The following is a 144,179-nucleotide window of genomic DNA, read 5'->3' as shown; positions in this document are numbered from 1 at the left end:
TCTATTCTGCATTTTGACTTTAGTTCCTCATTGCTTCTTTCTCTCTGATCTATAAAAGAACCTGGCATCCAGACCCCAATAAAGTGGTTATTTTGAGGTGCTAGCTTGCCATCTTCTTGGTCTGATGGCTCCCCAATTAAAGTCTCTTCTTTGCCTCGACACCTCATCTCTTGGATTCATTGGCCTATTATGCAGCCAGCGGAGTGAGCTTGGACTCAGAATATCAGAAACGACACAGAGAAGCCTCAGTGTAAGGGACGGGGCAAAAGGTGCTGGCTCAACTTTGGAAATTAGCAGAATCTGTAGACTAAAGTCAAAATGGGCCTTTCATAAACAGTGGGCTTATTTTATGGGGTTCTTTGCAGACTGCAGTAACTAAGAAAGCTGAAACTTCTGCACGTGTCATCTGGAAAGGAGCAACGCAGAGATAAACAGCAGATGGTGGGAGCCAGGTTCCTCACCGTAGGGGTGAGAAGTTACAGACAAGCAGGGGTATGGCCTCTGCCCTCATGACCCTGGATCTGGGCTTCCTGGGAGGATGATGTGGGGATCTGGCTGGCTGGGGAAATGCACAGATCTCTGCACTGGGAAGGCCCTGCACACGTAGGAACCTCATGCCCCATCTTTCCCCTATACCTGCTGGAAACACTCAGCCCTCCATGGTCTGCAGGGTGCAGGTTTTTAGACATTCTTACCCCCAGGCAGGTACAGGATTCTGAGGGTCTTACTTACCGCTAAGCTGTCCCAGAAGCCAGGTCCAGGAGGCTGGAGCCAGGATGGGGGTGCCTGGGCCTTGGACCAGCAGCTGGTGGGAAGGAGGAGACCAGTCCTGAGGGCAGGAGCTCCCTGAAGTCTGTGAGCCCCGGTGCCCTGATGGGGCTCCTCCCCAGTGGGGATGCAGGCAGGGCCTGCAGTGGTTCTATTTCCACCTGGGACCCTTTGATGAAGCCACAGCACCACGGAGCCCTGAAGTCTCCTGATGGTGTCCCTAATTCTGACACAGTGGTTTTACAAAGGAATAAGAGAGTGAAGTCGAGCTCCTGACAACCACCCCTTTGGGCTCTGAGTTGGTTCCAACAGGACTGCAGTCACTGCACATGGTCTGCTGTAACCCCTGCCCCCTCCTGGCCTTTCCTCTTCCTGTGAGGATTCCAGCGACATATCCAGCCCAGACCCTTCTCCCAGGCCAGATGCACTGGCCCAACCACTGCACCCGCATCTCATCTTGGGGGCTAACAGGCCCCTCAGAGGGCTGGGATCCTGCTGCTCCCACCCCCAGAAAGGGGTCCCACCCTCCCCAGTTGCTGAGCCCCACCCAGGCCCTCCCAGGCTCCCACTTCCTTGTGCTCCAGGGACTGTCAGCTCCTCCTGCAGAGCCTATGGCCAGTCCCCACACTAATTCCCTTCTACCCCCACAGCCCTGGCCCAAGCCCAATCCCTCCAACAGGCCCCAACCAAGCTCCCTGACTCCAGAGGGCTTCTCACACCCCAACTCAATGTTGCCTTTCTGCAGCATAAATGAGATCATGACTCTCTCCCCACTGTGATCCCCCAAGACTTCCCCCTTTGGCTGGGGTGTCTGATGGGAGAGGCATTCGCCAGGACCCTGAGCGTTCCCGGCATCCCCACTGGGCTGCTGGCTCCTGGCTTCCTGGACACTGAGAACCCCAGCAGGACAAGGGCCACAGCACCCCGAACCACTCACCCCAGCAGGTCAAGGGCCACCACACCCCAGAACCGCTCCTCAGGAGGGCTGGCACTGCTGTTACCTGGTCAAGGAGAGCTGGGAAGGGCTGCCCAACTGGGACACAAGCGTGGCAGGTGTGGCCCCTCCCTTGGCCATCACATCACCCCCGAGGGAATTGAGGGAAGGAGGCACTGAGGCACGTGTCAGCTCGTTCCAAAGCAGGACATTGCGGGCTCAGTCATGTCCCCCTAAATTCACATTCTGAACCCCCAGGACACCAGGATATGGCTGAATTTGGAGATGGGGTTTTTAAAGAGGTGACCAACGTAACACGCTGTCACTAAACATTGGAAAAGCAGGAACTAAATACACAGCCATTGCCTCCTCCAGGGGATCTTCCCAACGCAGGGATTGAACCCAGGTCTTCCACATTGCAGGCGGATTCTTTACCAGCTGAGCCACTAGGGAAGCCCAAATACACAGATCAGCTTTTCACACACCTGGACAGTTTGTTGTTCAGTCAGCGTGTCCGGCTCTTTGCGACCCCACGGACTGCAGCACGCCAGGCTTCTCTGTCCTTCACCATCTCCAGGGGCTTACTCAAACTCCTGTCCATTGAGTCGTGATGCCATCCACCCGGACAGTTACTTAATTTTAAAGAGTAAAGATGCAATCGGCTCGGTAATTGACCAAGAGGGCTCCAGGGCAGGGCTCACGTGAGCCCAAGAAACCAGGATGAACACGATTTTCCTTAAGGCTCTGCTCGCCATAGAAACCAGAGATGGGCATGAAGAAGTGCTGCCCCCTTGTGGCCATTTCCCATAACAACAACTTCAAAACCAGGGCCACCGGGCTCAGAATTCACGCGGTCTGTGGGGCTGCATATGACACCTGCCATCAAGTAATGTCGCTGTGTAAATCATTGGAAAATAATTTAAAACAGGGCACACTTTCAATAAACCAATTTCAACTGGTAAATTGTAGTCATACTGTGTAAGATCAAAAAAAAAAGCACCTCGGATACTCCACCTCATTAAATATTAAATGAATGGAAATCAAAACCACCATGACAAATCACCTCAAACTGGTCAGGAAGACCAGCATCAAAAAGATCTACTACAAATAAGTCCTGCAGAGGGTATAGGGAAAACAGAATTGTCCTTCATTCTTTATTGGGATGTTAATGTGTACAGGAACTATGGAAAACAGCAAAGAGGTCCCTTAAAAACAAAATCTAAGCATAGTGAAACTGCAAGATCTGGCAGTCCCACTCCTGGACTTAGATTCAGAGAAAATCAGAATTAGAAATGACACGTGCACTGCTGTTTTCAGGGCAGCACAATTTACAATACACAAGACACTGGAATCAACCAAATTCAATCAATCAACCAAGCAAATTTGGAGCTAAGTTCCAAACAGTTCACAGATCTAAATGTAACATCAGATACTATAAACCTCTTGAGTCCATTGACCAAAACATGAACACTTAGTGATACACCTCTTCACTGGAACTCACTAGGTTATAAAAGAGAACAGGGAGAACTTCCGGACATCCTTTTCCGGAACAGGCCTGTGCCCCGGAAGCAGTTGTTTGTTGCGGGAACTTCGGGCCCGTTACCGAGTCTTCAGGGGTACTGTTGCCATGTTCCTGTCAGCGGTTACGTTTGCCAAGAGCAAGTCAAAAACAATTCTGGTGAAAATGGTAAGCCAAGCTGGAACAGGTTTTTCCTTCAACACTAAGAGAAGCCGACTATGGGAGAAACTGACTCTACTGCATTATGATCCAGTAGTGAAAAAAAAAGTCCTCTTTGTGGAACAGAAAAAAATACTCTCCCTCTAAACAATGGATTGAAAATGAATTTGATTTATAAATGAGAAGATCGAGGGTGGGATACTGATTCAGAAATTCTGCAGCGTGTAATAAAAGAAGAGGAAATAGCACGGAATCACTGCCTCCTGTGATTTGAAGGCCATTGTGAAGGAAAACAATGCAGTGAAAACAAGTTCTTCATATTAGGACATATACCATTGCATCACATTTATTTATCTTTCTGGATATTTTTATAGCCCTTAATAAAATATATTAAAATAGAAAAAAAAAAAAAAAAAGAGAACAGGATAATGCCAATGACCCCAGCATGGATGGACCAAATGATTATCATACTAAGCGAAGTAAGTCAGAGAGAGAAAGACAGATAACCTAAGATATCACTGAGAGCTGTATTCTATCAGTTCACACAAATGAACTAATTGACACAACAGAAACAGACTCACACACCTACAAATCCAACTTATGACGCAACTCAGCAACTGAGCAACAGCAGCTTGAAAAGGTGCGCTATGGGTACTTAATATTCACAAGACCTGTGGGGTTACAAGTGAAAAACACCCGATTTCAAGAAATATCCAAGGACTGGTCATTGAAAAAGAATTTGAAAGTTGGAAGACCTTCAGGAAGCCAATTTCAAGAGGAAAGTTTATATTACACCTTTGTAAAAAAAAGTCACAGGAAAAGATGTCAACCTCACTAAATATTAGAGAAATGCAAATCAAAAGTACAACAAGGTATCACTTCACACTGGTCAGAAGGGCCACTGTCAAAAACTCTACAAACATTAAATGCTGTAGAGGGTGTGATGAAAAGGGAACCCTCTTCTACAGATGCTGGAAATATAAACTGGAAACAGCCGCGATTGAGGACAGGGTGCAGGCTCCTTAAGCAATGAAAACAAGAATGAAATGAGAATACTCCCTAAGACCATGCACAAAACTAAGTTCCAAACAGTTCACAGATCTAAATGTAACATCAAATATCATAAACCTCTTGAGGCATACAGAGGCAGATCATGCTTTGACATAAATCACAGAAGGTTCTTTTTGGATCCACCTCTTAGAATAATGCAAAAACTAAAATAAACAAATGGGACCTAATTAACTGTCAAAGCCTTGGCAGAGCAAATGAAACCTAAAACAGAAGAAAAAGACCACCCTCAGAATGGGAAAAATATTTGCAAAGGAGAATACCACAACAAACTCATGCAAGCAGCTTGCGCGGCTCTCTCTCTCTCTCTCTCTCTCTTTCTCTCTCTACATATATATATAAACACACAGCAAAAAATGGGCTAATGACCTAACTGGACATTTCTCCAAAGAAGGGACTCTCAAGAGTCTTCTCCAACACCACAGTTCAAAAGCATCAATTCTTCGGCACTCAGCTTTCTTCACAGTCCAACTCTCACATCCATATATGAACACTGGAAAAACCATAGCCTTGACTAGATGGACCTTTGTTGGCAAAGTAATGTCTCTGCTTTTTAATATGCTCTCTAGGTTGGTCATAACTTTCCTTCCAAGGAGTAAGCGTTTTTTAATTTCATGGCTGCAATCACCATCTGCAGTGATTTTGGAGCCCAAAAAAAATAAAGTCTGACACTGTTCCCACTGTTTCCCCATCTATTTGCCATGAAGTGATGAGACCAGATGCCATGATCTTAGTTTTCTGAATGTTCAGCTTTAAGCCAACCGTTTCACTCTCCTCTTTCACTTTCAGCAAGAGGCTTTTTAGTTCCCCTTCACTCTCTGCCATAAGGGTGGTGTCATCTGCATATCTGAGGTTATTGATATTTCTCCTGGCAATCTTGATTCCAGCTTGTGCTTCCTCCAGCCCGGCGTTTCTCATGATGCACTCTGCATATTTGATAAATGAGCAGGGTGACAGTATACAGCCTTGGCTCAGCCGCAGAGAAGGATGAGGTAACGCCGTCTCCAGTCACAGGAAAGAAGGCAGAGCTGACCGAATGAAGCAAAGTGAGGAGGACAGTGAGCGACCAGTGTCACGTGACGTCACTCTCAGGGAGAATCTAATAATGGACACAAAATGGACGTCTTTAGCCAGCAGAGACAGACTCACAGACCTAGGAAAGAACCTTATGATTACCAAAAGAGAAAGGTGAGGGGCCAGAGGAAACAACTGGCTCATATTAACACATGCACCCTGCTATTTATATAATAATCCACAGACAGACTGTGTGGCACAAGGAAGCTACTCGACCCCCTGTAATAAGCTATATGGGAAAAGGACCGGTAACGGAACGTATGTCTGTCTTTGTATAACTGAATCAAGTTGTTGTATATAGGAAAGAAAAAGAAAAAAAAAACACAACATTGTAATTCACCTACAAACTCCAATTCACATTATATTTGAAAAGAAAAAAAGAAAAAAAATGCCTACTCCAGTCCCCTTCGGCACTGACGACCTTGATGTCAGATCTCTGGAGCCCGAGCAGCCTGGGCCGAGGCTCGGAAGCCCTGTGTCCGAGGCAGCGGAGGAGAGTACCGGGCCGGGTGGCCAGCCATCCGCTCATGGACCGGGGCGCCTGCGACCTCTTCACCGGCCCGCGGCCTCCAGGTCCTGCAGAGGAAGCGAGCCCACTGCGCCCCGAGGACGAGGACGGGGCAGCCTCCGGGCTGGGAGAGCTCTAGGAGTCCCCGGGGCTCCCACCTCCGCCTCCATTCTTAGGGTCCCCACACCTACGGTGACAGCACCCTGCGCAGAGGAGGGTTTCAAGGACTGAGAAGTGTCCCAGAAATAAACTGTAACGGGGAAGAAGTCATGAGACACAAACAAGCCTGTGGTGATTCCTCCCGCACTTTCCGCTCTGACAATCCGGGAACAGCGTTTTCCCTAAGGCTCCGGCTGCCTGAGTGAACCAGAGCCAGACATGAAGAAATTCTGCCGCCTTGTGGCGGCTTCCAGAACAACAACTTTAAAACCAGAGCTGATGGGCTCTTGGCTGTTCAGTCGCTCAGTCTTGTCTGACTCTGTGACGCCATGGACTGTAGCACGCCAGGCTTCCTGGCCCTTCATTGTCTCCCAGAGTTTGCTCAACTCATGTCCATGGTGATGCCATGAAGCCATCTTTTCCTCTGTCACCCTCTTCTCCTCCCACCTTCAATCTGTCCCAGCATCGGGATATTTTCCAATGAGTCAATTCTTCATATCAAGTGGCCAAAGTATTGGAGCTTCAGCAACAGTCCTTCCAATGAATATTCAGGACTGATTTCCTTTAGGATGGACTGGTTGGATCTCCTTGCAGTCCAAGGGATTCTCAAGAGTCTTCTTCAACACCGCAGTTCAAAAGCATCAGTTCTTCAGCACTCAGCCTTCTTTATGGTCTAACTCTTACATCCATACATGGCTACTGGAAAAACCGTAGCATTGACTATATGCACCTTTGTCGACAAAGTGATATCTCTGCTTTTCAACATGCTGTCTCGGTTTGTCACAGCCTTTCTTCCTGGGAGCAAGTGTCTTTTCATTTCGTGGCTGCAGTCACCATGCACCCTCCCCCATTACTACACCTGGCGTTAGGCTGCTGGGTTAGCCTGGCTACGGTCCATGGGGTCACAAAGAGATGGACACGACTGAGCAACTAAGCACACAGCACAAGTTAGACGCATGCAACAGAGTTTCCTTTTGACTCAATTGTATGGTTCTGAAAGCACTCTGATAAACCAGAATACAGGTATGGTACTTAAGGTACAAAAGTACCTGGTATAAAGACTTGGAAAACTAATCCAGTTGGAAAATACTTTGATTTGGTTAAATTCCTATTGATAGTGGCCAGTTATGTCACAGAAGGTGACACACTGCTCGGGTTTGCCCAAGACTGTCCCAAGTATTTGGGATGTTGGCCATCCAGAAGGGCACAATCGTTCTCAGAGCACAGTGTAATCAGTTGAAATGTCTTTTACATCTATATAATTGATCAATTTGATTTAGGTCATACCTAAATGGTCTAGTGGTTTTCCCTACTTTCTTCCATTTAAGTCTGAATTTTGCAATAAGGAGTTCATGATCTGAGCCACAGTCAGCTCCTGGTCTTGTTTTTGCTGACTGTATAGAGCTTCTCCATCTTTGGCTGCAAAGAATATAATCAATCTGATTTTGGTATTGACCATCTTGTGATGTCCATGTGTAGAGTCTTCTCTTGTGTTGTTGGAAGAGAGTGTTTGCTATGACCAGTGCATTCTCTTGGCAAAACTCTATTAGCATTTGTCCTGCTTCATTCTGTACTCCAAGGCCAAATTTGCCTGTTACTCCAGGTGTTTCTTGACTTCCTACTTTTGCATTCCAGTCTCCTGTAATGAAAAGGATATCTTTTTCGGGTGTTAGTCCTAAAAGGTCTTATAGGTCTTCATAGAACCGTTCAACTTCAGCTTCTTCAGCGTTACTGATTGGGGCATAGGCTTGGATTACTGTGATATTGAGTGGTTTGCCTTGGAAATTAACAGAGATCATTCTATTTTTGAGATTGCATCCAAGCACTGCATTTCGGACTCTTTTGTTGACCATAATGGCTACTCCATTTCTTCTAAGGGATTCCTGCCCACAGTGGTAGATATAATGGTCATCTGAGTTAAATTCACCCATTCCAGTTCATTTCAGTTCGCTGATTCCTAGAATGTCAATGTTCACTCTTGCCATCTTCTGTTTGACCACTTCCAATTTGCCTTGATTCATGGACCTAACATTCCAGGTTCCTATGCAATATTGCTCTTTACAGCATCGGACCTTGCTTCTATCACCAGTTACATCCACAACTGGGTATTGTTTTTGCTTTGGCTCCATCCCTTTATTCTTTCTGGAGTTATTTCTCCACTGATCTCCAGTAGCATATTGGGCACCTACCAACCTGGGGAGTTCCTCTTTCAGTGTCCTATCTTTTTGCCTTTTCGTACTGTTCATGGGGTTCTCAAGGCAGGAATACTGAAGTGGTTTTCCATTCCCTTCTCCAGTGGACCACATTCTGTCAGACCTCTCCACCATGACCCGTCCGTCTTGGGTGACCCCAAATGGCATAGCTTAGTTTCACTGTTAGACAAGGCTGTGGTCCTGTGATCAGATTGGCTAGTTTTCTGTGATTATGGTTTCAGTGAGTCTGCCCTCTGATGCCCTTCACAACACCTACCATCTTACTTAGGTTTCTCCGGAGGTTCATGACATTGTACAGGAAACAGGGATCAAGACCATCCCCATGGAAAAGAAATGCAAAAAAGCAAAATGGCTGTCTCAGGAGGCCTAACAAATAGCTGTGAAAAGAAGAGAAGTGAAAGGCAAAGGAGAAAAGGAAAGATATACCCATTTGAATGCAGAGTCCCAAAGAATAGCAAGGAGAGACAAGAAAGCTTTCCCCCATGATCAATGCAAAGAAATAGAAGAAAACAACAGAATGGGAAAGACTGGAGATCTGTTCAAGAAAATTAGAGATACCAAGGGAATACTTCATGCAAAAATGGGCACAATAAAGGACAGAAATGGTATAGACCTAACAGAAGCAGAAGATATTAAGAAGAGGTGGTAGGAATACACAGAAGAACTGTACAAAAAATATCTTCACAACCCAAGTAATCACAATGAGGTGATCACTCACCTAGAGCCAGACATCCTGGAGTGTGAAGTCAGTGGGCCTTAGGAAGCATCACTACGAACAAAGCTAGTGGATGTGATGGAATTCCAGTTGAGCTATTTCAAATCCTGAAAGATGATACTATGAAAGTGCTACACTCAATACGCCAGCAAATTTGGAAAACTCAGCAGTGGCCACAGGACTGGAAAAGGTCAGTTTTCATTCCAATCCCTAAGAAAGGCAATGCCAAAGAATGCTCAAACTACCACACAATAGCACTCATCTCACACGCTAGTAAAGTGATGCTCAAAATTCTCCAAGCCAGGCTTCAGCAACACGTGAACTGTGAACTTACAGATGTTCAAGCTGGTTTTAGACAAGGCAGAGGGACCAGAGATCAAATTGCCAACATCCACTGGATCATCAAAAAAGCAAGAGAGTTCCAGAAAAACATTTATTTCTGCTTTATTGACTATGCCAAAGCCTTTGATGTGTGGATCACAATAAGCTGTGGAAAATTCTGAAAGAGATGCGAATACCAGACCACCTGACCTGCCTCTTGAGAAATCTGTAAGGAGGTCAATAAGCAACAGTTAGAACTGGACATGGAACAACAGGCTGGTTCCAAATAGGAAAAGGAGTACGTCAAGGCTGTATATTGTCACCCTGCTTATTTAACTTATATGCAGAGTACATCATGAGAAATGCTGGGCTGGAAGAAGCACAAGCTAGAATCAAGATTACCGGGAGAAATATCAATAACCTCAGATATGCAGATGACACCACCCTTATGGCAGAAAGTGAAGAGAAACTAAAAAGCCTCTTGACGAAAGTGAAAGAGGAGAGTGAAAAAGTTGGCTTAAAGCTAAACATTCAGAAAACTAAGATCATGGTATCTGGTCCCATTACTTCATGGGAAATAGATGGGGAAACAGTGGAAACAGTGTCAGACTTTATTTTTTTGGGCTCTAAAATCACTGCAGATGGTGATTGCAGTCATGAAATTAAAAGATGCTTACTCCTTGGAAGAAAAGTTATGACCAACTTAGAGAGCATATTAAAAAGCAGAGACATTACTTTGCCAACAAAGGACTGTCTAGTCAAGGCTCTGGTTTTTCCAGTGGTCATGTATGGGTGTGAGAGTTGGACTGTGAAGAAAGCTGAGTGCCGAAGAATTGATGCTTTTGAACTGTGGTGTTGGAGAAGACTCTTGAGAGTCCCGTGGACTGCAAGGAGATCCAACCAGTCCATCCTAAAGGAGATCAGTCTGGGTGTTCATTGGAAGGACTGATGTTGAAACTGAAACTCCAATACTTTGGCCACCTGCTGTGGAGAGCTGACTCATTGGAAAAGACCCTGATTCTGGGAAAGATTGAGGGCAGGAGGAGAAGGGGATGACAGAGGGTGCGATGGTTGGATGGCATCACTGACACAATGGACATGGGTTTGGGTGGACTCCAGGAGTTGGACAGGGAGGCCTGGCGTGCTGCGATTAATGGGGTCGCAAAGAGTCAGGCACGACCGAGTGACTGAACCGAACTGAACTATATTAATCAGTTATCCTCCTATCTCTTTTTTTTTTTTTTGGTAGTTGACTTATTAAAGAAGCTGTGTTTATTTTCCTGATTCATCTTCACAGTTTATAACATAATTCCACAAAGAGAGTAAAAGGAAAACAGGAGGGAGAAAATATAAATGAAATCTAAAATAGTATTGCTTCTTTGGAATACAGTTGGCAGTTTCTCAAATTGTCAAACATAGAATTAACATTTGAGCCACCCATTCTACTTCCATGTGTATACCCAAGGAAACTGAAAACACCTGTGCACACAAAATCTTGTACACAAATGTGCATAGCAGTATTAGTCATAATATTCCAAAGAAGAACCTAAATGTCTATCAATTGATGAATGCATAAGTAATGTATGCTATATCCACATATATTGCCATATATATAATGGACCATCATCCAGCTGTAAAAACGTATGAAGGACGGGTCCATGCTATCAGACCGCTGAACTCTGAAAACAGTGAAAGAAGTGAAAGAAGCCAGACAGGAAAAGCCACGTGGTGCCTGGTGTGCTGCTGGCCGTCACACGACAAGCGACAAAAACGACAACACCAGGGCTTGTACTGTTTACCGCTGAGTTACTAGCCCTTTCCCAGCCATCCCCACAGGAGTGGGATGTCTGGACAGAGGGTGGGAGGCAGCGTTATTACTGTATCCAGCTCTGTCGCTGCAGAAGGTTTTCCTGCTCTTCCACGTCTGTAGATGAAAGGAGACTGAGGCCCGGATGACTGTGACCAGACCAGTTAACCACTCTGGGCTTCATCACGTTTCACTGGTAAAATGGGAAATTGGATTGATCTGTTTAAATCATTTTTTGAGGAGAATCCTTATTTATAAAATAGATAAAACTGGTAGTGCCGATTGAAGGGGGCTGGGAGTGCAGCCCACCCCTCAGTCCCTAGCCCCTCAACCACGGCTCTGCTCCTTCAGATTAAAACAGCAGCTCTTCCCCGTCTGAAATCTGGAGTTTAAGTCATGCTAGGCACTTTTCTACACTCATTCAATTATGGTTTAATATTTAATTAAAAGATACACATTGAGTTTACTCATTACACAAGCTCGCCTCTCCCGTCAGCCTTGTGGAAGACTCAGCCCTCCCTCTCTGAGGATCCTTCCGCTCCCTGGAGCCTGTTTGCTTTGGCCCCACCATCAATTTGTCACCTGCAACCAGGGGAGAGGTGTGCTCAGAAGTTACAGACGCCGGGTGAGGCTCCGGGTGGTGCAACCAGGGGAGAGGTGTGCTCAGAAGTTACAGACGCCGGGTGAAGCTTCGATTGGTGCAACCAGGGGAGAGGTGTGCTCAGAAGTTACAGACGCCGGGTAAAGCTCCAGTTGGTGCAACCAGGGGAGAGATGTGCTCAGAAGTTACAGACGCTGGGTGAAGCTTCAATTGGTGCAACCAGGGGAGAGGTGTGCTCAGAAGTTACAGACGCCGGGTAAAGCTCCAGTTGGTGCAACCAGGGGAGAGATGTGCTCAGAAGTTACAGACGCCGGGTGAAGCTTCAATTGGTGCAACCAGGGGAGAGGTGTGCTCAGAAGTTACAGACGCCGGGTAAAGCTCCAGTTGGTGCAACCAGGGGAGAGATGTGCTCAGAAGTTACAGACGCCGGGTGAAGCTTCGATTGGTGCAACCAGGGGAGAGGTGTGCTCAGAAGTTACAGACGCCGGGTGAAGCTCTGGTTGGTGCAACCAGGGGAGAGATGTGCTCAGAAGTTACAGACGCCGGGTGAAGCTCTGGTTGGTGCAACTGGGGGAGAGGTGTGCTCAGAAGTTACAGACGCTGGGTGAAGCTCTGGTTGGTGCAACTGGGGGAGAGGTGTGCTCAGAAGTTACAGACGCTGGGTGAAGCTCTGGTTGGTGCAACCAGGGGAGAGGTGTGCTCAGAAGTTACAGACGCTAGGTGAAGCTCTGGTTGGTGCAACCAGGGGAGAGATGTGCTTAGAAGTTACAGACGCCGGGTGAAGATCTGGTTGGTGCAACCGGGGGAGAGGTGTGCTCAGAAGTTACAGACGCCGGGTGAGGCTCCGGGTGGTGCAGGTTGGCAGTGGCCCTGGCAGTAGGAGACTCAGCCGCTGTGGACCTGAAACCCACACATGCTTCTGCTACAGAACCGCCTGCTTGGTGAGTAGACACGTGATATTCCAAAGTCCACAAAGAACAGAAACAAAAGCCCTTTACACTGCTGACCATGTAACTGGTTATTTTACAGTCATGATGCTGAAACACATTGTCATAGTCTCAACAGAAGAAACAGTAGGAGGGTTCTAACCTTTGCATTGTGTTTGTTGACAGATGTGTGAATTATTCCTTTTTTAAAAAGTCCTCTTATCTTAGGGGCCACTGACATTAGCTATGACCCTGATAATTTGTGAAAATCTTGAAAATGAACTATATGAACCAATAGCCTCAAAAGTGATACTTAGATAAATAATATCATGCTATATAAAAGCAAAAAGTATTGCTTAAGTAGGCAACATTCCTAAGTCTCAGTGAGTTACTAGAATGCCCATCTGGGTACTCTCTGGAGACAGGAACTTGCCAGACTCCTGAGGGCAGGAAGAAGCACCCCTGATGAGCCCCTGTGCGCTTGAAATCCATAGACTGCAGCAGTGCTCCCGGCTTTGGGACTCTAGATCAAAATACATGAGTCATCACTCTTGATTCACTCAAAGGTTTCTTTCTCTAGAATTTGCAGGCGTAAAGATCCATAAAAGGCAAGATGTAGTTAATTTTAAAGGCCATTAGAGCACATTTCTCTTTAGTCACTGACCGTGTCTGTAGGCAGTGCTTCTATTCTTACTGAAGAGCTGATGAAATGTGCTACAGCAGATGTTTCTTTCTTCTACACACTTTACTGTAATGATATTCCCATTATTTCTGAAAGTTCCTTTTAATTTAATCTTACACAGGGCTGATACTTAGCAAACACCTACTCTGCACCAGGTTCCAGAAAACTAAATGTTTTATGCTTATTATTATTCACCTAGAGAAGGAAATGGCAGCCCAATCCAGTGTTCCTGCCTGGAGAATCCCACGGCCAGAGGAGCCTGGAGGGCTGCAGCCCATGGAGACGCCAAGAGTCAGACACCACTGAAGCGACTTAGTACGCATTATTCACCAAATACGCTGACAAGGCCATGCAAAGTGTTCTTCCTGCTGAGACCTCAGCTGAGAAACACTGAGTGACCTCCCAGGATCTCTCAGCTGTTAGAGGCAGAATCACTGCTTAGATCTGGATCTAATAGCTACCAAACACAGAAATGAACTAGCAGAATCAACTTATGCTCAAGACTCTGTTCAAGCCAACAATTCTCTTTCTAAGGAAAATCTTCACGTGAATTTAAAACGTTGAATACTTTTAGAGTGCCAGGCAGATATCTAGAGCTGAACCGTGCGTGAGCGCACCCGCTGGTTGCTGCGGCCGCCACTGGCCCAGCCTGCTCCCGCACGGCCTGCACTCGTGACAAAGGCTCATCCTGGCAAAATAGGCCTAGAGACGTAAGAGGCAGACTAAAGAAGCACAGTGAGGGCCCTGACCATCTAGGAGATCCTGGGGCGGAGACAGCCATCTCTGAAGTGGGGACACACGGGCTGCCTCTTCGAGAGTAAAGAAGAAATCTATTCTCGAACAAAAAGGTATTTGGAGTCAGAGTACAAAGCCTAGAATGAGTGAGAGATTACATCACACTTGGGGGCTGCTATTCCAGAGGGGTGCCTACAAGGAAAGTGGTGAGAGGAATGGGAAATAACTGAGATGTTAGGTGAGGCTGTGAAGGTCAGGCTAAAATGATGCAAAAGCTGCACAGGGCAGGTACTTAAAACAAGTCCTAAAGTAAGGCCTGTTCCCAACCACTATGTGCATTTCTCTGCTGGAAGATGCGGGACCCATAGGTTCTGCAATGGCACAGCTAGTTTGTGACCAGCTGTGTTCAAAAGAAAGGAAAATAATGTCTTGGAAATGGTGCAGTGGAGTGGTTCTGGAAGCACTGAAGACCACCTTTGCTAAGCAAGGCCAAATGAACATAGAAACCCGATCTATCAACTATTGACTATCTTACTGTTAGAAATCTAAAAGTTTCAGTGGCTCATAATTCTGCCATGATTTCCCCCCAAGCACAAATCATACATGCTGGAGTTTATAATCACAGCTTTTTCTTCTGTTTTTGGTGGTGATGGGAGTAGGGGGGTGGGGGTGCTTTAGGGCCACCAAATGTTTCAACTTTATTTTTTCCATGATTTTTTAACATAGCGGCCTTTGTTACTTCAAACACTGCCAGTTTTCTTTTCTCTTTTGTAAGTAATAATGAATAATAAACTTTGAATTAAAAATGTAACAAATCTGAAACTCAGTTCTGCAGAAACAAGATACACAAAGTCACTCTTAGCTTCACTGTTCCTGCAGCAGCCCTCACCGAGCACACGGCACCACCAGTGCATGCAGACACTTCTTGTGGGCTAAACCCCGAAATCTCTGTAGGTCTGACCATCCTTTTCCTTCTTCACTGTAGAAGGTTGTGTTATTTTAATCTCAGTGAGAGGGGAATAAATGTAGCTCTAAAATAGATATGGCCTAGATGCCTCTATTTCCAGCAAATTTTATTTTATTGTAAATATTACATCTAATGTACTGGGGAAGGGATTGACAAACCACTTCAGTATTCTTGCCTTGAGAACCCCATGAACAATATGAAAAGGCAAAAAGATAGGACACTGAAAGTTGAAATCCCCAGGTCGGTAGGTGCCCAGTATGCTACTGAAGAAGACTAGAGAAATAACTCCAGAAAGAATGAAAAGATGGAATCAAAGCAAAACAAACAGCCAGTTGAGGATGTGACTGGTGATGGAAGTAAAGTCCAATGTGGTAAAGAGAAATATTGCATAGGAACCTGGAATGATAGGTCCATAAATCAAGGTAAATTAGAAGTGGTCAAACAGGAGATGGCAAGAGTGAACATCAACATTTTAGGAATCAGAGAACTAAAATGGACTGGAATGGGTGAATTTAATTCAGATGACAATTATATCTACTACTGTGGGCAAGAGTCCCTTAAAAGTAATGGAGTAGCCCTCCTAGTCAACAAAAGAGGCTGAAATGCAATACCATCTCAAAAATAACAGAATGATCTCTGTTCATCCAAGACAAACCATTCAACATCACAGTAATCCAAGTCTATGCCCCAACAGTAATGTTGAAGAAGCTAAAGTTGAATGGTTCTATGAAGACCTACAAGACCTTCTAGAACTAACACCCAAAAAAAGATGCCTTTTTCATAATAGTGAGCTAGAATGCAAAAGTAGGAAGTCAAGAAACACCTGGAGTAACAGGCAAATTTGGCTTTAGAGTACATAATGAAGCAGGGCAAAAGCTAGTAGAGTTTTGCCAAAAGAATGCACTGGTCATAGCAAACACCATCTTCCAACAACACAAGAGAAGACTCTACACATGGACATCACAAGATGGTCAATACCAAAATCAGATTGATTATATTCTTTGCAGCCAAAGATGGAGAAGCTCTATACAGTCAGCAAAAACAAGACCAGGAGCTGACTGTGGCTCAGATCATGAACTCCTTATTGCAAAATTCAGACTTAAATTGAAGATAATAGGGAAAACCACTAGATCATTCAGGGATGACCTAAATCAAAACCCTTATGACTATACAGTGAAAGTGATAAATAGATTCAAGGGATTAAATCTGATAGACAGAATGCATAAAGAACTATGGACAGAGGTTCGGGACATTGTACAGGAGTCAGTGATCAAGACCATCCCCAAGAAAAAGAAATGCAAAAAGAAAAAATGGTTGCCTGAGGCAACCTTACAAATAGCTGTGAAAAGAAGTGAAAGGCAAAGAAAAGGAAAGATATACCCATTTGACTGCAGAGTTCCAAAGAATAGCAAGGAGAGATAAGAAAGCCTTCCTCAATGATCAATGCAAAGAAATAGAGGAAAGCAATAGGATGGAAAAGACTAGAGATCTCTTCAAGAAAATAAGAAAACCAAGGAAACATTTAATGCAAATATGGACACCAAAAAAGGACAGAAATGGTATGGACCTAACAGAAGCAGACGATATTAAGAAGTGGCAATATCATTACAATTTACTGTAATGATATTCCCATTATTTCTGAAAGTTTCTTTTAATTTAATCTTACACAGGGCTGATACTTAGCAAACACCTACTCTGCACCAGGTTCCAGAAAGCTAAAGGTTTTGTGCTTATTATTATTCACCTAGAGAAGGAAATGGCAGCCCAATCCAGTGTCCCTGCCTGGAGAATCCCACGGACAGAGGAGCCTGGAGGGCTGCAGCCCATGGAGTCGCCAAGAGTCAGACACCACTGAAGCGACTTAGTACGCATTATTCACCAACCCTGTCTGGTATTATTTGAAATTTAGTTTTGTTTCCAAAATTACACTGTAATCATTCTTAGATTCCTTAAGTAACTGAAATAAATTCAGTTTTACTGAATACAAAGCAATATAACAACTTAAATAAGTTTTGAAAATGAATAAGAAATCATCTAACGAGTACTTGTAAATGTCAGTTGTGTTCTGAGGGAGAGAAACTGGTCTGTTCTCTTTCCATTGCATTCTGGGGACACCAGGAGCCCCAGTGGGGTTGCACAGAGTTGGACGTGACTGAAGCGACTTAGCAGCAGCAGCTGCAACCTTCTCTTACGTCTGCATACTATAGGATGGCTGATAAGCAGATATTGAAGAAAGTTCTGCTTCATTCCAATAACAGCCTCAGTTTTTCTCAACAAACTTTTTTTCCCAGCAGTGGAAACCCAGTCTTTAAGAATCCACTGAATTCTCACAACCTGATCTGTGAAATCCTTCAGTTTTTTTTTCTTTTGCCATAGTATACACAATTAGAATATGTGAAGATGAGATGAAGCTAGACACGTTCCTTCAAAGCTGAAACTTATCTGCGTGATCTGCTGCAGTTCCTACTGTAGACTCTTCTGCTTTTTATTATTAATCACAACAATTTTATTAAAACTTGGAATAAATTTATTCTGAATTTTAGTGTATTTTTAATGCAGAAATGTGCAAATCTATCTGTGCCTTTCTGTTCCCTGACATGTCATCGGATTCATTGTAGCTCAGCTTTAGTTTCTGTCTTCAGCACAATGGATTCCAAAGCATCAGCTTTCGTTTCTGGACGGCTGCCACCTCCATTTCTCTCTGTTTCTAGGTCTGTGCGAGGAAGCTCTGATATGACCTGTTTTCCCACGTCTCTTTTTTGCCCACTGTAAAGGCGTACACCTCCCCCCTAAACACACACGTTATAGACCCTCCCAGCCAAGCTGTCCTCTCAAGGCAATGGATTTTGCATGAATCTCCATGTTACTGTGATTCAACTTGCAACCCTGTGACTCACTTCATCACCTCCAAGAGTCCCAAGAAGGGAAGGAAGGGAATAGGCAAGGTGGTCAAATCCTATGTGTTAACCAGTACTGCAGAATATCCATACTTAACAAGCTCTGGCAAGTATGAATCATTTTGCACTGAACACACATGCCTACCCATTGCTGTTGGCTTCAGATCTCTTAATCATTAGAATCCTCCATCTACAGAAGGGAATTGCAAGGACCAGTTAGTAATTTTAGGTCTATAAAAAGTGAAAGATGTTCTCCTAAAACACTGAGGAGAGAAGAAAAGCAGACAACTCCGCCCCAGGTCACAACTGTAGAAGAGTCTCTACCTTGTTGTACATTGAGAGTCTGTACATTGTTGGAAGAAGTGGTCCATTTTCTCCTCCCGAAGCCTTCTAGAGCAGAGTCTCTGATTAATCCAGGGCTCTCAATGGCTTTGTTTTGCCATCACAGCCCCAAATCCTCAAGCAGGCATTGGAATCTCCATGAGTCAAAACTGAAGATTTCTATTAAAGTCAGTTCAGTTCAGTCGCTCACTCATGTCTGACTCTTTGCGACCCCATGGACTGCAGCACACCAGGCCTCCCTGTCCATCATCAACTCCCAAACCTTGCTCAAACTCATGTCCATCCAATCAGTGATGCCATCCAACCATCTCATCCTCTGCCGTCCCCTTCTCTTCCTGTCTTCAATCTTGCCCAGCATCAGACTCTTTTCAAATGTCAGTTCTTCCCATCAGGTGGTCAAAGTATTGGAGTTTCAGCTTCAACATCAATCCTTCCAATGAATATTCAGGACTGATTTTGTTTTATTCAGGACTGATTTCCTTTAGGATGGAATTGTTGGATCTCATCGCAGTCCAAGGGACTCTCAAGAGTCTTCTCCAACACCACAGTTCAAAAGCATCAATTCTTCAGTGCTCAGGTTTATTTCTAGTCCAACTCTCACATCCATACATGACCACAGGAAAAAACATAGCCTTGACTAGACAGACCTTTGTTAGCAAAGTAATGTCTCTGCTTTTGAATATACTGTCTAGGTTGGTAATAACTTTTCTTCCAAGGAGTAAGCATCTTAATTTCATGGCTGCAGTCACCATCTGCAGTAATTTTGGAGCCCCCCAAAAATAAAGTTTGTCACTGTTTCCACTCTTCCCTCATCTATTTGCCATGAAGTGATGGGACCAGATGCCATGATCTTATTTTTCTGAATGTTGAGCTTTAAGCCAACTTTTTCACTCTCCTCTTTCACTTTCATCAAGAGGCTCTTTAGTTCTTCTTCACTTTCTGCCATAAGGGTGGTGTCATCTGCATATCTGAGGTTATTGATATTTCTCCCAGCAATCTTGATCCCAGCTTGTGCTTCATCCAGTCCAGTGTTTCTCATGATGTACTCTGCATTTAAGTTAAATAAACAGGGTGACAATATATAGTATTGATGTACTCCTTTCCCTATTTGGAACCCTGTTGTTCCATGTCCAGTTCTAACTGTTGCTTATTGACCTCCTTACAGATTTCTCAAGAGGCAGGTCAGGTGGTCTGGTATTCCCATCTCTTTCAGAATTTTCCACAGTTTGTTGTGATCCACACAGTCAAAGGCTTTCGCATAGTCAATAAAGCAGAAATAGATGTTATTCTGGAACTCTCTTGATTTTTCGATAATCCAATGGATGCTGACAATTTGATCTCTCGGTCCTCTATCTTTTCTAAAATCAGCTTGAAAATCTGAAAGTTCATGGTTTATGTACTGCTGAAGCTTGGCTTGGAGAATTTTGAGCGTTACTTTACTAGCATGTGAGATGAGTGCAATTGTGCAGTAGTTTGAGCATTCTTTGTCATTGTCTTTCTTTGGGATTGGAATGAAAACTGGCCTTTTCCAATCCTGTGGCCACTGCTGCTTTCCAAATTTGCTGGCATGCTGAGTGCAGCACTTTCACAGCATCACCTTTCAGGATTTGAAATAGCTCAACTGGAATTGCATCACCTTCACTAACTTTGTTCATAGTGATGCTTCCTAAGGTCCACTTGACTTCTCATTCCAGGATGTCTGGCTCTAGACGAATGATCATACCATCGTGATTATCTGGGTAGTGAAGATCTTTTTTGTACAGTTCTTCAGTGTATTTTTGCTACCTCTTCTTAATATCATCTGCTTCTGTTAGGTCCATACCATTTCTGTCCTTTATTGTGCCCATCTTTGCATGAAATGTTCCCTTGGTATCTCTAATTTTCTTGAAGAGATCTCTAGTCTTCCCCATTCTATTGTTTTCCTCTATTTCTTTGCACTGATCACCAAGGAAGTCTTTCTTATCTCTCCTTGCTATTCTTTGGAACTCTGCAGTCAAATGGGTATATCTTTCCTTTTCTTCTTTGCTTTCACTTCTCTTCATTTCACAGCTATTTGTAAGGCCTCCTGAGACAGCCATTTTCCTTTTTTGCATTTCTTTTTCTTGGGGATGATCTTGATCCCTGTCTCCTGTGTGATGTCATGAACCTTTGTTTATAATTCGTCAGGCACTCTGTCTATCAGATCTAATCCCTTGAATCTATTTTCACTTCCACAGTGTAATCATAAGGGATTTTATGTAGATCATATCTGAATGGTCTAGTGGTTTTCCCTACTTTCTTCAATTTAAGTCTGAATTTTGCAATAAGGAATTCATGATCTGAGCCACAGTCAGCTCCTGGTCTTGTTTTTGCTGACTATATAGAGTTTCTCCATCTTTGGCTGCAAAGAATATAATCAATCTGATTTCAGTATTTACCATCTGGTAATGTCTATATGTAGAGCCTTTTCTTGTGTTGTTGGAGGAGGGTGTTTGCTATGACCAGTGTGTTCTCTTGGCAAAACTCTATTAACTTTTGCCCTGCTTCATTCTGTACTCCAAGGCCAAATCTGCCTGTTACTCCAGGTATTTCTTGACTTCCTGCTTTTGCATTTCAGTCCCCTATAATGAAAAGGACTTCTTTTTGGATGTTAGTTCTAGAAGGTCTTTTAAGTCTCTATAGAAACGCTCAACTTCAGCTTATTCAGCATTACTGGTCGGGGCATAGACTTGGATTACTGTGATGTTGAATGGTTTGTCTTGGAAACGAACAGAGATCATTCTGTTGTTTTTGAGATTGCATATAAGTACTGCATTTCAGAGTCTTGTTGACTAGGATGGCTATTCCATTTCTTCTAAGGGATTCTTGCCCACTGTAGTAGATAAAATGGTCATCTGAGTTAAATTCGCCCATTCCAGTTCATTTTAGTTTCTGATTCCTAAAATGTTAATGTTAGCTCTTGCCATCTCTTCTTTGAGCACTTCCAATATGCCTTGATTCATGGACCTACCATTCCAGGTTCCCATGCAATATTGCTCCTTACAGCATTTGACTTTGCCTCTATCACCAGTCTCATCCACAAATGGGTGTTGTTTTTGCTTTGGCTCCATTCCTTCATGCTTTCTGGAGTTATTTCTCCACTGATCTCCAGTTGCATATTGGGCATCTACTGACCTGGGGAGTTCATCTTTCAGTGTCCTATCTTTTTACCTTTTCATACTGTTCATGGGGTTCTCAAGGCAAGAATACTGAAGTGGTTTGCCATTCCCTTCTCCAGTGGACTACATTTTGTCAGAACTCTCCACCATGACCCATCTGTCTTGGGTGGCCCTACACAGAATGGCTCATAGTTTCATTGAGTTAGACAAAGCTAATGTCAAGTTTAAAGTCAAGTTGCTCATTATTCCACAAGCTATTGCTTATGTGTTTTTCATCCACCCCAGCATCATACAATACTCTGTGTCATGAGACACTCCATATCAGTGACATACAATAAAACAGCAAATTCATATTTGCCGTAGAATCATTGTTGGTCTTCATATCCATTACAAAGGCATAATGATCGAAAGTGCTTGCTTTCCCGACCCAGCCTCAGCCACCTTTACCTGGTTGGCATCCAGAAAGCTAACCTGTATGAACTGTCCAAAGAATCCCCTGCCCTCTGAACTCCCGTCAGCTCAGTCAACAGACTGCTCTGCACATCAACGGGGTTCCGACGTGGCTCTCATGGTAAAGACACTGCCTGCTGGTGCGGGCAGACATAAGAAACATAGGTTCAATCACTGGGTCAGGAAGGCTCCCTGCAGAAGGGCATGGCAGCCCACTTCAGTGTTCTTTCCTGGAGAATCCCAGGGACAGACAGAGAAGCCTGGCGGACTGCATTCCAAAATGTCACAGAAAGTTGGACACAACTGAAGCGACTTATCATGCACGCATGCTAGATGCCAGATGGGTTTCTGTGATCCTTGATCCAAGGTTGCAGCTCCCGTCAATCAGCAAACTTCACAAAGTTGTCTGTCTGAGTTTGAGTCCTAGTAATAGAGCCAGCTCAGGCCTGGGGAGATGCTTCTTCCCCCCTTATCACTCATCTGCATGTCGCAATGTTTCTTGAATTCCTTACATTCTGCTCTTACACCTTTGCCAGAAGTGCCTTCGTCAGTAATTTTCTGTCAGAACTCTGAAGCATACAGTTAGCACCATTTTTCTGATTTTACAGATGAGATAGGAAGCATTTAGAAACTTCTCTGAGATCATTTAGTGCATGTGCCCAGGCACAAATGCGTGTTTGTCTTACTTTAAAACCAGTGCTCTTAATGACTTTCATGGCTCCCCAAGGAGGCGTTCCATCTTGGAGAATGTCCTGAGTCATATGCTCCATGGGGATTCTCCAGGCAAGAATACTGGAGTAGGTTGCCATGCCATCTTCCAGGGTAACTTCCCAACCCAGAAATCAAACTCAAAACTCCCCACACTGCAGGCAGATTCTTTATCATCTGAGCCACCATGTCTAACTTAGTAAAGTAGCAAAAAGAAGGTGCTAAGAGTTGTTGGAGTTTCACCTCAGTGCAGACCCTGTTTGTACACACTACCTTATCTCCATGAAAGTGGAAGGTACTAATCCCACAGTTTTATCTGGAGATTAGCAGATTAAGGAGTATTGGAGCAACTTGAATGCCTTGAGGTCCAAGAACCCTTTTATTTCCCAATTGGTAACCTTCACAATTGCACTCATCTCACATGCTAGCAAAGTAATGCTCAAAATTCTGTTCAAGCTGGATTTAGAAAAGGCAGAGGAACCAGAGATCAAATTGTCAACATTCGCTGGATCATAGAAAAGCAAAAAAATTCCAGAAAAACATCTACTTCTGTTTCATTGATTATGCTAAAGCCTTTGTGTGGATCACAAGAAACTGTGGAAAATTCTTAAAGAGACAGGAATACCAGACCACCTTACCTGCCTCCTGAGAAATCTGCATGCAGGTCAGGAAGCAACAGTTAGAACTGGACATGGACCAACAGACTGGTTCCAAATAGAAAAAGGAGTACGTCAAGGCTGTATATTGTCACCCTGCTTATTTAACTTATATGCAGAGTACATCACTGAAATGCCAGGCTGGATAAAACACAAGCTGGAATCAAGTTTGCTGGGAGAAATATCAATAACCTCAGATACACAGATGACACCACCCTCAGGACAGAAAGCAAAGAGGAACAAAAGAACCTCTTGATGAAAGAGGAGAGTGAAAAAGCTGGCTTAAAACTCAGCATTCAAAAACTAAGATCATGGCATCTGGTCCCATAACTTCATGACAAATAGATGGGGAAATAATGGAAACAGCGAGAGATTTTATTCTCTTGGGCTCCCAAGTCACTGCAGATGGTGACTGCAGCCATGGAATTAAAAGACACTTTCTCCTTGGAAGAAAAGCTATGACTAACCTAGACAGTATATTAAAATGCAGAGACATTACTTTGCAGACAAAGGTCCATCTAGTCAAAGCTATGGTGTTTCCAGTAGTCATGTATGGATGTAAGAGTTGGACCATAAAGAAATATGAGTGCTGAAGAATTGATGCTTTTGAACTGTGGTATTGGAAAAGACTCTTGAGAGTCCCTTGGACTTCAAGGAGATCAAACCAGTCCATCCTAAAGAAAATCAGCCCTCAATATTCATTGGAAGGACTGATGCTGAAGCTAAAGCTCCAATACTTTGGCCACCTGATGCAAAGTGCTGACTCATTAGAAAAGACCCTTATGCTGGGAAAGATTGAAAGTAGATGGAGAAGGGGATGACAGAAGATGAGTTGGTTGGATGGCATCACTGATTCAATGAACATGAACTTGGGCAAGCTCAGAGAGATGGTGAAGGACAGGGAAGCCTGGCGTGCTGAAGTTCATGGGATCTCAAAGAGTTGGACAAGACTTGACATCTGAATCATAACTAGAAATGATTCACCACAAAATGGTTATTTCCTGAGGAAGTGAATGATGCTGCAACTGTCCCAGTGGGACAAATAACACAGTCTCAGCAGCTGGGATCCTGTTTTTGGAAGATTCCTTCTCAATCAGTCTTATTCTGCAACAGTGCATCTTTCCATCTCTTTATTTAGTGCACTCTCCCCTCATGTGCACCCATGCACATACACATGCACGTTCAAACACATGCACACACACACACACACACACACACACACACTGCCCACAGCAGGTTTCAGTCTTATTCTGAGAGTCAGAGCAGGTCAGTATCAGCTTGGATAACTGTTTGGTCTCAGGTCACTTCACCCAGTGGTTTCTAATTATATTAAGTTACTTGTCACTCTCTGCACATGCTAGAGGATCTAATGCCTATCAGCCGTTGGAAACATTATTCTCTCTCCTCAAATGCTACGCCACTCTTCCATGAGAATTAATTCCCATGAATCCTTTTGGGCTTAGAAGCAGTGCATAACTGGTTGAGCATCCTCAGTCTGCAACAAGAGGGTCTGGATCTAACCATGGTTCTTTGGTTCAGAGCCGTGTGACCATAGGCCAGCTGCTTCCCTTTATTCTCACCTACTGATGAAATGATGTGATGATACTGACTGTCCTCAACCAGAGTCGTGTGAAGGATGGTGATGGGTCAAAGCACACCAGGGGCCTCTGGTTGGGGCACCTGACTGTGCCAGTCCCTGGGGCCCTGACAGCCTGCACATCTCCTTTTGCTCTTGCATGTACTGACTGCTCAACATGTTTGTCTCTGCGATCTCAGAGCTTTCTTCCATCAAATATCTTCACAGTAGTGCTTGGAACATCCAGCTCAGAAAAGGAGACACCCAAGTGTGATGTGCATGTGATGTGAGCAGGGTCAAGAAGACACCAGGAATGGAAGTCAAAAATTGGCTAAAGAGACTGGATGCCATTAGAGAGAGGGCCTATTTCTTGGCAATTTTTGTGAGGATACAATATATCCAGGCAATTTCTAAAGTAGGTCTTGGATTTAAATCCAGGCTCCATTCTCATTGTGCCTGATTTTCCATGAACATCTCTCATCAGCAAATTTGAGCCTATCCCTTGAGGCTGAGAGCACTTTTGTATAAACACATATATCTGCCTCTGATTTCAGTAAACCATTAAAACTTTTTAGACTTTCCTACTCTGAAAACTGAGTTATTTAACTTTAAATGTCAACTGAGGAGTACCAAGTGGGGTAAAAGACGTGTCAGTGAGGGCTTACATTTTCTGGCTGATAATCAGTTCAGAGAAATGAAATGGAGCAACCCACAAGTCTAAGAAAAATAAAAGACACTATTCTCATCAACATGGAAATACACTCTAGGACAAAAAGGAGAACAAATCATATAAGATGAACAATGTAATACTACCGATATGGCAGAAAGTGAAGAGGAACTAAAGAGCCTCTTGATGAAAGTGAAAGAGGAGAGTGAAAAAGCTGGCCTAAAACTCAACATTCAAAAAACTGAGATCATGGCATCTGGTTCCATCACTCCATGGCAAATAGATGGAGAAACAATGGAAACAGTGACAGACTTATTTTCTTGGGCCCCAAAATCATGGCTGATAGTGACTGCAGCCATGAAATTAAAAGATGCTTGCTCCTTGGAAGAAAAGCTATAACCAACATAGACAGCATATTAAAAAGCAGAGACATTACTTTGCTGACAAAGATCCGTCTAGTCAAAGCTATAGTTTTTAGAGTAGTCATGTATGGATGTGAGAATTGGATTATTAAGAAAGCTGAGCACCAAAGAATTGATGCTTTTGAACTGTGGTGTTGGAGAAGACTCTTGAGAGTCCCTTGGACTGCAAGGAGATCAAACCAATCAATCCTAAAGGAAATCAGTCCTGAATATTCATTGAAAGGTCTGAGGCTAAAGCTGAAGCTCCAATACTTTGGCCACCTAATGTGAAGAACTGACTCACTGGAAAAGACCCTAATGCTGGGAAGGATTGAAGGCAGGAGAAGATGGGGATGACAGAGGATGAGATGGTTGGATGGCATCACCAACTCAATGGGCATGAGTTTGAGTACACTCTGGGAATTGGTGATGGACAGGGAGGCCTGGCGTACTGCAGTCCATGGGGTCGCAAAGAGTTGGACACAGCTGAGTGACTGAACTGAACTAAACTGAATACTACTGATGCATATTGGCCCAGTTACAAAAGGAATAAATGTGGTTAAACCCTTTTACTTTTAATAAAAGGAATAGACAGAAATCTGGGTGTATGTAATGCTGATTAATCATTTCCGAAATACTTTACGGTGTGGGTGTCATTTTGAGTTGTGTCCTAGCATTAAATAAGGGCTTCCCTGGTGGTGCTAGTGGTAAAGAACCCACCTGCCAATTGAGGAGACATAAGAGATGTGTGTTCCATACCTGGGTCGAGGAGATCCCCTAGAGTAGGGCATGGCAACCCACTCCAGTATTCTTACCTGGAAAATCCCGTGGTTCGAGGGGCCTGGCCTGTTATAGTCCATAGGATCCCAAAGAGTCAGACACAAGTGAGTACACATGGCCCTAACATTTAATAATGTCCTCAGCCTTGGGAAGTGTTGTTTTTGAGCTTTTAAATATTACCCATCCTTCTGAGTGAGATTCAAGTCCTTGCAAAGAAGCCCTGGGCTGGTACAATTTTCCTAGGTGCTCTCACTGGGGACTCTTGAGAAGTACATAGTGTGGGTGCTTTGGATACAAGTAACAGAAAATGACTTTCACACTGAAAGATGCCAAAATGCATCAAGTATACCTCAGTGAGTGAGAAAAGAGGAAAGTGAAGGAGAATTAGAAATTAGAACCTCATGGGAGGACACATTAGGTATTTCTTGAGTAACTTCTGTAAGATCCCACTGAAGTCTGCTGGGCATTTTCTTTTCTGCATTTCAAAGGACTGAAGAGGACACCCCATAACTTTGCCTAACAGATATAAAACAACACAAATAATTGGCTTTCTTGGGTGGAACATATCCAGACATTTCTAAGTGATGATTTTTTAAAAAGCAAAACTAGCAACTGTGAAGGGGATGGTTTAGTTTCTTTGCTAAAAACTTAGTTTTGTACTTGTACTTTCGTCTTTACATTCTTCTGTGAGCACAGAAGTGAAGACAGAGCCATGCATCTTCAGATAAGCATATTATGGGTATGAGTGGGATGTCTTGAAAGACAATGAAGGGGAGAGGAAGGGACTTGGAACGCTGTGATCAGAAAATAAGAAGCGCAACAATGCAATGTAGCTTTACAAACATGACGCAGTTGCAGACGTGGGGTAATACCTAACGAGGGATAATGCTTTCATTAACCAGCTCTTTCCGATTGGTATACTCACTAACCAATTATGTTAATTTTTAGTATTAGGTAAAAAACAAAGCTAAGAAAGTTGAACCACATCTACTTGGGGTATATCTATTTGGGGTATAACAGGGAAAATTTACAGTCATACACGAACTTTTCAAGTCGATCATTCACCCATAAATGGTTATGTTGCATAATTGTGAGAGATGTAAATATGTAAAACTTGGTGCTCTGAGAAGCTGGCAGGAATATCTTTTGGTGAAAGTAAGATTCTCCAAGTATCCACCATGCTTTGACAGGTGATTCTCTTTGCTTTTTATGATAAAATCAAGGATCAATCAATTGCCTGAAAAGCTAGACAGGTACAATTTATCTCATCTGGAATGGTTGGCTTTACAGCAGTTGTTGTTTGCAGATTATAAAGTTGTTGAACAGAGAAAACACTCACTTAGCCTCTGCCTACTGGGTTTGCCCATTTGGGATACATATCTTAGCAGATATGGGGTCTTCTAAACAAGCCAGCAGAGGCAGGTAATGGAAGGTGACTTTGAAATCTTGTGACTAATTAGTAACAAAGCCTTTGAACAGTTTTCATGTTCAAGAGTTTTAATTTCCTGTAAATAGAAAAATGTTCTCTGATCAGAAATTAAGAGACATAAGAGTAGGAAGCAGAGTAAGAAGTGCTGGATTTTAGATTGTGAACTCTCACGCGATATTATGCATTTCATGATATTTATTTCTAGAAACTCTGATTATAAGAAATGAACTATTATCAAAACTAGAAAAACCAAAACAAACAAAAATCAGATCAGCACCGTAAAATTTTGGTTGCAGAGTGTTTATGGATGTGAAGACTAGAAGCTACAATTTGTCAACATATGGAAAGTCAGTCCATTTCTTCCAAGCCTGTCTGAAAACAGGTCAATTATTTCCACTCTAGCTATGCTATGGATGACGGGCATTCTAAATGAGATGACAGTGTAGTGAAGACCCTTGTAAACATGCTCTGCAAATGTGAAGAATAATCCAGGCTTAAAATAATGCAGTAAAGGTTTTCCTTCCACTAAGAGTAAAAAATTCTTTGTCTGTATGACAGACAACTGCTATGAGCATGTATGACCAGACAGAGCAGACAAGAGCACAGCCCTGTCAAACATGGAACCATTACGTCAAAATGGAACAAAGATACATGCGTTTGTGCAACACACACACACACACACACACTGCATTCAACACATAAAAGGTTTTATGCAAAAGGATGAATTTGAAAATTTAATCCAGTCTCAGTAGACTCAGCTCAGTTCATTTCAGTCCCTCAGTCACGTCCGACTCTTTGTAACACCCTGGACCGCAGCACGCCAGGCCTCGCTGTCCATCACCAACTCCCAGAGCTTGCGCAAACTCAAGTCCATCGAGTCGGTGATGCCATCCAGCCATCTCATCCTCTGTCGTCCCCTTCTCCTTCTGCCTTCAATCTTTCCCAGCATCAGGGTCTTTTCCAATGAGTCAGTTCTTTGCATCAGGTGGTTTCAGCTTCAGCATCAGCCCTTCCAATAAATATTCAGGACTGATTTCCTTTAGGATTGACTGGTTGGATTGCCTTGCAGTCCAAGGGACTCTCAAGAGTCTTCTCCAACACCACAGTTCAAAAGTATCAATTCTTTGGCACTCAGCTTCTCTTATAGTTCAACTCTCACATCCATACATGACTACTGGAAAAACCATAGCTTTGACTAGATGGACCTTTTGTCCTCAAAGTAATGTCTCTGCTTTTGAATATGCTATATAGGTTGGTCATAGATTTTCTTCTAAGGAGCAAGTGTCTTTTAATTTCATGGTTGCAGTCACCATCCGCAGTGATTTTGGAGCCCAAGAAAATAAGTCTGTCGCTGTTTCCCCATCTATTTGCCATGAAGTTATGGGACCAGATGCCACAATCTTAGTTTTCTGAGTGTTAAGTTTTAAGCCAGCCTTTTCACTCTCCTCTTTCATTTTCATCAAGAGGCTCTTTAGTTCTTCGCTTTCTGCCAAAAGAGTGGTGTCATCTGCATATCTGAGGTTATTGATATTTCTCCCAGCAATCTTGATTCCAGCTTGTGCTTCATCCAGCCAGGCATTTCACATGATGTACTTTGCATATAAGTTAAATAAGCAAGGTGACAATATACATCCTTGACGTACTCCTTTCCCGATTTGGACCCAGTCTGTTGGTCCATGTCCAGTTCTAACTGTTGCTTCTTGACCTGCAAACAAATTTCTCAGGAGGCTTGTCAGGTGGTCTGGTATTCCCATCTCTTTAAGAATTTTCCACAATTTGTTGTGGCCCACGCAGTCAAAGGCTTTAGCATAGTCAATGAAGCAGAAGTAGATGTTTTTCTGGAATTCTCTTGCTTTTCTGTGATCCAGCGAATGTTAACAATTTGATCTCTGGTTCCTCTGCCTTTTCTAAATCCAGCTTGTAAATCTGGAAGTTCTCGGTTCACATACTGTTGAATCCCAGTTTGAAGGATTTTGAGCGTTACCTTGCTAGTATGTGAAATGAGTGCAGCTGTGCAGTAGTTTGGACATTCGTTGGCAGTAATCTTACCCATGGAACAGTTAGCCAGAGGGAGCTTGCAGGTAAACAACCTTCCCCTATTTTTAGGCAGCAATCGATGGAAATATAAAGATTCCTCATGTCTAGAGTGCACAGCCAAGCACAAGCAAGCACTGCTTCAGACAGAACCTGACCTTTGCCAGGCTTCTTGCAGCCAGGCTGGAAAAGTCCCCAAAATACTAACTCCTCTGACCAAGGCCACTGTTCTCAGAGAGGAGGAATTTGACTCCTGATTCCCTTTCTTTCCATATTTCCTATTTGAGGAGAGAGAAATTAGAAAATATGCAAGTGAATGTGGATTAGAGATCATTTCTTTAAATTATGAACGTTTTTTGTGCGTGCATGCTCGGTTCAGTCGCTTCAGTCCTATCCGACTCCTTGCAATTGCATGGACTGCAGCCCACCAGGCGTCTCTGTCCACGGGATTCTCCAGGCAAGAATAATGAAGTGGGTTGCCAGGCCCTCATCTTCCCAACCCAGGGGCGAACCCAGGTCTCCTGCGGATACTACACTGCAGATGGGTTCTTCACCGCTGAGCCACTGAGGAAGCCCAGAGCCCTTAATGATGTTTACCTAAATAGATGATGAAGGTTCTCCAAAGTCTCTTCTGTTGTTGACTTTAAAACTCATAACTAGTGTTCTATCGCCACCTCGTGGCATAAGTTGGGCTTTGCAACGGACGTTTAATTTTCAGGGCTTCCCTGGTGGCTCCGAAGGCGGAGTATCTGCCTGCAAAGCCGGGGAGCGGGGTTTGATCCCTGGGTTGGGACGATCCCGTGAAGAAGGGAATGGCTACCCACTCCAGTCTTCTTGCCTGGAGAATTCCATTTTAAAAATCATAACTAGTGTTTTATTGCCACCTCGTGGCAAAAGTTGGGCTTTGCAATGGACATTTAATTTTCTAAATTAAAAGCTAAAAGCTTTTAATCTAAAAGCTCTAAATTCTAGCTTTATTTGCTGCTTAAATACTGCTTAGAGACAGACAGCGTATGAGAAATCTTAGACAAGCTAAGAAGACTAAATAATAGAAATTCAAATTTAGGGGGTATTTCAGAACGCGTCCTAAGCCCTTAAATTTTTCAGGTTTACCCAAAGGACACATATAACTGAGACTTGGTTTTAAGGTTGTGATGATAATAAAAACAATCATTGTAATTATATAGCTAACATCCATTGAGTGCTTACTATGTTCCAAAAATATTCTAATACTTTTCAGTACTACTCATTTACCCCACAACTCTCTGAAGTAAGTTCTCTTGTCTGTGTGTTAGTCACTCAGTCACATCCAACTCTTTGTAACCCCATGGACTGTAGCCCACCAGGCTCCTCAGCCCATGGAATTCTCCAGGCAAGAATACTGGAGTAGGTTGCCATTTCCTTCTCCAGAGGATCTTCCAAACCCAGCGATCAAACCTGGTCTCCCATATTGCAGGTAGATTCTTTAATGTCTGACCCACCAGGGAAGCCCAAGTTCTTTTATCTACAATTTTTAAAAGAGAAAACTGAGATAAAGTGAAGTTAATAATTTGCCCAAGGGACTCTCCTGGTAGCTCAGTGGCTAAGACTCTTGTAATCCTGATGCAGAGAGACCAGATGTGATCCATAGTTGGGAACTAGATCCCACATGCTACAAGGAAGAGTTGGTTTTGTTTATTATTACAGTATGTATCTATTATAAGTAAATAAAATAGAAGCATAAACACTGAAAGCTAAACTAAAATTATAAGCAATTTCAAGCTCCTTCTATTAACAATCAATTTTATTGTGAGTGAATGCATGCATTTATTTGTGTGTATCATTTTGAAAAAATATAGATCCTATTCAACAATAGAATATAAATTTGCCAAACTGTTTTAGACCTTGCAGTTTTTGCTTAATACATTATGAATATCTTACTATGCTGACATATGTATTTTTACAGCAAAACTTAATGGTTGCCTCCTATACAAAATAATTTACCGTTAACCTTGTACTTTCAAATTGTCTTTGCATCTTTGTTGAAATCAATTCAGAATATGTGTGTGGATCTACTGCTAGATTCTCTATTCTGTTCTACTGATCTATTTGTCTTTCTTGATTCTAATATCACACCTTAATCAGTGTAACTTTATACTAAAATCTAAAGTCAGATGGTGTGTTAGCCCACTTTGTTCTTTTTCAAAGTTGTATTGGATGTTCTACTTCCCTTGCATTTCAACATTAATCTTAGATTTAGCAGTCAACATCTACAAAGGGGCCTGCTGAGATTTTAACTGAGATTGCATTAAATCTATATACAAGTTGGAGAGAAATGATATTTTATCCATGTTTATCCATAAACATGGCCTCTATCTCCATTTAGGAGTTCCTTCTCTCATTATATTTTGTATTTAGTAGTGCACAGGTATTCCACATTTTTTCCATATATTTATCTCTTAAGTAGTTCATGTTTTATGTGATTATAAATGGGTTGTCATTTTAATTTCAATTTCCAGCTGTTTGTTGCTAGTAAATTTATCTTATGTTTTCCAACCTTGCTAAACTACTTATTAGTTCTAGCAAATACACAGATAAATAGATTTCACATGATTTTCTATAGATGATCATGTTATCTGTGATTAAAGACAATTTTACTTCTCCAACTCCAATCAAGATATCCTTCATTTCTCTTTCTTGCCTGGCGGGCTGGTGAAAACCTTCAGTACAATGTTAAATAGAAGTGATGAGAGTAGACAGCTTTGCCTGTTTCCTCATCTTGGTGGGAAGAATTTCATCTTCGAACATTATGGTGTTAGCAGCACAGTTTTCATAGATACCTTTTATCAAGCTGAGGTTATTTCGTCTATTCCTAGTTTGTGGAGTGTTTTTATTAGGATCAGTGCTAAGTATTTTTCAAACTCCTTTCCTTCATCTCTTGAAATGATTATATTGTTTTCCTTTTTTAGTCTTTTAATAGGGTAGTTGTCATTAATTGGTTTTCAAATGCTAAACTAACCTTGCACCCCTTAGATAAACCCTTCTTGGTCATGATGTGTTTTATCCTTTTAATATGGTGTTAGATTTGATTCAATGATTCAATGCTTTCAATAGATAACTAGTTCCTGACTAATTTTCTAAATCACTAAATCACTGCTTTTATGAGGTCAATATTTTTCCACAAACCAATGATCCACAATGTGATTTATTAAAGCATTATGGAAATTTGTCTCATATCAGAAAGAGCCAAGATGTCCAACAATAAAGAATTATTAAGTACAATTTGATGTATCAACAAAGCATTGTACAGTCATAAAAAATATAGTGTAGAAAAAATTGATCTGAAGAAAATATTTGCACGTTATTAAATATAAAGAGAAGCATGAAACAAGACACTGACAGTAAGTACAAATTCTATAAAAAGAAGTAAATATTCTTAACTCAGAGTTTTTGCTTCTTGGAATTCATCTAAGAAAACACTAAAGAATGAGTGCAAAGATTCCAAGTTCATTTCACATAAGAATTTTTTTAATTTTAATTTTTATATTTTCCCATATATTCCTATATAGAAAAACACACATTAAAAATGAAGAAAGATCTGTAGTTAATAACATCGATGTCTACCTTAAGAAATAAGAAAAACATCAAATTCCTTAAAGGATATACACTACATACCAGGCTTATTGAAGAAGTAGATAACCCAAGGAAGTTAATATCTATTGAAGACATGACTTTGGAGTTTTAAAACTTCTTGTAAAGAAAAATCCATTCTCATATTTGGCTGCAAAGGACTGGAAGTAGGGCAATGTACTCCATACCATTAAGATTTTAGCATAATACTCTATACGTGAGATTGTGGTGGTGACAAAGGAGTGAGGACGTCAGGACGGGTGGAAGAAATATTAAAAGATACTGTTAGGCTGGTGCAAAAGCAATTGTTTTGCATTGCTGCACTTTGCCATTACATACTAGAATACATTCTTAAATAAATGTGGTTATGTTATACATCATTTTAATGCACATTTCTCAATTTATGTATTTTTTTTGCTAATGATTTATGACTTGCTGTTTACTGTAGATTTATTTTAGATTATAGAAATGATGTTAGACCAAAAGCAAATTCAAGAGATTTTTTAATTCATGTTCAAAATGGGTCATAAAACAGTGGAGACAACTCACAACATCAACAACCCATTTGGCCCTGGAACTGCTAACGAAAGTACAGTGCAATGGTGGCTCAAGGTTTTGCAAAGGAGACGAGAGCCTCGAAGATGAGGAGCACAGCGGCCGGCCATCGGAAGGTGACAACGGCCACTGGAGAGCCGTCATCGAAGCTGATCCTCTTACAACTACATGAGAAGCTGCTGAAGAACTCAGCGCTGACCATCCTCTGGGCATTCAGCACTTGAAGCAAATTGGAAAGGTAAGAAAGCTAGATAAGTGGATGCCTCATGAGCTGACCAAAAATGAAAGAAATGGCATTTTGAAGTGTACTCTTCTCTTATTCTATGCAACAGCAATGAACCCTTTCTTGATTGGATTGTGATGTGTGATGAAAAGTGGATTTTATATGACAAACGGCAGTGGCCAGCTCAGTGGCTAAACCAGAGAAGCTCCAAAGCACTTCCCAAAGTCAAACATGCACCAAAAAAAGGTCTTGGTCACTGTTTGGTGTTCTGCTGCTCATTTGATCCACTATAGCTTTCTGAATCCGGGTGAAACGACTACATGTGAGAAGGTACGCTCAGCAAACTGAAGGGCTGCACTGGAAACTGAAGCCAACACTGGCCCCAGAATGGGCCCAAGTCTCCCCAGCAACACCTGGGCACATGACTCACAGCCAGCGCTTCCGAAGCTGAACGAACTGGGCCATGAAGTTCCGCCTCATCCACCATATTCACCTGACCTCTCGCCAACCAACTGCCACTTCTTCAGCATCTGGACAACTTTTTGTAGGGAAAACACCTTCACAACCAGCAGGAGGCAGAAAATGCTTTCCAAGAGTTCGTTGAATTATGAAGCACAGATTTTTATGCTGCAGGAATAAACCAACTTGCTTATCATTGGCAAAAATGTATAGATTGTAATGGTTCCTATTTGACTAACAAAGATGTGTTTGAGCCTAGTTATAATGATTTAAAATTCACGGTTCAAAACTACAATTACTTTTGCACTAACCTAATACTATAAACATGGACATGAGTTTGAGTAAACTCCAGGAGTTGGTGATGGACAGGGAGGCCTGGCGTGCTGCGATTCATGGGGTCGCAAAGAGTTAGACACGACTCAGCAACTGAACTGAACTGAACTCAACTGATTACTATAAACAAGAGGAGGTGACAAATTCCTTAATGAAGATGTCAGGATGAGTGGAAGAAATATTAAAACAAAAGATATTATCACACCTAGTGACTGATGTTGTAGGAATTAAAATTACTCTCTATCTTTAAAGCACTGGCATTTTAGGTAAAATTGTGTCTTCACATTTCTCTTTAACATATCTATTTTCTTAGCATTTGTTCTCACATGTCAAGCAGTGATAGTTTTTAACTACTTAATAAAGGTTTCTTCATAGAAGGATGTTTCTACTGGATTCACATAGCCCCACATTACTTTGAAAGAAATTCTCTTGATCTCAAAATAATTTGCCCTTTTGAATTATATTCTTTCCATATAAAGAAATAGCACATTTGAGAACTCTCTTTAATCTCACTGTACTGTTTGTTATCCTGCGATGTGTAGAAGCGAAGCCTGTCTGGTCACTTGACCAGAGAGAGGAGCTCCCTGCGTCTCCCTGTCGGCAGACCCCGAGAGGTCCCCGCAGGCCTGGCCCTGCAGCGCCCAGAGCCCCGGGAACCCGCAGGGGATGCACGAGAGGAGAGAGAAGGCCCGTCTGAGCCTCTGCTGGTACCTTTCTTTACCCACCTCCTCCCCTTTGTACTTCTCTTTCCCCCACTTTCACCTGATAATACTTTAATTTATTTTTGTTGAAGTATAGTTGAATTACAATGTTGTCTTAATTACTGCTGTATAGCAAAGTGAGAAATTTTGTTTTATATTTATATATACACATCAGTTGGAGAAGGCAACGGCACCCCACTCCAGTACTCTTGCCTGGAAATCCCATGGACGGAGGAGCCTGGTAGGCTGCAGTCCACAGGGTCTGGAAGAGTCAGACATGACTGAGCGACTTCACTTTCACTTTTCACTTTTATGCATTGGAGAAGGAAATGGCAACCCACTCCAGTGTTCTTGCCTGGAGAATCCCAGGGATGGGGTCACACAGAGTCAGACATGACTGAAGTGACTTAGCAGCAGCATACACATCAGTTACATATATATACACACACACATTCTTTTTTCATATTCTCTTCTACTACTGTTTATCACAGGATACTGAATATAGTTCCTTGTGCCACACAGTAGGGTCTTGTAATTTTTGAATGCTAAGATCTAAGAAATGTTGCATAATTTATTTAAGAGAGATGACTTAAAAGTTCCATTCAGAGACTAAACCCAGCTCTGGTTTAGGTCAGGATATCTAAGTGATGCAAAGTTCTCTTTGTGTCTCCATTAGGAGAACACAAAGTTCTCTCCATTAGGTCCAGCTGCGGCTATCTATGGACAGGTGATCCAGGAAGTGACTGTTAAGTTATTCCTCCATGCCTAACACACACACACACACAAACACACACACACACATAATTCTATGGTGGAATAGGGACAGGATAACTATATTAAAAAGTTCTCTTCAGAAAAAAATTATTGTAATGGGCAGGAATTTCAGAGGTGTCTGCCCTGGCAATAGACTATTATAGTTTCCTAGGTTAGCCCATCCAAAAACCTCTGCTTCCTCCGTCATCTCCAAGACCACTGGCTTTGTTAACTTGGAGGTCCTTCCTGGTCCATTAGCCTCTTCTGGCACACTTCACTGGGCGTTGGCGTGTCTGCAGTTCTGGGGGCTGCAGAGCTTTCACACCCTGCTTTTCCAGAGTGTAGGTTTGGTGCTTTGTTTGCACTGAGACTGACTCAACAGAGTCAGGCTTTGACTGACCCTGACTCTGATTCTAACCCTAACCCTAAACCCTAACCCTAACCCTAACCCTAACCCTAAAAAGAATTCATCTGAATCAGTTCTAATGAGATGAATGAAACTGGAGCCCATTATACAGAGTGAAGTAAGCCAGAAAGATAAACACCAATACAGCATACTAACGCATATACATGCAATTTAGAAAGATGGTAATGATAACCCTATACGCAAAACAGAAAAAGAGACACAGATGTACAGAACAGTCTTTTGGACTCTGTGGGAGAAGGCGAGGGTGGGATGATCTGAGAGAATAGCACTGAAACATGTATATTATCAATCATGAAACAGATTGCCAGTCCAGGTTGGATGCATGAGACAAGTGCTCAGGGCTGGTGCACTGGGAAGACCCAGAGGGATGGGGTGGGGAGGGAGGTGGGAGGGGGTTCAGGATGGGGAACACATGTAAATCCATGGCTGATTCATGTCAATGTATGGCAAAAACCACCACAATATTGTAAAGTAATTAGCCTTCAACTAATAAAAATAAATGACAAAAAAAATAAAGGTTAATCTCATGAACTTTTATTCCTTGTATAAATTTTACAGTTAATTTGTCAAGCTTCTAAAAAATCCAGCTGAAATTTTTCAACAAATTAATATATTAATTTTGGAAGAATTGACACCTATAAAATATTGAGTGCCCCCCCCCCAATCCAGGAGCATGGAATGTCTCTCCATTCATCCCAGTCTTAGTCATCTACTATGTCTGTTATTGGAGTTTTAAAGTTTTCTCTATAAAGATTTGGTTAAATTAATCCCAGGGTACTTTTCAGCTTTTACTATTATGAATGTGGCCTTCTTATTACATTTTGTAGTTGACTACAACTGGTGCAGGAAAAAATGGTATTGGTTATTGTATGTTGATTTTGGATCTGAAAGCCTAGATAAATTATTTTCTTAGTTCTAATAGGGTTCTTTATTTGGCAGATAGCATTGACTTTTCAAAGTAAACATCGCCACTTATTATGCTTTTAGCATTGACCAGTTCAGTGATTAATTAACAGCAACTGTGGACATCTTTAGATTCTCCCAATCTTAAAAGAAATGAATCTCAAGTTTCCTCTTAATGCATAACATTTTGTGTAGGTTTAGGTTATATATTTCACTACATTGAAGGAACTTCCTCTAGACTGTATAGATTTGTGCTGACAAGAGTCTGGGGAATGTTCCAGAACTATAGGACTTCACTGGGTTAAATTCATTGGCAAGTGTGTACTTACCCATGAGTTAAAAGCTAATGTGTTATCTCAGGCACTTGAGTGTGACTCATAAGTCTGGATCAGCTGGACCCTGACTTGCAGTTAATGGCACCAAATTTCCTTTCAGTTCAGTTCAGTCACTCATCATGTCCAACTCTTTGCAACCCCATGGACTGCAGCACACCAGGCTTCCCTGTCCATCACCAACTCCCAGAGCTTGCTCAAACTCATGTCCATCGAGTCAGTGATGTCATCTAACCATCTCATCCTCTGTCGTCCCCTTCTCCTCCTGCCTTCAATCTTGCCCAGCATCAGGGTCTTTTCCAATGAGTCAGTTCTTCACATCTGGTGGCCAAAGTATCGGAGCTTCAGCTTCAGCATCAGTCCTTTGCATACGCTAGATAAAGGGGTCTGAAGTCTCAGGGAAATGGGGACCTTGGAATGAGTCTATTTTACACAGCAATACATCCTAATGACATTCCCTGAGAGGTTCCAGAGGTCACCACCTTCACCGGGGCATCAAGACATGCGTGAAAGAGCAGCAGCACGCTCCAGGGTGTTGTGGTCACCGTCATTTGTAAGCCAGCATGGCAAAGGATGATGCTATGTCAGAATTGAGGATCCTGATTTCAGTGGGAATTCTGGAATTGCAAAGTGATAGAGGGCTAGTGTTGGCACCTAACTATCTGAGACAATGGGGGTGAGATGAGAATCCCCTCCCACACAAGTTCCCCAAATTCCTGCCAATACAGATTCATGCAGTCTTATAACTTTGTAATGAACAGAAAAGACCCTAGTGCTAGGAAAGTTTGAAGGCAAGAGGAGAAGGGAACGACAGAGGATGAGATGGTTGGATGGCATCACCAATTCAATGGACATGAGTTTGAGTAATCTCCAGAAGATAGTGAAGGACAAGGAAGCCTGGCTTATTGCAGTCCACGGGTCACAGAGAGTCAGACATGACTGAGCAACTGAATAACAACAAAAATCACACAAATGAGATCAATAAGTAGGAGGCAGTCTTATGTTCCACACTGGGCTATTGTACTGCCATTATTTTTTACAAACTCTGAACTTTCAAGTCTTACACAGATACTTTCTTAGTTCAATAATAAAAATACAATCTTTACACATTATTTATTGGGAATTAGCTACATGCTAGGTAAGCACTTTACCTGAATTCATTCTTCCAGTCATTCTTTCATTCATTCTTTCTTTTTTTGAAAAATTATGTGTTAAGGAAGCTATTTCACCCTCAAAAGTTCACTATACTTAGTGAACTCTCTCTCCCCAGCTCTCTCTCAACTCTCTCCCATCAGACTGTCATAGGAGTTCGTAATTTCCTTGGTTCAGTCTCACCGCAGCAAAACTTTGACACCATGGATGGACCAGTGTTACAGTTCTGTGTTACAGCTGTTTTATTTAGAAAGTAAAGGAAAATACATCCTCCAGGTGTGAGGGCCTGCCAACCCTAAAGACGCTGAGAGAAGAGAAGCCCCTGGCTCAGTTTTGGCTCCTCTATATGTCTTCTCTTCTCCACCTGAGCCTGCCCTATGTAAACTGGGCTAGCCAGGAGGGCTGTTTGTTTTACCTGAGGTCCTCACTCTGGTCCTCGGACCTTCCTTTGTTCTACTTTCACGGCTTTTCCCTTCTTTGTCTTTTAGCCACCACCATTCTGAACTCCTTTTTCCTATTCTAACTACCTAGCAAGACTATTTGATTCCAGAAACGGTTTTTTCAGTGTGTATTTTAGACTAGTCACATAACTTGGGAAGAAGCACTAAGGGGATCACACTCACACTGTGAACCAGGGTGCTCAATCAGCCAACAAGCGTCAGGATGATGCCCTGTGGGCATGCCAACACCTGTCCCCTTCCAGTACTTTTGGACCCTGGTTTCTTCCTCAGTCCTTCTTTCACTGCAAAATGTACTGCCAATTTCCTAAAACCAGCCAGAGCACTTGTACCATCATCACTTTCCACAGTAATATTCCCCCTCTTCTTTCCAGATTTTTTATCAGCTCTTTCTATCCTCCCACGATGATGCTTCTTCAAGGGGGTGTCCTTGCAGAGTTACCGCTGGTGAGGGGGCGTCCAGCACACCCACTTCCGCCCTGGTGAGCCCGGATCCCCCGAAGTGTGACGCCCACAGGCGGGAAAGGGGGGCATCTCTCCATCGTGCCTCCATCCCCCCTCCTCCTCCTGGGAGCCTGCAGGCGCAGAGGAGCTCCTGGGGCCTACCCGTGCGGCCCCCGCACTCGCGCTCCGCCCCTCCACGGGGCTCCCCGTCCGGCGCCCCCCACCCACCCGCACTCGCGCTCCCCCCCCCCCACGGGGCTCCCCGCCCGGCGCCCCCACCCACCCGCACTCGCGCTCCCCCCCCCCCAACGGGGCTCCCCGCCCGGCGCCCCCACCCACCCGCACTCGCGCTCCCCCCCCCCCAACGGGGCTCCCCGCCCGGCGCCCCCACCCACCCGCACTCGCGCTCCCCCCCCCCCACGGGGCTCCCCGCCCGGCGCCCCCACCCACCCGCACTCGCGCTCCCCCCCCCCCACGGGGCTCCCCGCCCGGCGCCCCCCCCCACCCGCACTCGCGCTCCCCCCCCCCACGGGGCTCCCCGCCCGGCGCCCCCCACCCACCCGCACTCGCGCTCCCCCCACGGGGCTCCCCGCCCGGCGCCCCCACCCACCCGCACTCGCGCTCCCCCCACGGGGCTCCCCGCCCGGCGCCCCCACCCACCCGCACTCGCGCTCCCCCCCCCCCGACGGGGCTCCCCGCCCGGCGCCCCCACCCACCCGCACTCGCGCTCCCCCCACGGGGCTCCCCGCCCGGCGCCCCCCACCCACCCGCACTCGCGCTCCCCCCACGGGGCTCCCCGCCCGGCGCCCCCACCCACCCGCACTCGCGCTCCCCCCCACGGGGCTCCCCGCCCGGCGCCCCCACCCACCCGCACTCGCGCTCCCCCCCCCCCACGGGGCTCCCCGCCCGGCGCCCCCACCCACCCGCACTCGCGCTCCCCCCCACGGGGCTCCCGGCCCGGCGCCCCCCACCCACCCGCACTCGCGCTCCCCCCCTCCACGGGGCTCCCCGCCCGGCGCCCCCCACCCACCCGCACTCGCGCTCCCCCCTCCACGGGGCTCCCCGCCCGGCGCCCCCACCCCCCGCACTCGCGCTCCCCCCCCCCCACGGGGCTCCCCGCCCGGCGCCCCCACCCCCCGCACTCGCGCTCCCCCCTCCACGGGGCTCCCCGCCCGGCGCCCCCACCCACCCGCACTCGCGCTCCCCCCCCCCCACGGGGCTCCCCGCCCGGCGCCCCCACCCCCCCACACTCGCGCTCCCCCCACGGGGCTCCCCGCCCGGCGCCCCCAGACCTGCGCTCGCGCTCTAGGCCTCAACCGCAACGTCGGACCCGCGCGAGGGACGATGAGGGGCTGGGCCGAGGAGGCAGCGCCCACCGGGCTCCCCGGGCTGGGAGGCCCCGCTCCTAGGGCTCCGCTCTGGGGATCGCGCCCCTCTGACCCGGCTCTCAGGGCCTGACGTGCGCGGAGGCGGTCCGACTCACACCGAGATCAGAGGCCGCAGGACCCTGGAGCCCCGGGCTTCCCTCGGCCTGGCTGTCCAGCTGCTAGGAATGGTAACAAGTCTTGAGCCGGGAAGATCCATGCTCGTCCTACGCATCTCAGCACCATTCAGACCGCTAGGTGGTTTACCAAACAGTGCCTGGGAGAGTCTTCCACCGCGGTAAGTAAGTACATCCGTGGGGGAGCTCACTCTGTGAGTTGCAGCACTTTTACAATTGAGGGCTGCCGCTTGGGGTCACTTTGAAACCACCGTTTGCTTTCTCTTTTCATCCTAACACTTCAGATCCCCATAGGAGAGCCTCTCAAGTCTGGTTTTCAACTATCTTATCACCTTAAGGTGTGTCTCCAGGGTCCCTAAAAGGAATTTTTGTGTCTTCACAGCGTTTAGACTTAAGTCATTCCATTCCCAGCATATCATTCACATCGGATGAAAAGTTATCTGGAGTTTCAGCTTGCTCCTTAGGACAATGATAGTAATAAGACAACCATGGCTACGTTTTCGGCACACCTGTTACACGGCTAACACTTTGATAATTTTTTTTTCTTCAGTGTTAACTCTGTGAATGGCATGAGCTCATACACTAAGACTTACCATCTCAAATATCATGAGATGAAAGCCAGTTATGTTTCCAGGCTACAGGAACACTCACTGAGCTCCAGAAATGTGCCAGGCACAGTGCTCAACATCTACAGTTAAAAGATGAGTATGACACAAGCATACCAAAAAATAAGGACTATTGGTGGAATATTTCTAATGATTAGAATATTTCTAATCAGAAATGTCGGGAGTATGGTTTGAGAAATTAAGCTGCAAAGAGAACTAGAGGGCACATCATGAAAGGCTGATGTATGTTTGGGTGCTATTTTGAAGGCAGTGGGGAGCCTTTCCAATGATCTGATCAGATTCGAAAGGTTGCTGCTGGATTGAGATGGACTTAAAGGGGCAAGAAAATGATTAATGAGACCTTGGAGGAAAGAAGACCAAACTGGAGACTTTAGCAAAAATCCAAGTAAAAAAAGAATCCCGCGTCAACTCAGCTACTGATCTCTTAGCTTGGTCTCCCATTTCTACCTATGCACCTACTCCTCAGTAGAGCAATAGATTTGCCTTTTGGCTTCTCTGTGTTTTGCTTGGTTGGCTGACTTGACTTGGAGGGAAGAAAGGTAAAGGGCAGGAACATTTTCACTATGTTTTCTTCCAGGAGTTTGGTGATTTCAGGTCTTATATTTAAATCTTTATCTTGATTTGACTTTTGCATATGGTTTAAGATAAAGGTTTGATTTAATTCTTTTATAGGAATACCCAACTTCCTCAAACCATTTATTGAAGAGGCTGTCCTTCCCCCATTGAATGTTCCTGGTGTCTTTGTTGAATCTTGTTGACCATAAGCGTATGGGTTTATTTCTAGGCTCTCTATTCTGTCCCATCAATCTATATATCTGTTTTTATGCCAATACCATAATATTTTAATTACTATAGCTTTGTGATATAGTTTGAGACAAGGAAGTGTGATGCCTCCAGCTTTGCTCTTCTTGCTTAATATTGTTTTAACTGTTCAGAGACTTTCATTGTCTCATATAAATTTTAGGAATTTTTTTATTTATGTGAAAAATACAGGAATTTTGATAGGAATTAGACTAAATCTATAGATGGCTTTGAGCACTATGGAATTATAAAAATATTAATTCTTCTATTTCATGAACACAAGATATCTTTTATTTGTGACTTCTTCAATTTCTTTCATCACTGTCTTATAATTTTCAATATACAAATCTTTCACCTTCTTTGTTAAATTAATGCTTAAGTATTTTTTGATGCTGCTGTAAACTGGATGGTTTTGTTTCTTTTCAGATAGTTTCTGTTAGAATACAGAAACACAACTGATTTTTGTGTTAAATTTGAATCCTACAACTTTATTGAATTCATTTATCAGTTCAAACAGTTTCTTTAGGGTTTTCTACATGTAAGATCATATTATTTACCAACAGAGACTATTTCACTCCTTCTTTCCTATTTGGACATATTTTCTTCCTTTTTCTTGCCTAATTCCTCTAATTAGAACTTCTAATATTATGTTAAATAGAACTGACAACAGAGGGCACCCATATCTTCTGCCTGATCTTAAGCAAAAGTGTTCAGCTTTTCACTAATATGTTTGCTGTGTATTTGTCATATGTGGTCTCTATTACATTGAGATGCGTTCCTTCCTGGTGGCTCAGATGGTGAAGAATCTGCCAGTAATGCGGGAGACCAGGGTTCAATCCCTGGGTTGAGAAGATTCCCTGGAGAAGGAAATGTCAACCCACTCCAGCATCCTTGTCTGGAGGATCCCAAGGACCGAGGAGCCTGGCGGGCTGCAGTCCGTGGGGTCGCAGAGTTGGGCACGACTGAGCAGCTAACAGTTTCAGCTTCATTATTGCTAAACAACCTTGAACATTTGCCAGATGTTTTTTTCCTACATTATTTCAGGTGTTTTTTTGTCCTTCTTTTTATTAATGAGATGTATATGTTATCCTGCCCTTGCATCCTAGGGATAAATCCCACTTTATCATGGTGTGTAATTCTTTTAGTGTGCTGTTGAATTTTGTTTGCTAATATTTGCTGTTATTTTCTTTCTTGCAGTGTCCTTGTCTGGCTCTGGCAACAGAGTAATACTGGCCTCATAGAATGAATTTGGAAGTGTTCTCTCTTCTTAAATGTTCTCTCTTCTTAAATGTTTTTTAAGAGTTTACAAAGAATTGGTATTCTTTAAGTGTTTGGTAGACTCACCTGTGTGGCTGGGGGGTCTTGGATTTTTGTTTTCTTGTTAGATATTTAATTTCTTATTCAATATCCTTGCTCATCACTAATCTGTTAAGCTTTTCTATTTCTTCATGATTCAGTCTTGGTAGGTTGTATAGTTCTAGGATTTGTAACCATTTCAGAGTACCTATCTTATTGAGTAGTCTGTATGAAATAATATTTGTACAGAATTTAGAAAAGTACTTAGAGTAAGCACTCAGTAAATTCTAGCTTCCCTTTCTCTTTATATTTCCGAGGGTAACAGCAATTTTAACAGACAGTATTTTTAAACATACTAGGGTGGGACTTACCTGGCGGTACACTGGTTTATACTCTGTGCATCCACTGCATGGGCCACAAGACAAGCCCAGATTGGGACTATGTTGTCTGAGGGTTAAATACAATGCACTTCACTTTATTCTGCTTCCCAAGACTGCATGTTTTTTTAAATAAAGACTGAAGGTTTCTGGCAACCCCCCATAGAGCAGGTCTACTGCTGTCATTTTTCCAACAGTAGCTGCTCACTTCATGCCTCTGTGTCACATTTCGGTCAATTCTCACACTATTTCAAACTATTTTATTGTGCTGTATTTATTATAGTGATCAAAATAATACTTGATGTCACTATTGCAAAGTGATTATGACTTATTGAAGTCAAAGATGATGGTTAGCATTCTCGGCTATAAAGTGCTTTTCATTAGCACTTTTGTTTTTTAAATTTTTAAAATTTTATTTTGTATTGGAGTAGACTTGATTAGCATTGTTGTGCTAATTTCAGATATATGCAGAGTGATTCAGTTATACATATCAGTTCAGTTCAGTCACTCAGTCATGTCCAACTCTTTGTGACCCCGTGGACTGCAGCACACCAGGCTTCCTGTCCATCACCGACTCCCAGAGTTTACCCAAACTCACATCCATCGAATTGGTGATGCCATCCAACCATCTCACCCTCTGTCGTCCCCTTCTCCTCCTGCCTTCAGTCTTGCCCAGCATCAAGGTCTTTTCCAATGAGTCAAGTCTTTGCGTCAGATGATCAAAGTATTGGAGCTTCAGCTTCAGCATCAGTCCTGCCAATGATTATTCAGGGTTGATTTCCTTTGGGATGGACTGGTTGGATCTCCTTGCAGTCCAAAGGACTCTCAAGAGTCTTCTCCAACACCACAGTTCAAAAGCATCAATTCTTTGGTGCTCAGCTTCCTTTATGGTTCAACTCTCACATCCATACATGACTATTGGAAAAACTGAACCTTTGACTAGATGGACCTTTGTCAAAAAAGTAATGTCTCTATTTTTTAATATGCTGTCTAGGTTGGTCATAACTTTTCCTGCAAAGAGCAAGCGTCTTTTAATTTCATGGCCTCAGTCACCATCTGCAGTGATTTTGGAGCCCAAGAAAATAAAGTCTGACACTGTTTCCATTGTTTCCCCATCTATTTGCCATGAAGTGTTAGGATGCCATGATCTTAGTTTTTTGAAGGCTGACCTTTAAGCCAGCTTTTAAACTTTCCTCTTTCACTTTCATCAAGAGGCTCTTTAGTTCCTCTTCTCTTTCTGCCAAAAGTGAAAAAAGTGAAGTCGCTTAGTTGTGTCTCTTTGTAGCCTACCATGCTCCTCCATCCATGGGATTTTCCAGGCAACAGTACTGGAGTGGGTTGCCATTTCCTTCTCCAGAGGATCTTCCCAACCCAGGGATCGAACCAAGGGTGGTGTCATCTGCATATCTGAGGTTATTGATATTTCTCCTGGCAATCTTGATTACTCTTGTGAGTCATCCAGCCCAGCATTTCACATGATGTACTCTGCATATAAGTTAAATAAGCAGGGTGACAATATACAGCCTTGACATACTCCTTTCCCAATTTGGAAACACTCCATTGTTCCACGTCTGGTTCTAACTGTTGCTTCTTGACCTGCATACAGATTTCTCGGGAGGCAGGAAAAGTGATCTGGCATTCCCATCTCTTGAAGAATTTTCCACAGTTTGTTGTGATCCACACAGTCAAAGGCTTTGGCATAGTCAATAAAGCAGAAGTAGATGTTTTTCCTGGAACTCTCTTGCTTTTTTGATGATCCAACGGATGTTGGCAATATGATCTCTGGTTCCTCTGCCTTTTCTAAATCCACCTTGAACATCTGGAAACTCATGGTTCACGTATTGCTGAAGCCTGGCTTGGAGAATTTTGAACATTACTTTGATAGCCTGTAGTTCAGTTCAGTCACTCAGTGGTGTCCAGCTCTTTGCAACCCCATGGACTGCAGGCTTCCCTGTCTATCACCAACTCACAGAATTTACTCAAACTTATGTCCATCAAGTCAGTGATGCCATTCAACCATCTCATCCTCTGTCGTCCCCTTCTCTTCCCACCTTCAACCTTTCCCAACATCAAGGTCTTTTTAAATGAGTCAGTTCTTCACATCAGGTGACCAAAGTATCAGAGCTTCAGCTTCAGCATCAGTCCTTCCAATGAATATTCAGGGCTGATTCCCTTTAGGATGGACTGGTTGGATCTCCTTGCTGTCCAAGGGACTCTCAAGAGTCTTCTCCAACACCACAGTTCAAAAGCATCAATTTTTTGGTGCTCAGCTTTCTAAGATGAGCGCAATTGTGCAGTAGTTTGAACATGCTTTAGCCTTGCCTTTCTTTGGGATTGGAATGAAAGCTGACCTTTTCCAGTCCTGTGGCCACTGCTGAGCTTTCCAAATTAGCTGGCATATTGAGTGCAGCACGTTCACAGCATCATCTTCTAGGATTTGAAAGAGCTCAGCTGGAATCCCATCACCTCCACTAGCATTGTTTGTCGTGATGCTTCCTAAGGCCTGCTGGACTCTGCACTCCAGGACATCTGGCTCTAGGTGAGTGATCACACCATCGTGTGATCTGGGTCATGAAAATCTTTTTTTGTATAGTGTTCTGTGTATTCTTGCCACCTCTTCTTAATATCTTCTGCTTCTGTTAGGTCCATATCATTTCTATCCTTTATTGTACCCACCTTTGCATGAAATGTTCCCTTGGTATCTCTAATTTTCTTGAGGAGATCTCTAGTCTTTTCCATTCTATTGTTTTCCTCTCTTTCTTTGTATTGATCACTAAGGAAGACTTTCTTATCTCTCCTTGCTATTCTTTGGAATTCTGCATTCAGATGGGTATATCTTTCCTTTTCTCCTTTGCCCTTAGCTTTAGTTATGCATGTACATGTATCTATTATTTTCCAATTCTTTTCCTGTTTAGGTTATTACAGAGTATTTAGCAGAGTGTTCTATGTTGTGCAATAGGTCTTTGTTGATTGTCTTAGTCTATTAGATATAACAACAAAGATATAACCGTATCTTTGTTGAATAGATATGACAGTGTGTTCCTATCAGTCCCAAACTCCCAACCTATCTCTCTTAAGATATAACCCTGTCTTTGTTGAATAGATATAACAGTGTGTTCCTATCAGTCCCAAACTCCCAACCTATCTCTCTTAAGATATAACCGTGTCTTTGTTGAATAGATATGACAGTGTGTTCCTATCAGTCCCAAACTCCCAACCTATCTCTCTTCCGGCTCTTACCTCCTGGTAGCCATGAGTTTGTTCTATAACTCTGCGAGTCTGTTTTGCAAATAAGTTCATTTGTATCATTTTTTTTAGCTTCCACATATAAGCGATATCCTATGATATTTGTCTTTGTCTGACTTACTTTTCTTACTCTGATAATCCTTAAGTCTTCTACATTACTACAAATGGCATCACTTCAGTTTTTTTAATGGCTGAATAATATTCTATTGTACATATGACCACTTCCTTATCTGTTCCACTGTTGATAGATATTTAGGCTACTTCCATGTCTTGGTTATCGTAAACCGATCTGCAGTGAACACTGGGGTGCATGGATCCTGTCAAACCATGTTTTTCTCTGGACCTATGCCCAGGAGTGGAATTCCAGAATCATATGGTAGCTCTATTTTTAGTTTCTTAAAGAACCTCCATACTGTTCTCCATAGTGGCTGTACACATTCTCACCAACAGTGTAGGAAGGTTCCATTTTCTCCACACCCTCTCCAGCATTTATTGTCTGTAGACTTTTTGATAGCCATTCTAACTGGTGTGAGGTGGTATCTCATTGTAGTTTTGACTTGCATCTCTCTAATAATTAGTGCTTTTGAGCATCTTTTCACATGCCTCTTGGCCATCTGTATGTCATTTACTTTTTAATTAAAGTGTGTACATTTTTTAGACAATACTATTGCACACAATAGACTACAATATAGCATAAACATAACTTTGCATTGGAAGTCAAAAAATTCATATGATTTGCTTTATTGCAGTAGTCTATAAATAACCTGCAGTATCTCCAAGGCATGCCTGTATAGTTTTCTGGGAAGGAAATTATGACTGACTGAGTTAAATTCACATGCTCACACCTTGTCCAATCAGCTATAGCTAGATTGAGAGATATTTGTGTGAAGACCAAAGATGGCAACCAGGAGCTCAACCCCGGATAACCCTGGGCATTTAGAGTAGCAAGCACTTCTCAGAAAAGGTAAGAATAGGAGTGGAGGTACCCACCTCAAAAGGCATTTACTCAGTCTCATTTAGAGACCATGATGAAAGCATAAAATCTGAGCAGTAGCTCTTGGTTTTTGACAGGAAGTTATTAGCCACATAGCAAAGAGTAACATCAGTAGATTGCTCAAAGAAGCTTCCCTCAAGGAAAGTAGTAGAAAACCACAGGCTGCAATATTAAGTGTCTTATCTCAAAAATAATTAATATTATTTTCCCTCTGTATTTCTCTACAGAAAAGGAGTCAATTTTTTCTCTATAATTTCTAGACCATATCTTAATTAAAATGGCAAGAAGATATCCTTTAAGAATGGAGGCCAGAGCATTAGGGGTAAGGACTAAGTGCTACTTGGGTTAATAAATGATGTGTTGTATCTGCCTAATAGAAAAGGCAAGAGACATTGACCATATCTACAATGAACTTCCCTAAGGAAGGAAAGTTGATGACAGTGTTATGGAGTGGTGCCAATCAGGCTAGAGCTAATTGGGCACAAATTATGGATCCACAAGCCATTTTTTAATAGTTCAACATCATCACAACCTACCCAGGGTTCTAGAAAATATACTCTGAGATTGCTTATAAATCTCATCAGCCCTGAGAAGGTCCATGTCCTGCCTTTGTTTGTAAACAGTTTGAAACAAGTTTATAGATCATAGATGAGGTGGTCCAGCAATGGGCTCCAAACCAGAAGGGCCTGTAGACAATGGGGCTCTGTGGCCTGTGGTTGCTTGATAACATTGTGATCTCACTATGCTCCCCATATAGTCCGATCAGGTAGGTCATATTCTGCATTGGTGTCTTCCCTCTCACCTGTCCTCAACCTTAGAATGCTTTAGGGTTTTTTTGAATGTTAACAAAAGGTTATAACCTTTTCTATAATCCACCAATATTTGTGGGGGCTTGAAGCACATTTTGATCAAAGGCAGCAAGAGTGAAGTTTGTGCTAGGAAAATTCGCAACATATCAGGTCAATGACCACCTTCAGCTGGTTGGCAGCTACTTGACCCACCTCCAGAATGGAAAGGTACCTCAATGCAGCAAAGTCTCACACAGGGCAGGGTGAGGGGGGAGATGTGTTTCTCTACCCCCATCCTGCATTACCATGGTGGTTTAGGTCTGGATTGTTTGTTCCTTATCTCCTTCTCTGGCCAGGAAGGCAGTAATCACAATGTGGAGAAGCCATAAGCCTGTTGTGGCCACCCCCTGACCTACCAGTACAATCCATCATCTCAAGAGAGGATGAGGGTTAGGGTCTTCTGTTTAGTTTCTTCTGCTAAACTCTCATGGGTCCTTCACTGAAATCAAAGTAAGTCAGTGGATTTATAGCCCCAAAAGGAGCTAAAATTGAAGAGTGAGTCATCAGTGGGCAACTCCATCTGATCCCAACCCAAATTTCCATCCTTCATGTGGGAGACAGAGGCACAAGTCACCAATAAATGCATGATTATGTGTTATCTCAAGGTCAAGGTAATCTTTAAGGGAGAGGAGTACTGTCGCCACCTGACTTTCTGTGACAGTTAATTGAATGTGTCAGCTTACCTGGGCCACCGGGTGCCCAGATATTTGCCCTCATTGTTTTGGGTATGTCTGTGAGGATGTCTTTTGGATGAGATTAACAATTAATCAGTGAACTTTGAGTAAGGCAGATTGCCCTCCATGTGTGGGTGGGCCTCATCTAATCAGCTAAAGACCTGGCTAGAACAGAAGACTGATCTTCCCCATCTGCCTCCTTCCCTGCCTAACAAGGATTCTCTGGGCTCAAGTGTGAGTGAGTCTCCACACAAGCTGGCAAACAAGTCCCAGCACATGAGCACACGTCACATGAGAGTTACAGAAAATCAGGGGTCATTAGAGAGCATCCCTTCTCTTGGTGTTATTTTTTAACAAAGCCTAGGGCTCTGGTCCAGCCTGTAGTTACAAAAGTCTGCACAGGGTATGGGAGTGGGGCAGAGCAAAGAGAAACCCAAGTTCAAGTCCCAGACAAGAGAGGACAAAAGAAAGGAGGCAAGTCCAAAAGGACCAAGTATGCACTGGAGGTGGCCTCAGAGAACCAACCGCAAAAAGGAGACCAGTGTCAAGACAGAGCCCGAGACATCCCCAGAGCCAGACATCTTTCTGTTGTGTGTCTGCCTGAACCAAATAGGTCTCTGCTTTTCACTTAGCTAGAACCAACTAGATTTAAGTTAATTACCTCCAAAGATTATTATAAAACAAAGACAAATACTCCCAGTTTCATTAAATACCCGCAATGTGGCCCTTTTATCCACCCTGGTTCCTCCCTGACATGTTAAGTCTTTCATCACTGCTTCAGAAATACCAGGGTAAGGTGGCCATTTCCGCCTTTCAGTCACTCAGATTGTGTGCATCTATGATAGACTGGACTTGAGTAATGATGATGACTCTCTCTTCTCACAGGCTGTGCAAATAATTCTTACCCTGTTTCACTATGCACTGGGTGCTCTCTCTGCTTCCTTGTTTTTCGAAGAGGATATAAAAAACACTGGCGAAATCCCTGTATTACTTCCACTAGGGTACATAGTATGGTCATCGCCATTTGTGAGTAAACCATGGTGTTTTTTATTTCAATTCATCTTTCTTCTAATGTATCAAGTGAATTACTCATGAGATCAAGAAATGGACTAAAGACCTGGTATCTGACTCTAAACAGAAAATTTTACTGTGGAAACGGCCTTAACAAAGTGGAGGGTAGGATTTGGGCTGGGGTGGGGAGTGTATACTTAGGGAAAGCATTTTTATGTTTGTTGTATGTTTGATAAATCCTTTCAGAGAATGGCATGTGCATGCATAATGATATTGAAGGGTATGTTTGAAGAGTAATAAAGAGAGTGGCTGTTTGGAAAACTATGAGGCCCTTCTTGGGCAGAGTGAAAATCCAAAGGCCTGAGCTTAATGATTTTTGGAGATTTTTAGAGAGACTACACAAGGAAAGAGAAAACAAGAAACATGGAATGGAGAAGAAACTAAAACAGGTTTCTAAAGTGGATGTTTTGAGTAAGGAAGGATATTGTAAAAATTCCACAAGCATAGTTGCCAAGGTATCTGCCAGAGACATACACAATTAATCACAGGACACTGTATTCAGGGAAACCCAATGCTGTGGTCTCCCACAGGTTAATTTAGGCTCATAGCTACAACCAGTCCAGAAACAATAAAACCAAGGATTTCACTCATAAGTGATGTGGCATAGTAACACAACTAACATTCCTAGTGTATCAAGCTGAAAGAAAGTGAAGTCGCTCAGTCGTGTCTGACTCTTTGCGACCCCGTGGACTGTAACCTACCAGGCTCCTCCCTCCATGGGTTTCTCCAGGCAAGAATACTGGAGTGGGTTGCCATTTCCTTCTCCATCAAAGCTGACCCAAGGCCAAATTTCTCTTTAGAGGACAAAAAGTTTTATTAGCCTCTGAGCAATTCCCTCTGTACTCCTCAAGGAAAAACAAGGCTGTGGGAGAGGAGATTTGAGTGTAACACAGTCCCTGCGCTTTGTGAAAAGGACTCTGAAACATGCTGCGAGCATGCTAAGGCTCTTCAGCCATGTCCAACTCTTTGCAACCCTTGTAGCCCACCAGTTTCCTCTGTCCGTGGGATTCTCCAGACAAGAATACTGGAGTGGGTTGCATTCCCCTTCTCCAGGGGATCTTCCCAACCCAGGGATCAAACATGCACCTCTTATGCCTCCTACCATATGCAGGAGATATGTAATCAGATACGCAGATGACACCACCCTTATGGCAGGAAGAGAAGAGGAACTAAAGAGCCTCTTGATGAAAGTGAAAGGGAAGAATGAGAAATCTGGCTTAAAACTCAACATTCAAAAAACAAAGATCATGGCATCTGGTCCCATCACTTCATGGCAAATAGATGGGGAAACAATGGAAACAGTGTCAGACTTTATTTTCTTGGGCTCCAAAATCACTGCAGATGGTGACTGTGGCCATGAGATTAAAAGACGCTTGCTCCTTGGAAGAAAAGCTATGACCAACCTAGACAGCATATTAAAAAGCAGAGACATTACTTTTCCAACAAAGGTCCATCTAGTCAAGGCTATGGTTTTTCCAGTGGTCATGTATGGATGTGAGAGTTGGACTGTAAAGAAAGCTGAGAGCCGAAGAACTGATGCTTTTGAACTGTGGTGTTGGAGAAGACTCTTGAGAGTTCCTTGGACTGTAAGGAGATCCAACCAGTCCATCCTAAAGGAAATCAGTCCTGAATATTCACTGGAAGGACTGATGCTGAAGCTGAAACTCCAATACTTTGGCCACCTGATGCAAAGAACTGACTCATTGGAAAAGACCCTGATGCTGGGCAAGATTGAAGGCAGGAGGAGAAGGGGACGACAGAGGATGAGATGGTTGGATGGCATCACTGACTCAATGGACATGAGTTTGAGTAAGCTCCGGGAGTTGGTGCTGGACAGGGAAGCCTGGCATGCTGCAGTCCATGGGGTCGCAAAGAGTCGGACACGACTGAGCGACTGAACTGAACTGACGCCTCCTGCATTGGCAGGCAGATTCTTTACCATTAGCACCACCAAGAAAGCCCCTTGAAACATGGTCCTACAGCAGTTTTAACCCTGGGGGGTCTGGTCACCAGTGCCCCAGATGAGAGATATTCCCTCAGAGACTTTCCTTTAGGGGTGGTCCTCAAGTGATGGGCATTTACCAGCACTAGAACTTTCTGGAAAGGGCCATATGTCATAAGGAGAAATGCTTTACACTGACAGAATACAGTGAAAGTGAATTGCCCAATACAAAGCATCCAGAAGGATTCCCAAGTCCATGATGTAGAAGAGAAGCTTACAGAAGAAATTAGTCACAGGTAGCAATTATTCAATTTTATATATGCTGAATATCAGGTGTGTTCCAAAAAGTGCTTCAGGTCTGTTTTATATGATAGAAAAACCAACCCCATTAGAGAATGTTACTGAATCCCATTTAATGAATAAGGAAACCAAGATTTAGAAAGTGTAAGTAAATTTTACAGAGTGACCCAGGAAAAGTGTCAGAGGGTTTTTTTTAATCAAGCTAAGGATGCTTCTGCTTTCATGACAGGGTCTCATTTTCCTGGACTGCAAGGTCCCCAGCCCCCTTCAAATAAGTCATCTTTTGTAACTGCTGTGAGCAGATGCAGATCAGGTATAAGACAAACCATTTCAAAAAAAAATTCCTAATATGCTGGGAGCAACAAACAGTCCTTAGGATGGAATATGTGGAAGTCAGCCTCTAATTCTTCAGATCAAATGCTTTCTGAAACTGTGTTTGGTTGATGAAATCCTTTTTTCTACAGTGTGATGGGTGTGGGGCAATGTCCTTTCAAATAAATGGCAGTCAAAACAAGTGAAGTACATCCTCCTTGCCCCTCATAGTCTTTGTGAAATCCCTAAGCCCCATCACCGGTACAAAGGTTTCATTAATGACCAAAGACTTTAAAATGTCGTTTCTTCTCTGTAACGGAGAAAGGGTGAATCCATTTCTTAGAGTCTACCAGTGGTCACTGCAGAACTGAAATACATAGTTAAAACCACCTTCTTCAGAGAATTCACTGATGCGTTAGTGCTCAGAAATGCCACTGGCATTAGGAAGAGTGTCTGGGGTCCATCAGCAGGAATGGGTGTTGACAGATCCATGTTTCTGCCCCAGTTCCTCATCTCAGGGTCCATGGCCGTCAGCGCACAGAAGAAGCCCACACGATATAAGGTATGTTGAAATGTTTGGAGCAAAAAATAAAAAAAATTAAAAAAAAAAAAAAAGAAATGTTTGGAGCAATGCCAAAGATAAAAAGGTTTGTGCCTGGTACAAACTGAGAAGAAATTATTGCTCTTCAGCCAATTTTTCTGGGAGGAAAAAATACTTTTCCAAATGTTTGTATAGGAAAAAAAAAAAAAAAACACTTTTTATAAGGATGCCCTCCAGTGCGTCTTTTTGTGTGCAGGGTGTATGGGTGTTGAGGAGGGTGCGGTGTAAGGAATTAGTTTTATAAGGTGTCAGATGACAGGGTTCTGATGGGAAAAATCAGCTCAAGCTATCTAGTGGGGTATATCGTCATTGTTGTTTAGTTGCCAAGTTGTGTCTGATGTTTTATCATTGTTGTTTAGTTGCTAAGTTGTGTCTGATGTTTTTGCAACCCCATGGACTGTAACCTCCAGGTTTCTCTGTCCATGGGATTTCCCAGGCAAGAATACTGGAATGAGTTGCCATTTTCTTCTCCAGGGGATCTTCCTGATCCAGGCATCAAACCTACATCTCCTGCACTGACAGGCAGATTCTTTACCACTGAGCCCCCAGGGATGCCCAGAAGGGAATATATAACCAAAGAGAACTCTGACCTAGGAGACAAAGCAGTGGGAAGGGGATAAGACAAAATGATGTTTGAAAAGAGAATTGCCTTCAGCAAACTCAGATCTAGAGAATAACATTGGAATATGAATCAGATACCATTAAAGTACATCCAACAAAGGATAGTCACTTTTCCCTGTAGACCCTCCTCCACTGTGACTGGGATCACAGCTCTGGAGGTGGATTGTCCAAGTGGCTACATGAACTTGGGCAAGTTACTCTGTGCTTCACTGTCATCATCTGAAAAAAAAAAAAGTGACCCATAAAGTTACCTACCTCAAAAGATGGTTGTGAGGGTTAAAAGAGTAAATAAGCATGAAGCATGAGGCTTCCCAAGTGGTAATAGTAGTAAAGAACCTGCCTGCCAATGCAGGAGACACAGGCGATGCAGACTCATTCCCTGGGTCTGAAAGATCCCCTGGAGGCGGGCATGGCAACCCACTCCAGTCTTCTGGCCTGGAGAATTCCATGGAGAGAGAAGCCTGGAGGGCTACAGTCCACAGGGTTGCAAAGAGTCAGACACGACTGAGCGACTTGGCACAGCATGCACGCAAGCATAAAGGACAGTTACACACAGCATGTACGTGTGACCCAGATGTGATCTGATGTTACTTTTGCCCCAAAGATACAAGTAGAGTTGGCCTCGAAGTCTATGAATCCCTTGTGATTTTTCAAATCCCTGAAACTGTGTTGGCTGGAAAAAAAAAAAAAAAAGTGCAGCATGAGAGTTGAAAGTTAAGCTTTGTGTTGTGCTAAGTCAATTCAGTTATGTCCAGCTCTTTGCTAGGTTCATGAAGGTTGCTGCTGGGTTCATGAAGGTTGCTGCTAGGTTCATGAAGGTTGCTGCTAGGTTCATGAAGGTTACAGATAGTCACAAGGAGCAGATGTCACCATGAAGAATTTTAGTATTTTTCTAGATAAGAGAAGATGCAAGAATTGGACTCATAAAATCTTCTGAAAATATCTAAGTATCTGAAGACCTGTTTGGCTATTTTTTCCCAGAGCATAGAGTGCCTCATTCCTGATATCCACCCTGAGCTCCTTTCAGGTGGATGTTGAAGGTTAAGGGTCAAACCAGCTTGTGATTTAATCCTTGTCAGAGGCAGACAGCAATTGCCCATTTTTAATCAGCTACTGACATTATCATAGTTCAGTTTCATATTTGCGCAGACTGTTTCCATTTTTCTTCACCACATCCAAGGAAACAGGTGTGAATAAATTTGCAATGTGGGAGGCCTGGGTTTGATCCCTGGGTTGGGAAGATGCCCTGGAGAAGGGAACAGCTACCCACTCCAGTATTCTGGCCTGGAGAATCTGGCATGGACTTTATTCCAGGGGGTCACAAACAATGAGACACAACTGAGTGACTTTCACTTCACTTGACTGGTTTTCACAAAAACTCACCAAAAGTGTTTTTGTTTTTGGTTTTTCTTTTTACCAGAAGGATGGTGAGAGAGGATGACAGCTGTAACTTCCAAGTTCTAGCCACATTCTGGCTCCCCTTATCATTCTTCCCCCAACCTCAAGAGGCAAAAGTAAACAATTCCTCTCGTCTCATCCAGCGTAGTTCCATTTCCTTCTCTAGAAACACACGATATCATTCTTCACAGGAACACAAAGATTCCTCTGCCCCAAGGATGCTAGTCCAGGAGTTTTCCAAATCAATGTGGCTCAATTCTTACAAAACAAAATCCATTATAATTACTTATCAAGTCAGGAAAATGCCTTGGAAAAATTACTCAAGTGGCAACATAATGTTCTATTATTCTTGGGTTGATAGAATGCACCTCATGTACCTTTAATGTTTCTAAATTCCAATCATTTCAGTTCAGTTGCTCAGTCGTGTCTGACTCTTTGCGACCCCATGGATTGCAGCACGCCAGGCCTCCCTGTCCATCACCAATTCCCGGAATTTACTCAGACTCATGTCCATTGAGTCCGTGATGCCATCCAACCATCTCATCCTCTGTCGTCCCCTTCTCCCCCTGCCTTCAATCTTGCCCAGCATCAGGGTCTTTTCTAAGGAGTCAGTTCTTCACATCAGGCGGCCAAAGTATTGGAGTTTCAGCTTCAGCATCAGTCCTTCCAGTGAATATTCAGGACTGATTTCCTTTAGGATGGACTGGTTGGATCTCCTTGCAGTCCAAGGGACTCTCAAGAGTCTTCTCCAGCACCACAGTTCAAAAGCATCAATTCTTTGGTGTTCAACTTTCTTTATAAATTCCAATAATTCAGTTCAAAAAAACATCTTGAGCATCAGGCATGTTCTGGTATGTAGAATGCCTCGGTGAACAGACAGACAAAGATTTCTTGCCCCTGCCGCACTTATATTGTAATAGGAGGATAGAGCAATTAAACACGACAGGTAGGGGCGTAGGAAGATGTGAGAAGGTGAGGACCGCCGTGGCGTAGGGGAAACACTGGAAGGACTGCCCTGGGAGTCCGTGTGTCTCAGTGCTGCTGTGCACAGTCGTGTCCAACTCTGCAACTCCGCGGACTGCAGCATGCCAGGCCTCCCTGGAGTCCTTCACCACCTCCCAAAGTTTACCCAAGTTCATATCCATTGCATCAGTGGTACCATCCAGCCATCTCACCCTCTGACGCCCTCTTCTCCTTCCCTCAGTCTTTCCCAGCATCAGGGGGAGCTTGTGTGCTTAAATAAGATGATCCAAATTCATCTCACTGAGAAGATGGCATCTGAGCAAAACCTGAGGGAGAGATTTGTTCTGAACCCAGGAAGGCTCTTCCTAACTGTTTGTTTCCCCATTTCTCTAGCAAATTAACTTCCCTACAGTTAAAGCCTAGATCTCCTATGCATCTTATCAATTCCTTCCAATTGTCTTTCACAACAGCTTCTGTTGCAGGAAGGGGGACCCCTTCCAGGGCCTGAGAGTGGACTCTTGTCTAACATTCAGAAATGAATTGTCCGAGAATACACATGTGCTAACAAATGTTCGCAAGAGACGTTACTGGGAAGGGGCACCCAGGTGGAGAGCAGGAGAGTAAGGGAACCCAGGAGGACTGCTCTGCCACGTGGCTCAATCTTGCCTTTCATGGTAATGGGGTTAGTGTCCAGATGGTCTCTGGTCAATCATTCTGACTCAGGGTCCTTTCTGGTGGGGCACACATCACTCACCCAAGATATTCCAACAAGGAGGATTCTGGGAGGTTGGTAGGACTTATGGACTGGTGTCCCAGCAGCTCTACATGGACATAAAGACAAAATTTAAAAATCCTCAGCACAAAAACTAGATTCTTCATAATCCATCCCTCACCCACTTCTCTGGTCACATGTAACCCAACTCCCCTTCAGCGTTTCACGTTTCAGCCACATCAAATGCCCGTTTTCCGGAACACCTGCTCCCGTGTTTCTGAAACTGCGTATACACTGTTCTCTTTCCCATAATACACAGTCTCAACTTTGTCTGCCACTGTGAACTGAGTCTGGCTATCCAAGGAAAAGTGAGAAATACTGAGAAGATGCCAGGCTTGTAGCATCTACAGGAGATGAAGGAGTAGGCTTAGAAAATAAACAGGATCTGAGGAAGTCCCAGAGACCCAGAAGCAGAAAGCACGGTGGTGCAGTAGAAGTGTTCCTGTTAGTGAGGTGGATCTGGCCACGCTGTTGCCATTGTTAGACATCTAGCAGTCCAGGTTCCTACTGCCCCCCCTGCGTAACATCACAGCTCTCTCTTCTAGGAATGAATCCTAGTCTTTTGTTCATCTTTAAGTTACTTGCTCAAGGTTTACAGTCCTTAAGAGGAGCATTTCATTGACTGTGGTCTGACTCTGGCTCTAGAGATTGAAGACAGGAAGGACCTCCCTTTGACTTTCATAGAAGTTTGATAAGCATCTCTCATAAAGACTAGAACAATAAGAAGAGCCCTTAAAGTAGGAAGGGGGTTGCTGACTGGACAACCAAAAATTAATGTTGCCACTATCATCCTTTCCTTTTGTTAACCAGCATCAAAGCACATCCTTCTTTCCATTATTAGTTTTTTAAAAATCCTCTTTAAAATGTAACTATCCTCACATATACAAAAATGCATGCGGCGTCTTTGAAAAGGGACACAGCCTCTCTTCACAGCTCATATAAGGCCCTCCATGCTGTCTGGAGGATGCTGGGACTATGGAAAGGTTTGAAGTACTGAAGTGGCATTACTGAAGGAGGATGACTTGGCAGATGCTAGACTTAAGCTCATTATTTATTTAATTTTTATCACATGAAGTATCATTTTGCCTCCCCCATTTGATTATAAGATTCTTGAGTTGAAGTCTGAGTTTATCCTTAACACAATATTTAGCGTGTTGTAGGCACTGTATGGAGAAAGCAATGGCACCCACTCCAGTGTCCTTGCCTGGAGAATCCCATGGACGGAGGAGCCTGGTGGCCTGCAGTCCATGGGGTCGTGAGGAGTCGGACATGGCTGAGCGACTTCGCTTTCACTTTTCACTTTTGTGAGTTAGAGAAGGCAATGGCAACCCACTCCAGTGTTCTTGCCTGGAAAATCCCAGGGGTGGGGTCGCACAGTCGGACACGACGGAAGTGACTTAGCAGCAGTAGGAGGAGGAGGCACTGTATAATTATTTGTTGAATAAATAAATATATCTTCTGAAAAAAAACTTTATCCTAATTTGGTACTAGACAAATTTAACTCAGAGTCCTCCTAGTAAGTGCAGTAAAATTCCAGAAAATCAGATTTAAAAATGTAGCTGGAATGTTCTCTAGCTGATGGCTAGACTAACTGCGTCGTCAGCATCCGCTTCTGCTGCTCCTGATCAGCGTTCTCACGTCTGTTACAGCTTACATCTACCATTGTCATGAGCATCTTTAGCGGCTGCTTTTCTGCATTTGGTTCAATTATATTATGTTTTGCATGTTTCTCTTATGCTGCACAAATGGAAGAGTATGTTTGGTCACAGGTAGGTACCAAATTTAAAAATAACTGGATCAAAATTTTAGATATAACTGAAAAAAACTATGATGAATGGTGTGTTTGCAATGAGCAAGGTATGGAAAAGACAACCAAAGTTATCGAACATCTTTGGCAGAGAAATAGTAAAAAAACAAAAAAACAAAAAACCTGTATTTTCTCCAGATTTTTGTCATGGAAATATTTTTTAAATCAGTTTTACTTCACTATTTGGAAACAGTAGAAACCTCAGAGAAAGAGGAACACCTGGGGCCACCAGGGCTGGAAGAGGCAGAAGAATCCTCCCCCTGAGGGGGCTTTGGAAGGAACAGTGTCAGACCACTACATTCCTTTTGGACTTTTACCTTCCAGGCCTGTGAGAAAACACATTTCAGTCGTGTTGAGCCACTGAATTCTGACACTTCACTGCAGCAGCCCTAGGAAGTCAGAATGGGAGCCCAGGAAGCAGCCACCCACTCTTCTTCTCTCATGATCTGAACCAAAGGAGCAAAGACAGAATCAAGCAGATATAGTTGAAACTATCAGCTTTATTGTTGATTATCGTAGTTGAGCACCAAAGAATTGATGCTTTCGAACTGTGGTGCTGGAGAAGACTCTTGAGAGTCCCTTGGACTGCAAGGAGATCCAACCAGTCCATCCTAAAGGAAATCAGTCCTGAATATTCACTGGAAGGACTGATGTTGAAGCTGAAACTCCAGTACTTTGGCCACCTGATGTGAAGAACTGACTCCTTAGAAAAGACCCTAATGCTGGGAAAGATTGAAGGTGGGAGGAGAAGGGGACGACAGAGGATGAGATGGTTAGGTGGCATCACTGACTCCAGGGACATGAATTTGACCACACTCTGGGAGGTCGTGGAGGAAATGGGAGCCTGGTGTACTGCAGTCCATGGGGTTGCAAAGAGTTGGACACAACTTAGTGACTGAACAATACCAATACCACCATCACCACCATAGCTGGAGAAGAAGTTTTAATTCTTTGGCCAAAATTAACCTGCTAATGTACTGATACCTCCCTTTATGAATTAAACTCATCCCGCTAGTTACAGATAGACCACCAGTCTCCCTCAGTTCAGTTCAGTTCAGTTGCTCAGTCGTGTCCGACTCTTTGTGACCCCATGAATCGCAGCACGCCAGGCCTCCCTGTCCATCACAAACTCCCAGAGTTTACTCAAACTCGTGCCCATCGAGTCAGTGATGCCATTCAGCCATCTCATCCTCTGTCGTCCCCTTCTCCTCCTGCCCCCAATCCCTCCCAGCATCAGGGTCTTTTCCAATGAGTCAACTCTTCACATGAGGTGGCCAAAGTATTGGAGTTTCAGCTTCAGCATCAGTCCTTCCAATGAACATCCAGGACTTACCTCCTTCAGGATGGACTGGTTGGATCTCCTTGCAGTCCAAGGGACTCTCAAGAGTCCTCTCCAACACCACAGTTCAAAAGCATCAATTTTTCAGTGCCCAGCTTTCTTCCTAGTCCAACTCTCACATCCATACATGACCACTGGAAAAACCATAGCCTTGACCAGACGGACCTTTGTTGGCAAAGTAATGTCTCTGCTTTTTAATATGCTATCTAGGTTGGTCATAACTTTCCTTCCAAGGAGTAAGCATCTTTTAATTTCATGGCTGCAGTCACCATCTGCTGTGATTTTGGAGCCCTTCCTACACTGGCCCTAAACAACTTCCAGATGTTGAGAGGAAGAACTTGTAGCTGTAAGCACAGATCATTCTGGAAAGAGCTGGCTTCCTTCTCTCAAAAATCAACAATTAGATAAATCCCTGCTTCTCACATAGGGAATTGTAAGTGAAGAGCATCAAAAAGCACCAGAAGCCATTTTTTACCTATCTCTAAGAAAGAGAAAACTCTTACTTGGGAGCGTGGTAGAAATGTGGAAGTAGAGGAGAACGATTCCACCTGACACATGTCACAATGCTCATGATACATGAGTTAGAAAAAAACAGAACATGCAAACTACACATGCACCAGGGGCAGGCATAAAACACAGATCATGTAAACATGTGTCACAATGCTCGTGATACATGAGTTAGAAGGAAACAGAACATGCAAACTACACATGCGCCGGGGGCAGGCATAAAACACAGGTCACTAGTCACTCTCATCAAATGAGAGACTGCAAAGAGAAGAAGATGGGCACCAGTATAGCGTATGGTCCCATAGGTCATCTCTCTACTGCTAAGGCGACTTTTCACGTGTAAAATAGAAGGAAAAGCATCCAACTGGTAGGATTGTTCTTAAATGAGAGTGCTTAACATAATGTGTGACACATATATAAGTACTCAGTAAAATTTGAAACATTTTATTGCTATGAAAAATATCCCCCAAAGCATCATAGGTGTGTGAGACTGTTCGGATGAATGATTTTTACCCTATTATCTGAACATTGTTCCTGTATAGTTTTTAAATGGTTAATTAACAGGAGGAATGTTTCTCTTCTTTTTAATTCAGTTAGCTGGTGGTATGCTTTTACAATATTTACTCTTCAGCAGTGTCACAGAACTGATCGTTGTAAGCATAATCGTGTCCTGGATTGTGCAAGCATTGCATCATCCAGCATCCAAAGAAGAAAGTAAGTAGCTTTGTTTCTGGCTGACAGATCAAGATAAAACAGCTTCTGCTAACACTCCCTCTCTGAGGGACCAAGGTTCAGCTAGACTCAAGGAACAGAAGTGTTGCTTCTAAACTGAGGTCAATGGCAGCAGAAAATATGCTAAAATGTCATTTGCTTGGTACTGTGAAAAACTGAAGCTGAACAACTTGTCTTGGGAAAAGTTGGGGGAGAATTATGTTTTTCAGAACTGGCATCTGCCAGGAGATTCACAGAGCAAGCGTAGACTGCAGAGGTTTCACAGGTCATACCAAATACAGGAACACTGACTGCTGGAGACTCAGAGGTTCAGAGTTAGTTATGAAATGCTGACTTCTAAAATTTGGGATCTTCAAATGCCTTCCCAGATGGCTCAACAGGTAAAGAATCTCTCTGCAATGCAGGAGATGCAGTTTCATTCAATCCCCGGGTCGGAGAAGATCCCCTGGAGAAGGAAATGGCAACCCACTTCAGTATTTTTGCCTGGAAAATTCCATGGACAGAGGAGCCTGGCAGGCTACAGTCCATGGGGTCGCAAAGAGTCAGACATGACTGAGCACACAGAAGCACAAATGCCTTGAGAAAATGAAGATTTTCAAGGCCACTTCAGAGAATACTTCTGGAATAAAAGAATAAGGATCTCTAAAACCCGTTCTTCCATAACATACATGAGAACATTGGCAAAAAGTTGTCAAAATCAACTTTTTCAGAAATCTGGAAATTAGTTTAAAAACTTGCAATAATCCAAGAAGCACTTATTCAAGAAAAATGGCTGCATCTTGGCAAGAACAGTGAGGTCCATGGTGTTTTAACTTGTCACATTCCCATCCTCCTTGCCCCATCTCCATAGTAGCCTTTAAATTAAACAACCTGGCAACCACAGAATTTGTGAAGAACACCAGCCTAACAACTACAAGAACAGGGGTGGTATTGGAGTTCTCCAGAGAAAATCCCTATTCCTAGAGAATTTTTATTAACTTGTCTGGCAGCTCCCTGGAAACCTCCACTGGCAAGTCCTGTCTTAATCTGAACTCACTCAAAGCTTAGTCACTGTGAACAGCTTTCTCCCTGGGGTGTTTGAACAGACAGTGGCACTTAGCATCATGTCTCCGTAAATCAAGGAAGACAGTTGGGGAATACAAAAGGCTGATCAAAGTGAAAGTGAAAGCAAAGTCGCTCAGGCATGTCCGACTCTTTGTGACCCCATGGACCGTAGTCTACCAGGATCCTCCATCCATGGGGTGTTTGAACAGACAGTGGCACTTAGCATCATGTCTGCGTAAATCAAGGATGACAGTTGGGGAATACAAAAGGCTGATCAAAGAACTTAAAAAAAAAAAGAACTGCAGAGGACAGTGTCCATGGTTTCCCTTGTGGCTCAGATGGTAACGAATCTGCCTGCAGTGCAGGAGACCCAGGTTCCATCCTTTGGTTGGGAAGATCCCCTGCAGAAGGGGATGGCTGCTCACTCCAGTATTCTTACCAGGAGAATCCCATGGACTGAATAGAGGAGCCTGGCAGGCTACTGTCCGTGGAATCACAGAGAGTCGGACATGATTGAGCAACTGACATGTACACACACACACACACATACACACGATATCCATAAGGGACTTTAAAACTATGACAGTAATTTGGAAATAATAAAGGCCAAGCACATAAGCAGGGTTGTATACACGCGAAAGGAAAACCTGAGAATGCCCTAATCTCCCACCTCTGGTTGACCTAAGGCTGTCTGCAAGCAAGGAGCGATGGCTAAGGCAGAGTTGCCAACTGTGTCCCAGAGCTTTAAAGACTTACCCCCAACACACACACACGCACACACACAGCTTCTCAGCAAAGACTGAAAATTTTATTTGTTGAAGGCAGTTAAGGAAGTAAAGACCAGTGCAACAAAAATAATAATAAAGAAATAAGAGTTAAAAAAACATAGAATGAGATACCATCTCACACCCATTAGAAGGGCTAATATATTTTTTAAGCAGAAAATAATTGTTGGTGAGGATGTGAAAAAATTGAAACCTTTGTATGCTATTATTGAGAATGTGAAATGGTACAACCTTTATGGAAAACAATATGGTGAGTACTCAAAAAATAAAAATAGAATTATCATATGAAATAGCAATTTCACTTCTGGATATATACCAAAAAAATTGAAAGCGGGGTCTCAAAGAGATGTCTGTATACTCATGTTCAATGGCAGCATTATTTACAATAGCCAAAACATAGCAGTCCAAGTTTCCATGGACAGATAAATGCATAAGCCAAATGTAGCATATCCATACAATGGACTATTACTCAGACTTAGAAGGGAAGGGAATTCTGACATATGCTACAACTTGAATAAACCTTGGTGATGTTACACTAAGTGAAATAAGCCAATCACAAAAACACAAATATTGTATCATCCCACTTATATGAGATACTTAGAATAATTGAAATTATAAGGCAGAAAGTGAAAGGATAGTTGCTAGAGACTGGAGAACAGGTCATGTGAAGTTACTGTTTAATGTGTATAGAGTTTCAGTTTTACAAAATGAAAAAAACTGTGGAGATAAGATAGTGGTGATGGTTGCACAATATAATATACATATTTAAAACCACTTTCAAAACAATTTAAATCAATTTTTAAATTGATTAAGATGTTAAATATTATATATACTTTAGCACAATTTTTTAATTGAAAAAAACAATGTATTTATAGTAAACTGCATTAATAGAATAAAAGATAGAAACAATCACTAAAGATTGATAGAAGGAAATATTAATAGATTGTAATGGCTGATAATCTTCTGATAATCTTATCTCCTTACCTCTAAATTCTTTCAAAATAAAAATCAATCATTAATCCCTCCAAAAAAAATGCACACTAATAAGGCAATCTAAAACTCTGTCTGGATCCAGAACAATAGGTATCTGTGGGGTTCCTATAGGATAATGTGGGCTTCCAGGGTGGCTCAGTGGTAAAGAATCCACCTGCAATGCAAGAGACACAAGAGATGTAGGTTCGATCCCTGGGATGGGAAGATGCCCTGGAGGAGGGCATAGAAACCCACTTCAGTATTCTTGCCTGGAGAATCCCATGGACAGAGGAGCCTGGTGAGTTACAGTCCATTAGGTCACAAATAGCCAGACACAACTGAGCACACACACATGCATAGGATAAGTGTGTCGAGGAGGTAATTGGAAAATGAAGGCAGAGAAGCAAATTGAGATCAATTTCTAATACAGCTAAACCAGCTTACAAAAGAGTTTGGAATTTAGTCTGTAAGTAACAGCATGCTATTGAAGGGTTTTACACAGCAGTGTTTCTGTTTCAAACTTTATGGTTATATTATTATTTCCATGAGAGTATTTTCTGCAGTAGATTACAGATCTCCCAACTCAAAATGCTTAATTAATCAGAAAACATGTCTTATGATGGCAAGTTCCCAAGTAAGGGTCTCCTGGATCAACTGATTCAATAGCTCAATGATGGTATCAGCGACCCAGGTTCTTTCTGTCTTCCTGTGCAATCTTCAGCTTAATTTTAAAGTTGTAAGATTTATACTTCCTGGTTCACATCCAGCAGAAGAAAATGGTTTCTCTTTCTCAGAAGCCAAAGGGAAGTCTTTCTTTACCCTACATTGGCCCAGATGCCTTAGTCCAGCCCCTCTCTGAACTGAGTAATGGCAAAGGGCATGGAATTGCCATGATGAATTTAGATAAAGGTATTCAGTTCAGTTCAGTTCAGTCACTCAGTCGTGTCCAACTCTTTGCGATCCCATGAATCGCAGCATGCCAGGCCTCCCTGTCCATCACCAACTCCCAGAGTTTACTCGAACTCATGTCCATCGAGTCAGTGATGCCATCCAGCCATCTCATCCTCTGTCGTCCCCTCCTCCTCCTGCCCCCAATCCCTCCCAGCATCAGGGTCGTTCCCAATGAGTCAGCTCTTTGCATCAGGAAGCCAAAGTATTGGAGTTTCAGCTTCAGCATCAGTCCTTCCAATGAACACCCAGGACTGATCTCCTTTAGGATGGACTGATTGGATCTCCTTGCAGTCCAAGGGACTCTCAAGAGTCTTCTCCAACACCACAGCTCAAAAGCATCAATTTTTCGGTGCACAGCTTCCTTCACAGTCCAACTCTCACATCCATACATGACTACTGGAAAAACCATAGCCTTGACTAGACAGACCTCTGTTGGCAAAGTAATGTCTCTGCTTTTTAATATGCTGTCTAGGTTGCTCATAACTTTCCTTCCAAGGAGTAAGCGTCTGTTAATTTCATGGCTGCAGTCACTATCTGCAGTGATTTTGGAGCCCAGAAAAATAAAGTCTGACACTGTTTCCACTGTTTCCCCATCTATTTCCCATGAGGTGATGGGACCAGATGCCATGATCTTAGTTCTCTGAATGTTGAGCTTTAAACCAACTTTTTCACTCTCCTCTTTCACTTTCATCAAGAGGCTTTTTAGTTCCTCTTCACTTTCTGCCATAAGGGTGGTGTCATCTGCATATCTGAGGTTACTGATATTTCTCCTGGCAATCTTGATTCTAGCTTGTGCTTCTTTCAGCCCAGCGTTTCTCATGATGTACTCTGCATATAAGTTAAATAAGCAGGGAGACAATATACAACCTTGACATACTCCTTTTCCTATTTGGAACCAGTCTGTCGTTCCATGTCCAGTTTGTTGCTTCCTGACCTGCATACAGGTTTCTCAAGATAAAGGTGTAGGAGCATGATTTTGAACAAGTCACTCACCTAAAGAATAGAGACAGAATTGAAGAACAAGCCTAGAGACAAGGACACTTAGATGATTGCTTCAACAGAGGCCATATTAGAGCCAAATGATGAATTCCTAACTTTGAACTATAGAGAATTAAAGAGGATAAACTTGAAAGGTATTTAGGAATTTTATCAATGTTTCATATGTTAGGTTCACACTCAATGTTTTTCAATAGCTAAAATTAGTAGATACAAGAGTGGTAGATTAGTTACATAAACTGCTTATGCTTTATTTCTAACTCCAATACTCAGTAACTGTTGAGCTTAACTTTAAATGCTGATCTGTATTTCACTTGAGTATAAAACTGTTCAAAATGTTCATTATTTTCAGTTTTTTGTGTCTGTGTTAATGTAACAGTATTCTGCTACAAACCTTTTTTTTTTTTTCTTTTTTTGTTGCAAACTTAAAATGCAAAAAGACCAACCAAAGTTTTACTGGGGATGGGAATGACACTGTTAGCATCAGAATGCCTTCTTCAATTGTAGTGACTCCCCCAAATCCTGTAATCTGAGCCAGATAGCTGTCCACTCCAGAAGGATATTTCTCTTTCTGACCCAGAACATGAAGTAGAGGATCCAGAAGGAATCTTGAGAGCCATAAGTGTCCAGCTGAAGGTGAAAGTTGTTTTGCAAAGAGTCATATTTAGTTTAACTTGGTCGTTTGTAATCCATTGAAACCACCAGTTTCTGATGGGCCATGGGTCTGATGTGTCTTTGACCCTGCCCCAGAACAGAGTAGATACTGTTCTCTTCATACAGTTTCAGCTGGTAATGTAGGTTTACATGTTTGTTATTGCTATTGTTTTATCTTGTTTTGACTCAGTAGCTAAGGATAAGGTTATTATATTACAGTATAATAATGAGGAATCTGCTCACTCTACTCACCCCAGGTTACACACTGTCTGAATACTCTGTGTCTTCATAATTTCCAAAGAACCAGTGTGACTCCAGTCAAAAAAAGATTAATTGTGAATTAGTGAAGAACTCCATAATTTTTTTTCTCAAGAGACCTCATGGAAAATGCATTCTAATGAAGTCTTTTCCAGTACTCGTTTTTCCTACCTCTTCAATAAAGGATGCAATTTGAGCACAAGTTGACTGTTCCTTTCATAAAAGCCAATCTGAGTTGACATGGAAAAATGAAGTCAGTCTGGGGAATATGGGAAAGTAATGTTGAATGCCCACTTTATCTCACATTGGAGGAGATTGGCCTGAGGGAAGGGACTCCATCTGAAAGAAGGAGGCTCTAACTTTGGAAGCAGGCAGGATATCGATGTAGCAATAGCAAGACACTGTGTTGTTATTCCTCACCCATGGTGGCTCAGGTGGTAAAGAATCAGCCTGCAATGCAGGAAACATGGGTTCAAGCCCTGGGTCAGGAAGATCCCCTGGAGATGGGAAAGGCAACCCACTCCAGTAGTCTTGTCTGGAGAATTCCATGGATAGAGGAGCCTGGTAGGTTACAGTCCATGGGGTCACAAAGAGTTGGACATGACTGAGCAACTAACGCACTTACCAAACAGAAATAACAGTCCCTAGACCACAGAGCAGATACAAGGATTAATGACAACACATCACCAAAACAGGATTTACAACAGCGCCTAGTTTATGGTAATCCCTCAGTAAATTATTAGTCATCATTTATTAGCTCTTATTATAACTGCAGTATGATGATGTTAGAGCTATGTGGAGTTCTTCCCATTTTCCAAGAATTGGTGATGAGAGTCCACATCTGAAAGAAGAAGATATACTCAATATCCTAAGCCCAAAAGATCAGTTGAGAACTTGCTAAGAGGTGCTACTATGGGCGGAATTGCATCTCTCATAAAAGTGACGAAGAAGAAAGTGAAAGTGATAGTCACTCAGTCATGTCTGACTCTCTGTGACCCCATGGAGTGCAGCCCACCAGGCTCCTCTGTCTGTGGAATTCTCCAGGCAAGAATACTATAGTGGGTAGCCATTCCCTTCTCCATCTGATCTTCCTGGCCTAGGACTTGAACCCGGGTCTCCTGCATTTCAGGCAGATTCTTTACCATCTGATTCACCAGGGAAGTGAAGTGTATGTTACTCACTCTCTGTGTCCAACTCTCTGTGACCCCATGGACTGGGGCTCGCCAGGCTCTTCTGTCCATGGGATTCTCCAGGCAAGAATACTGGAGTGGGCTGCCATTTCCTTCTCCAGGAGATCCACTAGGGAAGCCTCCAGAAAAGCTATGGTAGAGTCCTAATCCCAGCACCTCATCATGGGACCTTATTTGAAAATAGGGTCTTTATGGAAGTAATCAAGTTCAAATGAGGTCATTAGGATGGGCCCTTGATAAAATATGACTGGTATCCTTATAAAGAGGGGAAATTTGGACACTGAGATAGACATACACACAAAGGTTATGTGAAGACACACAGGGAAGACATCATATGAAGACAGAAGGTTGGAGTGATGTATCTATGAGCTATGAAACAGTAATACCAAAGATTACCAGAAAATCAGCAGAAGTAAGAAAGAAGTCAAGAAGGGTCCTCCTTGCATAGGTTTCAAAGGGACATGAACTTGATTCACAGACCTAACATTCCAGGTTCCTATGCAATATTGCTCTTTACAGCATCAGACTTTACTTCCATCACCAGTCATATCCACAACTGGGTGTTGCTTTTGCTTTGGCTCTGTCTCTTCATTCTTTCTGGAGTTATTTCTCCACTGATCTCCAGTAGCATATTGGGTACCTACTACCTGCAGAGTTCATCTTTCAGTGTCATATCTTTTTGCCTTTTCATACTGTTCATGGGGTTCTCAAGGCAAGAATACTGAAGTGGTTTGCCATTCCCTTCTCCAGTGGATTACATTTTGTCAGAACTCTTCACCATGTCTCGTCCGTCTTGGGTGGCCTTACATGTCATGGCTCATAGTTTCATTGCTTAGACAAGGGTGTGATCCATGGGATCAGATGGGTTAGTTTTCTGTGATTGTGGTTTTCATTCTGTCTGCCCTCTGATGGAGAAGATTAAGAGGCTCATGGAAGCTTCCTGATGGGAGAGACAGTCTGAGGGGGAAACTGGGTCTTGTTCTGATGGGTAGGGCCATGCTCAGTAAATCTTCAATCCAATTTTCTGTTGATGACTGGGGCTGTTTCCCTCCCTGTTGTTTACCTGGGGCCAAACTATGGTGGAGGTAATGAGGATAATGAGGACCTCGTTGAAAAGGTCCCATGCACAGGCTGCTGCACTCAGTGCTCCCGACCCTGCAGCAGGCCACCGCCGACCCACGCCTCCACCGGAGACTCCTGGACACTCCCGGGACAGTCTGAGTCAGTCTCTTGCAAGGTCACTGCTCCTTTCTCCTGGTTTCTAGTCACACAAGGTTTTGTTCGTGCCCTCCAAGAGTCTGTTTCCCCAGTCCTGTGGAAGTTCTGTAATCAAATCCCACTGGCTTCCAAAGTCAAATTCCCTGGGGGTTCTAAGTCCCTCTGCCAGATCCCAGGTCAGGAAATCTTTTGTGGGCCCTAGAACTTTCTTAACAATGTGAGAATTTCTTTGGTAGAATTGTGCTGCAGTCTGTGGGCCATCTGCTCAGTGGCTATGTGATGGGTGGGACGAATGGCCACCTCCTCCAAGAGGGCTTATACTAAAGGCTGTGTGACCCATGTGATTAAGAAGACCCAGGTGTGTGATCCAGCATGAGATTAAAGGAAAAGAAAAGGAAAGTATTGCCTAGTTTATTCCCTCAAATGTCCCTGACATGGGATGCTAGCCGATCCCTGGGACCAGAGCAGGTCTGACCCCCAAGGCTGGACTGGGTTGGGGTGGACACACCTTGTTGGGTGCCCTGCATTGAGACCCCTCTTAAACCTGAGCTGTCTCGTTTGCCTGTGCACCCCGACGGTGACGCGACCTCAAGGACCAGGGTCAAGTCACCAAGTATCCAGATCCGCGGGGGTGGTCCCCAACTGAAGCCTCTGTCCTGAGTGCAGCCTCCTAGGTTCCTCGGCAGGGAGCGGTGTCCCAGGCACACATAACTCTGGAGGGGAGGGGCGAGGCTGCAGGGGGAAGAAGTACATTCCACATTAATTCACAGCCCAGGAAGCTGACTTTCCCTAAGGCTCCGGTTACAGGTGGAGCCAGAGATGGGCATGAAGAAGTGCTGCCTCCCTGTGGACACTTCCAGTAACTACAACTTCAGCACCTGTGCTTACTGGCACCTCCAAGTTACAAGGCCTGTGGGGCTGTTGATGACAGCTGCCCCCAGGAAAGGGCCTGGGTGAGTACTGCAGAAATCAACTGCAAACAACCAACTTTGAAGAGGCCAGCTGCAAGGTTAATTTTCCCCACACCCTTTAAAGTGAAGACAAAAAGAATAAAAATCCCGAAATGGCCAGAGAACACGATGGTCTATACCCCTAAATAGGACAGGGTGAATACCAGTCAAAGCAACAACGAGAGATCAAATCTCACCTGTCAGAGCAGCCATACTCACGATTCTACAAACAATAAACGCAGGCGACAGCTCGGAGAAGAGTGAACCGCTCACATGGTCATTGGAATGGACATTAGCAACAGCTGCTAGAAAGCTAGCGTGCCCGCATGCCAGAAAATAAGATTTAAAGAGAGCACAGCCCATGATCTGCCATTCCCACACCTGGACCTATATCCCGAGAAAACCACCATTCAAAAACACACGTGCACCCCACATTCACTGCAGCACTGCTTACAATAGCCAAGACAGAGAACCAGCAAGATATATCTGGGCAGATTAAAAGTTAAGAAGATGTGGCACATATATACAATGGAGAATTACTCAGCCAAGAAAAGTGACCACTGAAATTATGTCAGTAATAATCACAAGGATGGACCTTGGAGGAATATAGTTTAGGCGAACTCAGCCAGACCAAGAAAGAAAAAAGCATATGATATAATCCCTTTTAGGCAAAATAAGAAAAGAGTAACAAAGGAACAAATTTACACCACAAAAGTGACTCTCAGAATTCAAACAGAAACAGAACGTTCCAAGAAAATGTGAAAGAACAAGGATGAATTAGGAAGTCAGGGATAATATATACACGTAAATCTGTACCTGTAACAGGCAATCCAGAAGGGTCCTCTCTTTTCCCTTCTTCCTTCCAAATAGACACAGAAATTTGTATCTCTAACATATACAGAGAAATCTCTATCTGTAATGGATAATCCAAAATCATTATTCCCTTCCATCCCATTATACATATACAGAAATCAGTATCTCTAATAGAGTTTTCAGGAAGAACCTGATATTCAACATAGGGTACTCTGCTCAACCTTCTGCAATAACCTCTATGGGAAAAGAATCCAAAACAGAACAGATAAGCTGTGTGTGTATGTCATTAGTGACTCACGGGGCTGCACCCTGGTAAGCTGTGTGTACATGCCATTAGTGGCTGTGCCCTAATAAGCTGTGTCTAAATGTCATTAGTGACTCACGTGACTGCCCTGATAAGCTGTGTGTACATGTCATTAGTGACTCACGTGACTGCCCTGATAAGCTGTGTGTATATGTCATTAGTGATTCACGTGACTGCCCTGATAAGCTGCATGTATATGTCATTAGTGACTCACGTGACTGCCCTGATAAGCTGTGTGTACATGTCATTAGTGATTCACGTGACTGCCCTGATAAGCTGTGTGTACATACCATTAGTGATTCATGTGACTGCCCTGATAAGCTGTGTGTACATGTTATTAGTGATTCACGTGACTGCCCTGATAAGCTGCGTGTACATGTCATTAGTGATTCACATGGCTGCACCCTGATAAGCTGTGTGTACATGCCATTAGTGATTCACGTGACTGCCCTGATAAGCTGTGTGTACATGTCATTAGTGATTCACGTGACTGCCCTGATAAGCTGTGTGTACATGCCATTAGTGATTCACGTGACTGCCCTGATAAGCTGTGTGTACATGTCATTAGTGATTCACGTGACTGCCCTGATAAGCTGTGTGTATATGTCATTAGTGATTCACGTGACTGCCCTGATAAGCTGTGTGTACATGTTATTAGTGACTCACGTGACTGCCCTGATAAGCTGTCTGTACATGTCATTAGTGACTCACATGGTTGTGCCCTGATAAGCTGTGTGTACATGTCATTAGTGATTCATGTGACTGCCCTGATAAGCTGTGTGTACATACCATTAGTGACTCACGTGACTGCCCTGATAAGCTGTGTGTACATGTCATTAGTGATTCACATGGCTGCACCCTGATAAGCTGTGTGTACATGTCATTAGTGACTCACGTGACTGCCCTGATAAGCTGTGTGTACATGTCATTAGTGACTCATGTGACTGCCCTGATAAGCTGTGTGTATATGTCATTAGTGACTCACGTGACTGCCCTGATAAGCTGCGTGTATATGTCATTAGTGATTCACGTGACTGCCCTGATAAGCTGTGTGTATATGTCATTAGTGATTCACGTGACTGCCCTGATAAGCTGTGTGTATATGTCATTAGTGACTCACGTGACTGCCCTGATAAGCTGCATGTATATGTCATTAGTGATTCACGTGACTGCCCTGATAAGCTGTGTGTATATGTCATTAGTGATTCACGTGACTGCCCTGATAAGCTGTGTGTACATGTCATTAGTGACTCACGTGACTGCCCTGATAAGCTGTGTGTACATGTCATTAGTGATTCACATGGCTGCACCCTGATAAGCTGTGTGTACATGTCATTAGTGATTCACGTGACTGCCCTGATAAGCTGTGTGTACATGTCATTAGTGACTCACGTGACTGCCCTGATAAGCTGTGTGTACATGTCATTAGTGATTCACGTGACTGCCCTGATAAGCTGCATGTATATGTCATTAGTGACTCACGTGACTGCCCTGATAAGCTGTGTGTACATGTCATTAGTGATTCACGTGACTGCCCTGATAAGCTGTGTGTACATGTCATTAGTGATTCACGTGACTGCCCTGATAAGCTGTGTGTACATGTCATTAGTGATTCACATGGCTGCACCCTGATAAGCTGTGTGTACATGTCATTAGTGATTCACGTGACTGCCCTGATAAGCTGTGTGTATATGTCATTAGTGACTCACGTGACTGCCCTGATAAGCTGTGTGTACATGTCATTAGTGATTCACGTGACTGCCCTGATAAGCTGTGTGTACATGTCATTAGTGATTCACGTGACTGCCCTGATAAGCTGTGTGTATATGTCATTAGTGATTCACGTGACTGCCCTGATAAGCTGTGTGTACATGTCATTAGTGACTCACGTGACTGCCCTGATAAGCTGTCTGTACATGTCATTAGTGACTCACATGGTTGTGCCCTGATAAGCTGTGTGTACATGTCATTAGTGATTCATGTGACTGCCCTGATAAGCTGTGTGTACATACCATTAGTGACTCACGTGACTGCCCTGATAAGCTGTGTGTACATGTCATTAGTGATTCACATGGCTGCACCCTGATAAGCTGTGTGTACATGTCATTAGTGACTCACGTGACTGCCCTGATAAGCTGTGTGTACATGTCATTAGTGACTCATGTGACTGCCCTGATAAGCTGTGTGTATATGTCATTAGTGACTCACGTGACTGCCCTGATAAGCTGCGTGTATATGTCATTAGTGATTCACGTGACTGCCCTGATAAGCTGTGTGTATATGTCATTAGTGATTCACGTGACTGCCCTGATAAGCTGTGTGTATATGTCATTAGTGACTCACGTGACTGCCCTGATAAGCTGCATGTATATGTCATTAGTGATTCACGTGACTGCCCTGATAAGCTGTGTGTATATGTCATTAGTGATTCACGTGACTGCCCTGATAAGCTGTGTGTACATGTCATTAGTGACTCACGTGACTGCCCTGATAAGCTGTGTGTACATGTCATTAGTGATTCACATGGCTGCACCCTGATAAGCTGTGTGTACATGTCATTAGTGACTCACGTGACTGCCCTGATAAGCTGTGTGTACATGTCATTAGTGACTCACGTGACTGCCCTGATAAGCTGTGTGTATATGTCATTAGTGATTCACGTGACTGCCCTGATAAGCTGCATGTATATGTCATTAGTGACTCACGTGACTGCCCTGATAAGCTGTGTGTACATGTCATTAGTGATTCACGTGACTGCCCTGATAAGCTGTGTGTACATGTCATTAGTGATTCACGTGACTGCCCTGATAAGCTGTGTGTACATGTCATTAGTGATTCACATGGCTGCACCCTGATAAGCTGTGTGTACATGTCATTAGTGATTCACGTGACTGCCCTGATAAGCTGTGTGTATATGTCATTAGTGACTCACGTGACTGCCCTGATAAGCTGCATGTATATGTCATAAGTGACTCACCTGACTGCCCTGATAAGCTGTGTGTACATGTCATTAGTGACTCACGTGACTGCCCTGATAAGCTGCGTGTACATGTCATTAGTGATTCACGTGCCTGCCCTGATAAGCTGTGTGTACATATCATTAGTGACTCACGTGACTGCCCTGATAAGCTGTGTGTATATGTCATTAGTGATTCACGTGACTGCCCTGATAAGCTGCGTGTACATGTCATTAGTGACTCACGTGACTGCCCTGATAAGCTGTGTGTACATGTCATTAGTGATTCACGTGACTGCCCTGATAAGCTGCATGTACATGCCATTAGTGATTCACATGGCTGCACCCTGATAAGCTGTGTGTACATGCCATTAGTGATTCACGTGACTGCCCTGATAAGCTGTGTGTACATGTCATTAGTGATTCACGTGACTGCCCTGATAAGCTGTGTGTATATGTCATTAGTGATTCACGTGACTGCCCTGATAAGCTGTGTGTACATGTCATTAGTGACTCACGTGACTGCCCTGATAAGCTGTGTGCACATGTCATTAGTGACTCACATGTTTGTGCCCTGATAAGCTGTGTGTACATGTCATTAGTGATTCATGTGACTGCCCTGATAAGCTGTGTGTACATGTCATTAGTGACTCACGTGACTGCCCTGATAAGCTGTGTGTACACGTCATTAGTGATTCACATGGCTGCACCCTGATAAGCTGTGTGTACATGTCATTAGTGATTCACGTGACTGCCCTGATATGCTGTGTGTACATGTCATTAGTGACTCATGTGACTGCCCTGATAAGCTGCGTGTACATGTCATTAGTGACTCACGTGACTGCCCTGATAAGCTGCATGTATATGTCATTAGTGATTCACGTGACTGCCCTGATAAGCTGCGTGTACATGTCATTAGTGATTCACGTGACTGCCCTGATAAGCTGTGTGTACATGTCATTAGTGACTCACGTGACTGCCCTGATAAGCTGTGTGTACATACCATTAGTGATTCATGTGACTGCCCTGATAAGCTGTGTGTACATGTCATTAGTGACTCACATGGTTGTGCCCTGATAAGCTGTGTGTACATGTCATTAGTGATTCATGTGACTGCCCTGATAAGCTGCGTGTACATGTCATTAGTGACTCACATGGTTGTGCCCTGATAAGCTGTGTGTACATGTCATTAGTGATTCATGTGACTGCCCTGATAAGCTGTGTGTACTTGTCATTAGTGACTCACGTGACTGCCCTGATAAGCTGTGTGTACATGTCATTAGTGACTCACATGGCTGCACCCTGATAAGCTGTGTGTACATGTCATTAGTGACTCACGTGACTGCCCTGATAAGCTGTGTGTACATGTCATTAGTGACTCATGTGACTGCCCTGATAAGCTGTGTGTATATGTCATTAGTGACTCACGTGACTGCCCTGATAAGCTGTGTGTATATGTCATTAGTGATTCACGTGACTGCCGTGATAAGCTGCGTGTACATATCATTAGTGATTCACGTGACTGCCCTGATAAGCTGTGTGTATATGTCATTAGTGATTCACGTGACTGCCCTGATAAGCTGTGTGTACATGTCATTAGTGACTCACGTGACTGCCCTGATAAGCTGTGTGTACATGTCATTAGTGACTCACATGGCTGTGCCCTGATAAGCTGTGTGTACATGTCATTAGTGATTCATGTGACTGCCCTGATAAGCTGTGTGTACATACCATTAGTGACTCACGTGACTGCCCTGATAAGCTGCGTGTACATGTCTTTAGTGATTCACGTGACTGCCCTGATAAGCTGTGTGTATATGTCATTAGTGATTCACGTGACTGCCCTGATAAGCTGCGTGTACATGTCATTAGTGACTCACGTGACTGCCCTGATAAGCTGTGTGTACATGTCATTAGTGACTCATGTGACTGCCCTGATAAGCTGTGTGTGTATGTCATTAGTGACTCACGTGACTGCCCTGATAAGCTGCGTGTACATGTCATTAGTGACTCACGTGACTGCCCTGATAAGCTGCATGTACATGTCATTAGTGACTCACATGGCTGCACCCTGATAAGCTGTGTGTACATGTCATTAGTGACTCACATGGCTGCACCCTGATAAGCTGTGTGTACATGTCATTAGTGACTCACGTGGCTGCACCCTGATAAGCTGTGTGTATATGCCATTAGTGACTCACGTGACTGCCCTGATAAGCTGCATGTATATGTCATTAGTGACTCACGTGACTGCCCTGATAAGCTGCGTGTACATGCCATTAGTGACTCACGTGACTGCCCTGATAAGCTGTGTGTACTTGTCATTAGTGACTCACGTGACTGCCCTGATAAGCTGTGTGTACATGTCATTAGTGACTCACGTGACTGCCCTGATAAGCTGTGTGTACTTGTCATTAGTGACTCACGTGACTGCCCTGATAAGCTGTGTGTACATGTCATTAGTGACTCACGTGACTGCCCTGATAAGCTGTGTGTGTATGTCATTAGTGACTCAACGTGACTGCCCTGATAAGCTGTGTGTACAGGTCATTAGTGACTCACGTGACTGCCCTGATAAGCTGTGTGTACATGTCACTAGTGACTCACGTGACTGCCCTGATAAGCTGTGTGTGTATGTCATTAGTGACTCACGTGACTGCCCTGATAAGCTGTGTGTACATGTCATTAGTGACTCACGTGACTGCCCTGATAAGCTGTGTGTACTTGTCATTAGTGACTCACGTGACTGCCCTGATAAGCTGTGTGTGTATGTCATTAGTGACTCACGTGACTGCCCTGATAAGCTGTGTGTACATGTCATTAGTGACTCACGTGACTGCCCTGATAAGCTGTGTGTGTATGTCATTAGTGACTCACGTGACTGCCCTGATAAGCTGTGTGTACATGTCATTAGTGACTCACGTGACTGCCCTGATAAGCTGTGTGTACTTGTCATTAGTGACTCACGTGACTGCCCTGATAAGCTGTGTGTACATGTCATTAGTGACTCACGTGACTGCCCTGATAAGCTGTGTGTACATGTCATTAGTGACTCACGTGACTGCCCTGATAAGCTGTGTGTGTATGTCATTACTGACTCACGTGACTGCCCTGATAAGCTGCATGTATATGTCATTAGTGACTCACGTGACTGCCCTGATAAGCTGTGTGTACATGTCATTAGTGACTCACGTGACTGCCCTGATAAGCTGTGTGTGTATGTCATTAGTGACTCACGTGACTGCCCTGATAAGCTGCATGTATATGTCATTAGTGACTCACGTGCCCTGATAAGCTGTGTGTACATGTCATTAGTGATTCACATGGCTGCACCCTGATAAGCTGCATGTATATGCCATTAGTGACTCACGTGCCCTGCTAAGCTGTGTGTACATGTCATCAGTGCTTCAGGTGGCTGTGCCCTGCAGACAAGCACAAAACTACACATTGACTATACTCCAACACAGCACAGTCAGGAGACTAGAGCAAAGGAACAGAAAAGCAGTGCCTAGCTTATTCACTCCCAGCTCCCTGACCTGGGCTGCTCTCTCATTTGGGAGCCTCAGCAGGCTTGTGTCTCATGTCTGGACTCATCTGGGATTGAGACATCAGGGTTGAGACAACCAAAACTTTAATAGAGATGGGCAACCTTGAAATTTTGGCTCCACTATGTACAACAGCCAAGAGAGAAAAAGAAGTCAGTTGTAGAAGCAGGGGTGAGGGGACACACAGTGGGGCGCACGTACACAATGGAGTGCATCTCAGCCATAAAGAAGAAGGAATAAATGCCAAGTCCAGTGTCAGGAAAGCAAGTAGAGATGATCATTTCAAGTGAAGTAAGAGAAACTGGGAGAGACTAGTATCCTATGACATCACTTCTAGGTGTAATCTAAAGATGGATACAAATGAACTTACTGCCCAAAGACACAGGCTCACAGACTTAGAAAAGAAACTTCTGGTCATCAAAATATAAAGATGTGGGGCAGGGAGAAAAGAGCTGCTTTAGACCAATATATGCACACTACTATTGACAAAACAAGTGATCAGGACCCACCATGTAACAGAAGGAAACATACTTCACACCTTGCATTAAGCTATAAAGAAAAAACCCTGACAAATCATACATGTGTCTACGTAGAAGTGAAACAATTTGTCATAGAAGGAAAAGGAAAAAACAAAACACTCACAAGATTGTAATTCACCTGTACGCTCCAGTTCAAATGAAGGGATGAAAACAGATAAAATGGAAAGGATATCGCAACACTATTCCCCTCAGGGCATAGTGACTTGCAATGTCACATCCCTGGAGCTCAGCTGGTTTGGGGGCCAAGGCTGGAATATCCTGGGGCAGAGCGAGCCGGGAGCATGTGGCAGGTGGTGTGTCTCCAAAATGAACCTGGAGTTCCTGCTTCCCTCTGGAGAGACCCCCGCCTCCAGATACAGGCAGAATAAATGAAGAGATTGGAAGTAACATATGCACATTTGTATCTATCAAATAGAGGAGGAATTATCTACTGAATTATCTACTGAACAGCAAAGGGAAGTTTACTGAACACACTGCAATGACCTATATGCAAAAACAGAGCCGTAAAGAGAGCAAACATCTATGTATAACAGAGCCCTAAAGAGAGCAAACATCTACGCATAACTGAGCCCTAAAGAGAGCAAACATCTACGCATAACTGAGCCCTAAAGAGAGCAAACATCTACGCATAACTGAGCCCTAAAGAGAGCAAACATCTATGCATAACTGAGCCCTAAACAGAGCAAACATCTATGTATAACTGAGCCCTAAAGAAAGCAAACATCTACGCATAACTGAATCAAGTTCCTGCACACCTGAAACAAACAGCATCAGAAATCCACTCTATTCCAATAGAAAATAGCAAGGGATTTACAGATTTTTAAAAAAGCACGCGGCGTGAACGAGGGCTGCCGCCTTGTGGCCATTTTCTGTAATAACACCATGAAGAGCTGTACCGACTGTGGCCCACCAGGCTCCTCTGTCCATGGGATTCTCCAGACAAGAACACTGAAATGGGTTGCCATTTCCTTCTGCTGTTGGGCATTTAATATTCACAAGGATCCCGGGACTGTAAGTAAAAACAGCTGCCCTCGGAAGATGTCCTAGGGGTTGTCATCGAAAAGGAATCCAAGAGAAGGCAGGCGTTAAAGAAGCCGATTTCAAGATGTAAGTTTAATACACAGTTGCTGTTTTTTTTTAAATCACATGAAAAATGTTAACATCACTAAACATTAGAGAAACACAAATCCAAGCTACAGCGAAATATCACATCACACTGGTCAGAATGGCCATTGCCAAACACTCTACAATCAATGATAGAGAGAATGTAGACAGAAGGGAACCCTCCTGCCGCATTCTTTGCAATTACATAAGTACATCCAACAGGGACCACAGTATGGATGTTCATTTGAACAATAACACAGAAGTACCTTAGGACCCAGCAATCCAACACCTGGAAATAAATCCAGAGAAAACCTAAAATTTAAAAGCCTCAATCTCAGTTCCACTAGGCAAGACCAGAAAGCAGCTAATCAGAGGACAGATGATGGATACAGAAGATGCGGGACAGGCACACAGAGCGACGTCATTCAGCCACAGAAAGGATGATGTCACAGGAAGGAAGGGGGTAGAGATGATCACAAAAAGTGAAGTCAGACAAAGGACAGCTACCATAGGGTGTCACTTAGAGGTAGATTCCAAAAATGGATACAAATGAACTTCTTTACCAAACAGAAAGGGCTTCACAACACAGCAAAGCACCTAATGGTTACCAAAAAGGAAAGGTGGTGGGTAGTGAGAAATGAGGTGTGATAGTCAGTGAGGACCCTTCATCAACACTGCATAATAAACTGCCTGAGAAAGGAACCCAAAAAAGGACATGTCCACATCTCTGCAAAGGGAGTCATGTTGCTGTACACCTAAAACAAAGATCAAAAAGAAAAAAAATCCTACAACACGTAAGTCACTTACACACCAATATGAAATACAAATTACAGAAAGAGCATGCCGAGTCTATTCCCCTCAGGCCTTGGTGACCGGGGCTGCTGGCACACCCCTGAAGCCTGGGTCCCCTGGATGGACTGTCGTGGGGCTGACAGAGCTGGGGGAGATGTGCTGGCCAATGAGCCCTGCCCCTTGGGCCTGCATGCCTGCTCCCCTCTGCACCGGCCCACAGTCTCCAGATCCAGGGCACCCTCCTGCACCCACAGGATGTGGCGCCTCTGGGCTGGGAGAGCTATGAACAGCCCCCTGGGCTCCAGGTCTCCCAGTGCTGGGGTTCCCACCTCCAGCCTCCTCGCTCGGGGTTGCCCCACCTGTGGTGAAAGCACCCCCCAGAGAGCGGTGCTGCAGGAACTGGGGTGTGTGCAGGGGGTGGGGGTGAGGAAGGCAGGAGGAATGGACACAAGCCTTGGGTGTTTCTTCCAGCACTTTCCTCTCTCGACAGTCCAGGAACAGGACTTTCCCTAAGGCTCTGGTTTCCCCCAGAGCAGGGTTGCGCATAAAGACATGCTGCCACCTTGTGGCCATTTCCCACAACAACAACATTTGAAACCATTGCTGATGGGCACTTAAATTAACAGGGCCTGCAGGGCTGCAAGTGAAAAACACCGGCCCTCAAGAAATGTCTTAGGGGAGGTCACTGGAAAAATATTCAGAATAGGGCAGGATTTCAAACTCACACAGTTTCAAAAAATCACATCAATATCGCTAAATATGAGAGAAATGCAAATCAAAACTTCAACAAGTTATCACCTCACACCAGTCAGAATGCCCACAGTCAGATGATACTCTACAAACAATAAACGCGGGAGAGGGTGTGGAGGAATCTGGGAACAGACAATGGGAGCAGCCACTGTGGAGGACTTTGACATAAAATGCAGCAAGTTCTTTTTTGATCCACCTCTTAGAATCAGGACTATTTAAATAAAACAGAAATAAACAAATGGGACCTAATAATCACTTACAGCATTTGCACAACAAAGGACACCTGTGGTGCAAGAACAAGACAACCCTCAGAAAGGAAAAAAATTCTTGCAAAGGAAGATACCCACAGGAATTTGTCTCCAACACATACAAACAACTCCTGGCAGGAGGAAAGACAAGAGCTTACCGCAGCACTGACCCCTGGGAGGGCCGCGGACCCACTCAGAGAAGAGCAGGTTACCCAGACCCCAGGCCTCTGAGCGCGGACATCCAGACGCAGGCACGGAGTCTTCCAGTCCAGAGGCCAGGCCAGGTCTCCACCCAGGTCTCCAGCCCCAGGGCACACGGAACAAGGTCAGGCCTAAACGCTCTCACTGTAGAAGCGCACGGGCTCATCTAAACATCATCAGTGTAGACAGGACTCGCGGAGGCCTGAACCTACCGTACAGACCGGCCCGGGTCACGGTCACACCAGCTTAAAGCTGCTCTCCCAGGAGGCGCAGGTCACACACAGGCAGCGGCTCTCACTGCTGAAGGGCGCTCGCCCTCGCGTGTGAATTAGGATGCACATTTCTGGAGCAAGAAATAATCAGCGCGCTCCACCCTTCACCCACATCAGGGGATGGTGAAACTGGAAGAATCTGTCACTGAACATTCCAACAGGCAAACCAAAGTGTCACGTGACTTTGGCCACGGGAGGGTCAGTTTCTCGCCGCTTCTCACTGTTCGCTGTACCCGAGGCAGGCAAGGCGCGAGCAGGGAGCTGGAAGGAACCCTGGGGAGCGTGGGGACCGCAGACCTGTTCGTTCTCTCCTGACTGGCACAGTGGCTGAGACAGCAGACGCGCCGTATCCTCTGGTCTCGTGCTGATTCAGCGGGCGCAGCCGTATCGTAGCCGCGAGGGCTTTTCTCGTGGAACTTAACTGAAGTTTACAGAGCGAACGTGGTCTGCGGCCGAGCGGTGCCCCGTGAATCGCCTGCGCTGTGCTGTGAGTATTTACAACACGCGGGGCCGGAGCGAGGGGCTGCGGGCGCGGGAGCCTGACCACCACCGGCTTGGCTCGTTTGCTTTACCCTTCGTGCAGGATCCAGCGGGGAGCCGGGAGGTTTTTAGAGTGCAACCTAGTGTCTTGTAAGGGCACACAGGATGTGGCCTGATTCCAGCTTCCCAGTCTTCCAGCAGGAGGTGGCCCCTCTAGAAACCTTTTGGAAAAGTATATTCTTTATCAGAATAAAAATGTGTTGTTGAAATTTCAACCATACTAGTTATTATTTGCAACCTAACATATTCTTAAAAGTTTAGCACCCTGATTTTTGCAGTTCCCATTAGTTCCTTTGGTTCAAATTTTCCAGGTAGAAACAAGCCATCATTTCAAACTAGTTTCTTCTAATTCTGTTATTTGTTACTATCTATTGAAAGGTCACACTTGAAAGAAAATAAAAGCAAATTCCTGCTAACAATGAGTGACTCAAAGAGCACAGGAGCGCGGGTACTTTTCCTTCTAACAGTTTCATTTCTCTTTAGGAGGAAAACAGAAAAAAGTGTCACCCTCCCCGATTTTTTGCTTCTCTGTTCAAAATATCAACAAATAACAGTTTTTTAGGTTTGAAATGTCATACCAGGGAGACAGGGCCTGGAGAAAAGGGAATACTCCTATACTGCTGGAGAGAAACCACATCCAAAACATAAGGCTAAAATTCAGACTGGATTTAATTATGACAGTGTGTGGTTACATGGAGTATGAACCAAGTGTCTACATACAGCAGGCAATATGTGAAGGCAAATTTGATATCTCATACGTGACAGTAAGGTTGGGCTTCCCTGGTGGCTCAGAGTTTAAAGCATCTGCCTGCAATGCGGCAGACCCGGGTTTGATCCCTGGTCGGGAAGATCCCCTGGAGAAGAAAATGGCAACCCACTCCAGTATTCTTGCCTGGAAGATCCCCTGGAGAAGCAAATGGCAACCCACTCCAGTATTTTTGCCTGGAGAATCCCAGGGACGGAGGAGCCTGGTGGGCTACAGTCCACCGGTCGCAGAGTCGGACACGACTGAGCGACTTCACTTTCACTTTCACTATGTGAGCGTGAAGGTTTCCTGTCAGATCTGCAGCTGGTATGCACAGATTCTTTAGAATACTGCATGTATCTTTTAGAATTATACCTTGGTCTTGATACATGGCTAGGAGTGGGATTACTGAATCATATGGTAACTCTAGTTTTTTGAGGAATCACCATGCTGTTCTCTACAGTTAACACCAGTTAACCAGTTAACACCAGTTAACATTCCCTCCAACAGTGTAGGAGGGTTCCCTTTTCTCCACACCATTTGCAACACATGTTATTTGGAGATTTCTTAATGCTGGCCATTCTACCAGCATGAAGTGGTACCTCATTGTGGTTTTTATTTTCATTTCTCAAATAATTACCAATGAGGAGCATTATAGGATGATTCTCAGATGTGTCAAGTCCATTAAGTGTAACGTGTCAACTTGACAATTTTTTCACAGATAAGGATTTATTAAATATTTAGTTATTTCATTTCTTCTTAGTTAACTATAGGGACATGAGTTATCATGTTAATCAAGGTGATGAGCTCAGTTGTGCATCTCTGAGCAGTTTTAAGGACGTGCATTGCTCCCTTCAAAGGGAAAGCTTGTGCTGGGACTAAGGTCCACCTCCCAGTGAAAGCTGTTCCTTGAGCAAGTTCAGTCAGTGCAGGGGGTAGATGGTGAGACCACCATGTCACCTGACACTTCCTGCATCTCAGGCCTCAGTCTGACCGTTCCATCTGAGGTTGAACAGTTTGTCCTGGTGATACAGTTTGACCTCTTTCTGTATATCTAGGTCAATTGTTAATAATTTAGGATTAAACTCAGGATTCTATAGGATTACCCGCACTCTAATAGCAAAATATATGTTTTAAAGTTATACCAGGACACGGGGGTTACACCACGAGCCTAAGGGAGTTTCTGCAGACTTTTCTGTTCTGACATCAAGGTCCCTTCCCCAGTTTTATGACAGCGCAATTGCCAGAGACTGGATGAGATACATCACTGGCAGGGATCAGGACAGAATGAAAACGCAGGAATCCTTGTGTTAGGATTTCTAAGAATGTCAGGCTGACAGCACAGCCTTAAGCCAAGCACGGAGCCCCTCTGAGCACAGGCGCCCGGACACCGCACGGGTGTGTCCATGAAGACAAAGGCTTCCACTCGCTCAGAGCCAGTTTTGTGTACGGTGTGTTAAATTGAATTATAACTGCAAATATTTGTATCAGGGACACGTGGACTCTCTTTTCTATTGAAAACTGGGGCATTTTTAATTGAAGAGTAGTGTTTCACGGTGTGTTAGTTCTGGGTGTACAGCAAAGGGATTCAGTTATATATATATCACATACATATAGTATATAACACACATTATATATATAAGCATATATAATACATACATACAAAAATGCACCCACACACGTGCTCTCAGACTGTTAGGGTTCAGTTGTTGCTGCTGTTCATCCGCTCAGTCGCGTCTGACCCTTTGTGACCCCGTGGACTGCAGCACCGCAGGCTTCCCCGTCCCTCACCGTCTCCTGAGGTTGCCCAGGCTCACGTCCCTTGCATCAGTGATGCCGTCCAGCCGTCTCATCCTTGGACATCCTCTTCTCCTACTGCTCTCGACCTTTCCCAGCATCAGGGATTTTTCCAGTGAGCCAGCTCTTCTAATCAGATGGCCTAAATACTAAAGCTTCAGTTTAAGCATCAGTCGTTCCAGTGAATATTCAGGGTCACTCTCCCTTAAGATTGACTGGTTTGATCTCCCTGCTATCCAAGGGACTTTCAGGAGTCTTCTCCAGTACCACCGTTCAAAGGCATCAATTCTTGCTCTCACGACCGTATGTGACCACTGGGAAAACCACAGCCTTGACTATATGGACCTTTGTCAGCAGTGTAATGTCTCTGCTTCTCAACACACTGTCTAGGTTTGTCATAACTTTCCTGCCAAGAAGCAATCATCTTCTGATTTCATGGCTGCAGTCACCATCTGCAGTGATTTTAGAGCCCAAGAAGAGGAAATCTGCCACTGCTTCCACCTTTCCCCCTTCTATTTGCCATGAGTAATAGGACCAGATGCTACGATCTTAGTTTGTTTTTTTTTTTTTAATATTTAGATTTAAGCCAGCTCTTTCACTCTCCTCCTTCACCCTCATCAAGAGGCTCTTTATTCCTCTTGGCCTTCTGCCATTAGAGTGATATTATCCGTGTAACTGAGGTTGTTGATGCTTCTCCTGCCTATCTTGATCCCAGCTTGTAACTCATCCAGCCCAGCGTTTCTCATCATGTGCTCAGTGTGTAGGTTAAACAAAGAGGGTGACAGCAGACAGCCCTGTTGTACTCCTTTCTTTTTTTTTTTTATTATTATTATTTTTTTTTTTTAAATTTTTTTATTAGTTGGAGGCTAATTACTTCACAACATTTCAGTGGGTTTTGTCATACATTGATACGAATCAGCCATAGAGTTACACGTATTCCCCATCCCGATCCCCCCTCCCACCTCCCTCTCCACCCGATTCCTCTGGGTCTTCCCAGTGCACCAGGCCCGAGCACTTGTCTCCTGCATCCCACCTGGGCTGGTGATCTGTTTGACCATAGATAGTATACATGCTGTTCTTTTGAAACATCCCACCCTCACCTTCTCCCACAGAGTCCAAAAGTCTGTTCTGTATTTCTGTGTCTCTTTTTCTGTTTTGCATATAGGGTTATCATTACCATCTTTCTAAATTCCATATATATGTGTTAGTATGCTGTAATGTTCTTTATCTTTCTGGCTTACTTCACTCTGTATAATGGGCTCCAGTTTCATCCATCTCATTAGGACTGATTCAAATGAATTCTTTTTAACGGCTGAGTAATATTCCATGGCGTATATGTACCACAGCTTCCTTATCCATTCATCTGCTGATGGGCATCTAGGTTGCTTCCATGTCCTGGCTATTATAAACAGTGCTGCGATGAACATTGGGGTGCATGTGTCTCTTTCAGATCTGGTTTCCTCAGTGTGTATGCCCAGAAGTGGGATTGCTGGGTCATATGGCAGTTCTATTTCCAGTTTTTTAAGAAATCTCCACACTGTTTTCCATAGCGGCTGTACTAGTTTGCATTCCCACCAACAGGGTAAGAGGGTTCCCTTTCCTCCACACACTCTCCAGCATTTATTGCTTGTAGACTTTTGGATAGCAGCCATCCTGACTGGCATGTAATGGTACCTCATTGTGGTTTTGATTTGCATTTCTCTAATAATGAGTGATGTTGAGCATCTTTTCATGTGTTTGTTAGCCATCTGTATGTCTTCTTTGGAGAAATGTCTGTTTAGTTCTTTGGCCCATTTTTTGATTGGGTCATTTATTTTTCTGGAATTGAGCTGCAGGAGTTGCTTGTGTATTTTTGAGATTAATCCTTTGTCTGTTTCTTCATTTGCTATTATTTTCTCCCAGTCTGAGGGCTGTCTTTTCACCTTACTTATAGTTTCCTTTGTAGTGCAAAAGCTTTTAAGTTTCATTAGGTCCCATTTGTTTAGTTTTGCTTTTATTTCCAATATTCTGGGAGGTGGGTCATAGAGGATCTTGCTGTGATTTATGTCGGAGTATATCTACCTAAAGAAACAAAAGACCTATACATAGAAAACTATAAAACACTGATGAAAGAAATCAAAGAGGACACAAACAGATGGAGAAACATACTGTGTTCATGGATTGGAAGAATCAATATTGTCAAAATGGCTATTCTACCCAAAGCAATGTATAGATTCAATGCAATCCCTATCAAGTTACCAACAGTATTTTTCACAGAACTAGACCAAAGAATGTCACAATTTGTATGGAAATACAAAAAACCTCGAATAGCCAAAGTAATCTTGAGAAAGAAGAATGGAACTGGAGGAATCAACCTGCCTGACTTCAGACTCTACTACAAAGCCACAGTCATCAAGACAGTATGGTACTGGCACAAAGACAGAAATATAGATCAATGGAACAGAATAGAAAGCCCAGAGATAAATCCACAAACCTATGGACACCTTATCTTTGACAAAGGAGGCAAGGATATACAATGGAAAAAAGACAACCTCTTTAACAAGTGGTGCTGGGAAAACTGGTCAACCACTTGTAAAAGAATGAAACTAGAACACTTCCTAACACCATACACAAAAATAAACTCAAAATGGATTAAAGATCTAAATGTAAGACCAGAAACTGTAAAACTCCTAGAGGAGAACATAGGCAAAACACTCTCCGACATAAACCACAGCAAGATCCTCTATGTACTCCTTTCTTAATCTTAAGCCAATCAGTTGTTCCATACACTGTTCTAACTGTTGCTTCTTGACCCACATACAGGTTTCTCAGGAGACAAGTAAGATGGTCTGGTATTGCCTTCTCTTTAAGAGCTTTCCACAGTTTGTCATGATCCACACAGTCAAAGGCTTTGGTGTAGTTGAAGAAACGGACGTAGATGTTTTTCTGGAATTCCTAATTTTTCTCTGTGATTCAGTGAATGTTGGCAATTTGGTCACTGTTTCCTTTTCCTTTTCTAAACCCAGCTTGGACATCTGGAAGTTCTTGATTCAAAAAATGCGGAAGGCTAACATGCAATATTTTAAGCATGACCTTACTAGCATGGGAGATGAGTGAAATTGTCCAGTGGTTAGCACATTCTTTGGTACTACCCTTCTTGGGAATTGGAATGAGGATTGACCTTTTCCAGTCCTGTGGCCACTGCTGTGTCTTCCAGATTTGCTGACATATTGAATACAACACCTTGATGACATCATCCTTTAGGGTTTTGAATACTCTACTGGAATTCCATCACATTCACTAGCTTTATTAACAACAGTGCTTCCTAAGGCCCACTTGACTTCTCTCTCCAGAATGTCTGGCTCTAGGTGGCTGACCACACCATTTCTGTCCTTTATTGTGCCCATCTTTGGGCAAAATGTTCCCTTGATATCTCAAATTTTCCTAAAGAGATCTCTAATCTTTCCCATTCTGATGGTTTCTTCTAGTTTTATACACTGTTCACTGAAGAAGGTCTTCTTGTCTCTCCATACTGTACTTTGGAAATCTGAGCTTAGTTGGATATACCTCTCCCTTGCTTTTCTCTTCTCTTCTTTCTTTAGCTATTTTTAAGGCCTCCTCTGATAACTGCTTTGCCTTCTTGCTTTTCTTTTTCTTTGGGATAGTTTTGTTCACTGCCTCTTGTACAGTATTATGGGCCTCTATCCATAGTTCTTCAGGAACATTGTTTACTAGATCTAACCCCTCGAATCTATCCATCACCTCCACTGCATATTCATAGGGGATTTGATTTAAGTCGTACCTGGCTGGCCTAGTGGTTTTCCCCACTTTCTTTAGTTTAAGCCTGAATTTTGCTATGAGAAGCTGAGGATCTGAGCCAAAGTCAGCTCCAGGTCTTATTTCTGCTGACTGTGTACAGTTTCTCCATCTTCAGCTACAAAGAATGAAATCAATTTCATTTCGGTATTGATCACTTGGTGAAGTCCATGTGTAAAGTCATCTCTTGTGTTGTTGAAAAAGAGCTTTTTCTCCTTTTATACAGTTCATGAGGTGCTCACAGCAGTATACTGGGATGGCTTAGCCATTCCCTTCTCCAGTGGATCATGTTTTGTCAGGTTTTGTCAGATTTCAGATTATTAGGTTATTCCTGTGCTACAGAGTGAAGTGATGTGTCAGTCGCTCAGCCATGCCCAACTCTCTGCAACCCCATGGACGTAGCCCACCAGGCTCCTCTGTCCATGGCATTCTCCAGGCAAGAATCCTGGCATAGGGGGCACTCCCATCCCCCTTCTGATGTCTATGTCAGATGCTTTCTCTGTCCCTTTTATACTTTAATAAAACTCTGCTACACAAAAGCTCTTGAGTGATCAAGCCTGGTCCCTGGTCCCAAAGCTAAATCGTCTTCTTCAGAGATAACGAATCTGACATCGTTCACCATAAACTATCTTCTTGGGGGCTCATCTGGGATCTTCAGGATAAGCTTTCAACTTTTCAACCTCTTCATCAATTGAAGACTTCCCATGGTGGGTTTCTCCACTTTAAGGAAAGGACTTTCTCCAAGTCTGCAAATGCCTTCGACAACAACAACCATACATGATGTCTCTTCTTAATCTGATGACATCTAACAATCCTAAAATGGACTGGTGCAACAATTTGAACCTTAACTATGGACCTAATGTGACTTTTAACTTTGCTTATTGTTCTGTTTTTGCTGTTTGCTATCTGTAACTGTGTAACTGGATTTGTTTCTAACCATGTGAAAGCTTTTAAGTTACAAATGGTTGTCCAGGCTCCTACAAGTGCCACAACCTCCTCCAACTATTACTTGGGGGCCTTGGATCAGAGACACTCAATGTGAGAGTTAGGAAAACATATTGTCTCAACAATTTAGGGATGACGCCACTCAATAGCAGAAAGTAGTTATGGAATGAAAACGATGCCCCTTTCCCTTGGCGACATAATTCTCCTAAAAGAAAAGGGGATAATGAAAGGGTCAATTCCTAGGCAGGTTGATAAGAAGTCCAGGGTCTCTGAGGAGGAGAGAGGAGTCTGGGTTTCTTGAGGAGGAGATAGGGGTCTGGAATTCTCAAGGAAGAGGAAAGGATAAACTTTTTTTTCTACATTCCTTAGTCTTAGTATGGATTATGTAACAACAATGTATCTTGCTGAAGGAAATGTTTCTCCTTAAGAAGAACCTTCTGACTAACCCTGCTATCTTAAGGTGCATGTTGTGGGAGTGGGTCTGATAAAAGCATTTAAGGCCTTGCTAACACTAGTGAGGGGGACACTCCCATCCCCCTTCTGAGTCTGTGTCAGAAGCTCTGTTCCTTTTCTTACTTTTATAAAACTCTGCTCCTCAAAATCTCTCAAGTGATCAAACCTGGTCCCTGGTCCCACAGCTAAACCTTCTTCTTCAGAGACCACAAATCCGATGTCGCTCACCATAAAGTATCGCTGGAAAAGGGAACACTGGAGACAATAAAAAGATCAGTGGTTGTGGACTTCCTGGTGGTCCACTGGCCGAGACTCTGAGCACCAGTACGGGGGGTCTGGGCTCGATCCCCGGTCAGGGAGCCAGATCCCACATGCCGCAGCTAAGAACCAGCACAGCCAAATAAATAAATATTGTTTAAAAAGAGAAAAGATCAATGGTTGCTAGGAGTGAGGTGAGGGGTGGAGGAGGGATAAATAGGCAGAGCACAGAGAATTCTTAAGGCATTGAAACTATTCTGTGTGATACTATAATGATTGATACATGTCATCACACATTTGTTCAAAATCATAGAATGCATAATTCCAATAGTGATGCCTAATGTAAACTATAGACTGTGAGTGATAATGGTGTGTTGATGTACGTTAGTTGATTACAACAAATGTACCACTTTTGTGCAGGTTGTTGACAGGGGGGAGGCTGTGCATGCACCGGGCGAGGAACCTTCTATACTTTTGGTTCAGTTTTGCTGTGAACCTAAAACTACATTAAAAAATAAAGTCCTTTCAAAAAAAAAAAAAAGAAGAATACTAGAGTGGGTTGTCATTCCATTTTCCAGGGGATCTTCCCGACCCAGGGATCAAAACTGGGTCTCCTGCATTGCAGGCAGATTTTTAACTATCTGAGCCACTAAGGACACAGAAGAATTGCACAAAAAAAGGTATTAATGACCCAGATAACCACAATGGTGTGATCACTCACCTAGAGCCAGACACCCTGGAATGTAAAGTCAAGTGGGCCTTAGGAAGCATCACTACAAACAAAGCTAGTGGAGGTGATGGAATTGCAGTTGAGCTATTTCAAATCCTGAAAGATGATGCTGTGAAAGTGCTGCACTCAACATGCCAGCAAATTTGGAAATCTCAGCAGTGGCCACAGGACTGGAAAAGGTCAGTTTTCATTACAATCCCTAAGAAAGGCAATCCTAAAGAATGTTCAAACTACCACATAAGTGTACTCATTTCACTCACTAGCAAGGTAATGCTCAAAATTCTCCAAGCTAGGATTCAACAGTAAGTGAACCAAACTTCCTGATGCACAGCTGGATTTAGAAAAGGCAGAGGAGCCAGAAATCAAATTGTCAACATCTGCTGGGTCATAGAAAAAGCTAGAGAATTTCAGAAAAACGTCTACTTCTGCTTCATTGACCACGTTAAAGCCTTTGACTATATGGATCACAACAAACTGTGGACAATTCTTCACGAGATGGTAATATCAGACCACCTTACCTGCCTCCTGAGAAACCTGTATGCAGGTCAAGAAGCAACAGTTAGAACCAGATATGGAACAATGGCCTGGTTCAAAATCGGGAAAGGAGTATGTCATTTTACATTGCACATTGTCACCCTGCTTATTTAACTGATATGCAGAGTACATCATGCGAAATGCTGGGCTTGATGAATCAAAAGCTGTAATCAAGATTGCTGGGAGAAATCTCAACAACCTCAGATATGCAGATGACACCACCCTAATGGCAGAAAGCAAAGAGGAACTAAAGAGACTCTTGAGGAAGGAGAAAGAGGAAAGTAAAACAGCTGGCTTAACACTCAACATTCAAAAAACCAAGATCATGGCATCCAGTCCCATCATTTAATGACAAGTAGACAGGGGAAAATTGGAAACAGTGGCAGATTTTATTTCCTTGGGCAGACAGTGACTGTAGCCATGAAATTAAAAGACACTTGCTTCTAGGAAGAAAACCTATGACCAACCTAGACAGCATATTAAAGAGCAGAGACATTACTTTGCCAACAAAGGTCCATCTAGTCAAAGCTATGGTTTTTCCAGTAGTCATGTATGGATGTGAGAGCTGGACTATAGAGAAGTCTGAGCGCCGAAGAATTGATGCTTTTGAACTGTGGTGTTGGGGTGTAGGAGACAGGCCTACTAAGAGATCTGGCAAAAGAATTAAGCAATCTTACTGAGAGGACCTGACTCAGCATGTGACTTCTGAAGGAATCCAAGAAGGAACAAAAAACATTTTGAAAGCAGGATGTACGCCTGGGTGCAGAAAGCCATCAACAGACTGTTCCTATCTTTGGCACCTGCAAGGCACATAGAGAGTAACTGGGTGTTTGTCCTTGAGGCAGAAAAACAGAGATACAAAAATGTTAAATGTGGGGCTTCCCTGGTGGCTCAGCGATAAAGAATCCACCTGCCAATGCAGGAGACAAAGGTTCAATCCCTGGTCAGGGAAGATCCCACATGCCACAGAGCATCTAAGCCCATGCACCACAACTATTGAGCCTGTGCTCTGCAATAAGAGAAACCACAACAAAGATTAGCCCCCCACTCTCCACAACTAGAGAAAAGCCCATGCAGCCGTAAAGAACCAGCACAGCCAAAATAAAGAAATAAATAAAATTATTTTAAAAAAAAAAAAATGTTAAATGTGAACTGCAAGGGTTATCATTGACAGCCACCTGGCCTGCTAGGCTCATGTAAACATGTACAAGCAAGTCTCAAAAAGTATAACAAAGCAGACTTGAGTTCAGTTTGGGTACCTTCACCTCGTGGGGTGTTGGTCCCCTGATCCCTCCCATAATTTTCTCGAGTGTTTCTCATTCTTCTGCTGCACCACGCTTTCAGGAACCTGGGCTGTCGAGCTGGACTCTACGTTGCAGAAGACTCTTGAGACTTCCTTGGGCTGCAAGGAGATCCAACCACTCCATCCTAAAGGAAATCAGTCCTGAATATTCATTGGAAGGACTGATGATGAAGCTGAAGCTCCAATACATTGGCCACCTGGTGCAAAGAGTGGACTCATTAGAAAAGCCCCTGATGCTGGGAAAGACTGAAGGCAGGAGGAGAAGGGGACGACAGAGGATGAGATGGTTGGATGGCATCACCAACGCAATGGACAGAGTTTGAGCAAGCTCCAGAAGATGGTGAAGGACAGGAAAGCCTGGCGTGCTGTAGTCCATGGGGGTCGCAAAGGGTCAGACACGACTGAGCGGCTGGACAGCAGGGAACAACAGGGAGGGGCTCCATTCTGGGCCACTTGGCCCTCATCACCTGCAGGGCCTGCGGTCAGGTCCCAGGGCTCTCCTGCCTTCATCCCCAGTCCCGGGGCTGCTCCGGCCTGGGGCCCCTGCCAGCCTGATTTCTTGCCTCCTCTTCCTCTAAGCTCGATGAAGCACAGCACTTCTAAGCCCGGGCTGCTTCTCTTTCACAGTCTCTCAGTGCAGCTCGCCTCCTGACCTCACCCCCCTACTTTAAATTGGTCAGCTCCCCGAAACCAACACTGGCTCTCTGCCTATGTCCTTGGAGTTCCACCAACTCCATCTCCACCCCCATCTCTCTCTGGGCCCAGAGGTCTGGCCAAGGAACCTCATGGGGGGCTCCACCATGCTCCAGCCCCCTCTAGCAGCCTTCTGCACTAACACCGACTCTCAGCACTTTGTCCCCATCCCCAGGGGCTGCCCTGGCCTGGAACACCCGCCAGACCCTCCTCGTTTGGTCCAAACAAGGATACAAGGAGGATGGCACCCCACTCCCTCCAAAGCCCTGCCCTTTCTGGGAGTTGAGTGCACAGTTCGTGTGGTGGGTCCAAGTGTGAAGGCTCAGTTGCCCCCTTGGCTCCTGCCTGCTCTGTGCGGGGAACGCCCTCCCCGAAGCACTGGTGTAGGTTGGGGCTCCCAGTGGGAATGACTGGGGAGGATAACTGCCAGGGGCCCCCAGTGTGAGGGGACAAGCCGAGGCCGCAGGGAGCCCAGGCTGCAGATATGAGTCCACGTCACCCCCGGGTGGCTCTGGCTGGAGGTCGCGGGCCTGGACTGCCAGCTGCCTGCCTGGAGACTGCCTCCTCAAGGGGTAGTGGGCTGGAGCCATGGAAGTCACTGTGGATGTGGGGGCTGGAAACATCAGGGAGCCCTGGGAGCCGTGCACTCAAGGGAGCCACGGGAAATATCCCTGGCACTGCCCTCCTGCTCAGAACAAGGCTGCACGGGTGACCAAGGCCCCACAGCTGACAGGCAGGTGGAAGCTGGACCCCTCACGCTGGGCCAGCGGCGGACAGCCCAGGGTTGGACCGGGAGGCCCCTGTACCTGATGCCCTGTCATCCCAGAGGAGGTGCCTGTCCACATGGGTGGACAAGCCTCAGAGCTCCCCTTTCCAGGGGCAGGGCAGACGGGTCTGCCTCTCTCTCCTAGCGCGGATTCCAGCGCTTGTGCAAACCACACCCTTCCCTTCCGGAGGAAGAGCTTGCTCGCACAACCAGCCTGGCTGCAGAGGAGGCCGGGCACATGGCCAGCCGAAGGGTAGGGTCCTGTGCCCTGGAGTCACCCCTTCTAATGTTCCTCCACCCCCGACCACTCTCCACCTGGAAGTCACGTTTTATGAGAGATACAATTGCATAAAGTGACTTACAATTCAGGAATCAGTTGAAAATCATGGGCTGGCAGGTGCCTCTCATGAGTTTTGCTCACAGATTGCTGGCAGGACTGCGCTGCTGACATGGAGGCTTCCCCAGCCCCGCAGAGCCCGTGGGCATCGGCAGCCAGAGGCGTCCTGTCCAGGGGAAGGCCCCCATGTCGCCCCCTGCTCCTCTGCTCCCCCAGTCCCTGTGGGACGGAGCTGGGCACCATGGGTGACCCGAGGGGGTCGTGGCCCGGCCAGCCTGGCCCAAGGCTCCCAGAAGAGCAGCCAGTCTCCTGAGCCCAGCGTCCTTCACGGGAGCCAACTGCCTTCCAGCCCTGAACTGAGGGGTGTTTCAGTTTGGAGACACAGAGCACAAAGCTCCAGCTGGGGTGGTCCCGGAAGAGAGGGGGCCAGCCCAGCGCCCACTCCCCAGCCTCAGTCCTGTGTGCGCGGACACTCCAGCTTCCTCCCACCCGGATGCCTGTTCTCCAGTCCCTGTGGTCAAACCCGTGCTTGGAGACCCGCTTCCTTCAAGCAGCTGCCCTGACCCGGCCCGGCAGGGGAGCACGTGCTGTGCTGTGTCCTCCTCGGTCCCTGGACCGGCGACTGTAGAGTCACTGGGTCCATCTCATCTTCCCAGCTGGACTGGGACCTGCACGGTGGGTCTGCAGGGGCCGGCCACAGAGGGCCCCAAAACCCCCGTGAGGAGCTGGGACTCACGGGGAGGGGATGGGAGCTGCGGCCAGATTTCAGGGAGAGCGGCACTGGTTAACCGCACACTGGGCTGCTTAGCGCAAAGACCAGAACTGGGAAGACAAGGAGTACAGCAGGGCCCCCACCCCATCCCAGCCCTCCTCTTGCTTCCCAGCCCGCCCTCAGGGCCTGGAGGAGGGCCCTGTCCAACTGGTCCAGTGTGGACCCGTGGGCAGCGCCACTGCGTGGTGACAGCCGGGCACACGGGGCCCCGGGCCGCGTGCAGCCGCCCAGGGCTTCCAGGAGCCCACGTGCAAGCGCCGGGACAGACATCTGACACACCGATGCACCACCTAAAGTGGAAACGCCTGGTTCCTGGGAATCTAGAGCTTACCTGTTTAAAGGCCCTTTCCTTGGCCTTCATACTTCTGGGCTGCTGTGTCTCCTCCTGACTCCTCCCCCTGGAGCATCCCCAGGACCTGAGCTGCTCAGCAGCTCCCACCGTGGTCCAGCCTCTCAGAGGGGCTGCTCCACCGCACATCATACCCTGGGGAACTCGCCGTGGAAAGGCCCCCTGCGCGACAGTCAGGAGACAGCTGCCCACGCCGCCGGGTTCTTGGACTCCCCGTTCTCCTAGTAAGGGCCTCGGAGCTCCCCTCGGTCCTTCTGGAAGTGTTCTGGAACGCAAGTGCAGGAAGCTAGCACACTCTTCCTGCATTCCTGGCCTGCAGTGAGGCTCAAGCCTTCCCCCTTCATGGAGACGCGCTGCAGGAAAGGCCGTCCAGCCCCCACCCAGCTGGGCCTGTGTCAGGGCGGCCTCTCCTCTCGCCCCCAGGCAGCGCCAGGCCGTCCTCTGAGCTGGCCAGGTAATCCGGACACGATGCTTCTGAAGGCCACGGCGGTGCGAGCCACCCTCCTGATGTGAATCCAGGGCAGAGAACACCCCATGCTCCCCTGGACCACAGCCTCTCCACGGGCATCAGGCCCACGCGGCACACCCTGCAGCACCGCCCCCACCTCGGGCTGGGCTGTGTGCACCCAGCCCTGGCCTCCAGGGGCCCGGGGCTCAGCATCATCCTGCCTCCACTTCAATGCAGCAGGTGCGGCCTGACCTTCCTGCCTCGCCAGCCACGGGGAATTACCCTGGGCTCACTTTGTGGTCAGACTTCAGCTGGCCAGTCTGCAACACAAATGCTTTAAAGCAAAGTTCTAGAATCTCCCAGCCACCCCTGCTGTCTTTGGCTGTGGCCAGAGTGGGGCTGAGACACTCTCGGGCTGCCCAGCATGGGGGGAGCTTCTGGAGGACGACACACCCAGGGCAGCCGGCGCCTCTGGGGCCCTAGGCCTGCTGGTGGAGGGGGAGCCCCAGGGCCTCACCGGGGCTGGGGGCGTGGACCACTGGCCCTCCAGGCTGCTGTCCCTCCCCCTCACAGAACTGTGCGCCCACCTCAGGGCCCAAGAGGCTCAAGCCGTGCTGAGGTCAGCAGAAGGGGAGGGCCTCAGAGTGACAGGACGATCCTGCCTGTGGCCGCTCCCCAAGCCCATGGCCATGGTCGTCACCTGTCGCCTGGGGAGTCTTCGTCACAGGGCAGCTTACTGGACGGCCCGAGCGGCTTCTCCTGGCCCACGTTCACTCACGGATGCCTCATGGGTCACTTCAAGTGACCCCTCTGTCGTCGGTGTCAAGGGTTATCAGTGTTTCAGAGAGACTTTTCTATCTCAAGAGAGGGATAAAGTGGGAACATGGTGTTGCCCACTCAGGATCCGCTGCTGCAGCTCCCAGAAGTCCGGTCCCATGAAGGGCGGGGACCCAGGCCCCATGAGTACAGAACCACTCCCAGGCTCCACGCGTCCAGGTGAGTGGCCGTCACAGAAGGTGCTGACTGAGTGGGAAAGTCTGTGATTCTTATAGTCAGCTCAGCATCAGGAAGCAGGGTCTCTGGTGTCAGGTCTCTTCTGCGGCAACACCTCCTGGTGGCAGCACTGCCCAGCCGGCACCAGCTGCTGGGACAGGCCTTGGCCGCCTCACCTTCCTGGCAGCCACCATCCAGGAAACAGTCAGTCACGTCTCCTCCACTCACATACTCCATGACAAGGAATAATGTTTCTTCAGTGTCAATCACCTGGAGGAGCTTTCAAGACCCTGATACTCCGGACTTTGCAAGAATCATCTCTGGAGGCTCTTGTTAATGGCCTTTCTGAAAAGAAGACCACTCTCATCATATTTACCCCAGTAAGGTCAGCAGCAAATTCATCATTAGAAAGCTTGGGAGACCAGGATACAGTGGGTTGACTTATTCAAAGCACTGAAGGAAAAATATGTCAACCAAGAATCCTATGCCAGGCAAAACAGAGAGTTCTTTAGCATTAGGCCTGCCTTGTGTAAACCACACTGCACAGTAACTCAAAAACAAGTGTATATATGTGGAAAAATAGGAAGTGACCACATAAGCCAAAAGAAAGATTCAGAAAAGACCTTAGAAGACTGGAAGCTTACACCTCAGGCTGGCCCTCATCTTGAAGACTGCCCGCAACAATCAGAAGCACGAAACAAGTCAGCAAACAGCAAGCCCGGGGAAGAGTGGGAACCTTACTTCCAGAGTTGCCACATTATCGCACTCAAACGTGCAGTTTTCAACAAAAAATCACAAGGCAGAGGAGCGACACCATCAAAATGGCGGAGCAGGAGATTTCTACGATCTTCCCCCAAAGAAAACCGATTTGGACAATCGCCCACAGAGCAGACAGCCTTTGCGGGAGCCCAGCGGTGGGTGCCAGTGCGGTGCTGGACAGAAAAATCAGATACTGGGTGCACTGAGGATGCACACACACACGTGCACCACTGACCTCCACCTGAGTCAGCCAGTGCACGCTGTCCCACCGAGTGAGCCTCGCCGGCTGGCAGGTCCTGCCCCGGTCCCCGACCTCCTGGGCTGGGCCTGAGCTCAGGCCTGGGTCTAGTCTGAGTCCCCACTGTGCAGACCCTGCCTGCAGCCCTGGGGACGGAGGAGGGCGGGGTATCACTCTGTCCGCCCTTCTTCAGGCCACCCAGCTTCAGAGGCCCTTTTCTGATGGAGCCGCCAGGGGCCACAGGGCAGAGGCGGCTGGCGGGAGGACCGGTCCACTTCCGTCCTCACTGTGCCGCTCCCTTCCCTTCCCAGGATGTCAGAGGATAGATTCCGTCATAAATTCTTAGGACAGATTTGGAGCTAGCGGAGCAGTTTTTCTAACGCATTATTCAACCAGACTGCTCAGTCCGAAAACACCCCACACTATAAAATACATCTTCTTTGTAAGGGCATCTGTTGTTTCTTAAAGGCAGTTAGCGGCCACTGAATTATCTATTTTTTTATTTTGCTATGTGCCACAGGCAGGATCGTCCTGTCACTCTGAGGCCCTCCCCTTCTGCTGACCTCAGCACAGACCGTTTGTTCTAATTAAGGACCACAACTGCACTCAACAAATGTGCCTTATTTGTAAAATGAGACCTTGAACCCTGCTGGATGAGTAGCCCCCAGGAGGGACAAGGCCTCACAGGGCGAGTCCAGCCCGAGTTCCCCTCCTGCCTGGAGCAGCTCTGACCTCGAGGATGGTGTGCACAGGAGGCAGCCCACTGTCCCGCCGATGCCACTCGGCCCCGGGGGGATGCAGGGCCGCTGTGCTGGGCCCCTGGACACTGGGTGGGGAGGGAGGCTGGGGCCAGGGGGAATCAGGGCAGGGAGAGGCGGGGTTCCTTCCTGAGGCCTTATCCTGAGATTCCTTCTCACCTGTGGACTGTGCCCAGGGTTCCAGCACAGATGGAAGGGGCTGGTGCTGACTTACAGTGGTGGACACTTTAAGAGAACAGACAGGGAGAGAGAGGGGCCAAACCCTGTTCGAGTGAAATATCCAGAAGTCACATGTCTCCCACCCTTGGGACAGGGGGACTTTGCACATGTGCACAAAGGCTCCTCAGCAGTCAAAAAGGAGGGGGCGCCACACGGTGATATGTGATGCTAAGGGCGTCCCATAGGCCTCCGCGCTGAAATCCATCTTGGACAAAAGTTGTGCCTGCGTGTCAGGGAGGGTCCTAGGGCAGGGCGGGTGTGGAAGAGAAACCAGATAACTGGCCAAAGTAAAAAAAGGCCCGGAACAACTTTCCTGTAAATGACTCCTCTCCATCAGGGGGACACCCACACCCTTTCCCTGTGTGCGTCTCTGCCCTGTTTCTGTCTTAAATAACCAAACCGTTCCCCTCTGTGTGCTCCCACTTGAGCTGTGTCTGAATAAACTTTGCATCTGTTTTTAAGTTTCTGCCTCCTTGAAACATTCTTGCTTTCAAACCGGGGCAAGAGACCAGAGCTCTGCCTCTGGTCTCTCGCCCTTGCTTGTCGGCAACAGGAGTCCCGGTTTTCATCCAGGCCACCCAGGTCCAGCTCCCGGCAGGGGGCTGAGCTCTAGGATCAAGTCGCCACTCACTGGTGTCTCTGCGAGATCATGGGCAAACCCTAGGGCTTCATGAAAAAACAAACTCCCTTCTTCCCTGGGAGTGCGGTGTTAGGCGCACCCCTCCTGTCTCCACTGCTGTGAGGCTTCATCTGCCCTGAGGCCCGCCTGCTGGGCTGCAGAGTGGGGCAGACGGGGCTGGGCTGGCTCCCCTGCCCCCGCAGTGGCACTCACAGCTCGGCTGGGACCGCTGGGCACAAGGCCACGTGTCCCCAGCTCTGGACAGGCCGGCCCAGCCTGTCCCGCCAGGCCGGCCCCAGCCTGTCCTGCACCTCGACTGCAAGCTTCTGAGACTGGGATCCGATTCGGAGAGTGTGTCAGTCTCTCAGTTGTGTCCAACTCTTTGTGACCTCATGGACTGCAGCCCACCAGGATCCTCTGTCCATGGGATTCTCCAGGTGAGGATACTGGAGTGGGTTGGCATTTCCTTCTCCAGGGGATCTTCCTGACCCAGGAGTCAAACCCAGGTCTCCTGCACTGCAGGCAGATTCTTTACTGTCTGAGCCATGAGAGGACCCGTGCAAACCGTGCTCCGGATGCTCCCCCGAGACTATGACGGACCATAATAAACAGCTGCTGAGCCCTGCAGTAACTAGTGGGCTCATAGGCAACCACGCCGGGGCCGAGGTCGGAGAGTGCGTGTGTACACGTGGCGGGGCCCAGCGTTTCGCAGGACCGGTGCTGCTCTGGGGGGTCTGGGCTGAGGCCGGGCCTGGGGGGTGGGCCCAGCAGCCTGATGGGCGCTGTGGCATCCCCTGGGCCCTCTGCCCTTGGTCAGATGCTGTGCCTGCTGCTCTGGGGGCTCCCTCAAGGGCTGTGCTGACCCCCGGGAGGGAGGAGACTGTTGGTCATCAACGCCAGGGGTGTGTGTCTGGCCCCAGCATGGCTGTGTCCCAGGCAGCAGGGCCCGGGGCGGCTCGATCACAGCTTCATTCCAGGATCCCTTGGATCAGAGCGTCTACAGCTAAGATTTGAAAACTGTTCATGGAATAATTACATGTGTAAGTCATTTTTGTTTCCTTGTTTTTTTTTGAAGTCATTATCTTATTGCCTCTAATGAGCAGTGAGGAAACACAATTATTTATCCTCACAGGCTGGTCTTGACGTCTGCATCTGGCTGTCTCTGTCGACCCCGGTGGCGGAGCAGGCCAGTGGCCGCCCTCCTGGCCCCCCCGACCCCAGCGGCCCATCCTCGGCTCCCCGGTGCCCCGGCCTTCCTGAGCTCTGCAGCCCCTCCAGGACCCTCCCCGGTGCCCCACGGCACGGTCTCCGGGGCAGGGGTTCGATTCAGTTAGGCGACGGCTCAGCAGACTCCGCGCCCGCGGTGTGAGCGTGGTGGAGGGCAGGGAGGGACCCTGAGCAGGACGGCCCACGGCCTGACAGCGGCCGCCTCCCCTCCTCTCCCTGGCTCCCCCGGCTCCTGCCCTCCTGCCTGCCTTCCCTCTGCTCTCGCTGCCAGCCTCTCCCTCTCGCGTCCTTGTTTCTCCTGGTTCTCTGTCCTTTCACCCTCTTTCTTCTGTCCTTCTCTGTTCCTTCTATTGAAAGGACAAAAGCATGCCATCAGGAGTCCATGTAAATTACAAGCTTGTATTTATGATCACCTCATCCCATTTGCTATAAATGAATGTCATATGGGCAGAAAGCCATTTGATTGAATCAGTTACACAATTATGCAGCAGAAGATGGATTTGGTACATTCCCTTACAGCCAACATTAAACTGTGGGCACAGCACAAAGCAATCCGTGCCCAATCACAGGGCCGATCTCCATCTTCCTGGGTATTAACAGTGTTTCCAAATGACGCCGTTTTCCCTCCCCTCCTGCATGCGCGCCCTTCTGCTGGCACCTTGACTGCCGACCACACAAGAAGGGTGTAAGCAGTGCGCAAGGCTGCTTAGGACAGAATGAACCCAGAAGACGCTGCTTTCCTCAGAAGAGGCTCTGTTCTTCCACGGCCAGTTGTCTGCCGTGTGAACGAGAGTCTGACTGCAGGGGCTGTGATGCGCTGCTTTCAGGGGCAAGGTCGGGTGGAAATGCTGAGCAAAAGCGGGGACAAGAAGGGACTCAGTCTGGAGGCTGTGGCCAGATGGGAGCGTCCCCGGGGACCCTCTTGCAGGGGGCAAGCCTGCAGGCTCGTGTGCCTATGCTTCCAGCGTCCTTTCTCTCTATGTTTATTGATGTCGGCATGTAACATGGTGTAAGTTTAAGGTGTGCCACAAGATAAGATCTAGTAAATGAGTTATTTAGCCGGAGTCCTCCTCTGTCTACTGCCTCCTGGCCCTGCTGTGACGCTGAGGCCTCTTGCCCTCTCCTTCCGTGTGGGCTTGAGCGGGAGCGATCCCATGGACCAGCCGCGGCGCGGGCTTGGCTCCAGGGCACCTACGACCTTGGCTGCCTCTGCCCCACACCTGGAAAGCCACTTTAGGCCCAGAGAGGCTGCTCGTCCCCCCGGAAATGAACACAGGACAAGGGATCACACGAGTGACAGAAACATCAGAGGGGCCTACGGCGAGCACATGGACGTGATGCGTCTGAGAGCACGCCTGCACGTTAGCATCCTTGTCTCAGATGCTACGCAGTATCCGGCAGGGGAAGACAGCCCTGGCAGAATTAACTAATGACCGGAGAACAATTTCACACCACAACAAACAGGACACAGACACACTGCAGAGTCCAGATATCAACCCAGTCTTGACGTTACAAAAAAGCAAATCAGTTATTTTCGGCATGACTGAAAATCCCATTATTTAACCCAATGAGGAAAAGCGAGTGTTTTGGGGTAGAGAGCTAGTTGTCTGATGGGCCCTGAACTGAGAGCACAAATAGCTCCCATCCGCCTGGGCCCCTGAGAGATGCCGGGCACCCCCGCTGCGTCTCTGGGAGCAGATGACGGGGACATGGGCGCTCCAGAAGCAGGAGAGACGCAGCACTGCGCGGGGACCAGTGTGCAATCCATGAACACCAAGAGAGCCGATTCAGAGAGAACCAAGAGGCAATGGTCCCGGGCTCCGGGAACGGGCGGTCTGGGCTGCACCTCCGCTCCGAGGGGCCGTCTCCCTGGAGAGGCAGGGAGACCGCAGACCCGGGGGGTTCAGGGGTCTGCTCTGGTTCTGGCACACCTGTTTGGTTTCTATGTGGTTCACTCCAAGGGCTTTCTTGTTTCTGGGTCTGACAGGTGAGTTTTGACAGCTCCCCACCCTGCTCGGTGGCCGGAGATGGGGGCCCAGGACAGGGGAGACCCCCACGCAGACCCCTGCCCGCCGTGGGCCCCGCTTGTTCTGTGGGGCCTGCAGGCAGGCTTTTCTGAGCTCTGCCCCAGGACCACGAGGCCGGGCAGACAAGGGCCACCAGGACGGGCCCGCGTGTCCCTCCCTGTGTCTACAGCACTGTGCTGCCTGCTGCCTGGGGCCCAAATCAGCTGTCGCCTTTCTTCTCCTTTCAGTCCAGTTCCACAGCTGCTTACGGCAGGAAGGTGAGTCCACTGCTGGTCTGAGGCAGAGTCCTAAGTGTCCCTGTGCATGTGAGGGCGGTCTGTGTGTGCACAGAGGAGGGAGGTGGGTCTGAGTTACAGACACGGGACAGGCGGGACGGCCTCTGACTCAGAATAGGAGGCTGAGTCATGGCGCGGGGCTCTGCTGTCACAGGGATAAGGCTGGGGAGGCCTGGTCCCCATGCCATGCGTGGCTCTCAGGGAGGACGTGGGTGGCACACCTGTGATGCCCCGCCCCCAGGGACCAGAGTAGAGGCAGGAGGGGGCCAGGTACGCGGGCTGCTGGCCCACCCCCCAAACATCACACTTTCCAATGGGCAGAGCCAGGGCCCTTGACCAACCCTCTCTCTGAGCCCGCAGCCCCTCGCAGGCTCGGACAAGTTTCTTCCATCTCTAGCATCTTTGAGAGGTAGAAGAAACTGAGGCTCCTTGGAGGTGAGGGCTGCTCTGAAGTCAGGAACAAACGTGGGGGCATGGCTAGGGGTCTCCCAGGCCTCTTGCCAGGGTCTCCTGCTGTTGATGGAGCTGTGGGGGGTGGGGGTGGGGAGGGCAGAGACCCACCCGCATCTGGCCCAGGGTCTGCTGAGCGCTGGCTCCGCCTGCCCACTCCTCTGCACCCGAGTCCATTCGAGTCTGTGTGAGCCCTCGGCTGCCTGTCAGGCTTGGAACCCGGCCTCTTCTGTCTGGATTGTAAACCAAGGGGAGCAGGAGAGGCCGTTTGTCATTTTAAGGAGATCCTCACATCTGATGTCAGGGGCCTCTAATTTATTGGTGCTTCAGGATAGGGGTCCTCCCCCCAGCTGACGTGTCCCCCAAAGGGGCCTCCTGGGAAGGGCCTCCCAGCCAGTCATGAATGAGAAGGAATATCTCCTTTTTTTAAATGCATTTACGTATTTGGCTGAGCGAGGTCTCAGTTGTGGCATGCGGGGTCCCTGCCCACGAGCGCGGAGTCTCAGTCACTGGACCACCAGGAAGGCCCAGGAGGCCAGGCCCGCAAGCGTGGCACCTGAGTGCACACCTGGGCCTGGCGCCTCTCACGCCCCAGTTGACTCACCCTGGAGCCTGGGAGTGGACAGGACGCCAGACGCAGTCCAGGAGACGCACTTTTATGCTGGTTTTCTGAGCACTGGCCGAACCCCTCTCCCTACCACAGATCACTCAGGCCTGGGGTGCCTGACCCACGATCATGCATAAAGTGCACTCAGACATCCCATCTCCCGGGGACAAGCGAGGTCGTGTGCACACTGGCTTGGGTGCACCCCAGTCACCTGCTCTGCCTCTCCTGTCCCAGGAAGGACCACCCCGCACCCGGGACCCTGTTTCACTTGGCAGGAGTTGGCTGCCCTCACACTGGAGCTGCTGCGAGTGTGCTGAGTCCCTCCGCTCCACAACCCAAAGCCCTGGGCCTCCTGCGTCCCAGGCCCGCTTGCTGCCCTGTGACCGGCTCCTCCAGGGAGAGGCTCCTCCCTGTGAGGCCACCTCCCGGACCGCGCACTGAGCCTCTGCCCCCCGGGGCCGACCTCAGTGCATCCAGACGCCTCCATGCGACTTCCGATCAGTGTCCCCGCGGTAATCCCCGCCCACTGACACCCCTGCTCTTCGCCTGCGAACCTTCTGCTGCCTCTGCTGCACCTTCAGACCTGAGCTCAGGCCTGCAGTCGATCTCAGGCCTCGCCTGGTAGGCAGAGCGCTTTCCCTTCCCTCCTTCCTGCTTTGCTGGCTCATCTCATAATTAAATTGACGTAAGACAGATGAACTGGAGAAAACATTTAATTTATATATACGGGAGCCCAGAAAAATATGAGACTCAAAGAAGGGACCAAAGCAGGCAGCTGTCATTCCTTTTAGACAAAGAAATAATGATTTGTGAAAAACTGACAAGGCCAGGGGGCTTGGGCCGTGGTGGTAAGCTAGCGCGGAAGAACCGTGGTTTGTCCGTGAGTCCGCATCTGTCTTCCTCCAGGTGCAGGGGGGCCCTTCCCGTAGAGACTATTTCCTGCTTTCAGGGGACGAAGGCGGGTCAGAGTGCCCTAATTGGAAATAATCAATGTGCACAAACGGCACGTTTTGGGGGGTCGGTCCTGAGCCCCATCACCATTTTTAACAAGCGTTCACTTCAGCATTTTTCCTTTGTAAGACCAGCAGAAAGATGAGAGATACATACACTGATCAGGCTTCTTTTCTCACATCTTTTCCTAGATTAAAAAAAAAAGTTTCCCAACCATTTGTCGAGGCACAAAATACATGCAGACATGCCCCTGGAACGGTGTGGTGCTGACGACCAGGAGGGAGCAAGTTCGTGTGAAGGTTCTGGTTTCCCACGGCATATAGAAGTCATGTCCACACTATGCCAAGATCGGTTAGCTCCTGAGTAGCACTGCGTCTAAAGCATAGTGCACATTCCTTAATTAAAAAGTGCTTTACTGCTAAAACGGCCAACAATTACCTGAGTCTTCAGTGAGTCGAGGTATAACATCAGGTTCATCATAACAAACGTCGGTTATTCATCATGACAACATAACCGACCTTTCCAGTAGATACGGTAACAGTGACGAAGCCCAAAATGCGGACGTGCAGGGGCAGACCCTCGCTGGAGAAGCCTCTCGAGAGGCCTGCTCAAGCGGGGGTGCCACCAACGCGGCCTGCGACTGTGCGGAGCACCGCGACGCGGGCCTTCCTGCGACACGGGGCGTGCGCCCGCGGTTCTACAGCATCTCCTGCCCTGAGAGACAATTCTCTTCTCACTCTGCCTCATCTGGTAACTCTTTTCCAGGCCACAGAGACCACGATGGTCACCGTGTCAGGACTTGGCAGCGGCTGGAAGTCAGATGGCATCCTTACAATGCATGAAACACTGCCTGGACACATAAATTATGTTAAACATTTAAAAACCTTTTGCTGATTACGTTTGTCTTCTGAGTAGTCTGGAAACCCCGAGAGGAAGACTAAAAGCAGCAGTGAACCCTGCTGTTGACGGAGCCCCTTTCCCGAGTCAGGCACAGGCCAGGCTCACGTGCCCCGACCTGGTGGTTCGAGCACTACCTGGAAAGGGACCACGAGGGGTCTGAGCCCAGGGCTGAACCCCAAAGTCCAGCTGCCTGACCTCCGCTGTCCTCCCCGCCCTCAGACCAGTGTGCCGGCCACCCATCTCTGGTGTGAGGTCTCGGAGCCTCCTTTCAGGAATGGGTGAGCGTGGCCAGTTCAATTCCATTCAGTCGCTCAGTCGCGTCCGACTCTCTGTGACCACATGGACTGCAGCACGCTAGGCTTCCCTGTCCATCACCAACACCCAGAGTTTACTCAAACTCATGTCCATTGAGTTGGTGATGCCATCCAACCATCTCATTCTCTGTCATCCCCTTCTCCTCCTGCCTTCAATCTTTCCCAGCATCAGGGTCTTTTCCAGTGAGTAAGTTCTTCGCATCAGGTGGCCAAAGTATTGGAGTTTCAGCTTCAGCATCAGTCCTTCCAGTGAACACCCAGGACTGATCTCCTTTAGGATGGACGGGTTGCATCTCCTTGCAGTCCAAGGGACCCTCAAGAGTATTCTCCAACACCACAGTTCAAAAGCATCAAGTCTTCGGTGCTCAGCTTTCTTTATAATCCAACTCTCACATCCATACATGACCACTGGAAAAACCATAGCCTTGACTAGATGGACCTTTGTTGACAAAGTAATGTCTCTGCTTTTTAATATGCTATCTAGGTTGGTCATACCTTTTCTTCCAAGGAGTAAGCGTCTTTTAATTTCATGGCTGCAGTCACCATCTGCAGTGATTTTGGAACAATCTTAATTCTAGCTTGTGCTTCATCCAGTCCAGCATTTCTCATGATGAACTCTGCATATAAGTTAAATGAGCAGGGTGACAATATACAGCCTTGACGTACTCCTTTTCCTATTTGGAACCAGTCTGTTGTTCCATGTCCAGATCTAACTGTTGCTTCCTGACCTGCATACAGGTTTCTCAACAGGCAGGTCAGGTGGTCCAGTATTCCCATCTCTTTCAGAATTTTCCACAGTTTTTTGTGACCCACGAAGTCAAAGGCTTTGGCATAGTCAATAAAGCAGAAATAGATGTTTTTCTGGGAACTCTTGCTTTTTCGATGATCCAGCAGATGTTGCCAATTTGATCTCTGGTTCCTCTGCCTTTTCTAAAACCAGCTTGAACGTCTGGAAGTTCACAGTTCATGTATTGTTCAAGCCTGGCTTGGAGAATTTTGAGCATTACTTTACTAGCGTGTGAGATGAGTGCAATTGTGTGGTAGTTCAAGCATCCTTTGGCATTGCCTTTCTTAGGTATTGGAATGAAAACTGACCTTTTCCAGTCCTGTGGCCACTGCTGAGTTTTCCAAATTTGCTGGCATATTGAGTGCAGCACTTTCACAGCATCATCTTTCAGGATTTGAAATAGTTCAACTGGAATTCCATCACCTCCACTAGCTTTGTTCGTAGTGATGCTTCCTAAGGCCCACTGGACTTCGCATTCCAGGATGTCTGGCTCTAGGTGAGTGATCACACCATCGTGATTATCTGGGTCATGAAGATCTTTTTTGTACAGTTCTCCTGTGTATTCTTGCCACCTCTTCTTAATATCTTCTGCTTCTCTTAGGCCCATACCATTTCTGTCCTTTATTGAGCCCATCTTTGCATGAAATATTCTCTTGGTATCTCTAATTTTCTTGAAGAGATCTCTAGTCTTTCTCATTCTATTTTTTCCCTCTATTTCTTTGTATTGATCACTGAGGAAGGCTTTCTTATCTCTCCTTGCTATCCTTTGGAACTCTGCATTCAAATGCATATATCTTTCCTTTTCTCCTTTGCTTTTCCCTTCCCTTCTTTTCACAGTTATTTGTAAGTCCTCCTCAGACAACCATTTTGCTTTTTTGCATTTCTTTTTCTTGGGGATGGTCTTGATCCCTGTCTCCTGTACAATGTCACGAACCTCTGTCCATAGTTCATCAGGCACTTTGTCTATCAGATCTAGTCTCTTAAATCTATTTCTCACTTCCATTGTATAATTGTAAGGGATTTGATTTAGATCATACCTGAATGGTCTAGTGGTTTTCCCTATTTTCTTCAAGTTAAGTCTGAATTTGGCAATAAGGAGTTCATGATCTGAGCCACAGTCAGCTCTTGGTCTTTTTTTTGCTGACTGTATAGAGCTTCTCCATCTTTGGCTGCAAAGAATATGATCAATCTGATTTTGGGTTTGACCATCTGGTGATGTCCATGTGTAGAGTCTTCACTTGTTGTTGGAAGAGGGTGTTTGCTATGACCAGTGCGTTCTCTTGGCAAAACTCTATTAGCCTTTGCCCTGCTTCATTCTGTACTCCAAGGCCAAATTTGACGAGCATGGCCATCTCTTCCTAAACTCTGGGGTTAATTCTGTTACAAAATGATCCCCAAATCCAAGGAAGCTCTTATCCCATGAAGAGTGCCTCCTAGAAATAACAGCCTGCAGTTCCACCTCTGGGGCTCGGGGAGAGCCAGCCCCACCCCCACAACACGGCCAGGCAGAGACCACCCTGCCCAGCCCCTCTGAGGCAGGAGCACCCCCCACCCACAGCTCCGCCAGGCACATCCTCCACTTCGGCCAAGACAAACCAGGAAACACAGCACTCACGTGGGTCCTTAACTTGGAATTTGTGTTCCTTCAAATTTGTGTCCATGTTTACGTTTCTGTGACATGTTTTAAAAGGATTTGCTAAGCAAATTAAGAGAATAAATGAGGCTTAGTGAGAACACGTAAACTGCTTAAAAGAAGGAATGTACTCAGTGCTTTGGGCTCAGGGTTTTGCATTGTAAACTATGCCCCACCCCCACCCCAGGTCTAACTAAGTTTAATATAGGGCCTCCAGAGACCCCCACCAGGCAATATTTTATTTGCATGCTAAAAGTCAAATATAGAGATTCAGTGAGAGTTTTAACTGAAGCAGAAAATTAAATGATGAGACAGGATAAGTAAATGCATAACTAGAGAAGTCAGCACAGGTTCTGGAGGTGAACTACATTTAACCTGGGCTTCCCACCAACGACCCCTGTTAGCCCTGGTTTTCTTTCTGTTTAAGTATTTACACCATGTCTTAGCTGCAGCACGCGGGGTCTTCATTGTGGCATGTGGGATCTAGTTCTCCGACCAGGGATCAAACCTGGGCTCCCTGACTGGGAGTTCAGAGTCTTAGCCACCAGGGAAGCCCCTGGTTTTTCTCTACAGCTGGCTCTGTTTGGTTTCGTTTGGCAAATGCTCTTTGACTAGAAGTGTTTCTCTGATTTCTCGTAATGCAGATGCACCCACAGGCTCACACACTCACTCGTTTACTCTGTCACTCATTCATTCAGCAATCGTTTCATTTTTTTCTTTAAATTGAGGGTTTCTGATGTGTTAGGATTTGGTAGCCAAAAAAAACAAAAAATGAAAAACAGACTCTGCTCATCGTTTCTTGGAGCCTAAGGATGACTGAGAAATAGACTTGAGCCAAACCAGTGACCACAGAAATAAACTTCTAACAAAGTGATCGCAAGGGTAAGAGACAGCCTCTGGCTCCTCCCAAGTCTTGCTGAAACTGAAACATGGCTTCCTTGCCCTCACCCCGGGGACGGGAAGGCGGGGGTGGCTTGAGGCTGCCACGTGGATGGTTGGGGGCTGGACCCAAGGATCGGGTAAAAAAGAGATGTTGACACTGTCACCTATCCAGGCATGTTCTCTGACCAACTCAAGGGTCGGTAACCAGGGAGAAGCCTGGCATCCTTGCGACCAGACCACACCAGGATAGCACTGCTCACAGTCACTGGATGTTTGCGGAGGGGCCCTAACGGATCGTCATTCTCACAGGCCCTGAGCTGGGGGGCGGGGGAGAAACAGACTCACACACGTCACCTTGGCACCTTAAGCAAGGCAACGTGAAAGTGAGTTTTCTAGGGCCACCCATGTGTGGCTTTCAGGGTATATCTTACATTTTCAAGACAAATCAAAATTCAGGCAAAACATGTTCTCACTGCTCACATTGGCTGGAATTTTCATATACTGTCCAGGGACTGATAATTCTCTCAGGAGAAGGAGTCCAGTCCCTGGCAAGAACACACACGTCTGAAGACAAGGCTGCAAAACACAAGAGGCAGTGACCAGGGGGCAGAGCAGCGACTGGGCAGGGCCCGCGCCGGGGGGATGGGCGGGGCCCACGGGGCCGGGAAGACGCGGCCGCAGCGGGCCCGTGGGCGTCCTGCCTCTGCGGTGGCCCCGCCGCCTCTGGTGTCCGGTCAGGGAAGCGTCTCTCCAAGTGGCAGGCAGAACGAGAGCCTCCAGGCGGGCTGCAGGCTTCGGGGGCAGTCCTGGTGTCAGCGGGCCCCCAGGTGCCTGGGGGTGGGGGGCAGTCTTGAGCTGGCCTGCCTCCAGAAGCCTGGTGTCAGCAGGCCTCCGGGCGCCTAGGGGTGGGGGCAGGGGGCTCAGCCTGGTCTTTGCACTCCCAGCGGCACCAGTGAAGGAAAGTCAGGATACGTGGGCAAGTGCTGGGAATCAAAACAGCAGCCAAGTTACTCCTGAACCCTGGTCATATTCCAGGTTGGTGGTGGTGCATTGGTTGCTAAGTCATCACTGACTCTCCTGACCCCACCCGACCCCGTGGACTGTAGCCGGCCAGGCTCCTCTGTCCAAGAGCTTCTCCAGGCGAGACTACTGGAGTGCTGGCCATTTCCTTCTCCAGAGGAGCTTCCCAACTAGAAACATTGCAGGTGGATTCTCTACTACTGAGCCATCAGCCCTATTACCAGCTATGACTCCCTTATTAGTGATAGAACTCCAAACAAACAAGCTACTCTCATTATTTATATACATAAACACAATCTGAAGCTTCAAAGACAAAGAAGACACAATTTCCTTTATTTTTAGTTGAAGGGACTCTTTCATCTTCTCTCCTAATTGGAGGAGGGGGAAGCGTTGATCTCCCTGTCTCTCAAAGCAATTCCCACGTTGCAGAAGATGGGGCTAAGGCGGCATTTTGCTAGAATTCCTGAAATCAGAGAGCGTTGGTCCTTCCCGGTGGAGGGGCTCTCTGAGCACAGGAGGGTCGGGGCTGCCCACAGGTGACCTGCTGGGGTCGCCGGACACGGGAGCCGCACCCGCCCCCAGCAGCTGCGGGGCACTGCGAAGGAAGACCGCGCACCTCCGTCCCCAGGGAGACAGACCAGGACGCAGCACTTCACCCAGCAGGGGGGGCAGCAGCAAAGGGCCAAAACCAGAGCTTGAGATGCTCCCGGGGACGGGCAGGGTCTGGGGTGTGCAGTGACCATCACCCTAATCCACCGCGAGAGACAGTCACCTCTTTGGTTAAAAGATAGTCATGTCTGTGTGCGCGCTAAGTTGCTTCAGTCGAGTCCAACTCTTTGGAACCTCATGGACGTGTAGCCCAGCAGGCTCCTCTGTCCCTGAGATTCTGCAGGCAAGAATACTGGAGTGGGTTGCCATGTCCTCCTCCAGGGGATCCTCCTGATCCAGGGATAGAACCTGTGTCTCTTCTGTCTTCTGCACGGGCATGTGGGTTCTTCACCAATGCACCACCTGGGGCATATATACATACCAGTCATATATACATGTACATACATACACACACACACACACACACACACATATATGCACACATATATACACACACATATACATATATACACACACATATACATATATATACACACATATATACATACACACATATACATATATATACACATATACACACACATATATATACATATATATACACACATATATGCACATATATACATATATATATACACACACACATATATACATACATACACACATACACACACACACATATATATACACACACATATGTATACACATATATATACACACACATACACATACACACACACATATATACATATATATAAACACACACATATATATACATACATACACACACACATATACACATATACACACCCACCCATATATACATATATACACACACACATATATACATATATACACACACACATATATACATATATACACACATACATATACATATATACACACACACACATATATACATATATATACACACACATATATACATATATACACACACATATATACATATATATACACACATACACACACACATATATACATATATATATACACACGTATATACATATATATACACACACACACACATATATACATACATACACACACAGATATACACATATACACACCCACCCATATATATATACACACATATATATACATATATACACACATACATATACATATACATACACACATATACATACACACACATACATACATATATACACACACATATACATATATACATACATATATGCATATACACACATGTGCGTATACACACACATATATACACAGACACACATATATACATATACACACACACACATATACATACACATATACATATATACACACATATACATATATACACACATGCATGTATATACACATATGTACATATATACACACATATACATATATACACACACATATACATATATATACATATACACACATATATACATATATATACACACATATACATATATATACACACATATACATATATACACACATACATACATATACACACATATACATATATACACACACACATATACATATATACACACACACATATATACATATATACACACACACACATATATACATATATATATATACACACATAGACACATATATGTCTTGATAATTTAGGGTTACTGATAATTCTGGATGATGGAAATATGTAGAATTGGTAGTTTTTTTAAAAATCTGATTTATCTGGAATTGAGCTGCAGGAGTTGCTTGTATATTTTTGAGATTAATCCTTTGTCTGTTGCTTCGTTTGCTATTATTTTCTCCCATTCTGAAGGCTGTCTTTTAACCTTGCTTATAGTTTCCTTTGTTGTGCAAAAGCTTTTAAGTTTCATTAGGTCCCATTTGTTTATTTTTGCTTTTATTTCCAATATTCTGGGAGGTGGGTCATAGAGGATCCTGCTGTGATTTATGTCGGAGAGTGTTTTGCCTATGTTCTCCTCTAGGAGTTTTATAGTTTCTGGTCTTACATTTAGATCTTTAATCCATTTGACTTTATTTTTGTGTATTGTGTTAAAAAGTGTTCTAGTTTCATTCTTTTACAAGTGGTTGACCAGTTTTCCCAGCATCACTTGTTAAAGAGATTGTCTTTTTTCCATTGTATATCCTTGCCTCCTTTGTTGAAGATAAGGTGTCCATAGGCACGTGGATTTATCTCTGGGCTTTCTATTCTGTTCCATTGATCTATATTTCTGTCTTTGTGCCAGTACCGTACTGTCTTGATGACTGTGGCTTTGTAGTAGAGCCTGAAGTCAGGCAGGTTGATTCCTCCAGTTCCATTCTTCTTTCTCAAGATTGCTTTGGCTATTCGAGGTTTTTTGTATAACAAATAAATGACCCAATCAAAAAATGGGCCAAAGAACTAAACAGACATTTCTCCAAAGAAGACATACAGATGGCTAACAAACACATGAAAAGATGCTCAACATCACTCATTATCAGAGAAACGCAAATCAAAACCACAATGAGGTACCATTACACGCCAATCAGGATGGCTGCTATCCAAAAGTCTACACCAATAAATGCTGGAGAGGGTGTGGAGAAAAGGGAACCCTCTTACCCTGTTGGTGGGAATGCAAACTAGTACAGCCGCTATGGAGAAGAGTGTGGAGATTTCTTAAAAAACTGGAAATAGAACTGCCATACGACCCAGCAATCCCACTCCTGGGCATACACACTGAGGAAACCAGCTCTGAAAGAGACACGTGCACCCCAATGTTCATCGCAGCACTGTTTATAATAGCCAGGACATGGAAGCAACCTAGATGCCCATCAGCAGATGAATGGATAAGGAAGCTGTGGTACATATACGCCATGGAATATTACTCAGCCGTTAAAAAGAATTCATTTGAATCAGTCCTAATGAGATGGATGAAACTGGAGCCCATTATACAGAATGAAGTAAGCCAGAAAGATAAACACCAATACAGTATACTAACGCATATATATGGAATTTAGAAAGATGGTAATGATAACCCTATACGCAAAACAGAAAAAGAGACACAGATATACAGAACAGACTTTTGGACTCTGTGGGAGAAGGCGAGGGTGGGATGTTTTGAGAGAATAGCATTGAAACATGTATATTATCAAGTGTGAAACAGATCACCAGCCCAGGCTGGATGCATGAGACAAGTGCTCGGGGCTGGTGCACTGGGAAGACCCAGAGGGATGGGGTGGGGAGGGAGGTGGGAGGGGGGATCGGGATGGGGAACACATGTAAATCCATGGCTGATTCATGTCAATGTATGACAAAAACCACTACAATATTGTAAAGTAATTAGCCTCCAACTAATAAAAATAAATGGGAAAAAAAAACAAAACAAAAAATAAATACATACATAAATAAAAATCTGATTTAATATATTTTCTATAAAGACTATACACCCCTTTTGTAACAAGAAAAAATACTCTAACCAAAGGCAAACCCCTCCTGCCTCAGATCAGGGCTGGTCTGGGGAAAATGGAAAGTACTGAGCCTGAAGATCAGGCCGGGGTCGGTCATCCTGGGAAAGGAGATGGCTGTGGGGGCTGGGGTGTGACCCCTGAGCAGCGGCAGTAAGAGCTGCCGTCTCCCGCTCACCTCTGTCTGTCTGTCTGTCTCCTACAGGTTCTGAGTGTCTGCTTCTTCTTGCCCAGGTTTTAGCTATGATGGCACCCGGAGGAGGCAGGTGGCTGCCCCCAGTGAAGTTACTGCCGGGTGGCCGGTGGCTGCAGAGAGGTTGCAGGCACAATGGTGCTGGGAGGAGCCACCAGCAAAATCAGACAACAGGCGCTGATTTCTCTGTGCGGTCAGTCGAGACACAGCAGGCCCGTGGTTGAAGGTGAGGATGTGTCTGTGTCAGAGCAGCAGGTGGGGTCTGGGGAGGGGCCCCTGCAGAGCCCCTTATGGCAGAGTCTGTCCCCCCCGGGGCCCGGCAGGAGACAGGCGCTGAAGAGCAACAGCCCAGGGCCTCCGAGCCCCCAGCCAGGGAGAGCCAGCAGGGAGGGGCGCATCACGGCACATGGGGCCAGAAGGCACTGCACGTCGAGGAAGCAACCTCACCCAGCCATCCAAGGGATCCCAGGATCTGCAGGCAGGCCCAGTCCCTGCTTGCAAAACAGCGAGTTTGCTCCCGCTGCCACATACGAGAGCAGGGCTCCAGAGCCTTTCGCCAGTGAGCTCACTCCTGGTAAACTGTAAGCCAATGCAGAGTCACCTTTGATTGCTTGTTTTGACAGAAGGCATCTCTCCAAATATTCAAAATGGGGATAATCCACATGAAAACCTTGACTCAGTTTTATTAAATTTTATTAACAAGATAATAACATTTTAAAAATATGTTAGATGTGGTTTAATATACGTCATTAATGTTTATAAAATTTATTAAGTGTCATCAGCCATTAGAACACACACACACACACACCTGCAGATGCCCGCTTGTTTTCCAGCAGAGGGAAGACCGGTGCTCTGGGAGGACCCGAGACTCCCTCCCTCCATTAAAAGGTCCCATGTTTTTCTTCTCTCGGTAGCTGGCTCCTCCTGCTTGCTAAGGTCAGACACACCCTTGATTTTGATTTCCTTGTCCCCAAGGCCACATTCAGTCCATGAATCTCAGTTTCTCCTCCAAGGAGGATCTCAGTCTTTGCTTTTCCCAGCCCAAGCAGCCACCTGAGTCCTGAGTGCGCCCCTACCCACCTCCATCTCCCTGCTCTGAGCTCCCTGCCAAGAATCACCCTCACAAAGTGCCTGGAGAGGTGAGTGAAAATGGAGATTAGGAAACCAAAGATGACACAAGCAGATGGAGAGACACCATGTTCTTGGACTGGAAGAATCAATATAATGAAAAATACTACATTACCCAAGTCAGTCTTAGCTGCTCAGTCATGTCCTACCCTTTGTGACCCCATGGACTGTAGCCCGCCAGGCTCCTCTGTCCATGGGATTTTCCAGGCAAGAATACTAGAGGGGGTGGCTATTTCCTACTCCAGGGGATCTTCCTGATCCAAGGATCAAACCCGAGTCTTCTGTGTCCCCTCTATTGACAGGTGGATTTTTTATCACTAGTGCCAATTGGGAAGCCCATCTTTGACAAGGAGGGCAAAACTATTTCATGGAGAAAAGACGGTCTTCAACAAGTGGTGCTGGGAAAATGGGTCAACTACATGTAAAAGAATGAAACTAGACGACTTCCTAACACCATACACGAAAATAAACCCCAAATGAATTAAAGACCTAAAGGTAAGACCAGAAACTATAAAACTCTTAGAGGAAAACATAAGCAGAACACTCAATGACATAAACCACAGAAAAACCGTCTATGCCCCCACCTCCTAGAGTAATGGAAGTAAAAACAAAAATAAACAAATGGGACCTAACTAAACTTAAAAACTTTTGCACAACAAAGGGCATGATAAGAAAAGTGAAAGGACAACCCTCAGAATAGGAGAAAATAATAGCAAATGAAACAACTGACAAAGGATTAAACTACAAAACACACAAGCAGCTCATGCAGCTCAACACCAGAAAAACAAACACCACAGTCAAAGAGCGGGCAGAAGACATAAACAGACGTTTCTCCAAAGAAGACATATAAACACATGAAAAGATGCTCAATATTGCTCACTATTAGAGAAATACAAATCAAAGTTACAGTGAGGTACCACCTCACACAAGTCAGAATGGCCATCATCAAAAACAATAAATGCTGGAGAGGGTTTGGAGAAAAGGGAACCCTCTTGCACTCTTCGGAGAAGGCAAAGGCACCCCACTCCAGTACTCTCGCCTGGAAAATCTCATGGACGGAGGAGCCTGGTGGGCTGCAGTCCATGGGGTCACTAAGAGTTGGACACGACTGAGCCACTTCACTTTCACTTTTCACTTTCATGCACTGGAGAAGGACATGGCAACCCACTCCAGTGTTCTTGCCTGGAGAATCCCAGGGACAGGGGAGTCTGGTGGGCTGCCGTCTATGGGGTTGCACAGACTCGGCCACGACTGAAGCAATTTAGCATCAGCAGCAGCTTGCACTCTTGGTGGGAATTAAAATTGAAACAGTCACTATGAAAAATAGTATGGAGATTTCTTAAAAAGTGAGGAATAGAACTACCATATGACCCCAAAATCCCACTACTGGGCATATACCCTGAGAAAACCATAATTGAAAAATACACAAGTACCCCTATGTGCACTGTTTACTATAGCTAGGACATGGAAGCAACCTAGATGTCCATCCGCAAGGTGGATGTATAAAGAAGCTGTGGTACATATACACAATGGAATTTTACTCAGCCGTAAAAAGGAATGCGTTTGAGTCAGTCCTAATGAGATGGATGAACCCAGAACCTATTATACAGAGTGAAGTCAGTCAGACAGAGAAAAACAATTATCGTATATTAACGCGTGTGTGTGGAATCTAGAAAGACGGTACTGGTGAGCCTCCTGCAGGGCAGCAGAGGAGCCACGGACACGGAGAACAGGCTGTGGACACGGGCTGGGGAGGAAGGAGAGGGTGGGACGAGCGGAGAGAGCAGCACAGAAGCGTGCACACACCGTGTGCAGCGTGGAAGGCAGAGGGGAACGTGCCGTGTGATGCAGGGAGCTCAAGCCTGGCGCTCTGTGACGACCTAGAGGGTGCGGTGGAGAAGGAGGTGGGGGAGGCTTAGGAGGGAGGGGACGTGTGTCACCTACAGCCAATTCATGCTGAAGCTTGGCAGAAACCAACACAATACTGTAAAGCAATTATCCTCCAATTAAAAAGAAACGTATTTTTAAAATGTAGCTCGGTGCACGCTCAGGCCCCAGCACCTCCCCAGAGCATCCTCCCGACACAAGGCTCTCGGGGCCTGGCCCTGCCTCCACGCCCTGCCCTGCAGACTCGGGCTCCGGACTCTGGCCTCTGTCTTGCTGCTGCTCTGCCCAGCCTCACCCTCTCAGGGCTCAGGGGTAAAACCCGGCACGCGTCCTGAGCCATCTCTGGGAACGGACACCCCGCTGCCCAAGTCTCACAACATGACCCACGAGCTTCACTCCACCTCCACACCGCTGTTCCCTGTTTACCTGCTTATTGACACCTCTACCTATCAGAATATGAGGGCGTCAAGTACACGGTGAAAAGCCTCCAGAACATCACACACTATTTCTGTCCTTAGCATCCCTTATGGGCTGGACCATGCTCCCCTAAACAGTGTGGAAGGCCTCCCCTCCCACCCCGCAGCATGGGACCGTGAAGAGGCGATCGAGTCGGAATGACGCTGTCTGGGTAGGCCTAACCCGAGTTGACAGGCGTCCTTCCGAGGGAGGTTTGGGCCCAGAGGCACACTGGGGGCTGCCGGATGACCCGTGGAGGGGCAGCTGGGCGGTCCTCATCCACCTAGAGGCCTCGGGAGGAGGCAGCCCTGCCCGCTGGCTCTGGGCTGGGCGCCCGGCTTCAGGGCTGAGATCAGACGAACCTCTGTGGGGTTTTGCCCTGAAGCCTGAACTGACGGCCATGGGCCCTGTCCCCAGGAGGCTGCGAGGGATGCCCCACCCTGCCCAACGGAGGGCCACCAGGGGCCCCTCCCGGTCCGGCAGAGGGCTCTGCGGAGCCTGTTCCGAAGCTGGGTCTCCCACCGACAGGACCGTGAGCCCAAGCGTGGGCGAGCCTGGCGCCAGGACTTTCTGCCCCAGGAGGGACAAAGTCAGCGCCGAGCGGGTGCAGCCGAAGGAGGAAACCCAACAGTTTCCATCTCGAGAGCAGGACTCCATCCTGGGCCGGACTGTGGACTCTGAGCTCCACGCCCAGCATCTATGGAAACAACACAGCAACTGGAAAACCAGGCCCCCAAAGGAAGAGCCCCCCGGCTCTCCTTCGCCTAAAAGAATACCCTAATTATCTGTGTAACCGAAGAGAGTCATACATTCTATTATGCTTATTGTGGTATGACCACAGGCCTATTGATAATTGTCCACTGTTAACTCCCTAGGCTTAAGGCATATGAATCACGGGTTAACTTTGATTCTATCTTTCATTTCCTTTGTTCAGGCTAGTTTCAGGGAATTTGGGGAGGCGGGTTTGTGCACGTACACTGAGGGTATATAAGGTTTTCACAAAAAACTGGTTGGGGTCCTTGGCTAAGAGGAGACTCTGCCTTGGGCCCCCCAGTGTAATAAACTGCACTCCACTATCTGCGTTGTCCTTCTGGGTGAGTTTATTCCCCAGAACGCATGGCTACAACACAGCAAGAGAGTGAGGAGGTGGCCTGAGTTATTCTCTGGTCTTCGTGACTATGACTGAAAGTCACTTTTAACCTGGGCTTTTCAGCTTAAGCCACAAACTCCCTTTTTGCTTATTGTTCAGGGACGTGGAGTCCTGACTGGTGATCTACACCTTCATACCACTGAAGGACCATCTCCCAGGCTTACCCATGCTGTTTCTGTTAATGTCTGGTGTTTATCTCTCCATACTATCCTGTTAGTATACAAATGTAGGTACCTAATTAATGACAGGTATAGAATCTAATATAGGTGCAGGTATAGATATGGGGCTTCCCTGGTGGCACAGACGGTAAAGAAACTGCCTTTAATGCAGGAGACCCAGGTTCAATCCCTGGGTCATGAAGATCCCCTGGAGAAGGAAATGGCAACCCACTCCAGTATTCTTGCCTGGAGAATCCCATGGACAAAGAAGCCTGGTGGGCTACAGTCCATGGGGTCGCAAAAAGTTGGACACAACGGAGCAACTAACACACACACATAGATGTAGAAACAAATGTCGCTTTCTTTAAACAGTCAAATGCCCACCTGCCCCCAGGGCACTCATGTCAGGAGGCCGCAGAGCTGAGGTCAAGATGGCAGAGGCTGCCTGGCTGCCCAGGTTCGCTGCCCAGCCCGCCTGGAAGATTTTCATTTCTGAGCCTCCATCTGCTCACCTTTAATGGGAACCACAGCCGCACCTACTGCACAAGACTATGAATGTCAAATGAGATTATGTGAGAAAAAACAAACTTCTAGTGAGCATCGCCTGTGTTCCTTAATTACAATGAAAGGCTTCTGTTCACAGAGCCGTGTCAGAAGTGAGAAAGATGCCCGTGGCAGGGGCATCACGGGTGGGCTTCGAGCAGAAGAAATGGAGACCGGACCCTCCTGAGGGTGAGGGCTCTCCTGGGCGGGGCCAGACCAGGCGCCACTGGACGGGGCAGGGAGACCGCCCTGGGGGCCCAGGGGTGCCTGGTGGCAAAGAGAGGTGGGAACCTCCGGATGTCTGGGAGGGGAAGCTGGTTCCCTGGGGCCAGGGGGAGGGCTCAAAGGAAAACAGAGAAGGGACGGAGGAGAGACAGGGCTCCCCCCACACCAGGACCCACTCCGGCCTGGGGGGGATGCTGCTGTGTCCTCAGAGGAACCCCTGACACCAGCCCTGAACGGAGCCAGACCCTCTGGACCCCGGCCTGAGTGCAGGCTGCTCTCAAAGAGAGCTTTTCTTTTGCCTCTGAAAGAGCCACAGTGAGGATATTGATCAGAGCCGGCCCCAGGGGAAGTTTTTGTGTTGGAGGGATGACCTGGAGGGGGACTGCCCCCTTCCCTGGGGGCAGCGTTGGCTGAAAGGCGGGAAGTCACTGGCTGGTGGGCCTGGGGGGTCCCTGCCAGGACACACAGACGGCCTCCTGGGAATACAGGGGTCCAACAGGAGCAAAGGCCTTGGGGAGCCACCCCCTCCCCACCAAACAGGGCTCTCCCTAAGCAGGCAGGCTGGGAAGTGGCTGTGACAGGGGGCACTGGGTCCTTACTTTGGAAAAAGATCTCTTGCAAATATTCCGCTTTTTTTTTTTTTTTTTTTAATTTTGGCTGCACCTGGGGGCAAGTGGGACCTTAGTCCCAAAACCAGGGCTCGAACCCACTACTCCTGCACTGGAACCAGAATCTTAACCCCTGAAACGCCAGGGAAGTCCCACGGTCCCTTACCTTTAGAACAGATATGCAAGACCACAGTCAGTGCTACCCCCAAACTTCCCTCCACCAGGGGGCAATAAAGCGCCGGTCGTGGGGACTGGCTGGCCTCTGGGCATCTCGCACTGTTTAGTGGGAAATGCTGCCTTTGGTGACCTCCCAACCACACACTGGAGCTCATGTTCCACCCCCTCCCTTCTCCTCTGAAAGGATTTTGAGCTGGGAAAATCCTGCTCTTTCCTGATTAGAGGTTTGCTTCCAAACAGTAAAAAGAAAGCCATAAAGGTAAAATCCATTCAGCTAATTAATTGGCGTTGCCTAGAAAAATTAACAAGGAGTATTGGAGATAGTACCTTCTCAACCTTGCAAAAAGGTTAAGACAAAGTAAGTGCCAGTGGAAAATGTCTTGTCATTGAGATGCCAAGATGTATACATTTGCATTTTATTAAAGGAGATTGCTTCCTGAAATGACTATGGAACTTGAATATCAAGTGCAGGAACCGTGCAGTCAAAACAGCAGCTGTGTGAGGAAGGCGGCTGGGACAGAGGGGCCTGGGAGCTGCCTTTAATGGGGTAACTGTTCCCTTCTACCCAGTAATAATGAATTTCCTTATTCTGGGTCTGGGCCAGCTAAGCTGGTCTGTTCGGGATTAGGCTTGAAGTCAGGGACAAAGAGACCTGATTAAGCAGAACAAAGACCTCGCCTGCTCCCGGGCGGATTCTGTCCTGTCTCTGTGCTGGCCTGTGCTCGCTCCGTCCCTTTCTTCAAACACTTGTCACTGCTTGGTGTCTAAAGCCGCTGCCCTTGTCCCGCCGTCCTGCGGGGGTTCCCCATCAGTGGGCACGTGCCCACTCAGCAGCCTCAGTGCCCCCCGCCACTGGTCTCTGGCTCTGCTGGGCAGTGCCATCCAGGCTGCAGCCGCCGGTCGGCCCCGATGACTCACAGCTGAAGTGAGGCCAGCGGGCCCTTCTCTCCACGGCCTCTCGGAATTCCAGCCTCGCCACCCTCAGCATGACCTCCTATATCTGATCGTGTGACTTTCTAGTTTCCTATATTCATGGTACAGGCACTTGATTTACTCTAAAACAGATAATTTCCTCCGTAATCTGCCTTAAGTCAGTGGTCTACCTCTACAGTTGCTTGATTAAAACAAAGACTCCACTTCTGGTTCAAGGCCTCAGGAAATCTACACCAAGCTTTCTTCACCACGACACTGGTGCAATTGAGTGTTATTGAAGAATAAGTCACACAAAAGGACAGACTGGTTCCACTACAAATTCACGACCACCCACCTCAACACGAGTTGGCAATCTTGCTTGTTTCTTGAGTAAACACCCTCCTCTGTTTTGTTCCAATATTATGTCTGTATCCTCTACTTTTTTCAAACCTCCTTCCTGCTCTGAAGGAATTCTCACCACGAGAACTGAAGTCACAAAGCAAGGATTCCTTCTACGCCCCACGGGAGGGCAGACATCCATTCTGCTGCATCGTCTGGGCTCAGGGCTTCAGTGGTGTCTGTTATTACTATTCATCTGTGAGAGTTTCAAATCTAGCCCTTCTCTCCTGAGTATAACAGCAGACCTCACTGACAACCCTAGGCCCATTTATAATCCATGGGTCCAGCCACCTCTGAGCCCAAGGTCTCAGCGGCTCTAAGAGGGGCGTTAACCCAGCCTCCCCGACCTGCTCCGCTGCCTCTGACTCCGCCGCGGACGGAGGGGGCGGTCGGCGTCCGGAGGATGTGAAGGAGGAGGCCCCAGAGGGCGGCTGGTGCGCTGAACCCTCGGACCCCGGGGTGGAGCCCCCCGCCCTCTGCCCCCAGCGTCCACTCAGCACAGCGGCGCCCCTGCCCCGGACCCCGTGTGCTGTGACCGGGCCGGGGGTCCAGGCAGCCCGAGGGGCCGCTGCTACGTCTCACACAGAGGCCATGAGCGTCTCCGACAGCTGCTCTGGCACCCATGAGCACTGACGATGCTGCTGACAGTCAGCTGCCTTCAGCCAGGGCGCCAAGGCCCAAGCCACAGCCTGCCCGGCTGGAACAGACTGCTTCCCAGATGCTTGTCCCTGCCATGCCACAGCCCAGGTGCCCACGGGCAAGATAGGTGGTGGGCTGCCACACGCGGGGGCAAGCCACCATTTCAGGTCTCCTCACTGTGGAAGGAGCTATTTTTGAAAAGCACGCTCAGTCATTTCCATGGAAACCACGTCCTCAGCTGGGTCTCACCTCACCGATGCTGCAGTGGAGTTTGGTTTCAATATCCTTTCAAAAACGTGACTGGGGGTGTGCACAGATATGTGTGTGTATTGATTTTCACACAAAAACACACACGCACACACACACACGTGTGCACACGCACAGAGTCCTCCTAGCCCTTCTGCCTCAGGGCTTTTACAAAGCAGGTCGACTGTTGCTCCGGAAACCAGTCACGCTGCATCGTTTCCATTCGCACAGTTTCTGCCCTGCTGAGGGCGGGCTTGCATCCAAGCAGGTTAACAAGAGATGGGTGGGTGCAGGTGTGAGACCAAGACAGAGAAGGGCCAGCGGGTGGGAGGTGGTCACCGTCAATAAGCAAACTGAACAAAAAGGACACGTTTCAGGAACCAGCCAGTTTCAACCTCCAAGGACACTGTGTCTCCTGAACCATATTCCCTCAGCTCAAAAGCTTCCTCCCATCACCCCTCAGCTCCAGACACTGTCCCCTGCTCACACACACATGCACACACACACACACACACACGTGCACACGCACACACACATCCACTTAGCACGCTGTCCCCTTGCTCACCACATGACATGCTCACACACACGTGCATGTTGTCCCCTTGCTCACCACATGACACATGCTCACACACATACATCCACTTAGCACACTCCACTCGGATCTCACACATTCACTGATCCTGTGCTACAGGCCCTGAGAAGTGCTTGGATTGTACAAAACTGGAAAGGGAACACTGTAAAATGAACAGGAAAGATAAATATACAAACTCTGGGTCTTCAAGTCCAAGTAACTTCACAGAAAGGCCACAGACAAGATGGTAATTTTTCAGCGTTTTAGTCTCCTCATTGAAAGCTGGCGGTGGTAAAGACACACAGTGGTTTCAGGGAATGACTAGAAACAGCCGCGCAGCTGTGAAGCTCAGGTGAGCACACGTTCTGCAGGGGTCTTCAGAAGCAGCTAATCGTGGCGGCCGAGCCAGGCCCTAGATCCCAGCGGCCACCTGTAACAGGGCTGAGGGCCTGTCACAGGCACAGGGCGATGGGGCGCAGTGCTGCCTGCCTGGAGGAGGCGTCAACACAGCTACCAGGAGCGAGAGAGGGTGCTCACAGGAGCAGAGGGAGAGGGCGGGGAAGGCAGGTGGGAGCCGCTGACGGAGGAGTTGTGCACCCCGATCCAGAGAGAGGTGGGTGCTCCCACAAGCGAGCCAGGAGACAGAGATGCACAGGCAGGACATGGCCCACGGGGGGCACAGACCCACGGGCTGCAGGCTGAGGTCAACGGGCAGGAGTGTCATCCGCGAAAGAGTTACTCTCATTTGAAAGTGGCCTTGCTCTCTACCTGCAGGGTCTGGTCACCTTCAGTTGGCTACAGAGTCACCATCCTACTGTTTTATAACCATGGACACACACACTTACAGCACCATCCATCCCTAGAAAGCACATGAGGCTTTAAAGTCTGATTTAGTATAAAATTTTGAGAAACATGAAGACTTCCCTGGTGGCTCAGATGGTAAAGCATCTGTCTACAATGCGGAAGATCCGGGTTCAATCCCTGGGTTGGGAAGATCCCCTGGAGAAGGAAATGGCAATCCCCTCCAGTACTATTGCTTGGAAAATCCCATGGACAGAGGAGCCTGGTAGGCTACAGTCCATGGGGTCGCAAAGAGTCGGACATGACTGAGCGATAGATAGAATAAAACTATAGAGTATCAGGGATCTTCACGGTGTCCAGCCATCTCTCCAACTTCCAGGTGATGGAGACTGAGATGTGAGTTTCTCTGAGCTATTTTCCAAGGTTACTGCATGCTCAGTTGCTCAGTCGTGTCCAACTCTGTGACCCCACGGGCTGTAACTCGCCAGACTCCTCTGTCCATGGGATTCCTCAGGCAAGAATACTGGAGTGGGTTGCCATTTCCTTTTCCACCAGGGTTATCAAGCTGGTCACAATAGTTGACATTATAAACTTATCTTTTACTACACACACTCCTCCTTTCAAAAGTCTGTGTCTAGGCCCTACTCCAGGTTCTGTGGATGGAGCTTGGACAGGGGGGGTTGCAGATCTTATGCCCTCTAAGAAGTCACATGGAGAAGACAGACATTGAACACAGAAGTACAAGTGCAATAGGGGTTGCAGACAGGACCCCCACGATGCCAGGAGAGACCGTGCCAAAGGTCAGGGAGGCTCCTGAGGTGGGACCAAGGCAGCACACACATGACTTCGGAGGAGCTGAGGCTAGAACATGCCGTCTGTGGTGAAGGTCGATGTTCATTCTGTAAAAGCACCTTTCAGACTTTGGACTTAACCTCCACCCATAAACAACCACAAAACCACACACAATATACATGAAACAATGAATTTCATGCACTAGACGACAGGCGCAGGATGACTGATTCCTGAGATGTGGGAAGATGTGGCTTTCCATCTGGAGGCAATTTCAGGACCTCAGTACCAGCAGTCAGGGCTGACAGAGCCCAGGAGTGGTGCTGCTGGGGAGATAGACCTGCTGGGGCCAGGGAGACCCACTGGGGCCAGGAAAGACCAGCACTGGGGCGGGGAAGACCAGGAGCGGCAGAGAGGGCGTCAGGGAGGAAGCAGCTGGAGGAGGAAGCGGCACCCACTCCAGTGTTCTTGCTGGAGAATCCCACGGACGGAGGAGCCTGGAGGGTTACAGCCCATGAGTCACAGAGTCAGACACAACTGAAGTAACCAGCACGAGCACTGGGTGGTGAAGGAAACAGACCGGTCACAGAGGACACACGAGGGATTGCTCCGTTTGCATGAAATGTTCAGAACAGGCAAATCCACGGAGGCAGGAAATAGACGAGCCATCCCAGGGGTGAAGGGCTGGGCGGTGATGAGAAGGCATCTTTTCAGGGCATTAAATTGTTCCAAAATGGCATTGTAGTAATGGTTTCACAACTCTGTGAGTGGACGAGAAACCACTGAATAGCACAGTTTAACAGGGAAAATTTGTGGGATTATATCACGATATAATGTATATCATGATACAATATATCACAATATAATACAAACCACAATATGATGCATATATCACCATACAACACATACATCACAATATAATATAGATCACAATATAACATACATATCATGATATAACATGTATGATGTATACATCACAATATAACATATACATCACAGTATAATAAATATATCACAATATAATAAATATATCACAATATAATACATATCACAATATAATATATATCACAATATAATTATATCTGTGGGATTGTAATTTATATAACGTCAATTATATCTCAATCAACACATTATGAATACATACAATATGTGGAAGCAAAATGCATAAGACAAAGGACAAAGGTGGTAAATAGAAGTATCTGTTGTAAGATTCTTATATTTCACATGGATGTTCCAATATTAAATATTTGAAACTACAGGTGAATATTGTGATTTTTAAACACTCAAGTAGTTAAAGTACTATAGATAATAAGCCAACAGTGTTAATAAAGTAGAATTACGAAAAATACTCAAATAATTTCCATAGAGAAATAAACTTAAAAATAAAACAAAGCACATACTGAATGAGGAGAAGTAGAGAAAATGATCATTTAAATCTGAAAAATATGGATAAATTAAATCCAGATGGTCTAAACATTTCAGGAATAAAAAATCCTTGTCAGAATTGATCACAAAACAACACCAAGACACAAATATGTGTATCTACAAGAAAATCTCTTTAAATATTGATACAATCACACAAATGTTAGGAGTCAATGGGTAGAAAATTATATTCTGTGGGAATACTCAGTTCAGTTCAGTCGCTCAGTTGTGTCCGACTCTTTGTGACCCCATGGACTGCAGCACACAGGCCTCCCTGTCCATCACCAACTCCTGGAGTTTACTCAAACTCATGTCCGTTGAGTTGGTGATGCCATCCAACCATCTCATCCTCTGTCATCCCCTTCTCCTCCTGCCTTCAATCTTTCCCAGCATCAGGGTCTTTTCCAACGAGTAAGTTCTTCACATCAGGTGGCCAAAGTATTGGAGTTTCAGCTTCAGCATCAGTCCTTCCAATGAACACCCAGGACTGATCTCCTTTAGGATGGACGGGTTGCATCTCCTTGCAGTCCAAGGGACCCTCAAGAGTCTTCTCCAACACCACAGTTCAAAAGCATCAAGTCTTCGGTGCTCAGCTTTCTTTATAGTCCAACTCTCACATCCATACATGACCACTGAAAGAACCATAGCCTTGACTAGACAGACCTTTGTTGACAAAGTAATGTCTCTGCTTTTTAATATGCTGTCTAGGTTGGTCATAATTTTCCTTCCAAGGAGTAAGCGTCTTTTAATTTCATGGTTTCAATCACCATCTGCAGGGATTTTGGAGCCCAGAAAAATAAAGTCAGCCACTGTTTCCACAGTTTCCCCATCTACTTGCCATGAAGTGATGGGACTGGATGCCATGATCTTAGTTTTCTGAATGTTGAACTTTAAGCCAACTTTTTCATTCTCCTCCTTCACTTTCATCAAGAGGCTCTTTAGTTCTTCGCTTTCTGCCATAAGGGTAGTGTCATCTGCATATCTGAGGTTACTGATATTTCTCCCAGCAGTCTTGAGTCCAGCTTGTGCTTCCTCCAGCCCAGCGTTTCTCATGATGTACTCTACATATAAGTTAAATAAGCAGGGTGACAACATACAGCCTTGACGTACTCCTTTTCCTATTTGGAACCAGCCTGTTGTTCCATGTCCAGTTCTAACTGTTCCTTCCTGACCTGGATACAGATTTCTCAGGAGGCAGGTAGGGTGGTCTGATATTCCAATCTCTTTCAGAATTTTCCAGTTTATTGTGATCCACACAATCAAAGGCTTTGGCATAGTCAAGAAAGCAGAAATAGATGTTTTTCTGGAACTCTCTTGCTTTTGTGATGATCCAGCAGATGTTGCCAATTTGATCTCTGGTTCCTCTGCCTTCTTTAAAACCAGCTTGAACATCTGGAAGTTCACGGTTAAAGTATTGCTGAAGCCTGGCTTGGAGAATTTTGAGCATTACTTTACTAGCAAGTGAGATGAGTGCAATTGTGCGATAGTTTGAGCATTCTTTGGCATTGCCTTTCTTTGGGATTGGAATGAAAACTGACCTTTTCCTGTGGCTATTGCTGAGTTTTCCAAATTTGCTGGCATATTGAGTACAGCACTTTCACAGCATCATCTTTAGGATTTGAAATAGCTCAACTGGAATTCCATCACCTCCACTAGCTTTGTTCATAGTGATGCTTCCTAAGGCCCACTTGACTTCACATTCCGGGATGTCTTGCTCTTGGTGAGTGATCACACTATCATGATTATCTGGGTCATGAAGATCATTTTTGTACAGTTCTTCTGTGTATTCTTGCCACCTCTTCTTAATATCTTCTGCTTCTCTTAGGTCCATACCATTTCTGTCCTTTATTGAACCCATCTTTGCGTGAAATGTTCCCTTGGTATTTCTAATTTTCGCGAAGAGATCTCTCGTCTTTCCCATTCTACTGTTTTCCTCTATTTCTTTGCATTTATCGCTGAGGAAGGCGTTCTTATCTCTTCTTGCTATTCTTTAGAACTCTGCATTCAAATGGGTGCATCTTTCCTTTTTTCCTTTGCTTTTCCCTTCCCTTCTTTTCACAGCTATTTGTAAGGCCTCCTGAGACAGTCATTTTGCTTTTTTGCATTTCTTCTTCTTGGGGATGGTCTTGATTCCTGTCTCTTGTACAATGTCACGAACCTCCATCCATAGTTCATCAGGCACTCTGTCTGATCTAGTCCCTTAAATCTATTTCTCACTTGCACTGTATAGTCATACGGGATTTGATTTAGGTCATACCTGAATGGTGTAGTGGTTTTCTCCACTTTCTTCAGTTTAAGTCTGAGTTTGGCAATAAGGAGTTCATGATCTGAGCCATAAGGTGTTCATGATCTGAGTTCATGATCTGAGTGGGAATATTACTCTCAAGAAAACTGAAATGGCCATGATAATATTGAAAATATATAAATAAAGAAGGGTCAAAGAAAAATATTTTAAGGGTGTGAAAAACCAAGAAGACATACCACACTTAAATATATATGCACCCACTAACAGAGATTCAAAATATATGCAGCAAAACCTGGCAAACTGAAAGGAGACATTCTCAATTATTTGGGGGTTGAAATACTCTTTCCCAGTAACTGACAGAACAAGTAGACACAAAATCCATAGGGATGTAGAAGGCTTAGATAACTCTATCAACTAAAGCGACCTAACTGACATTTACGGACACTCTATCTGACAAATTCGAATACTCATGATTTCCAAGTGTCCATATAACCTTCAGCAAGAGAGACTGGAATTAGGTTATAAAATAACTAATAAATTAACAGAATCAAAGTGTTACAGTATTACTTCTCTGATAAAATGGGACTACGTTAAAAATCACTAAACAACAACATCTCAGAGAATACGCAGATAACAACAAAAATGCAGTGAGATCTCAGCAAACTGGTGATAACTGTGTCACCCACCAGAGCTCACTGCCGGACGGCCAGCAGGAGGGCCAGGAGGCCGCGTCTCACCCCTCCTCGCTCACACCTCAGTCTCTGTTTGCCTACAGGAATGCCAGCCACAAGCGTGCCAAAAGTCAGCACCATGCGATTCCATAGCCAACAGCGCCCTAAGCGCCTTCAGGTGCTTGGGGTTCAGAGGAGACATGACCTTGGGGATGAACGGACCTCCTGGAGAAGACCCAGCAGGACCCTAGCGCCTCGGACGGGAGGACCCTGCAGGATGGCACAGGTGTGGACCCGAGCAGGACCCAGCTGACAGATGAACGCAGACCCCTAATCTACCCGCAAAGACCTGAGTGACCGAGACTCAGACGCGTCAGCTAGGACTAACATTGGAGTGTCCTTTCCACAGATCTAAGGATTGTTTCAATTTGATTTTTATATTTAAAACTGCAGTAGATAATACTGAAGAATATAAAATACACAAGAATTATAGTATAACTACCATAAACTCATCACCCAACTTAAGAAATAAAACCCTGTCAGCAGAGTTAAGTCCTGACCACCAACCCCTGTGTGACTCATCTCCCAAAGGAGTGACCATCACCCTGGGTCATGGTACAAGACTGTTCACCACATGTGTATTCTTTGCGTTCTTAAAGTGAACACGAACGCCGTTACACTGTTACCCAGAGTGTGTGGGATCTAGCTGCTCACCCTCAAAAGCCAATAAACAGGCCAGGTTGGTGGAATGGAAAGTTTGCTTTATTTTAGATGCTGGCAACTGGGTGAGGGGGAGAGCAGACTTGTGTCCAAAGACTGACTGCCCCACTGACAATGAGGGGGTGAGCGCTTTTATACACAGAGTTGGGGGCTACAGGCAGAAACAGCACAGTCATCTCTGACACTCCTCTTCAACCTGGTCATCGGTAGTTTCAAAAGTCTAACCTAAGTAAGACAGTGGTGGTGGTTTAGTCACTAAGTCAGTGTCCGACTCTTGCGACCCTGTGGACTATAGCGCACAGGCTCCTCTGTCCTTGGGATTCTCCGGGCAACATTAGTGAGTGGGTTGCCATTTCCTTCTACAGGGGACCTTCCTGACCCAGGGACTGAACCAGGATCTCCTGCATTTCAGGCAGACTCTTTACCAATTGAGCCACCAGAAAAGCCTGATCTAACGAGACCCCACTGAGCAGTTATCAGAACAGCCCACATCCAGGACACTGACACTGCCAAATGCTGGCGAACTGTGGAGAAACAGGAACTCAAGTTCTCTTCTGGTGGGAATGCAGAATGCTGCAGAAGTGTGTTGGTTTCCTAAAGCTAAACATACACTAACCATATGATCCAGTAATCACAATCCTTGGTATTTACTCAAGAATTAAAAACTTATGCACACAAAAAACCTGAACACAAATGCAGCTTGATGTTATCGCAGGTTTCTTCATAATTGCCCCAAACTCGGAAGAAACCACGATGTCCTTTAAAAGGTGAATGGGCCAGCCAGACAATGGGATAGTACCCAGCACTAAAAAGCAATGAGCTGTCAAGAGAGAAGCCAATCTGAAAAGACTACTGCATGATTCCTACTCTGACATTCTGGAAAAGGTGAAGCTATGGAGATAGCAAGACCAGTGGTTGCCAGGGTGTGGGTGAGGGATCACGGAGGATCTTCAGGGCGGTGAAAACAGTGTCACACAGCGATTAATGCATGTCATGTCCATTTGTACAAGCCCACAGAATGGACACGAGAGACACCCCGGCTCGCCATGGCCTTGGGGTGCCTGCGGCATGCCCGCGAGGGGCCCGGGATGGACCCCTGGCTGCCCGAGGGGGCTGCACGTGTCGGGGGAGGGGGTATAGATGAACCTCCGTACTTTCCTCTCGCTTTTGCTGTTAATCTAAAAACTAGAATAAAAAATCAATTAGGTGTTTCTAAAACATTCTAACATCAGGCGAGCCCACGGGGTGCTCCGAGGCAGCACCTCAGCCGCCCCCCGGACGCGGCCTGCGCAGCCCTGGAACCCCGCCGGCGCCCGCGTCCGCCTTCGGGGACTGTTAACACCCCGACTCCCCGCTTCCAGAGCAGGCGGCGGCTCAGGGCCTCGGGCGGCTCCGGCCCTCGTCGCCAGACGCCAGCCAGTGCCCCGCTAGGCTACAGAGGACGCGCGGTTTGGAAAACTGACAGGTATTAACAGAGCACGATGTGCCACGACCCTGCCGGTCGCTTAAGGTGAGTTGTTTTGTGAAGTCACATGTTCCTCTGGGGAATCGGTTACTTCTGAGGCAGGAAGGAACCCCGGAAGACGAGCATGCATAGTGTCGTTCCTCACACGAAGCTCTGGAAAAAATAGCATAGGTAAATCTAGCTCTAGCAAAACCAATCCAGCATGGAAAAAACATCAAAGGAGCCTTTGTCTAAGTATGGTGGGTGGAAGCATCTGGGGAGTCATGTAGGAGGCATCCAGAGGGAGAGACGGTGAGCAGTGGTGGTGATATTTTAATTTTGATAGAGATTAGGGTCATGTGAGAGTCTGTCAAAACTCATCAGATGTTCTTCTAAGTTCTTTAATACTTAAATACATTTAAAGTTTTTAATACTTCATTGAGTATATAGAACTATTTTCTCAAAAGAAACCCAATAAATATTAATAATGTGTTAGTCACTCAGTCGTGTCCAACTCTTTGTAACCCCCTGGACTGCAGACCACCATGCCTCCCTGTCCTTCACTATTTCCTGGAGTAACCATCTCATCCTGTCGTCCCCTTCTCCTCCTGCCCTCAATCCTTCTCAGCATCAGGGTCTTTTCAAATGAATTGGCTCTTCGCATCAAGTGGCCAAAGTACTGGAGTTTCAGCTTCAGCATCAGTCCTCCCAATGAACACCCAGGACTGATTACCTTTAGGATGGACTGGTTGAATCTCCTTGCAGTCCAAGGGACTCTCAAGAGTCTTCTCCAACACCACAGTTCGAAAGCATCAATTCTTTGGCGCTCAGCCTTCTTTATGACCCAACTCTCACATCCATACATGACTAATGGAAAAACCATAGCTTTGATTAGACGGACCTTTGTCGACAAAATGATGTCTCTGCTTTTTAATACACTGCCTAGCTTGGTCATAACTTTTCTTCCAAGAAGCAAGCGTCTTTTAATATCATGGCTGTAGTCACTGTCTGCAGCAGTTTTGGAGCCAAGAAAATAAAGTCTCTCACTGCTTAACATGGCCCACAACATCTACTGCTCGCCCAACAAATACCAATTTGTTTTCTATTACTATACATAGTTTTGAATTTTGTATAACTAATTAAAGATATTTTAATAGCCTATTCTTAGAGCACTTTAGGTTTGTAGAAAATACTTGAGCAGGAATCCCTTTCTATACACCGCCTCTCTCCCTTCACTCTTTTTGCATCTGTGTGTGATCTTACTCACAGGGGATGAAGCAGCACTGATACATTGCTACTGATGTGAGGGTTCGGCTCCACTTCATGCTCATCCCACCCCGGCCCTGAGCCCCTGCCAGTGACTGACTGACCCTTTTACCATCTCTGTGACTTGGCCTTTCCCAGAATGTCATATAGTCGAAATCTTGCAGTAGCCATCAGACAGGCTTCTTTTGCTTTGTAATAGGCTTTTAAGCTCCCCCATGTCTTCTCAAGGCTGGATCGCCCACGTGTCTTTGTCTCTGTTCCTGATCGTATTCCATCGCACAGGTGCACCAGTTGTATCCATTCACATACTGAAGACACCTAAGTAAAGCTGCTGTAAGCTCTGGCGGGCAGGATTCTGGGTGGACATAAGCCTTCACCTCATTTGAGTAAATACCTGGGAGCTGGGAAGACCATCTCCCGCACCGTCCGCGTCCCCAGCAGCAGCACGAAGGCTCTGCTGCCCTCAGCCTCGCCCTGCTGGCGTCAGTGTTCAGGCCCTGGGCCTTCTAATGAGGGAGCAGTGACTTCACGCTGCCGCTTCCATCTGAAATCCCCTGATGACACACGACATACATCACTTTTTCATACACAGACTCACCGTCTGTATAGCTTGTTTGGTGAGGTGTCTGTTCCCACCATTTGCTTATTTTTAAATTGAGTTGTTTGCTCATTGTTGAGTTCTTTGTGTGTTTTGGAAACAAGCCTTTTATCAGATGTGTGTACTGAAGTGATTTTCCCGCAGTCTGTGCTTTATCTTGTCATCGCCTTGACAGTGTCTTTGCAGAACACAGCTGTTGTTCCGTATTTTCATAAAGTCAATCTTTTCTTTCACGGGCTGTGCTTTCGGCCCTGTATCTGAAGCACTGTCACCAAACTCAAGGTCACCCACATTTCCTCCCAGGTACCTCTACAAGCTGTTGTTCACATTTTGCATTTGGATTTATGTTCCACTAAGTTAGTTTTTTTAATAAAAGGTTTAAGGTCTGGATTCTTTTTTTGTAATGTGAATGCCCAGTGGTTCGAGCACCATTTGTTGAAAAGACCACTCCTCCTCCGCTGAATTGCCTCTGCTCTCTCGTCACAGCCCAGTGGGATGCAGCTGCCGCATCCCGTTCTGGGTGACTACTGGTCAGCTGACCTCTGCTTTCTCTGACTCTACGCTGTGGCTCATGGCGACTCTCACTGTCGGGCAGGGTCAGGCTGTTCTTTCTCAGAGTTGTGCTGGCTGCCCTGGGTCTGTGCCTCTCCACGTGCACCGTGGGGTCAGTGGCAACAGCTGCAAAAGGACCTGCTGGGATTCTGACTGATGTGAGTATACTGAATCCCTGGCAACTGGGAAGGCGACCTGACTCAGAAACAGGGCCTTTGCCAGTGTAACCAAGTCAAGGTGATATGGACAGGGCGGGCTGTGATCCCACACGAGGCTGACCTTACTAGAGCAGAAATCTGGGCAGAGCACAGGCGTGTGAGAGGAGACCACGCACAGATACCGGGGGCAGGGGAGGCCCTGAGGACGGGAGTAGCGGGGGGCTAGTCATGTCGCCCCAGGCTAAGGAGATACAAGGACGGGAACCCGCAGACTGTGCTGGGAAGGAGCGTGGCCCCCAACACTCTGAGTGCAGACTCTCAGCCTCCAGGCCTGTGAGAGGGTACACTTCTGCTGTTTTAAGACATCCAGTGTGTGCCGCTTGGTTACAGCAGACCTAGGAAGCTAGCATCCCTGGAGAAGGGAACAGCTACCCACTCCAGTGTTCTTGCTGGAGAACCCCATGGACAGAGGAGCCCGGTGGGCTACAGTTCATGGAGTCACAGAGTCGGACACGGCTGAGCAGCAGCACAGGAGGCTGACATAACCGGGCCGGCACTGAAGGCTGCGTGTGCCAGGTGAGGGAGAGGGACACCGGCGCATCATCAGACTCCCCACCAAGGAGCACTGGCTCTCTCTCGTGTAGATAACCCTTGATTTCTTTCATGAGTGTTTTGTAGTTCTCCTTATATGTGTCTTACATCATATATATATATACACACACACACATATACACTTTATTTACACTTAAGCATTTAATTTTGGGGTTAATGTAAATGGTGTTGTTTTTTAATTTCCAGTTCCTCACTGCTAGTAAAGGAAAGCAAATGACTTGTGTATGTTAAGGGTGTATTCTGCAACCTTGCTACAACTGTCCATCAGTTCCAGGAGTCTTTCATCAAGTCTTTGAGATTTTTTATGTAGACAGTCATGCCATCTGTGAACAAAGACAGTTTTATTTTTTCCTTCCAATCCTCATACATTTTCTTCCATTATTTCTTTCTCCATAAATCTTACATTGGGTAGGCTTCCAGTATAATGTTGACTACAAGCTGGGGGACAGGACATCTATGCCTTGTTCCTAATGAACAATTTTTAATTTTAATCAATCATTTTATATGCTTTCTTTTCCTCTCCCCACTCACCATATCAATTACACTTCTTTTTTTTTAATGGTTAATTGTGGTTTTGGTATTGTATCTAAGAAATTTTCGCCTAAATAAAGCTTATAATGTTCCTCTTCCATTATCTCCTAGAAGTTTTAGCTTTAGATTTCCATTTAGGGCCAAGATTATTTGTTTTGAGTAAACTCTTTTAAGAGATCTGGGTTGAACTTCTTTACACATATGTCCACATAGATATTAATATCCAATTGTCCGATACTAGTTTTTGAAATTCTCTTCTCTATCCAGTGGTTTTGCTTTGTACTTTTGTCAAAATTTATTTGTCCATATGCATGTGGGTCTGTTCTGTCTCTCTGTTCTGCTCCACTGATATTTGTATGTTTGGTTACAATACAAAACGGCCCTGCTGCAGCTCTATGCTAAGTCTTGAAAGGCACGTCATGTTCACGTGTGAACCCTCAACTCTGTTCTACTTCAAAGTTGCTGTGACTGTTGCTGCTTCCTTTCATCTCCATAAAACTTTCAGATTCAAAACAGCAGTTTCAACCAAGAGGCCTGCAGGGATTTTTGATTGGGACTGCATCCACTCTAGATCAGTTTTGGGAAAATTAACATCTTAACAATTCAAGATTTATACACAATAAATACCTCATTTGTTTGTGCGTGTGTGCTAAGTCGCTTCAGTCTTGTCCAACTCTTTGCGACCCCGTGGACTGTAGCCCAGAAGGCTCCTCTGTCCATAGGATTCTCCAGGCAAGAATCCTGGAGTGGGTTGCCATGCCCTCCTCCAGGGGATCATCCTGATCCAGGGATCAAACCCACGTCTCTTGTGCCTCGCGCATTGGCAGGCGGGTTCTTTACCACTGTGCCACCTGGGGAGCCCCTCATCTGCTTAGTTTTAATTCCTCTCAAAAGTGTTCTGTAGCTTGTAGTGTACTGCTCTTAAAGACCTTTTGACAGATTTGTCCCTGTTTCATATTTTTGATTTTGTTTTATATGGTATCTTAAAATTTTAATTTTCTAGTGCTTATTTCTAGTATTCAAAAATATAACTGCTTTTAGTATACTAACACATTATTTGATAACTTTTCTAAACTTATTTATTCTAATAGATCTGGGGGATACAGATTTTATTGGAGCATCTACATTGACTATTACATTGTCTGAAAATAAAAATAATTTGACTTCTTTTCTAATCTGGACAATCCTGAATAAGAGTGGTGACATTAGGTGTCCTTGCCTTATTCTTTCTCTTAGAGGGAAATTATTCAGTCTTTCTCCTTTAAATATGTTGTTAACTGTACGTTTGTTGTAAATGCTTTTATCTGTCTGCAAAGTTCCCTTCTATTAATTTGCTGATAATTTTTATTAGGAACAGAAGTAGAATTTTGTCACATGCTTTCCCTGAAACAGTTAAATGATAATGTGACTATTCATTTTTACTTTGTTAATACGGTTACTATGAATTACAGGAACCCATTTCCTAGGGTTAAGACAAACTTGCATTTCCAGGTAAACCCTACTTATCACTTTGCTTGGATAATTACTTACAAGTATGTATTCTATTATGTTTGTGACTGCTTTGGGATTGATAGCACAAAGTTTTAATACATCACTGTTCACCCTCAAGTGGCATTATTCCATTTCACTTGTAGTGTAAGAACCTTAAAATAGGCAACAGCCAGCCTGGTTTGGCTAAGTGAGCAGAGCCCTAGAAGACAGAAAGATATATTGCCGCTAGGAGGTGGCTGTAAAATATAGAATGGAGACAAAAATCAGCGATTTTTTTCAGTGAAAGCACCATGTTTTCTCCACGCTCCAGCTCGTTTCTGGCTTTAGCTTTCTGTGTAGCATCTTAAAAACACGACTGGTTTTCAGGATGAAAGGAAGAGTAGAAAGATGTACTTGTTTCTCAGATATAAGGCCAGTTGCTTCTAATTTTGCTCTGCTGGCTGGCTGGACCCCCTGCGTCCGTGTTAAACCACAAAGACAGAGATTAACGGCATCTTCTGAGATGTCTGGGGCGTCATCACTTCAGACCGTTGGAAACTGAAGTCGTGCTGGCGACACAGCACCCTGGGAGCCCTGGAGCCGTGAGGACTGTGCGGTGGCGTCTGGGTAGTGGGGGCTCTAACAGCCGGACGGCTTCGCTGCAGAGGACGGAGTGCAGGGAACAGCAGGGGATGGACGTGCTGCCCCCTGCGGCTCGGGTGTCCCCAGAAGGAGCTCAGCGTTCCTGCCGGGCGAGGTCCGAGTCCTGGCACGCCCTGTAACCCAAGCTGTAACCTGCCTCTTCCCAGGACACGCCCGCGGCCAGCTCGGTGACCAGGGTGCGTCGGTCACCACGGAGTGTCCACCCGAGGACGCGTTCAGCTCCGCGCTGTCCCAGGTGACGTCTGAGGTTACACCAACCACTGGTCTCTCAGCAGGCACACTTCTGAAGACGGAAAGTTACGCTTGCTCATCCAGACGAGGTAAACTTCTGTGGACAAGTGACTTGAAAGTGGTTTTTGTTTGTTTGAACTACATTCTAGGTTCCCATCTCCACGGGCTCAGCCCTCACGGGTCTAACATACCAGCGTTGACCAGCCCCGGTGCCTAACTCAGGGCAGACTTGCGATAAATGCTGATGGCCACCTCGGTCTGTACGGCTGTGAGCCAGCTGTTTACTTTTCATCCGGTAGTCAACCTCTGACTCTTAACTGGTACAGACTGTTCACATGTAATGTGATTATTGATACACTGGATTAAATCCGCCATCTTGCTGTTTTCTATTTGTTCTGTTTTCCTCTGCTGCTTTCCCTCAGGTTATTTGAGCATTTGTTAACCATTTTAGTTTCTGAATTGGTTTGTATTTATACCATATGTGTGTATATACCTCTATACGTATGAACACATACATGTATCATACATATAGGCATATGGTGTATTATGCATATATATATGTATACATATATATTTTTAACTAATCGCCTTAGGGTAATTATATGAGGTGATGGAAGTGTGGGGGAATAATTTGAAACATATAAGTGTATCAAATCAGTACATTCTACACCTTAAACTTACACCATGTTGTGTGTTGATTTTACATTCATGGACCTGGAAAATAGGAATCAGGGGACAGGCAACAGCACTGTCAGCCTCTGGGCACTGGGGAAAGCTCACTGCAGCTTGCAGTGAGGAGCAAGAACAAAAGCCACCCCGGGGTGCAGCAGAAATGTGTGCCGGGTCCACACTACACCAGGGCAGACAGGACCACCTCAGAGCTAAGAGGGCTGCCCTCCCACGACCGAGGGCCCCGAACAACAGGACCCCCTTTCGCCCCCAGACCCTGTCAGCACACAGGCTGCAAGAGACAGACATGCCGAGGGTGAAGGGTGAGGACGCGGCAGGCACCAGGAAATGCGTGCAAACCAGCCCTCACCCTAGACACCCAGACCGCCAGAGGAACGTGAATTGCTGCTGAGCCGTGAGCGTTACCATAGCAACACCACCTCCAAACCCAGCCCAGCACATAATTAGATTTGCTCAGACCCTTGCCTAGCAGACAGAAAGGTTAGCCAGCTTTCAGGTCCATAAACAATTTACTTCTGTATCTACCATGCTACCCAAGATGTGCAGATTTCACCAGGATTCCACAAGGAAGATGAAGCATCCAGCAAAATACACTTCGAGGAGTCAAAGTAGTCATGAGAACCAGACTCGGCTATGGAACAGATGCTAGTAACTATCAGAGAGGGAACTAGGGTAATTGTGATTAATATGTTAGAAACTATAATGAAAAAATGGGTAACGTGCATGATCAGATGGGTAATTTCAGCAAAGAGAAACTGAAAGAAACAAGTAAAGAGGCTAGAAACGAAAAGTAAATGACAGAAGAGGAAATCCTGTAACAGGATCATCAGAGGAAGGAACCAAGGAAAGGAAAAAGGAGGAATCAAGGGATGTAAAGATAGACCAGTAGAAATTACTCAAATTGAAGCAAAAAGACAAAAGCCTAGTGTGTATGTGCTGGAGGAGGGGCAGGAACACCAGATCCACTCTCTGTGGAAGGATGTGTTCACATACTTGGAATCCCGTGTGGAAAGAGTGGACAGGGCAGGAGGAATATTTAATGTCTGACAGCAATGGAGGGCTCTCCCAAGTGAATGACAGACACCAAGTCACACATTCAAGAATTTCAGAGAACTCCAAGAGAGATGAACACAAAGGAAACAAATGAACAAATACATTCCGAGGCACAGCACGGCAAACTCCTGAAAACAGGAGACAAGAAGAGATCCTCACTAAAGCCTGCGAGGGGCAGGAGAACAACTGGAGGAAGGAACATGGAGTTACCATGACTCAGAAACAACACAGAACAGAAGACGGTGCAAGACATCTTTAAAGGAGAAAAAGGGAAAAATGCTGTCAACCCACAAATCCAGTTAAAGTATTATTCAAACTTGAAGTATCAACAGAAACTTTTGCTGACAAAAATAAAAAATGGGCAGTGAAAGTTTATTTCCATTAGACTTAGAATGCAAGAAAAGTAAAAGGTAATTTCTCAGGTATATATAATGGGTATCAGACAAAAATTAGATCTACAGAAAGAAACAACACAGGGAATGGAAGGGAGGTTAACATTTTTGGCCCTATTTCAGTTGTTCTAACAACAATGGACTGTCTAAAGCAAAATTACTAGCAATGTGTTGTGTTTTTATAGATTATGTAAAATGATACACAGGAGAACAAGGAGAAAAAGGATGGAGTGAGGATTTAGTGATAAACCGGGCCAGTGGGTCCTTGTGCTAATGTGAAGGGCATCATATTGCTTGAATAAAGAGCTCCAATTAATTAAAGGTGTACACTGTATCCCTTATACATAGTATAGAGAGTGGCGGCTGTGCAGTGCAGGAGCGCCGGAGAGGAGCCACCCCACGTCCAAGGTCAGGGGCGGCGGCCGAGAGGAGCCACCCCACGTCCAAGGTCAGGGGCGGCGGCCGAGAGGAGCCACCCCACGTCCAAGGTCAGGGGCGGCGGCCGGAGAGGAGCCACCCCACGTCCAAGGTCAGGGGCGGCGGCCGAGAGGAGCCACCCCACGTCCAAGGTCAGGGGCGGCGGCCGAGAGGAGCCACCCCACGTCCAAGGTCAGGGGCGGCGGCCGAGAGGAGCCACCCCACGTCCAAGGTCAGGGGCGGCGGCCGGAGAGGAGCCACCCCACGTCCAAGGTCAGGGGCGGCGGCCGGAGAGGAGCCACCCCACGTCCAAGGTCAGGGGCGGCGGCCGGAGAGGAGCCACCCCACGTCCAAGGTCAGGGGCGGCGGCCGAGAGGAGCCACCCCACGTCCAAGGTCAGGGGCGGCGGCCGAGAGGAGCCACCCCACGTCCAAGGTCAGGGGCGGCGGCCGGAGAGGAGCCACCCCACGTCCAAGGTCAGGGGCGGCGGCCGAGAGGAGCCACCCCACGTCCAAGGTCAGGGGCGGCGGCCGGAGAGGAGCCACCCCACGTCCAAGGTCAGGGGCGGCGGCCGGAGAGGAGCCACCCCACGTCCAAGGTCAGGGGCGGCGGCCGAGAGGAGCCACCCCACGTCCAAGGTCAGGGGCGGCGGCCGGAGAGGAGCCACCCCACGTCCAAGGTCAGGGGCGGCGGCTGCGCTTTGCTGGAGCAGCCGTGAAGAGACACCCCACATCCAAGGTAGGAGAAACCCAAGTAAGACGGGAGGTGCTGAGAGAGGGCATCAGAGGGCAGACAGACTGAAACCACAGTCACAGACAACTAGCCAATCTGATCACAGGACCACAGCCTTGTCTAACTCAGTGAAACTAAGCCATGCCATGTGGGGCCACCCAAGACGGACGGGTCATGGTGGAGAGGTCTGACAGAATGTGGTCCACTGGAGAAGGGAATGGAAAACCACTTCAGTATTCCTGCCTTGAGAACCCTGTGAACAGTATGTGAAGGCAAAATGATAGGATACTGAAAGAGAAACTCCCCAGGTCAGTAGGTGCCCAATATGCTACTGGATATCAGTGGAGAAATAACTCAAGAAAGAATGAAGGGACGGAGCCAAAGCAAAAACAACACCCAGTTGTGGATGGGACTGGTGATAGAAGCAAGGTCCGATG

The 144,179-nt window shown here is 46.0% G+C and overlaps 2 protein-coding genes and 1 long non-coding RNA gene across 3 annotated transcripts; 2 read left to right on the top strand and 1 right to left on the bottom strand.

The window, feature by feature from the left end:
• Positions 1-3,271: 3,271 nt before the first annotated feature.
• Positions 3,272-3,778, top strand: LOC122680313 (39S ribosomal protein L33, mitochondrial-like). The gene has a single exon (XM_043881578.1). It carries the CDS (start codon positions 3,330-3,332, stop codon positions 3,525-3,527), a length of 198 nt encoding a protein of 65 aa, XP_043737513.1. The 5' UTR covers positions 3,272-3,329; the 3' UTR covers positions 3,528-3,778.
• Positions 3,779-41,945: 38,167 nt separating this feature from the next.
• On the top strand, positions 41,946-69,166 carry LOC122680208 (membrane-spanning 4-domains subfamily A member 4A-like). Its single transcript, XM_043881372.1, has 9 exons — positions 41,946-42,248; positions 43,382-43,475; positions 44,530-44,531; positions 49,651-49,745; positions 51,831-51,971; positions 55,076-55,132; positions 60,575-60,694; positions 63,172-63,292; positions 68,970-69,166. The coding sequence occupies exons 4-9, from the start codon at positions 49,701-49,703 to the stop codon at positions 69,002-69,004; spliced, it is 519 nt and encodes a 172-aa protein (XP_043737307.1). The 5' UTR covers positions 41,946-42,248; positions 43,382-43,475; positions 44,530-44,531; positions 49,651-49,700; the 3' UTR covers positions 69,005-69,166.
• On the bottom strand, positions 56,993-69,577 carry LOC122680269. The gene is made up of 3 exons (XR_006336674.1): positions 69,544-69,577; positions 64,513-64,527; positions 56,993-57,085 (listed from the first exon to the last, which is right to left on the bottom strand). It is a non-coding gene; the product is annotated as an uncharacterized LOC122680269 (long non-coding RNA).
• Between the last annotated feature and the right edge of the window lie 74,602 nt (positions 69,578-144,179).

Source organism: Cervus elaphus, chromosome 1 (assembly GCF_910594005.1).
Source record: "Cervus elaphus chromosome 1, mCerEla1.1, whole genome shotgun sequence".
In the NCBI taxonomy this organism is placed as follows: Eukaryota; Metazoa; Chordata; class Mammalia; order Artiodactyla; family Cervidae; genus Cervus; species Cervus elaphus.
The sequence above is the reverse complement of the archived record's forward strand: the minus strand, read 5'-3'. Positions and strand labels throughout refer to the sequence as shown.

What these genes read in the sequence shown, in the direction of transcription:
- LOC122680208 (XM_043881372.1), top strand. Translation starts at nt 49,701, where the DNA reads ATGGCAAGAAGATATCCTTTAAGAATGGAGGCCAGAGCATTAGGG. An exon ending in TGGAGGCCAGAGCATTAGGG is followed by an intron (nt 49,746 to 51,830) that starts GTAAGGACTAAG and finishes CTCTTCTCACAG; the next exon opens with GCTGTGCAAATAATTCTTAC. An exon ending in TCCAGCATCCAAAGAAGAAA is followed by an intron (nt 63,293 to 68,969) that starts GTAAGTAGCTTT and finishes TACTCACCCCAG; the next exon opens with GTTACACACTGTCTGAATAC.
- LOC122680313 (XM_043881578.1), top strand. Translation starts at nt 3,330, where the DNA reads ATGTTCCTGTCAGCGGTTACGTTTGCCAAGAGCAAGTCAAAAACAATT.